Source organism: Lynx rufus, unplaced genomic scaffold, assembly GCF_022079265.1.
Source record: "Lynx rufus isolate CCGP_SWC_20201006 ecotype Redwood Valley unplaced genomic scaffold, mLynRuf1.p SCAF_5, whole genome shotgun sequence".
In the NCBI taxonomy this organism is placed as follows: Eukaryota; Metazoa; Chordata; class Mammalia; order Carnivora; family Felidae; genus Lynx; species Lynx rufus.
In genome coordinates, this window is record NW_025814867.1 from 6,731,537 (window position 1) to 6,875,715 (window position 144,179).

Consider the following 144,179-nt stretch of genomic DNA (forward strand, 5'->3'; position numbering starts at 1 on the left):
GTTCATCTGTTTTGTCTCTGAAAGTCCTCATATGAGTGAAGTCATGATTTTTGTCTTTCTCTGACTGACTAATTTCACTTAGCATAATACCCTCCAGTTCCATCCACGTAGTTGCAAATGGCAAGATTTCATTCTTTCTGACTGCCGAGTAATACTCCATTGTATATATATACCACATTTCCTTTATCCATTCATCCATCAATGGACATTGGGGCTCTTTCCATACTTTGGCTATTGTTGGTAGTGCTGCTATAAACATGGGGGTGCATGTGTCCCTTCAAAACAGCACACCTAGATCCTGTGGATAAATACCTAGTAGTGCAATTGCTGGGTCGCAGGGTAGTTCTATTTTTAGTTTTTTTGTGGAACTTCCATACTGTTTTCCAGAGCGGCTGCACCAGCTTGCATTCCCAGCATGCGATACTTTTGATAGCATTTTATCCACAGTGGAATTTCTTTCAAAATTGGAGTCAGTGTTCTTGAACCTTACTGCTGCTTTGTCAACTAAGTTAATGTAATATTCTAAATCCTTTGCTGTCATTTCAACAATCTTCACAGCATCTTCACCAGGAGTAGATTCCATCTCAAGAAACCACTTTCGTTGCTCATCCATAACAAGCAACTCTTCACTCATTCAAGTTGTACCATGAAGTTGCAGCAATTTCGCTGTCTTCAGGCTCAACTTCTAATTCTAGTTCTCTTGCTATGTCCACCACATCTGCTGGTACATCTTCCTCAAAGTCAATCATGAGGGTTGGAATCAACTTCTTCCAGGAATCAACATTCCTGTTAATGTTGATGTTTTGACCTCCTCTCATGAATCACAAATGTTCTTAATGACATCTAGAGTGGTAAATCCTTTCCAGAAGGTTTTAAATTTACTTTGCCCAGATCCATCATAGGAATCACTGTCTATGGCAGCTATATAGCCTTACAAAATGTATTTCTTTTTTTCTTTTGATTTTTTTTAACGTTTATTTATTTTTGAGACAGAGAGAGACAGACCATGAATGGGGGAGGGTCAGAGAGAGGGAGACACAGAATCTGAAACAGGCTCCAGGCTCTGGGCTGTCAGCACAGAGCCCGACGCGGGGCTCGAACTCATGGACCGCGAGATCATGACCTGATCCGAAGTCGGCCGCTTAACCGACTGAGCCACCCAGGCGCCCCCCTTTTTTTCTTTTTTAAGTGAGTGGGGGGAGGCGTTGAGGGAGGGGGACAGAGGATCTGAAACAGTCTCTGTGCTGACAGCAGCAAACCCGATGTGGGGCTTGAACTCGTGAACCGTGAGATCATGACCTGAGCTGAAGTCGGACGCTCAACCAGTCGAGCCACCCAGGCGCACTGAAATATATTTCTTAAATAATAAGGCTTGAAAGATGAAATCACTCTTTGGCCCATGGGCTGAAGAATGGATATTGTGTTAGCAGGCATGAAGACAACATTAATCTCCTTGTACATGTCCATCAGAGCTCTTCGGTGATTAGGTGCATTGTCACTGGAGCAGTAATATTTTGAAAGGGATCTTTTTTTCTTGGCAGTATGTCTCAACAGTGGGCTTCAGATATTCAGTAAACCGTGTTGTAAGTACCTGTGCTGTCACCCAAGCTTCCCATTCCATTTACAGAGCACAGGCAGAGTAGATCGAGCATCATTCTTAAGGGCCCTAGCATTTTTGGATGGTAAATAAGCATTAGTTTCAACTTTATATCACCAGCTGCATTCGCCTCTAATAAGAGTCACTCTGTCCTTTGAAGCCAGGCACTGACTTCTCTTCTCTTGCCATGAAAGTACTAAAAGGCCTCTTCTTCCGGGAGAAGGCTGTTTTGCCTGCATTGAAAATCTGTTATTTAGTGTAGCCACCTTCATTAAGTATCTCAGCCCGATCTTCTGTATTCCTTGTTGCGGCTTCACTTTGTACTTTGATGTTATGCAGGTAGCTTCAGTCCTTAAACCTCATGAACCAACCCTTGCTGGCTTCAGACTTTCTTTCTGCGACTTCCTCACCTCTCTCAGCCTTCCTAGAATTGAAGAGAGTTAGGACCTTGCTCTGGATGAGGCTTTGGCCGGAGGGAATGTTGTGGCTGCTTTGATATTTTGTCCAGACCACTAAAACTTTCTCCATATCAGCAACAAAGCTATTTTGCTCTCTTATCATTCCTGTGCTCACCAAAATAGCATTTTTAATTTCCTTCAAGAATTTTTCCTTTAAGAATTTTTCCTTTGCGGTCACAACTTGGCTAACTATTCGGTGCAAGAGGCCTAGCTTTTAGCCCATCTGGACTTTCAGCATGCCTTCCTCACTAAGCTTAATCATGCTTTTGAATTAAGGTGAGAGACGTGTGACTCCTCCTTTCACGTGGACAACTCAGAAGCCACTGAAGTGTTATTAATTGGCTTCATTTCAATATTGCTGTGTCTCAGGGAGAGGGAGAGAGATGAGGGAGTAGCCAGTTGGTGTGGTCAGAAAACACACATTTATCAAGTTTGCTGTCTTATATGGGCACAGTTTGTGGCACCCCAAAACAATTACAATAGTAGCATTGATGATCACTGATCACAGATCACCATAACACACGTGATAACAATGCTGTTGGCAAAATGGCACCAATAGATTTGCTTGATGCAGGATTGCCACAGATCTTCAATTTGCAAAAAACAGTATTTGTGCAGGGCCATAAAGTAATACACAATAAAACAAGGTATGTCTGTATTGAACTCCTACTCCTTCTTTTATAACTCAGCTCAGATAATCCAAGTCCAAGATAGAAACACCACGATTCAGAGCAGCAGATAGTAATTACTTCTGTGAAGAGGGAGGAGAATCTAAGCTAAGTCATTAATTTTTTTTAAATTATGAGATATAACATACACACAGAAAAGAACATTAGATACATATGTTTATCTTAACACTTAGTTATAAGGGCGACACTCAAAAGACAGCCACCTAGGCGATGAATTAGAACATTGCCAAAGACCCAGTTGCAAATGCTTGTACCTGTCTCCTAGAGTATGTGTGCATAGATTTCTCTAGGTTTCAGACTTTAGGGTGGAAAACCCGAGTCATAGGTATATCTTCAACTCTTCTGACAAAGTTAAACTTTTTCAGAATGGCTGTGTCAATTTACTTACTTTCTAGAGACGCAGTTCTTATTTCTTGACATCTTTGCCAACACTTGATATTTGTTAGACTCTAAAAGCTTGGCAGGTCTGATAAATGGTATTTTGCTATGGTTTTAATTTGCATTTCCCTGATTACTAATTAGGTTGTGCACCTTAATGTTTCTCAGTTATTCAGATTTCTTTTTTCATGAAGTACCTTTTTAAGTCTCTTGCCAGTTTTCTATGGTTGTTGTCTATTTTGTATTGATTTTTAGAAATTAATGAAAGCCTCCTCTGAATATTAGATTTTTATTGGATCTAAGTGTTTTAAATATTTTTTCCACTCTATAATTTGCTTTTTTGCTCTTTTTAAAAAAGTTTTTTATTTATTTAAGTAATCTCTACACCCAATGTGGGGCTTGAACTCTTGACCCTAAGATTAAGAGCTGCATGCTCTTCCCACTAAGCCAGTCAGGTGCCCCAGCCTTCTCACTTTGTTAATATCTATTGACCTGATGTCCAAAATTTTAATGTAGTCAAACATATCAGTCTTTTCTTTATTCCATGGTCATGTAGATATTTTCATTATCTTCTAAAAGTTTTATAGATTTGCCTTTCACATTTGGGTATACCTGGAATTGATTTTTAAATACAGTCTTAGGGGCACCTGAGTGGCTCAGTCAGTTGAATGTCTGACTTTGGTTCAGGTCATGATCTTGCTGTTTGTGAGTTCAAGCCCCCTTCGGGCTTTGTGCTTACAGCTCAGAGCCTGGAGCCTGCTTTGGATTCTGTGTCTCCCTCTTTCTGCTCCTCCCTAGCTTGCACTCTGTCTCTCTCTCTCAAAAATAAATAAAAAAAAAAAACATTAAAAAAAATACAGTATTAGGTTGGGGTCCAATTTTGTTTCATGTCTCATGAAAATACAATTGTCCTAATGCCATTTGTAGGAAGGTCATCTTTTTCTCACTGCTATGTTATGCCGTCTTTGTCATATATTAAATATCCACATATGCTTTGGTCTGTTTCCTTTTGTTTTTGATTCTCAGCTAAATCAAAGTGTGGTCAGAAAACACATTATATACTTCTAGTGTCTTGAAAACTTTCAAAATATTATTCTATGTGTAGTTATTTTTTTAATTTTTAAAAAAATGTTTATTTTTGAGGGAGAGAGATACAGAGCGTGAGTGGGGGGGAGGCAGAGAGAGAGAGAGACAGACAGACAGACAGACAGAATCCAAAGCAGGCTCCAGGCTCTGAGCTGTCAGCACAGAGCCTTACGCGGGGCTCTAACTCATGAACTGCGAGATCATGACCTGAGCTGAAGTCGGGTGCTTAACTGACTGAGCCACCCAGGCACCCCTATGTCTAGTTATAATGACTATTTCTGTAAATGTTCCCTAAATACTTGGAAAAAACCATGAACTTTGCAGCTACTTGATTAATAGTTCCGTGGTATATCTTTTCCCTCTTTTTATTTTTATCTTTTTGATAACCTTAGGCTTTAGTTTTGTCTTTCTATAAACATTGTTTATTGGCATTTAAAAATTCTGTGTTACAATCTTTGCTGATTTTTTGGAGCACATAGTCCATTTACATTTAATACAACTGTTGATATATTTGTTTTCAAATATACTACATTACTCTGTCTTTTCTACTTGTTCCTCTTGTTCTATGTTTCTCTTATATCTTCCTCCCTATCTTACTTTTTTGATTGTCTAATTATTTATTAGCTTATATCCCCCATCCTCTTTTGGAATATACTTTGTTTCTATTCTGCTAGCAGCAATCCTAGTAATTAATTCATGAATTCTTAACTTAGCAAAGTTTAATAATAATACAAACTTTTACTAGCCTGTCACTGTTGGAAATCTTGGGATTGCTTTATTTTTTATTTTTTATTTTTTATTAAACCTCAGCCTGTGTTCAGCTCCAGGCTGAGGATGTGTCTTACTAATTTTACATCCCCAGTGCTTGGGAAAGTGACTTCACCTTTGTCTTAAGGCAAACGCTCTAGCATACCAAGGCTCTGCTTACATCTTCTCATCTGTGTTGGCTGGATGTTCTTGAATGTTCTTGGCCACGTATGTCTCTGTGTTACACAGTTTAATGGATTAAAAAGTCAAGGTAGTGTTTATAGTAGAGGCATATTTTAAGGTTTCAGATATTTATACAGTCAACACTGCTGTTCTGTTTCTTGTTTCCCTTCAGCTCTGATTTTCCATCTGCCCTGGACCTCTAAGATTCGCTTAACCTTGTAATTGGACCACCGGCTGAACTTTCAAGTAGATCTAGTGAAATTTTCAAGGACTAAGCTTGTGGGTTCTTTTTTAAAGAGAATTTAGAGTCTTTATTTATTTAAAGCCATAGATTCAGTTTAGCTTTAATCTAAACAGAAAGTGAAAGATATTTTACAAGTGGAAGAGACAGCAAGAAATAAAGCAACAGCTAATATGTCAAAGCTGGAACAAGAACAGAGGTCAAGGTGTCTGGCTATTAGCAAAAAGGCCCAAATTTTTGTTCCTCTGGAGAGTCAGCATATCAAGTTCAGAAGTTAGGCAAAAGGATTTCCAAAAGGATCCCTATATACATCAGGAGATGTGGGTTGAGAAGCCATAGAGGTTTGCGATGAACTGAATCTTTAGAGAAAGGGTTCTCAAATGCATTGTCAGCAGATTTGGTAACTGGCAGGGAATCCTGCCTGGGAACTGGCTTTGGTGGTTCATTGGTCTTTTTCAACAGTTGATTAGCATCAAAGTCATCATGGTCTGCATTCTCCTGAGGAATGCCAACTTTGCTCTTAAAATAACTGGAGAAGGCACTTGAAGTCCCAGAGGAAGTCTGCTCTCCCTTCCTTGCAGGCATAGCAGGTGGCTGCCGAAGTTGAAAGTCCTTAAACATTTCTTTCACTTCTTTGACTTCTTTATCCCCAAGTGGGTCCAAGGCAGTGAAGGCATCACTGGAGGTGTCCTTTGGAGGGCCTGTTCTGGGAGGTGGTTGAGGAGGAGTGACCAGGAGAGAGGAGACCATAGGAGGGGACTGGGCAGACATAGTAGAAGTTGGAAAAATATTGCTCTGGAAAGGGTTCCCCAAAGGGCTTATTGATGACCAAGTATTGGGTGCCACAGAGGCTGATGGGCCCCAAACAACAGGGCCTGGAGGGGGAGTTAAAGCTGCAAAGATGAAGGCTACTTCCAACTTGGAACAGCTGGGCTTTTGGTAAAAACAACTGGCTGACTGAATCCTGAAGGCTGACCACTCATCGTGGCTCCCGGTACCACTGACACGGACTGATTGAAGACTAAAGATGTTGGATTCCATGGTCCTGCCTGGGGCGGGGGGGGGGGGGGCGGTGCTAACTGGTATACCACCTAAACCCGCAAGGGGTCCCACTGGGGTAGAAGCATTTGTTTTAAAGAGATCCAGAGGGTTGGTCTGTAGGGTTGCAGATTGTCCTGTAGGTGATGTCTGGCTGGGAAGTTCTGAGATGGGAGGGGTAAAGATGTCTGATGCAAGCAAGTCTTTTGCTGGAGACTTAGCAGTCCTTCTGCCTCGTCCTGGTTTGGTACTTTGTGGAAGTGGGATAATGGCTATAGGGTCATGTGGTGAGGACTGGACAGAGCTTTCCAAGTCCTGCTTTACGCCATTCGGTATGGACAGTCCTTTGGGAGGGCTTCCCACAAAAGGGTTCGGGGAGGATTTGACATGGAAGCCGTTCTGTTCTCTTTCAGATACCCCATTTTGAGTTCTCACTGCTGGCTGTGTTTGTGTACTTGAAAAGGGCCACGGGCCTGCCTGAGCTTCCTGTTTGCCAGTCAGGTTAGAGATTTGGTCAAACTGCTGACCAAAGTAGTTAACATCCCCATTCAGGGGCCTGTTACTCAGTGGAGTAGACAAACTACTCAAATTCTCTTTCTTCTGATCCGAAGATTTGAGAGAATCGAACGAAGAGGGTGTCGATTGGTCTGGCTGTGCAAAAGGATTGTCACGGAAAGGATCAGGATTCGGGGTGGGAAAGAAGTTGAGATTGGCAGAAAAGGCATTTTCAGGCAAGAAAGCTGCCTGAGGCTTTGGTCGAGGAAGAGAGCAGGAGGTAATGCCATTTGTTAAGAATGGATTTTCTCTTAAAGAATTCTGCTTGGTGTCGATTTCAGAGTTTAGATCCACTAACAGGATATCTTTGTTTTCTGCTGGACTATTTAGGTCAGGAGGTGTAGACATGTCCCCAAACAAATCCATCTGGTCAACACCCAATTTTAGTTTGTTAGCTTGGTCATCAAGGGTCAGTAGGGTCTCACTCCTGTTCTCTAGTGCCTTGTTGGCTTCTTCCATCTTTTTCTTTTCTTCTTCCTTTTTCTTTACATTGTAGATAACTTGAAAGAGGTCTTTAAGATCAACAACTAATGGCTCAGCCTGTTGTCCTGTTTTTATGACAAAAAAACTGATGCTGGCCTTCTCCTCCACACACATAACCAAACGCCTGGTTGTCTGTCACATCACGGGCAACAAAAGAAATTTTATTTACTGGGTGTTCATGCTCTATTACCCCAGTTGTCCTCATCAATTATTTTTATCCCAGAAAGGGAAATGTTGACCCAGATCCTTTGTTTGTGTTGTCCTTGAGACCAACCAGCTGCCGCCATTCCCTTTAGTTTCATCATAGAATCTTGGCTCATTTTATCCCCTCTTGCACTGGGCACATCATCAGTGCCAATCAGCTTGGCCTTGTATTTTACACCATCACCTTTGAATCTGGCCAAAGGATGCTCATCTGTCTTTTCAGAGCCTTTTTTTTCCTTCTTCGATGGTGCTTTTGGTGCAGCCTGTTGGTCAGGCTGACCATTAGTTGTGCTCGTTTCTACTTCGTTAGACATGGCAAGAAGGCAGACAGCCACCTCCAGCACCAGCAGACGCTTAGTGACACCAGGCAATCCCCGAAGTCTCAGATGAACATAACCTGCTACAGATACCTATCTGTCCCTGAAGACAGTAGGTAAGACCTCTTCCTGAAGCCTCCCCACGTCCCCTCCAGTTTAGCTTAAAATAATCTGGGTAAAAGAGTTCGTTGGCCATCTTTGGAGCCTAATATTGTACTTTTCTGCAAGGTATTATTTCTTTCTCCCAAGGTCTAAAGAGCAAACCCCTCATTGCAGGCTTTCCGAATGTCCAGTCTACCATTTGACAAGCAGTAGATGGAAGAAGTCTTGCTTCTAGACTCAGGTCCCCGGCCAGCTAGCGCCTCCGCGAAGCGAGCATGACTCCCGGGTGCCGAGCCTCCAGGCTGCCACAGAGCTGACATGGTGGGCCGTGCTTAAATAGCCGCCGGCCCGGGAACCTGGGGAGCCGTGCGGCCACTCCTGGTGAGATATGGTTCTAATCAGTAAGCTTGTGTTTTTAGTGAATAGATTTCTGAAAACTCTGTGCAATGCAAGCTGTGTATATTGAATTACTTTTCCAGTGGTTCCCATAAAAATTTGGGAAATGCATCTGTATAGAAAAAAGGTGGGGTGTGTTAGTTTGCTAGGGCTGCTGTAACAAAGTACCACAAACTAGGTGGCTTAAAATAACAGGCACGTATTCTCTCCCAGTTCTGGAGGCCAGAATATTGACGGGTCTATGCTGTCTCTAGAAGGTTCTAGAGAAGAATCCTTCTTTGTCCTTTCCTAGTTTTTGGTGGTTTCCAGCAATACTTGGCATTCCTTGGCTTGCAGCCACATCACTCTAATTTCTGCCTCTGTCTTCACAAAGCTTCTGTGTGTGTGTGTGTGTGTGTTTTCACATGGCATTCTCCTCTCTGTGTGTCTATGTTCAAATTTCCCTCACATTTTAGAGATATTCAAAACGGGATTAGGGCCCACTTAAATCCACTATTATTGCATCTACAAAGACTCTATTTCCAAATAAGGTCACATTTGCAGGTACCATGGCTTAGAACTTCAACATATCTTTTTCAGGGGTAGGGGGGGAACAACTCAAGTCACAACCTGGGGCAAAAAATGGATCAGGAATATCTTTGAGAATAATATCATCTACTTAATAAAACTAGTCTGATGATTGGGTACATTTCGTTCTTCCACATAACATATAAAAACAAGCCATTCCCCAAGTTCTCTGTCCATCCAGCTGTCTTAGATGGCATTTAATTAAATTCATGGGATTTAGATGTTGAAGAAGTGGCACCATCAACATCTGTGCTCCCTGGTTCAGAGAAACCAGGGAGGAAGGGCCATTTTGTTGAACTCATCCTTAAGATACAAATCACGCATCCAGAGAACATCTGATTTGTCCTGGGATAGCCCATGCCCTCAGTTATTCCATCATCACCATATTAACCTCCATCTGTGGGTGCTGACAAACCCCCAACAAGCATCTTGAAAGCCACTTTGGCCTCTGATGGGCCAACAGTGACAGAGAAAGGAGATCAAGGTTTCAGAAAATCTGTATCCATGAGGCATGTATGGCGGACTAGTCTCTAGGCTTTGTAATTGTATAAATGGGAAGTCTTAAGACGTGATTAAATATATATATCAGCAAATTTACCTGTTCCTTGTTATTGTGGCAGGAAATGTCCCAAGGGCTAATAGAAGATCATGGCTGTCATTAAGATCCTTTATACCCTATGTTGTCACATGAACTCTTTGCTCTCCTTCATCTTAAGACCCGCCACATTCTTTGGGCTGAATATTATCTTCTGACAACCCTTTCTTCACTCACTGCTTAAGTCCAATGAATTGTTTGGGGCTTAGTTCCCATTATCGCTTGTATTTAGAGCATGCCTGTCATAGAATAGTTACTTAATCACATTTGTAGGATGAATTTAAGAAAATATTGACCATACCTTTTATCTCTCAGTTCATCTTTTTCAAAATGTCCCTTTTCTTTTGATTATACTAATAATGGAAACTTGGCCCAAGGGAAATGTGAAAACTTTCCTTCTTAAGGTCTGCTTATGAGATGTGAAACTGGTTCTGGAATGTATCCAAAAGCTGCCTCTTTAGCCACACAGCAGGAAAGTCTGACCATTGGCAGCTTCAGGAGAGAGTGTTTTCCTCATCTAAATTGGAACAGAGCGCGACTGAGTTCTATAACAGGAAATGCAAGGGCTATAGAGAGTGTCCATTTTGTCTCCTGCCTCCCACCAATATTACAAGAGGGGAAACTGAGGTTCAGAGGGGAAAGAGTGTGGTGCAGGTGGCATGGCAGTTGGTGGAGTACTTAGGATTAGAACAAACTTTCAGGACAGTGCTACTTCCTGCCCCATCCAGACTCAAGCTCAAACTGCAAAATAATATCAGGAAACCTGAAAGTGAAGAGGTGATTTATGACAAATGTCAGTATCATACAATTTTTTAAAATGATGCTTTAAGATATAACATTGGCCTTGATATACCTTTAAAAATATTAATTTTAATGGATATCTCAAAGGCCTTTCGTGACATAGATCACAGATGTTACCCTGGGCAGGAACAATTGTCTGGCAACTCTCAACATGCAGTCATGCAGAATCCTAAATCAGATTGCCAATCCCTATGTGGTGTTTCACAGAGGACTACCTTGGACCTTCAGCAACATCCTTGCCATAGATCTTTGGAAGTTCTGGTCCTGAGCAGTTTGTCACAGTAGATGTAAGCTCTGGACACAATGAAAATAAGAGGACCAGGGACATTTTCTGGAAAGTAAGAGAATACATCATCTGACACTGAAATTCAAAAGGGTAGTCACAGTGGAGATGCTCTAGGCTTCTGACTCCTGTGGGCATATGAAGGCTTCTGCAAAGGTGGGCGCCAATTGCGTTCTCTTCCCGGTTCTGACACTGACCGGTGGCATGCATTGATGAGGGGGTAGCTGGGTGCCACCTGTAGTGGGAAAGAGTTATCACAGAGCAGAAGGTCACATCAGAACTGGTTATGTCCATGCTAGAGTGTCCTCTCTAGGGCCCAGGTGCAGTTGCTTTCTTACTGGTAGCTTCATCTTCATTCTGCATTGAGCTGGATGTGCTCATGTTGACTTGATCACTAAGGCCTCTAGTGACACTGTCATAGGATGGTGGGAAAGATACAGCAGACACACTTTCCGATTTGTCTGGGAGGGCACAGTTTTCATTTGCCATGAATCCAACAAAGGCTTCATCTGGGGGTGACACAGCCTCCTCCTCAGCCCTGGGCACACCTGGAGGGCTGGAGATTGTCTTGGAGCGGTGCAGCACATAGCTCCGATAGGCCTTTTGAATGACAGTAGCCGAAATGTCTTCTTGCTTCCACCGGAGGGTGGTTGCTATTGGTTCATAAGATGCTTTTGAAACATTAGTTGCCATAAACTTCTCTTCAATGTTTGCCTTCAGAGAATCCAACTCCCCAGATTCTCCCAGAACATTCTTAGTGAAGGCAAAAAGAATGTCCAAACAGTGGATCTTATCTCCAGGGACCAAGGGCAGGTCCATCTGGATTAATATATTCTGATTGGGTTTTGGGATTCGCAGGGGGCCAGAGAGGGTGTCTGCAAAGTCCGAGAGGGCAGAAAAGGTAATAAACTGAGTGGCTTCCGGGTCAAACTTCTCCCAGGTCTCATAAAACATGTCAAAGTCATCCTCACTCAGAGGTTCACTGCTCTCCTGTGTGGCCACATTGAAGTTCTCCAGAATCACTGCGATGTACATGTTGACCACAATGAGGAAGGAGATGATGATGTAGGTGGTGAAGAAGAGGATGCCCACGGCCGGGCTCCCACAGTTCCCCCGGGAGCCGTTGCTGTTGGGCAGATTGGGGTCGCAGTAGGGGGGCCCTGTGTTGAGGATGGGGCTGAGGAGGCCGTCCCAGCCGGCCGACGTGGTGATCTGGAAGAGGCACAGCATGCTGTTGGCGAAGGTCTGGAAGTTGAACATGTCGTCGATGCCGGCCTCCCACCTTACATGGGGGAAGCTGGCCATGCCGAAGATGGAGTAGATGAACATGACGAGGAAGAGCAGCAGCCCTATGTTGAAGAGGGCGGGCAGGGACATCATGAGGGCAAAGAGCAGCGTGCGGATCCCCTTGGCCGCTCGGATCAGCCTGAGGATGCGGCCGATTCGGGCCAGGCGGATGACTCGGAATAGCGTTGGGGAGAAGTAATTTTCGAGTGATGTCAGAATCGCAGAAAACACCAGGCCTTTAGAAGAGAGGAAAATGATCTAATTAGTACTTACAAGCATGAGCCTTGACAAAGCTGGCCGCAGTCACACTCTCCCGTCTCTGCTCTGTATGGACCTCCATGTGAGGATCTGTAATCAAGTACTCTGGGCCCTCTGAGCATTGCATGGTGATTGGCATAATGTAGGGGCTCCGTACATGCTCACTGCATAAATCCTTTGTCTCTGAAGTAAGTCCCATCCTTCCCACCATGTTCTTATCTTTCTTTCCTTCCATCTGGAATGTCTTCCTCTTAGTCAACCTCCATGGTCAAAGCCCTACCTTCTGAAGCCTAGCTGGAAGTGATGGCACCATATTCCACATACACACAGTCCTTGTCCATTTCTGTCTATGACACAGGTCCTACTCTTCCTTGAGAATTCAGCCTTGGGACATGCCTTTTCCTCCACCCTTGTCCTGTGCTCTGTGAAGGTCAGGGTCCCTCGTGATTCATTTCCCCATCTCCTACTGGGAAGATTGACTTAGTTCCTGGCACATGGTCCTGTGGATAATTGTACAGAGCCTGGTGTTAATTACAAGGGGGGCCTGAGGAGTCGGGCAACTTGCTGACAGCTAAAGCAGAATGGCTTTGAATGGCCAGCTGTCTACATAATGGCTTGTATTTGTTTCTTTCATTTCCAGCTGTGTTTGAACTCTATGTTAGGGCCTGCAGATAGGCTTGTTTAGGGTCAGTTACAGCCCTCCCACCCCCAACTACAAACAAAGTTGGAAAGATGAAGAATGTATATGTCTCCCTATATGATATCTAATTTGAAGATTTGTGGGACACAGGGCCCACCAAAGATTAGGCGAGGCCTTTAGGTCAGACAGGGTTCGAAACCTCTTAGGACAAATGGTGAGGAGTGTGGTGGCCAGCTCTCTCTCTCTTTGCCAGGGTTCCCTTGACCTTCGTCTCCTACTTACCTTTTTTCATATGAATATGGGTGGTCACAGTATTGTGTTGGAAGGAGGAAGGAAATGGGAAGAGATTCAAGAAGCAATTATAATATTATATTATAAAATCTTTATGAAAGCCCCTCTCTTAAAGTCAATTTAACTGGGATATTTTTCTACAGTGTGGGGTACATTATGTTTCTATATAATCTACTAAGATTCTGCCAGCCAACCAGTTTACATGTACTTCAAGGGATAATGAGTCTTCATACTTGTAGCAATTAGGTACTCAATACATGTCTTGCTGGTGGGAAGGAAGAAAGGGAGAGAGGGAGGGCAGGGGGGTGAAGAGGTGGGTTCTTTCACTAGTTTTCTAGCTGCCTCTATGACTTATTTCTAACCAGTGGATGGTGTTGCTGTGTGGGTCATAGGAACTAGCAGTTAAGGTGTCCCCATCATAGATTGGAGTACTTTGAGTATATTTATTTCTATAGAATTGATATGGGAACCCACATAAGCAAGCTCTTTTCTCTATTATAAAATCAAAATGGCCTTTAAAATCTCTCACTTTGGGAAAGCAAACAAACAAAACAAACCTCCCACAAAAACCACCAGCAGCAGGAAAACAAAGCAAAACACAAAAATAAATGTAAACTCACCAACAAATAAACACAACCCAAGGCTGTGTTTCAGCACCTGGGTGGGGAGATTGATTAAATGCTGCCAGGTTGTATTTAGATGCTGTTAGCTTTTGATGGTAAATCAACGGAAAATGAAATCCACAGCTATGCCCTGACATGAAAAGTAAGCAAGTTATGATATAACAGGTCAGGATATATTTATAATGCAAAGTAAAGCTGGCGCGTGGGATTTGGCCTTTGTAGAGCCAAACTTTGCCTAAACCACAAGCAGGCCAGGAACACTCTCTCGGTTATTGTTGGAAAGCAGCTAGTTCATTAGAAGAACATTAGCCTGGTCTGGGACGCTTGGGTGGCTCAGTCGGTTAAGTGACTGACTTCGACTCAGGTCATGATCTCGTGGTTCGTAGGTTCCTTTGGCTCTGTGCTGACAGCTCAGAGCCTGGATCCTGCTTCAGATTCTGTGTCTCCTTCTCTCTCTGCCCCTCCCCCACTTGTGCTCTGTCTCTCAAAAATAAATAAACATTAAAAAAAAAAAAAGAAGAAGAAGAACATTAGCCTGGACTAAATTCAGCTCTGCCCTTTACAAACTGTGTGACCTTGTATCACTTTCTTAATCTGTGAGGCTCAATTTTAAATTCCAAGATGAGGATAAGAACACTCCAGAGAGCTATTGTGAAGATCCAAGGAATGCATCCCAGTCCTCAGATGTCAGCAAGTACCCAGCTATGGTGGCTCCATTCCCCACTTTAGCTTCTGACTTTATTAATTTTCTCTGAACACTCATTGGTCCCCCAAAACTGGGCCTATCATTCAACACCCACACTAGGCCCTAAGAGCATTGACCTCTTGGCATTGATCCTTTGATTTTTCTATCACTCACATTCCCTAAGTGGACAGTTTTATAGAGATTTAATTCTAGATCCTTGACTTAAGAATCTCCTTTGTACAGGCAGTTTCTACACTATACAGTAGCACTGAATAAATGTTTCCTGATTTTTAAATTATTAGGGTTGGACAATCATTGTTTAAAATTTTTTTTTTTTTACATTTATTTATTTTTGAGAGACAGAGAGAGACAGAGCACAAGTCGGGGAAGGGCCAAGAGAGAGGGAGACACAGAATCTGAAGCAGGCTCCAGGCTCTGAGCCATCAGCACAGAGCCCAGTGCGGGGCTTGAACTCATGAACTGTGAGATCATGACCTGAGCCAAAGTCAGACGCTCAACCGACTGAGCCACCAGACGTCCCTGGACAATCACTGTTTTATAAGAAATTTCATTTTGAAATAAAGCTCTCATATAACTTAAAAAAAAAATCTCCTTTGAACACTCTTAGTATTTCCCACTCTTCTGGCAACCACCTCCTTTTCCAGAAAGTATTTTATGACTCACCTCACATCACACCACCCATTCTTCACTTTGAAGGCCATCAAGATAAGGGAAACTCCATCATCTTATTTTCTCTGGAGGAGTGAGTATCCCTAACAGCCCCCAAAGCTCAGCCAATGGGCTATGCACACAGTAGGTGCCTAAAAACCCTTCATGACTGCATGGAGAAGGCCGATGGAAACTCTCCATTTCACAGAGAGGCCCAGAGGCATTTTAAACCTGCTGCTCTTGGAAAGCAGCAAATACTGGGCTCCTCTAATACGTAATAGGTATTGGACAAATGTGTTGGTTGCCCTCTTGGTTTTGAAAACAACAACCCAAACAACCCCAAGCAGAGGCTGGGCTTCCCCGCCAGCTGTGAGCCCACTTACTCCCAATGGAGAGGACCACGACAATGAAGTCAAACACATTCCAGCCGTTGGTGAAGTAGTAATGCCGTAAGGCGAACACCTTCATGACACACTCTCCCGTGAAGACAGCCACAAAGAACTGGTTGACTTTGTTGAGGATTTTTGTCTTTTCTTCACTCTGGTCATCAGTCTCCACCATCATGGTGATCATATTGAGGCAGATGAGGACCATGATGATGATGTCAAAAGCTTGTCTGGTCACAACGTCAAAGACAAAGCCCTGGTACTTGTTCTGAGAAAACAAGAGATGGTATATCAGGGCCTTACTGGCCAACATACACAACGCATCTAGAGAGGCTGTGCTCTCCACAGATGGCTTTCTAAAGCCTGTCTCTCTTGTCTTGCTCACACTCCACATCCAGAGAGAAGCCAAGTCCTGTCCTTACTCCTTCCAAAATCTTATCCTTAGTTGACTCTACCTCAATGCCTCGATTCAAGTCCTTGTTATCTTTCTCACCCCTTTGAAGTCATCAGGCACTTTGTCCTTGCTGGTGCTCCATTTGCAAAGTCTTTCCCATCCCTTCTCTTGGCTGTCTAAATCCAAATAGTCTGGAGTGATCCATTTTTCTTAAGCCCCACTTCCTCCAGGGAGATCTCCCTAATCACATCATACCACATTGCTCAGTTCCTCTTTCCTCCCGCAGCCTTTGTAGTCAGTCTTGAGTTCTATCATTTCATGTGTGCTTCTCTTCTCTGCTAGATAGTGAACTCTTTGAGGAAGGGGCCATGTCTCATTTAACATTGTGTTCCCATAGTGCCTGCATAGCATGAGTTCAAGAACTGCAAACTCAGAGCCCCTAGGTGGCACAATCAATCGAGCGTCCAACTCTTGATTTCAGCTCAGGTCATGATCTCAGGGCTTGTGGGGTCAAGCACTACATTGGGTTCCACACTATTAGTGCAGAGCTTGCTTGGGATTCTCTCTCCCTCCCTCTCTCTCTGCCCCTCCCTTGCTCATGTGGCACTCTCTCTCTTGCTCTCTCTCACAAAAACAAACAAACAAAGAACTGCAAACTCAGTGGCTGCTATTCTCCCCCACCCCAGGTACCCCAGGTCAAAGGGACAGGCTTGGGGTCCTTCTCTTTTCCCATTGTATCTTCCGGAACTTTGCTCCTCCTGCAGCTTGCAAAACCCTTCCTCCTCTGAAGCTTGTGTCATTTATGTAGCCCACCTTTACCTCTTCTTCACTGCTGACACTTGCCAACCTCCTGGTCCTTTTGGCTTCATTACTGAGGAGTGAGGCTTTTGGCCAGATATGGCCTCTCTTGGCTGCTACCTCTTGGTTCCTTAGCTAAATCTCTAACAACCCAGCTGTTCCTAGCTTAAAGAAAAATCTTCCTGAACCTTACAACCTACCACCCTCCTCCTCCCCTCCACTCTTACAGTAAATTCTTAAAGGCATGTTGTGCAATCACTGTTTCCCACTCACTCCAACATAGCTTTTGTCCCTATCCCGCCACTGAGATGGTTCTCATTCAGATCACCGATGACCTCCATAATGTAAGTCCATGGACACCTGTTCAGCATTGCTTGCCACACATGCCACGTTGAAACTATCCTTTCTTGGTTTCCATCATGCCTTACTTTCCTGGTTCTTTTCTTGCCTTTCTGGCTTCTCTGTTTTGAGTCTTCTTTATGCAACCCATAGATGTTAGAGCACCTCAAGGCTCAGTCTAGGCAGGACTCTTCACCCTATTCTTTCTCTCTTAGCAATCTCTCCAGCCTGTGAATTAGTAAGTACCTGACATGAAATAGATCCTCAATAAATAGATGAATGAATGGATGACAGAACGGACAGCTCTGAATTACCCATACCTCAAATAAAATTAGAAGGCCAATCTATTGTGTATAATAGGCACTTACTGAATGTGTACTATGTTTGGGGCTCTGCATGAGTGGAGGCAGAGAGGACCCTGTCATGAGTCTCACCAGGGGGCTCACAGAAGCTGCAAAGCAGACAGAGAGGAGAAGGGCTGTGACAGAGGCTGGATCTTGTTTTCTGCTTCCTGGTGGGGAGGGGTTGCTACTCTGTGGGGTTGGAGTAAAGGATCAGACCCAAATGGGCCTGGATCTTGGCATAACTGCTGGTCCGTGTCTCTTCTGGAGTGGGAGGGGGATTGCAGAGCCACGAATAACTTCCATTTCATCACTGAAAATGGCAAGAAAAATAAAGGCTTAATTATGACCACACAACTTGTAATTGAACAGAGCAGGTGACAGCATTACTGAGATGTGGGCATTGAGTTTGCCCCAGATATTTGTATGTTGGAGAATGGAGTGGCTTGCTGCTCTTGGCTTAGCCTGTGGGCAGCGATCACTTCTCTGCAACCCTCAGTGCTCTCAGAGATGATGAAGTGGGTGACTGATGATGTGATATTCTAGAGCCTATTATTTTCCCATAAAGGGGAGTATGTGAAACCTGCTTTTAGTAATTTCTATAGCAGGGGATGTTACAGAATGAGATTTCCCAGTCTTGTGGAAGTCTTAGTCTTTGCTATGGATGAAGCATAAAATTTAGAACTTGAGCTTTGCCAGTAGTGTGGAGGTGTGTGTGTGTGTGTGTGTGTGTGTGTGTGCGCGCACGCGCACACGCACACACGCGTGCATGTCCCAGGTTGACCCTGCTGTGAAATGGCACCCATGCACCTATGGGGCAGAACTACTGTGTCAATGCTCAGCTTTTATCTGACCAGTCAACATATTGGGACTACTAAGGGAAGAAGGTGAGCATTCCAGTGCTAATAATCTAGTGAAAAGAGAGCTGGATCTGGGAAGGTGAGTCTTAGGTGGGAGTGGGAATTTCTCTTTTGGCTTGGGTCTGGCCTTTGAGGAGGGTAAATGATCAGGCTTGTCCCACTGGGTGGTGAATACCAAGATGTTGCCTGCCATATGGATGCCAGCCAGGAGAGAGGGCAGGGGAAGGCTTTGGGCCCTGGAGAGCAGCCATATGCAGTTGTTGCTTGGGCCCCTGCTCTGCTAGTTTCCCCTTTGGGACCTCTAAGACTTCAAAGTCTTAATTAAATGTTCGGGTCTTGCCTCAGCTATGATAAGGGGAACAAAGGGAAAATTATGTTGGCTGTGTTTGGAACAGAGTATTAAGGAGAGAGCCATGTTCTTCCACTAAAGCTAGGACAGTGTTGATAGTTAATTAGTAATACACCCCCTTCCCATCCAAAGGGATGATGAATCTCAGGAATACAGCTGGGCTGTGATGTCTCACTTTCCTTATCCATGTGAGGGCTTCCCTGAGTGCCAACCTTGGAGGGTCTTGGTTATGGCTTAAGCGGGAGAAATGATGATTTCATTGTAAGTCTTCCTGCCCAACCATTGTCTTCCACTCTTAATGTAGTGCCTGGAATTTCAACATTAGGTTCCTCCTTTTGTATTAAGATAGTGTCCTCTCCAGGGCCCTTTTCTGAAATTCAGTTAATCCTATCTCAGGGAAATTGTCCTCCTTGACAGGAGGAAGGTATGGTGGCCTGTGGGGTTGGTTGATAAAAGGGGAGAAGCTGAGATGCTATGGAGAGATTGAGCAGTGTATAGGGCAAGGTACCAACATGATTCGCCAAGGGATGTCCCTAGCACAGATTCCTTAGCGTCTAGTTCAATTGTGGACTCAGCATTGGTCTAGCCACCAGTGATGGCCAGCAGGGACTCAGCTGCTTTATTATCTGTAAGTCTCAGGATCCTTCTCCCCTGACTTGATGCTGATTGGCTGGGCTCAGTCATTTACCTACATCTTTTAATTCTGAGCCCCTTCCTGCCCATTAACCTGGCCGACAGAGGGATACTCCCTGAGCCTTAAGGACTTTTCCTTAGGTTCATTCCACTCCAGTTATCTTGATCCTTATGGGGATTTGGAAGGAAATCTCTGCCTCTACAGAGGTCTGAACATCCTATCACCCCTCATTGTAACACTTCTTTTTATTTTTTATTTTATTTGAGAGAGAGCATGAGTGGGGGAGAGGGGCAGGAGAGAGAGAGAATCTCAAGCAGGCTCTATGCTCAGTGTCGAGCCTGACATGGGGCTCAATTCCACAACCCTGGGATCATGACCTGAGCCAAAATCAAAAGTCAGATGTTCAACCAACTCAGCCACCCAGACACCCCCATTATAACACTTGTTATTAGAATTGAGCCTAGTGATACATTTGTGACCACTGTTTCCAAGTAAAATACATCCAAAAACCATAGCATTTTTTTCCTCCTGTAAATGTTTTCAAGGCTGTGTGCTCATGAAGTTTTTAGTCACTTATGCAAACCCCATGCCTTGATTTAGAAATCCTAATGCCATGGCCAACAGAATGTATGTCTCTCTAATTCTAGGGAAAGGTCCACTCCTTTGTTGCAGGTTCTTAGGTTTTGCCCTGGTGGGGGGAAAGGCTAATGGCATTGTGCCCTATGCAGCACCTGTAGTTTTCTTCACAAATACCACATCTTAACCACAGAAAGGTTATGTAAAGGAACAAGATGCCAATTCCATTCACTGGAGTGGATGGCTTAGAAATTCTTGGAAGAAGTTCAGTTGTACATTTCCAGCATAGCAATACTCCCACTCCCAAACCTGTTCATCCACTCTCAACAGAGGCCAACTAGAGGTTTGACATTTTCCATCTTCTGGTGGAGGACTGAGAAGAACTTAGGTGATAACACGTATGGTTTGGGTGTTGCATTTAATGGAGAAATAAAACAGCATGTCTCTTAGGGTCTTTGTGAATAAAGAATAAAAGTGGAGTATGGCTCTAAGTTTTGGTTAGTCTAAACACAACTTTTTATTCCTATTGTGCCACTTGACCATGACCATCACTGGGGCCAGGATCCCAGGGGGCTGGGTTTCGGCCATTTCCTCTCTGTCTACTATAGGGATGGGGTGGAATGTAGGGTGAGGCTGGAGATTTATGTATGGAGGCTAGATCATGATGCACAGCCACACAAACCCTTCATCTCAGGGCTCTAACCACCTCTACTATCGTTTAGCCTAACCTGTTCTCAATCTTGTGATTGAACCCTAAACTGGTTGAGGAACTCAGTACTTCCTTAAACAGGTCAATTTGGAGTAACTGTAGGAGATATATTCACTCCAGAATACCACAGTTGCTTCTTTCAGTCTTCTCATTCCTTGGGTCTTGGAACTCTCGTTACCTTATCCCCAAACACAACCCAGATTTACTGCTTCACAGAGAGCACTGGTCAACCCCTACGCAGCACAGGCACAGGCACAGGTACAGGCACAGGCTGTCACCTGGATTTCCAGACATACTCTTCTGGATGGAAGCTCTGGGGCTTACCAGGGGCCGAGGGATGGGCTTCTGGGGCTTCTTGGAGCCCAGCTTCTTCATGGCATTATAGTACTTCTTTTGCTCCTCTGTCATGAAGATGTCCTGGCCCCCTAAGTATGAGAGGGGATAGCACACATCACTATTATTAAAGCAATGGAAATTTCCAGGGATACCAAAATCAGAGCAGGCTGGAGAAGAAGTACATCTCCTCCTACTCCCTTCTCTGTAGAAAGACAAGTCAAGGCCAGAGTCAAGCAGCGTCCTGTCTGGGTGCCACAAACAGTGACAGAGTGGATAGGACTGAGCCCCAGCTCTGACTCCCTGTCTGGGACTCTGGAACAAAGCCTGTTTCTCTTCTTCAAGAACCCAGAGGTGTTGCCTCAACAGAGTAGGGGGCATTTGAGAGTAGAACCCCAGGAGAAGGTAAATATCATTTTAAATCTGAGCCTTAAATCTAGCCTGCTCATTACAGTCAAATCCACTAGGCTTCTAGAATCACAGTTCCTGCCAGGGGCAAGAGCTTCCTTCAGAGCCTTCTGGAACAAAGACCCTGAGACCCAGCCGCTTAACCCCTTTCTGAAGAGGAGCTGAGGACTATTACTGACTTATCCAAGAATTCCTTGGAGAATTCTTGATTGGTTCTCTTAAAGCCCTGCCATGTGTGTTGCCCTCTGCAGTTACAGTTAAATTCCACCGTTGGAAATGCCTTCCTCCCTTAGTTTTGGGTTTTCTTTAAGGACCCTCTAGACCTCCTTCATTCAACCCCTCACCTTTCACTTTCCTGACATAATTTGAAATCTTCCCATCTCAATAGCATGTTCGTGTAAATTAGTCACTGCAAATGTGGGGATGCGGGCTGAGATCTGTGGAGATCTATGGGATTTCAGAAAATTTGTGGGCACAGAGGGCTTCTGGGGAGAAACATCTTGGTGGGGCTGGAGGCAGGGGCAGGAGGTTGGGAGCACTTGGTGGGGACACACTGAAAATTTGGAGCAAGGAGTCAGCAAACACAGTTTCTCCCCCAATTTGATCACTGACTTTTCTCATTCTATCACCTAACATGGCCAGCTCCCTGTCAAGGCCTCAGTTTCCTCATCTGTAAAATGAGAGAAGGGATTGCTTGAATGGTCTCAAAACCCTCTAGGGTGCTGATGACACTGGTCAGCCTTCACAGCTACCTTGCTGAGCCCCTCTGGGACAGAGAAGGGCCCCACTTCTTATCCCCAGAACTCTGGTTGAGGATTTGCTGCAGGTGGGATGCCTGCACCATTAGATATTTATTCTAAATTACAATAATAATACAGTAGCTCAGCCCTAAACTAGGTGCTTCTTGTATAGAGTTTTATTTACCTCTTACCAGAATCCTTGTGTAGGTAATATTAACTCCATTGAATGGATGAAGAACCTGAGGCTCAGAGAAGTGTTTAATATTGCCAGGGTCAGCCATATAGTGATAGTTGAGCAGGGAATGCAAGCCTAGGTTTGTGTCATGTCACAACCAATTTTGGGCTCTCAATGCTGTGCTATGTGATTTATCCATGTCACCCTTTTTTTCTCTGGATCTTGGCTTACATAAGTCTAAAGTTCTGCTCTATCCACCTCAAAGGAATGGAGGGGATTAAATGAAAGGATTAATGGAGGGTAACAAGAAAGCATTTTATACCTTTAATGCCCTCATATTGTAATGGAAACATGAAAGGTTATCTGGGATTGGATTCCTATTCATCAGAGTCAGCATCCATGGAGGTGAGGGTCTTCCTACCCTTCCCAAGGAGGTTGGGATTCTGCCAACATTGGAGCTCTGGCCCTTCCTGAGGCCTCCTAGATTCAGTGCTCTGGGGGGTCATAGCCCCAGACAGAGGCAGCAAGTGCTGGGGCCATTTCTTTCCCTGTTGATATTTCCCAAGGGTCACCGGGGACATATCCAATGCACCTGGTTTTAGCTGGGAAGACCTTGGCATTCTGGGAGAGAGGGCGGGGACTCCGGCAGGAACAGGGTGGTTGCTGACACAAAGAAATGTAACTCTTCTAGCAGCAGCCCCAGGACATCAGCAGGGGTGAGGGCTGTGCTCAGGGTGCAAAGGTGGGAGTTGGTATTAAAGGTCAAAATTGGGCTCCCGGTCAGGCATGAGGGCTGCGAGTAGTGTTGATTTTGGTCATGAGGCCAGGGGACAAGGAGTGGAAGATTCACCACCACTGCAAAAACACCTGAGCCCCACTTATCTTTTTTTTCTGTTGATTGAAGTTGTCAATTATGACCCCAACGAAGAGATTGAGTGTGAAGAAGCCACCGAAAATGATGAAGATGACGAAGTACAAGTACATGTACACATTGTCCTCCCACTTGGGCTGCAAGTTCACCTGTGAACAGACAAAGTGAGGCATGGAGAGCAAGTGGGTGTATGTTTGTGCTCATCCCTGAGACAAGGACACAGATGTGGGTGGTTTATTTGGGAAGTGATCCCAGGAAGCAGGAATGAGGGAGGGGGAGGTTAAGCAGGAGAAAAGTTGATGAAGGGGGTGTTGTTAAGCAGGCCAGCACTGGGGGACAACAGGCACTTTATCCTGTTGGGGTTCTCCAATAAACTGTGTGGAACACACCTCAGAATTGTACCTCTAAGACACACTTCTCTACAGACTCCCAAAACTTATCTGTGAGGCAGCCTCTTTGGACATTCAAACCCCGCCCTTGGGGGAGGGGTTGCCGAGCGAGCCGTAAGGCACTGAAGAAAGTCAAGTCTCAGATGAGAATCAGAAATGTAGCACGTTGGTGGACCCAAGAGGCAGGCTGAGGGGATCTGGGGCAGGGCATCGGCACTGTCTGCCACAGCAGCAAAGGGTCTTGCCCCAGCAGCACCCATCTCCTCCACCTGGCTGATGTGACAGTACCCTTGTCCTAGCCACCACGCTGTTCCTGCCTCTGCCCAAGAGTGCCCTCGTACACAGTTCTGGAGTGGTTATCTGATACTTTCCTCAATGGTGAGCAGAAAAGCTTCGAAAGCCTGGGTAGTGTGCCTGGTAGGGGAACAGGTGCGGTTGGCTTAAACACTCAGTAGAGGGCCAGCTGGACACTGCTCCAGGGAGGGACAGGGCCAGGCTGTTGGGGGACTGCCTCTTCTGGTACCAAGGCCACCCTCAGTCCATTTCAAATAGACTGATGTGAGTGGGATGCACGGAGGGGCAGGCAGTCGTCATAGCAGGCTGAGACTCACATCTCGGGAATCAACAGCTGCATACATGATGTCCATCCAGCCTTTAAAGGTTGCCTGGAAACAAGGAGCAGAGGCCACTCAGTGTCTGCCTATCGTCTACACTGAACTCTGTTTGATTCACTTATTTGTCTGTTTTTCTCATAAAGCATGGGACCCCTGGAACCAATCCTCCATGTGTGCCAGGGCTAAGCACAGTGCCTGGCACACCACAGCTACCCAGGGATTATTTGTTGAACAAATGCATGAACAAATAGTGGGATGCATGAAGGTGTGGGTAACTGCGTGACAAACATATAAGCAATTGCATCAACCCCTGACTGAATGGAGGACTGAGTGAACAAGATGTAGGCAAGGTATGAATGCATGAGTGAACGGAAGTATAAATGTGTTTGCCTGTCATCACCACCAGCACTTTCTATCCTTACAATAGACCGGAATATTACCATCTAGGAGAGGATATGCAGAAGACTGAACAGGGGGCTGTATCATGTCTATTTTGTGTAAGTAGTGAATTCTAAGTCATCACCTGATACAATCCCACTGAAGGTTCATCCCTCCATTCTATTCTACCATCCCACACTTGTCTAATTGCACCACTGTGCACCACTGTGACATTGAATCAATTGGTGAGGCTCTTTGGCCTCATGGTAGTCCATAGGAATGGGGAGTGACTTCAGCTCACACTGAGTGCTACCCCTTGCAAAGTCTCTACATAGCATTTTGTGGAAGACCCCAGACCTTCCACATTATCAAGCAGCCAAAGGAAGAAACATGGTTGATCTCAGGACTCACCACCTGCAGAAGGGCGAGGTAACCCATTGCAACATTATCGAAGTTGACCTTCATGTTGACCCAGAAGAAGCTGCCAGTGTGGTTCTGATCTTTACAGTCAGACATGTTATTCACGATAGATAAAGGCACAAGAGAAAGGTTTTCATTGGTTTTGTTGACGCACCGCCCAAACTTCCCCGCAAAGAAGTTCACGCCCATGATGCTGAAGATGAGCCAGAAGATGAGGCAGACGAGGAGGACGTTCATGATGGAGGGGATGGCGCCCACCAGGGCATCGACCACCACCTGGGGGGAAATGTAAAAGGATATGGAACCCTTCTTGCTGGATCCTACTTCTGTCTACACTCACTCAGCCTGCTTCAAGACCAGTGGCTTTTGGGAGCAGAAAGAGAAGTGGGTTAATTAGGGCAATAATTCAGACTCAGAAGACTGAGAGACTCTTGGTAGCTGAAGATGGCCTTAGATCTTCTCCCTAAACTTCATTCCAAGCAGGTTTTAGGATCCTTCTCCAGGACTGAGAAGGCGGGTGAACTTACAAGTACACGCATGTTCATATAAGGGTGTGAGTGTGTGTGTTGTACTTACACATACAGACTTCTAGGACCTTGCTTTATTCTTAAATGCTATTTTAAAGGAGCTTTAACAAATACAGTTTAAGGTGTGCTTCGGTCAAGAATCACTGAAAACCATATTCACGAGCTTGCTTATTTGTAAAGCAGCAACCTAGAGGTAACATAAACTTCAGGGACACCTGGGTGGCTCAGTCGGTAAAGCGTCCGACTTCAGTTCAGGCCATGATCTCCTGGTTCATGGGTTTGAACCCCACGTCGGGCTCTGTGCTGTCAGCTCAGAGCTTGGAGCCTTCTTTGGATTCTGTGTCTCCCTCTCTCTCTGCCCCTCCCCCACTCGTGCTCGCTCTCTCAAAAATACATAAACATAAAATAGAATAAAATAAAACAAAATAAATTTCAAGCTATTTCAATCATAAGCTAGTGTTTGTGAAGGTACAAATGAATTTTTAAAGTCTACTTTTTTTTTTTTTTACAGAAGATTCCATGCTAAAATATGTAGAAGAAATGATTTTAAAAAATAAAGTCTACTTTTGTTTTTGAGGACAGAATGTCTTCTTTGAGTCAGTGTTGGAAGAAAGCAAAACCTCACTTTCAGTACCTGGAGCCTTTTGTAATTATGAGGAAGAGGAGGAGGACAAATAAAGGTCCCTTGTACCCCCCCCCCGTAATTCAAGGGTCTGGCTTATGAGTATTCCATTGTGAGGAAGACAGGGCACGGTGGAGGTGACAGCAATGGTGAAGAAAGGAATGGATGAAAGGGAAGAATCCATAGGACCCCATGGCTGCACTGGGTGGGACAGGATGCTTTCTGGCGGGTGGTGGCCATGGTGCTGAACTGATGGTGCCACCACATTTAAATGGAGTGTCAGAGGGAAGGCTCATTTGCCTTGGAAAGATGAAGAGTTTGGAGTGTTCCAAAATTTTGGCAATAAGGACAAGAGGCAGGATGGAGAGATGGAGGCAAACGATGTTGAGGCAGGATCACTTCACTAAGAGCAGGAAGGGGTGAGTCTGAGTGCTGCTCGATATGATATTTGAGGTGGGAAGGAAAGAGAGCTCACAAAGGGATGTGAAGGAGAACCAGAGCATTAGGACATGGCAGTGCCACCAAAGTCCTGGCAGGAGGTGAGAACCCAGAGTCCACCTGTGGGGGTGGGCCCAGAGTTGGGTCAGGGGCATGGAGGGCATGGTGGGGACAAGGGGGTACTAAACGCTGCAGACCAGAGCACTTTGGAGGTAGATCTTACCCGCATGCCTTCAAATCGAGACAGAGCCCGCAGGGGCCGCAGGGCACGGAGGGTTCGAAGGGCTTTGATGGATGCCACATCAGAATACTGCAGGATCTTCGCTATAAGACTTGTCAGGGAGATCTGAGTGCAGGCAGAGAGCAAAAGTATTACTCTAGGTTCCAGAAGGTCCTGGTAAAAGGAGACAGGAAATCCCTGTCTCTGTCCAAGTCATCATCCTGACTTCCATCTTAATCCGAACTCCAGTGAAAGGTCTAGAGAGAATTCAATCTCTTCCCCTTTATTAAAGATTTCATTCATCACTTCTCTGAACCTCTGAGAAAGAAAAACAGTCTTGCACACCACGACCCTATGGTGTGTAGGTGGTCAAGCTCCCTGTATATTACCTTCCCTTTCCCTTGAGGCACCAGCCAGGCTCCAATAACCTTGAAACTCAACTTTCAGAGACTTGGAGAGATGATATCTCTTCATGGGGGCTAGGCTGAAAGTCTGTTTTGAAGAACACAAAGTGAGCCCCGGCTGTATTTTCTCAGAAAAGTAGAGTGGAAAGAGTCCTGGTCTGGGTGGGGTCTAATTCCCTCTCATCCCCTGATTCTTTTTGTGGCCTTGGGTCAGTGCCTTGCCAGTCCAGGTCATACCTTCACCCTGTGTAAAATTAGAGTCCGAGTAAGAGTGTGGCATGGTCCATGAAATCCAGGTTTGACAGAGGGCTGAGATATAATGACTGGGTTGTGACTCCCTATTGCTCTGCCAGCTTTTCACTTTTTTTAAGTGTTGACCAAGGGCTACAAAGGACACAAATTGATGTGGACAAGTGGTCACACCTTGTAGAAACTTTGAAGGTGCCAGGGTGGTACCACATGCATAGGCTTGAGCTTGCCAGAGACTGTGACCCAATCTTGGAAGACCCCAACTGCACTATGACTGGTGGGCTGAATTCAGGCTTGGCTTATCCTGGAAGCTAGGTGGGGATGTACACCAGACCTTCAGAAAGGAAGGGGTTTACATATGAATTACATAGAGCCTCAAGCAATGTCTGTTCTCTAAATAAGTAGCTTATTCCACCAGCACAGAAAGCTGGAATGGAAAGAACCCCCTTTCTTCTTCCATGCAAGGCTCCAAACACCAGCAGGTGGCACCCAGCTGTCTGGCTGACAAAGGGTAGGGAGTTTCATGCTGGGCCCTATTCAGTTTTTTTTCTCAGCCCCTGGGAGGGCTGCCTCACGTGCAAAATCTATAGTTGGAGCAATCAAGATCTGGGGTCACTCCATCCAAGCCCACCACCACTCCCACTGCTCAGGCCACTAGCCTCCCAACTGGTCTCTAGGATTGTGTCCATTCCATCCATTCTCCACTGCAAATTTTATTATAATCATGTGTGTCTCTTACTCCCAACATTTACTGGTACTTTATCACCCTCGGGTTAGGTTCCAGACTCCATAGCTGCAGACTCCTTTTTCAGTCATGTTTCACCTATATATTCTACCCAAATAAGATTGTTCCTTAAATGTGCCTCTGTCTGTGCCTTTGCTCAGTCACCCTTTAATTAAGATTGCACCCCCCGGTCCTCTTTGCACCTCAATGCTCCTGTTCATTTTAAGCCCTACATCTAATGTCACTTCCTACATGAAGCCTTCCCAACTACCCCACCCCCACAGGCTCATGTCTCTCTGTCCCAAAGACACTAATTATTTCCAGCAGTGCTCACCTCCTCACCTCTCCCCCCCTGCCCCATAATAGGTTTATTTCTCTCTGTGTGTCTTATCTGCTGGAAGATTATAGCCTAAACTCCTGGAGATAGGGAGTTCTTATTTCTTGGCCTCTGTCTCTCCCAGAGCACTTCATAAGACAATACTATATTCAGTAGTCATAAATAAACATTTGATAAATTGAAGAAAAGATAGAAACATGTTGGGATGGATGAGAGGAAGGAGAGAAAGAAGGAAGACGGATGGAAGATGGAAGGATGTTTGGATATGACGAATGAATTAAAGGATCGAAGATGGGGGGCGCCTGGGTGGCTCAGTTGGTTAAGCGTCCGACTTCAGCTCAGGTCATGATCTCACAGTCCGTGAGTTAGAGCCCCGCATCGGGCTCTGTGCTGACAGCTCAGAGCCTGGAGCCTGCTTTGGATTCTGTGTCTCCCTCTCTGACCCTCCCCCATTCATGCTCTGTCTTTTTCTGTCTCAAAAATAAATAAACATTAAAAAAAATTTTTAAAAAAAGGATCAAAGATGGATAGAATAGATAGTTGAAGGGAAGGATGGAAGAAAGAAGAAAGGATAAAATATGGAAGTATAGAATAGTGGGTAGATGAGATAGATGAAAGGGAGAAGAATGGATGGCTAGGTAAATTGATGGATGAATGGGAAGAGAGAGTTGGATAGAATAAATCAACGAAAGATTGGAGAATGGCTAGATGGTTGAACAGTCAGATAGAAAAGTGAATCAAAAGTAGAAAGATAGAAGGATTAAGGGCCAGTTGATAGATGAAAGAAAGGTTAGGATGAATGCATGGGCAGAAGAGAAGAAAGAAAGAAGTAATGAGAATAGATGGAAAGAGGGAGAGGACTGACAGAGAAGATACATGGAAGAAATAAAGGTGAATGGGTGTTTGGAAGAATGGAAAAAGGAAGAGCAAATGGCTGGATAGAGGGAAGGAGGGATGTATGGAAGGAAGGATGGATGGTCATTAGGAGGAATTAGGAAGAGGATGGATGGAATGAGTGGGTGACCACTGAAGGTGGTGGGGGCTTAAACTAGTGTAGGTCAGAGCAACTGTGCCCCTAACAGAGGTGGGAAGCCAGAAGAAAACACTTTTCCTTCACTTATGAATAATAATTTTATATGCACAAAGCTATCACCCATGACTCGGATTTCAGCTAATCCCTGCAGTGCTGTGTCTTGCTGCTTCCAGTACACTGGTATCAGGAAAAGATGAGAATTGAGTGCACAGACCTGCTGTGGGGGACCTGCCAGCACAGGAGGCTGGACAGAATGTTCTGTACTGGACCCCATCCAGCTTCAGGAGGCAAGCACCAAATACAGACACAGTTCCTGACACCTCTGATGTGCAGCCCTTGGTGCTGGTGGCTGCTGGAGTGTGGGAGGCAGAGACATACACAGCACGTGCCTCCCCCCACCTGCGGGGACCCGTAGCTGTGCTGCAGTGAGCAGGCAACTCAGGCAGCCATCCTGCAAAGCCGAGAGGGCGAGGGCCTGGACAGAGATAGAGGACGGTGGTGGTTAGGATGAGGGACAGACCACTCCTGGCTCTTGGGGGCTAAGAAGGCTCTTAGGGGATTTCACTGAAGACGGTCTCTTCACAGCTGTGAGGAGACATAAGTCTATCAGATGGGAGGCACTTGGTAACCCCTCTGATGCAGGGGTTGGTGGCCAAAGGTTAGTATGAATCTGAACACATGAGCTTCCTGCTCAGAGCCTCTCCAAAGGGACCCTTTGTCTCTTTTAGCGCCAATGGGGAGAAGCCGGTGGGGCAAGCACGGTGATTCTCAGTCTGGCTGCGCACACATTGGACACGTCCAGGAGCTTTGATAAGACACCGATGCCTGGACTCCACCCAGGACCAGAGAGATCGGAATCTCTGGGAGTAGTGGCATTTGTTCATTGTATTTTTAAGAGTTCTCGGGGCACCTGGGTGGCGCAGTCGGTTAAGCGTCCGACTTCAGCCAGGTCACGATCTCGCGGTCCGTGAGTTCGAGCCCCGCGTCGGGCTCTGGGCTGACCACTCAGAGCCTGGAGCCCGTTTCCGATTCTGTGTCTCCCTCTCTCTCTGCCCCTCCCCCGTTCATGCTCTGTCTCTCTCTGTCCCAAAAATAAATAAACGTTGAAAAAAAAATTAAAAAAAAAAAATTAAAAAAAAGAGTTCCCCAGGTGATTCCAAAGTATAGCCAGGGCTGAGAACCACTGAGTCAGCAGGTGGGAAGATTCCCTGTGCTGTGCAGTCCTCGGCTCCCCTAGGTCCAAAAGCCCTGTCAAGGGATGCAAGGGCATAAGACCCTTGAGAGCCACATGTGTCCTCTTGCTTTAGACATAGAAGACAGAGGGCAGCAAGTGGTCTTTCTGGATGGAGACCTAGGAACTGACGACTCACCTGAGCACCACCACTGTGCCAGAATCATCTACTGCCTGATCTAACCATTCACCGGTGTGCAGGGTTATTCTCAGATGCCTTGCTAAGTGCTCGAGACTTTTCTTTGGAGTGGCCCGTGAAGCGAGGCCTCAAGCTTTCTTCGCGTTAGCTGCAACCATCCGTCGTCACAAGTCGGGGCCCCAGTCCCCACATGTGCCAATGAGCCACTCACGTTCACAATGAGGAAGTCCAGCCAGCACCAGGCGTTGGTGAAGTACTTCTTGAAGCCGTAGGCCACCCACTTGAGCAGCATTTCGAACACAAAGATAAATGTGAACACCCTGTCAGTATATTCCAGCAAGGCCTTCACCGTGGGCTTCTGGTCAAGGTAATAGTCTTCAAAGGCCTGGAAGGAAGAATGAAAGGGGGCAGAACGGCAGGCTTCCTGGACCCATGGCGCTGGAGCCCACTGACAGCGAAGGACCCAGCCAGCCCTGCCCTCAGCCCCTAGGAGGGCTTTGGGAACCGGCTTGCCCATGTCGTTTTGTTTTCTCTGTTTGGCGTGGGTGCGGGGGGTTTGGTGCCATAGGGGAGGAGGCGCTGTGACAGATAAACCAGGACCCCCTAGAACCGACGGGGCACGCAGCCTGGCTTAGTCTTTGCAGGGATGCTGAGAGCAAAGGAGAAAGGAAACCTTCTCAAATTGGGGCTTGGAAGTGAACCAAAGGGAACCTAACAGCGACTCGGTTTAAAAATAAAAGCATCAAAGGATGTTCACAGGCAGTTCACAAAAATGAAAGTAAGAATCGCCGATGAACCTCTGAAAAAGAATGTTCTATCCCACTGGTAATTAAGGATTTTCAAAGGAAGAGACGTCGTTTTTCTCTTATCAGACTGGTGAAGATAAAAAAAGGACCAGGGTGAGGCCAGTGTTGCCGTGGCTGTGGGGAAGTGGCTCCTCTCATACCTGCCTGGGGGCTGAAATCTGGTTCAGCCTTTTGGGAGGCCGATTTGGCGAAGGGAATCAAAGAGACCCAGCAATGCTGCCTTCAAGAATTTAGCCGAAGAACACTAGACGTTATTGGTCCAAGGGGCCAGTGCGCCCGTCCCCCAGCTGCTGTGAGGTCGGCTACTAACGGCTGGTGGATGCCCCCTTTCCTGAGGACCTCCTTGGGCTGAGGGGAACTGCCTGCACCTGCAGAAATGCCTGGGATGTCTGCAGACAGCCGCAGCCAGTGACTGTCCCCTTTGCCTCAAGGTGGGACAGCTCCGTGACACCCTTAATGCCTCGTCGCTCCCGTGGGATCAGACAGAGGCTGGACCTCATGGGAGCCTTGCAGCTCCTCTCCCCGTCCTGCCTCCCTCATGGGCTCCATCCTGGAGTGTGCCCTCCACAAACTGCTTGTACAAGAAGCCCTGCTTCTGGTTCTGCTTCTAACCGGACCTAAGACAGGAAAGAAGCCAGTGTCTTCAAAGGAGTCTACATAGACTAGTCAATGCTTATTAGAAGTAAACCCAGGGATTATTTAAATAAACGGTGGCACCGTCCGTAATGGAATGCACTGTAGCCACTAAATCAGATAGTAGGAGTATATTTACTGTGAGAATTTACTGAGAAATTACAGAATGCATAAATGTGGTTTCAGTTTTGTAATATTTATGTATTATATGCATAAGAAAGATGGGAAGGAAGTATACCAAAATGTTTTCAAAGTGAGATTCTCTTTGAGTGATAGGAAAATGGGTGATATTTTTTCTTTACATTTTGCCATAATTTCCAAGTTTTTTTTTTTTTGCACTTTACTTTGTCAGATGAAAACTTGTGTTATTTTTTTTTTTTTAAGTACTCAAAGTAAAAGCATAAGGAAGACTAAATTTGGTGCCAGCCTGTTCAGTCCGTTGGGGGAAGGAGATGGGGAGGTGAGGGCCCAGCAGCTGGTGCAGGATCCGCGCTCCCTGCTGGGAGAGAGGGGAGCAGCTGGGGTGAGTGGAGGAGAACAGAAAGAAGGGAAGGAGCAGAGGAGCGTGGAGAAGAGAAATGAGGAGAGAAGGCCCATGGGGAAAGACAGGAGCCAATGAGGTAATAAGGAAAGTACCTTGTCAACAGCAAATGTGACCGTTGTCCTCTTCAGGGAGGACAGGAAAGAGGGAAGCGTAGGGGAAATCACTGCTCAGCCCCCTCTGGCCCTGCAACGTGGCCTGTGCACCAATGCTCTGCAGAGCCGGCGACAGCAGTGGACCCTCACCACCAGTGGCACCTTCCGATGCTGCCACACCCTCCCCCGCGGCGGCAGAGCAGTCCCGTTCTGGGGGACTGGTGCCATTGCCTGCCTAGTCACCTGTCTTCTAGTCATCGTGTCTTCTCACCTGCCTTTGCTCCCCCCCCAAGGCTGAGGACACACACTCAGCGGTTTTGGCACCCTTCCCGGGAAATCTGGCATTTAAGTAGGTGCCCAGATATCCAGTAGATTCTTTTTAGGGAGTAAATGACACACAAAGGGCAAAACAAGTGAAAACGCTTGGAGCCGTGAGTCAAGAGAGAGGGGCTCTCGTCCTACCATTAACTAATTAGCTGGGCCCCTTTGTGTCTTTGGGCTGTGACTTCCTCATCCATAAGGTGCAGACGCCTGGGGACGATGAGTCCCTTCCTGTGTCTACATCTACGTTGGTCCATCAGGAATATTAGCTGAGGTTGTGCAGGGAGCGTGAGACCAAGGCACTGTCAGAAGCATCCTTCCTCGTCCTACAAAGCTGGGCTTTCAGCAAGGGGCTTCAGAGGCCTAACTCAAAATCCCTGACTTAGGAATTCCTCAGAATCTCTGTGCCTGTCAGGCCTTGTTATTCAAAGTGCAGTGTGCAGCATCAGCATCTCCTGGAACTTGCTGGAAATGCAAATTCTCAGGCCTCACCCCAGCTCCGATTCGGAATCCGCCTTCAGACCAGCTCCCCAGGCAATTACATCTTGACAAGGGCCGATGTGATCATTTGCTGTGAGCTTTGAACAGGTAATAGTATTTGCAAGGGGCTTCAACTTGCAAGATGAAGAAGGATGGCCGTCTTGGTCCCGGGCCTTCAGAGAAGGCCAGTGTTTGGGAGGCTCGGGGGATAGAAAGCCAGGGGCTTGGGGGTCCAATGAGGGCAAAGGTAGGTTTTGCTACTGACAAGCGGGGTGACCTGGGACAAGTGCCTCAAGCCCTTTGAGCGTCAGTTGCCCCGTGTGTAAAGTGGGACGCATGCCCTTGCTGCTTGAAATACCAGCCGCCGGGTTCAGCAGGCCGTGACGTGGGCACCTCGAGTACCCGCCCCGCCCTGTTGCTAGAGGAGCCGCATGCTGGGCTGCAGCTCTCCCGCCAGCCAAGCTTGGGGGCTTCCAGGCTCACTACTGCGGCTCCAGGACCTTGGGATCGTGGGAGATGCCATCTGGAGGGCTCGGGGGCAGGGACCCTGCCTCCCCTTACCAGAGACCCGCTGCTGAGCAGGATCATGAAGATGATGAAGCTCTCGAACCAGCTGTGCTCCACGATGCGATAGCAGGCCTTGCGCACCTGCCAGCCCACGGCCCATGGAAACTTGCTGGCGTCCACTTTGCAGCAGGGACAGTGGCGAATGCAGCCTGTGGGGAGAGGTGACTGATGACAAATGGTGTCCACCTGGGGCGGGAGGAGCATTTTCGCTCTAGCCCCGCTGAGACACCGCTCTGCAGGGGAACCCGTCTGCCCCCCCTTAGGAAGGAATTCTTCCCTGGAATAAGAGAGATGCGGCGGCCCTCTTGGGCGGCTTCCCGATCCTGCCCTTTGGGGGTTCTTCCCCGCCATTGGCCTCACCCACTCTCAATCCCTCCCCAACTGTTGTCCTTCTTGGAGAGGATACTGGTGACCCCTGTCCTACACCCACCCACTTCTGGAAGGCTGATGAGCCACGGGGCCCGGGCCTGGTGCTGAGGGGCTGTGCCCTGAGCCTGTGCTCACCCGAGGGGCAGCGAGGGGCCAGCACATGGGCCCGGGTCCAGTCCAGCCCAGCGTCGTGTGGAACTGGAAACTCAACCAAGTGTTGTCGTTTCTGAATTTACAGAGTTTTTATTATTTTTTTTTTTTTCAACGTTTATTTATTTTTGGGACAGAGAGAGACAGAGCATGAACGGGGGAGGGGCAGAGAGAGAGGGAGACACAGAATCGGAAACAGGCTCCAGGCTCTGAGCCATCAGCCCAGAGCCCGACGCGGGGCTCGAACTCACGGACCGCAAGATCGTGACCTGGCTGAAGTCGGACGCTTAACCGACTGCGCCACCCAGGCGCCCCAGAGTTTTTATTATTGAAGCCACAATTACTCTCACAGTATGAACTATGCATATATGTTCACTTACTGCACGTGTATCTATCGAGAATACAGTGTGGCCTTCCCTGTTCTCAACACTGAGGGAAAAGGAGAGTAAGATGCATTTTCTGCCTTCCAGACAAGACGGGGCGTGTTCAGGGTGCTACAGCTGTAGACATTTTTTCTCCTTTTAAGAGTCACACTAAAGGTAGAGGGACACAGATGTGGCATGGCCCTTCTCTGGGTCGTTTATGTCCCCAGACAAGAGTGTTTGCCTTTTTCCCTTTCCACCTCGAGAGCACTGGTTTATAACTCGGTGAGGTGTTTCAAAGGTGAGGAGGAAGGCCTGGCGTCAGTGGCCATATCTGACGTGGCACCGCTGGGCTGCTGTGAGCTGTGGCGTTCGTGTCTGGCGCTGGCCCCTCAAACTTGGGGATGAGGCAGCGAGGGGTCCTGTCTGTCTGTCTCCTGCGGACCCCGGGCCGGGGCGTTGGGCGCGCAGGTGCCCGGATGAGAGTGTGCTGCACTGGATTCTGGCCCGAGTTAATGGCCACGCGAGGAAGCGGGCAGCGGCCACTTTACCTTCCGCGAAGCAGTCATCCGGCTCTTCGAGGTCATCCGCCAGCTCGGGGATCTTCTTCAGGATCTCCTCCGGATCCAGGCAGTCCACTGTGCTGCCCTCTGAGGAGCTCGTGTCGTCCACCCCCTGCAGGGCAGAAGCCTGGGGGCAGTGAACTCCGCTCTCTGAGGGGCCCGGTGAGTCTGCACATGGTCGTTGCAGGTCTGCCCGGCCAGGGGCTCCCAGATGCAGGGAGCGCCCCTCAGGGCTGGAGCCACCACAGCGGCCCTTGTGTGTTTGGTGCCTTGCCAGCTGAGGCCCAGAACAGGGGCGCTGTCTGTGGAGCCCCAGAGGTCAGCTCTGTGAGGCTTTAAACCTCCAGGCCGCTGATGGAGTGCTGGCGAGGGCCCGAGACGTGGTGATTACACCCATACAGACTCTCGGCATTCACTGGGCTTGAATATTTAATCACGGAGCGATCCTGCAGGGGCCCTGCTGCCCTCCCGGCAGCTCCAGCCTTATAATGTCTCCAGATGAATTCAATTAGGAGTGGAAGCTGCTCTCATATTAGTAAACCCGATAGCTTGGCTAATGGACCCAAATGGTGGGGCGGGTCCCCATCTGTCACCGTCAGGCCCTTCTCTGCCTGGCCAGGGTCATGGACCAAAAAACCAAAACCAAAACCAAAACTAATACCCAGCAGCTGTGTAGTGAAAACACTGGGTAGAGAAAACTAGCCAGGGGGATTCTTAGAATGCTCTGGAGGAAACAGGATGTCCACGCCTGGAAGGCAGCAGCCCTCACCCAGCAAGGAACCAAGTGGCTTATGTTCACCCAGGACCCCCCAACCCCATCTCAGCCCACCCTCTTAGCTTTCCCTGCTGTGGTCAGCCTTGCCCAGGGGCACACAGCCAGTGGCTTGACATTCCTCAAGCTGAAGGGCTTGGCAACTTTGGGCACGAACGATGCCTTCCTTATCTTTGCCCAGCCCGGTGCCTGTCATGACCTCAGCTCTCAGTGGCTGGATGTCAAGTTAAATTCCTAAATTCAACGCAGCAGTATTAAAGATGCTAAATCTTTCTAGATACCTCTTCCCTGTAGCTTGATTCCGTCAAAGATCTGTGATGAAACCAGCAAGTTTCTTTTTGCCTCTTATAATACATTCCTAAACCCCACTTTTGCTTCCTGCTCAGTCTACGTAAGGCTGTCAGTACCCTACTCATACAGACAGCCTCTCCAGAGCACCAGAATTGTTTTTGGCTGGAAAACATGATGTGGACAAAAGAAAGTGGGGGTGGGGGGAGTCACAGGGAAGACTTCCTCACCCACAAGCAACTCTGACTTTCTGTTTGCTGGCTCAGAAAGGCACTTTCTCTGTGTCTTGTCTTTTGTTCCCTTTTTTCGTGGCTGTCATTTTCTGGGCACTTATTCCATTTCAGGCAGGAGCTAGACACTTGACAAGCAGCATCTCATTTAAGCTTCAGACGAATCCTAGCGGGTAGGCATTATGATTCAGTTTCATAGATGAAGACGAGGAGACTCAGGGAAGTTGGGGATCTGGTCCTTGTCACGCACCCTCCCCCCCCCTCAACTTGTGGAACCTCACTCTGAAAATAGTGCTGACCAGCCCGGAGGCTAGGACAAACCATAACAATTCTCAGGATGAGACGTGAGCTTCCGTGGTTGAGTGCAGTCTGGAACACCACCTCCCCCGCCGCCCCATCCCCTATCATCCCGCCGGTCGGTGTCTGGCAGGCTGTCCAGCGTCTCCCGGAAGCTCACATACCTACCTCTGCGGGGCCCCGGGCGGCAGACTCATCTTTCCACTTCTCACCCAGGTGTGGAGCCAGGTCCTCAGAGGACATTCCAGAGCCTGGGCTCCTGGGTGCCATGTGGTCCTCATATCTCCCAACTTGCTGTGGCTGCTCCTGCTGGCGAGAGACAGCCCCATCTGGGTACCTGTACCCGCCCTCAGCTGAACACTTGTCACCTTGAAGAGCTCTTGGGCCTCGTAGCCTGCCAGCGCTAAGGACCTGCTATGCACAACATGCATACATGCATACACACTTGCGTGAAGCGGGTGTGGAGTCTCTATCTCCAGATCTGTTTAGCTCTTGGCTCCATTACCTACAAGCTATGTGACCTTAGGCGAGTAAATTTAACCTGTCTAATCTTCATTTTTCCCACCTGCAAAACTGAGAAGGCAAGATCGACTTTATTCCGTGATCCTGATGACTAAATACGCGAATGCTTGTAAAACACTTTGCATGAAGTGCTTGGCTCGATAGATGTTAGCCATAACCATTCTTGCTGGTCCAGAGGTCAGAGTGGTAGTGAACGTGGCCATCTGAAGTCTCCCAAGGACCCAAAGTAACTGAAAATGCCTCTGAGTGGAGACAACCGTCAGAGATCATGGCCTTTATTCTGGGGATGGTGACACCCTGCCCTCGGCTGTCACCCACACAAAGGCATGTAAAATATGGCAGCTGATAATAGCAGCTGCTGGAACACAAGAGAAGTGACAGCTGCAGGGGAAGAAGGCAATGGAAGAGCTATGGACTCAAAGCACAGCTGTCTGAGGCCACTCAGTGGCCTGGCCGGCAGCCCTGCATGTCCCCAGGCCCCATATGGATCCCTGGCTTCCCACATTGTCAGAAGCGCATGCCCTGACTCACTAAGAGGCTAACAGAGTTGATATGTCAGCTAAAGGTAGTAGGGAATTGCGCAAAGTATTTAAAAATACATATATTGCCAAAAGGCTTAAATGTGCTTTAAATTCTTTGGTGCCAAAAGGAACAAGTGTCATTTCCCCGTGACATCTTTTGTTGGGAAAAGCTGGATACGTGAGTCACACAATGATCCTTAGGCTTCTACCGAAGATCAGAGGAGTATTGCTCTTGGACGACATCTGTTCTTAGAGGAGTCTCATTAGTGCCTTAGGCACAGAGCCTGGGTTGGGCAAAGCGAATGGGGCAATCGTGTGAAAGACAATCCCAAGCACCACGAAGTGGCCTGGGACTAAAGTGCTGCCCGATGCTTGCCTGGGGAACTCCGATCCTTTTTTCCCGGCCCTGCTCAAATACCACCTTCCCCAGAAAGGTTGGCATGGCTTTTGCTTCCTGACGTCAAGTGCTTCTATGCTTGGCTTGCCCGGCGCTTATCAAGGCTGTGCCATTCGTGATGTTGGAAACCCTCCATATTATAATTTCCCTCCTGCCCCTGTCCCTCCATCCCTGAGGCCCCTCTTTACTTCCTGTGGCTTTCCTATGGGAGAACTCTCACCTGCTCTTGAGGGGTCACTTCCTGCTGGGAGCCCTGAGCACCATCCACCTCACCATCCTCTTCACCATCCTCCTCACCATCTTCCTCCAAGTCATCAAGGTCAGATTCACCCTCAGCAATGGGCACAGAGACCCATATGCTGGGATTGGTGATGAAGTCGCTGTGGTTGACCCTGGGGCCTCGGGGCTCTGGGAGCCCTTCGGGGCTCCCCGTGGCTACATCGGGAGCAATGTGGTTCTCAGCTTTGGCACTAGACAGTGGGAGTTTCACCGCCAGCTGGGGCTCTGCCTTGGGCCAGGGTAGCAGGCGGGGCCTGCTGAAGAAGCTGCAGAGGGCTTTCCGGGTACGATGGCCAAATGCCTGGATCCGTGCCAGGGCCATCTGCAGGTTGTTCACTTCCCCGTCTTCATCTGGAGCTGTGAGGTTGTCAGCACTGAAGGAGTTCAGCAGCAGGGCAATGAACAGATTGAGCACCTGGAGGGAAGGAGTGGAAGCAGAGATGGTCCAACCAAAGAACTGAGCACCTACATGGCCCACCAGCTCGGCAGCCGGACGGCAGGATGGCCACAACTGGGCCTCTCCCTACCTCATGCTTCCCCTCTTAGGGGAATGGACATTTTGAGAGCCACCAATGGGAGCCTTTGGGGTGTCCCAAGTGACTTGCCTCATGTGGACAAGGCTTAGAAGCACATTCTCCACCACAGAGGAGGATCACCCCTACTGACCCAAGGGACATTCAGGGACAACGGAGAGGAGCATGTACGGGTCTGCCCTGGGACCGCTGGGTTTTGCGATCCTCACTCGGGGATCCTGGGTCATCTCCTCACTGCTTCCAACTTCATGTTCTTCACCTGCAAGTGTGAGTGTAAGCAGGGAGTGGATGTGAAGAGGAAATGATCTGAGGGCTGTAAAAGTGCTCAGGGAGGCAAACTTCCTGCCTGAAGGTTAGGGGCCCCTGTGGCTCTGCAGGGATGGTGAGCTCAGCCTGGAAGAAAGGATCTTCAGCCAGCCTCCAACTTGGGAATGGAGGGGAAAGATATCTCTGCCTCCACAACCCGAGTGGGAAAGACTTTGAAGAGCCTGGATTTGTTGTTCTGTCTCTCTTGGTTTGGCTTTCTTGTGTCTGTAAAACTCTTACGGGAAAAGCATCCAAATTGGTTGACTTCCAGGCCTGTAAGAAAGGCTTCTGGGAGTCCACATGCTCCCCTACAGCCAGCACACTGGGCAGCAAGAGTGCCCAGGACCACAGTGGGTGGGGGAAGGCTGGGAGCGAGGAGCCAGGCTGGGACAGAGAAGGGGTGCTGGGGCCAATTGTCAGGAAAGCCGCCAGGGGGGCTCCCCCAAATGTGGGAGTGGATTTTGTTATTGACACTGTGGCATTGGATGTTGTCCAGGACCCAGCTTCTCTCTTTCATCTTGCCTCACCACGCCGGCCCCCCTGCTCCTAGCTGGGACCTGTGTAGCTTAGAGAAATCAGTCAGCTCTTCCTCCCTTGGAGAAAATTATCTTCTGAGACACCCTAGAGTGGAGAAGGAAATTTTTCTTCAATAACTAACAGCTAACATTTGCTGAGTTCCTGTTGTGGCCCAGACACTGCACTAGGCAATTTTCATATGTCATCTCCTGTAATTTAATTCCCCTGGTAAGCCTATGAGTAAGCACTATTTTCTTGATTTTAAGGAAATTGAAGCTTGAGGAGACTGTCTCAAGCTTGTGCTGGGTCGTCCAGCCTTACTAGTGGTGGAGCTGGGGAGTTCTAAACAGGTTCTTCCATCCCTATCCTATGTGCTCACTCAAACAAGTCAGGCAGCCGGCCAAGGGACAGTTCTGAAAACGTGCCCCACGTGACTTTGCAAAGTTTGAAGGCTTTACGGTCAGGGAGGTGTGATGGCGGAATAAAACGTGCCATGTCAAAGCTTTTTAGGATAACCCGGAAGTCTCCTCCATCGCCCCTGAAACAGCGCCCCCAGAGGGGCTCAGCACTCACCACCAGGTTCCCGAGCACCATCACTGTTAAGAAAAGGATGAGGCATATGGATTTCTGGCCAACTTCCATGCAGGCCCACATATTCTCAATCCACTCTCCACACAGGATCCGGAAGACGATGAGGAAGGAGTGGAAGAAGTCGTGCATGTGCCAGCGTGGCCATTCTTCGTTGGGTGCAGAGATATTGTGCCGGTTGTCACGGTAGTTATCCCCGAGGAGCTGCTTGCCAACCAGAGCGAAGACAAAGACAATGATGGCCAAGATGATGGTGAGGTTCCCCAGCGCCCCCACTGAATTCCCAATGATCTTGATGAGCGTGTTTAAGGTTGGCCAGGACTTGGCAAGCTTGAAGACCCGCAGCTGCAGAGAGACAGAGACTGTGTCGGGTCCGGGCTGCTGTTCTCATCACCTGTCATCTCAAGTCTTGATATGGGAAAACCATAAGGCAGCTTATTTCATTGATATGGGATGTTTCCAGGATGCTGCTTTTAGAGACTTTTCTTTCTGTCATCACTCAAAAATATGAATACCCTTCTACGATCTTTATATATATAGTCAACATGCTTCAGCCAAGTTTTATACTTGGGGTGGTGGTCTTGCCATACATACTCTATTCTGTAGCCATGGGCTTCCTGGATGTTGGCCTATTTTTGGGGGGTGCGGTGGGGTATGATGGAGCTCACAAATAAGTGAGGATGGCCCACTTTTGACCTGAAGAAATGTTAGCCTTTCGCAGGTAGGTCAGGACCCACTGCATCCGAGAGGTATTGGTGAACTGTATCTTAGGTCCTTTCTCATCTTGGGGCCATGGACAACTGGCCACAGACAGTTGCCCCCACTAGTCTGCAACTCAAATATATGATTTCACAGACCCAGCATTCGTATGTTTATTTAGTTGACCAACCAAACCTCTCAGGTCATTGAATGCCAGCCACACATGTGCATGGCACTGTGTGAACCTCTGGGTGTATGGACAGAGATATGTGGGCTCCTTCCCTCATGAAACTAATGGCTTAGTTACAAAGACTAAGCAAAGATGCAAAAAGCCTTCATTGTAAGCCCGAACATGCTAAGTCCTAGAAGAGAGCATTAACACTATGCATAAAGATATCTAAACATTTAGGGGCACCTGGGTGGCTTAGTCAGTTTAGTGTTGGACTTCAGCTCAGGTCATGATCTCATGATCTCATGATCTCATGGTTTGTGAATTTGAGCCCTGCATTGGGCTCTCTGCTGTCAGTGTGGACCCTGCTTCAGATCCTTGGTTCCTTTCTTTCTCTGCTCCTCCCCTGTTCTCTCTCTCAAAAATAAATAAACATTAAAAAAAAGATGTCTAAACATTTAAAAAATACATTTGTGTGGTTCTCTAATCATGTTGGAAAGAAATATCTGGGTTTAGCTGTCATGGGTATTTACGAAGCATCTATTACCAGCCTGGCTCTGACTTAGGGGTTAAAATGCAATGCTGAACAGAACAGTGCAATAATTTTATCAGCCACACAGCAGTAAGCCCCAAGGAAGGTTTAATCTTATACAGGAAGTTCCATACCCACTTCCCTAAGTGATGAGGGGCAGGGGGTGGGGGGGTGTTGTGATGGCCTATGTTCACCTTAGGCCTAACCTGGTAGTTATTCTCCTCATACTGGAAGCAGAGCTTAAAACACCAGTTCTGTTGACTAAACATAGAGGCAGGAAGTAAGTGCAAATAAACACTGAGCATTGGAAACTAGATGGAGCCCTTTTGCAGAGGGTATTGGGAGAACGCCAAGTTTCCCTGGCAACACGATTGCTACAGGTTTCCACTCTCACAGTAAACTCTGGATAAGTGTAAAGGATAAGGCAAAGACTGCAGTGGGGCCCTAACACCACTCACCATACCACAGAGCCTTATGGGGCACGAATGGGGACAGCGAGGGACATATGGGTGTGCTCACTGGCACATAAGCAAAAGGACCAGGTGTTGACTCTTGCATTAATTGAATCTGACTAAGCTTCCACTGGTTCGTTAGTTAGTTGGCGTGGGGGTGGAGAGTTTAGAAATTAATATTAGAGTCCAGTTATGTAGCAGTTTTTGTCCACCATTAAGCTTATATTAAACTGTAAGCAAATTGTGTGTAATTGTCATTACAGGGCACAAATCGAGTGGTCCTCTATGAATTCTTTCGTAGTCTTTATAGAGGGCAAGAAAACAAGATATTTTTACTTGCTCTTCCAGAGATATCGGCTTGGGGGCCCCTAGCGTTAGCTATCAGTCAAAACACATTTACAGAGTGCCTGCTGTAGAGCCCCAGGAAGTGTTGGCTGGCTCTTGCTGGTTCCCAGAGCAAGTGGTCCAGGAGAGCAGCCCAACTTGCATCCATGATTCCCGTGACCCTCACCTCCACCCCCATGCAGTTGCTTTCTGCACACTTTGGCCAGATTAGCAATATATCAAAAATAATTTCTTTATAATACCACATAATATTTATAAACTGTTTCTTTGAAGTGCTGCTAAATATTACTTCACATTTAATTAGCCATTTCTCTAGTTAATCTCATAATTAATATAAAAACTTCTAATTGGAGGGAAAAACTGGAAGGAAACAAACCAAGTTGGTAACATGGGCATATTTGTATGGAAATATATCCCAGTATTTTGAATCTTAGGGTTAAACTTGTCTATATATTTCCAACTTACTTTAATGAGGATGCTTTACTTGTAGAACAGAATGAAAAGTAAGTCTAAAGGAAAGTCTGTCTTCTACAAGGGAGGTTAACCCCTGGTGATGAAATAGGCCTTGTGGCAAATATCGGCAGACAGGGTAATATGGTAGACTCTACTGGGTCCCCCTTGGGTTCACCCTTCCATTAAAAAGTTACTAAAAATGCTGGATAATAAAATCTAAGGTGCACTGATGATCTATCAATAAAGTAAGTAGGTCCTTTAGCCAAAAACTAAATAAATATGGGAATTCAGATATATAAGCAGATTGTTGAAGCTAGCTTTTCCACCGAAGACCTTTGCAAAACTGAAAGAATCTGGCATAGATTTTAATGGTCTCATGAGGTATGGAGAGCAGGAAACGTATCTCAGGGCCGTCTAAGGTAGAAGATCTAAGAGGAATCTCTCCCCCTTTTAAGACTAGATCCTAAAGAGCCATAACTTTCACGTAAGGACAAACCAGAAATAAATGCAGGAAAATGCCATGAAAATTAAATGTCTGGTGTCAGATACCAGGCAGAGGAGGGGAAACTGATGCTGAGAATTTGGACCCCCGAAGTGGGGCTCACACAGAATTTTAGCTAGAATTCACACTACTTAGTTATTTCCAGCTGAGAATTTAATTTAGAGCAGTCCTACAAAGTGTCTTACAGAAATAAATGCAAGTACTCTTTGAAGAAACCAGCCTGCATCCCAGGTCTTAAAGCACCCCATCAAAAGTGTCTAAGAGTTGCAGTAAAACAAATACCTAAATAATGAGGCGTCATGAATAAATGAGATTTGGGATGTGCATGTGGAAACTGTCATTCAATTTCTTTCTGGCTAAAATTATTAGTCAGAGATGATAGTATAATTGGTTATAATATGCTTAAAGAAATAAAACACAAACTGGAAGATATGTGCAGAGAACAAGAAACTATAAATAATAATAAGTTTTGAAAAATAACTAAGTGGAACTTCTAGAAATGAAGAATATAACACAACCTTAAAAAACTGTATGGACGAGTTTCACATCAGATGTGATCTAGTTAGGAAAGAACTAATGTATCACACCTATATTCAGAAGGGAGCCCAGAAAGACATAGATGGAAAATACCAAAGAGGTGTAAGAACACTGAGAATAGAGTGGGAGAGTTTAATATACATCTAGTCAAAGTCCAAGAGAAGAAAAAGAATGGAGTGAAGGCTAGACTTGCCCATATAATGTCTTTGAACTTTGCAAAACTGAAGAAAAGCACAAATCTATAGATTCAAGAAGTCAAAGAATCCTAAGCATTATAAATGAAAAGATAAACCCATACCTAGACATCCTAATGAGATTACAGAACAGCAAAGACAAAGAGAAGGTTTTAAAAGCATCCAGACAGAAGGGAACAACAGTTAAATTGAAAGCTGATTGCTCATCAGCAACCATAGAGGCCAGAACACTGTGGAATAACATCTTCAATGAAGTGGAAGTAGCCATCAACTAGAACTTTACATCCATTAGAAATTTTTCCTAAAGATAAGGACAAACTGATTGGTAGGTTTCAGATAAACAAAATTGAGAGGTTCTAAAAAATCTGCTTCAGGCAGAAGGAAAGTGATCCCAGAAGGAAAGTATTATTTGCACGAATGTAAAAAGAGCCAGCATGAGTGTGAATCTGGATATGGCAATAATGTCTCACAGGGCATGGCAGAGACTGGCTGTATGGTCACACTTCGCTTCTGCTCATCTCAGACACAAAGGGGGACTGTTTCCCAGTTTTACTTGCAAATAGTTGAGGTCATGATTGGATTCTGGCTGAGGCAATGCAGATGGAGACAGAAGTAGTATACATGACTTTCAGGCATACCAGAAAACACTATGCACTTTTGCATCCCCTCTCATGGCCACCGTAGAGGCCACCTGTCGAAGATGGTGACGTCACACCATCCTGGATCCCCGAGTCACTCCTTGGAGCAGCCACTCCAGGAGAGCTTCTCAACTAGCACTAAATATGTTGTGAAACAGAAACCTCTATTATGTTAACTCACAGATGTAGAGATTGTCACCATAACTAGTTGAACGTATCTTTTAGAAATATTTTTTTAAATGTGTATTTATTTTTTGAGAGAAAGAAAGAGTGCAGGTGGGGAAGGGGCAGAGATGGAAGGAGACACAGAATCTGAAGCAGGCTGCCGGCTTTGAGCTGTCAGCACACATCCCAATGCGGGGCCCAAACTCACGAACCGAACCGCGAGATCATGACTTGAGCCAAAGTCGGACACTTAACCGACCGAGCCACCCGGGTGCCCCCTCGTTGTACTTACCTTAAGCAATGTAGAAATTGGTACATTGAAAAGAACTGTTGCCATTTCAAGACATCAAATGTGTGGCACTAGCTTAGTGGTCTTGTCACGGACAAAAAGGAAACTGGAGGCTTAGAAAGCACTGATCCATGTTGCAATGGCAGAACTGTTGCCTGCAATAATTCTGGGGCAGGTCATGAGCCTCAGGGACCAGTAGCCCCAAGGGAAGGTTTTATAAAACAGAGCCTTAGTCTTGTGGGTCAGTTGCAATTGGTTACATTTGTCAAGAGGTTACAAGAAAGGGATGAACTTGGAGAATATTGGCTGATTAATAAGAAATAAATGGAAATAGAATCCAGATGTTTAGAGCCTGGAAAGTTTAGGAAAGTATACTGCTTTAGATCCCAATCAGTTAAGCAATAGGATCAAGCCTTTAAGTATTGAGGACCAACTAAATTTTTCAATGAAATAAAGCAAATCTTAGCAAAGATTATATTGATGTTGTAGCCACCATTTGAGAGCCACAAGCTGAGACATGGGGATGAGAAAGCAAAAACATAAAGGGCAATCGCGAACTTTGTCAAAGACAGCACTGTGGGAGTGCAGGCCACAGAGAGATCTGAAGCCATCTTGAAGGATTTGCGTTGCAAAAGAAACCATGAGCCCCGACTGAAAAAGCCCTTGACTATGTAAACCTGAAAACAAGGCCATCTTTCTACAAGCAGGAGGCAAGCTTTGAAGATTGTAGGACTTTCCTCGAATGTGGCAACATCACTTCTTAAATTTTTTATTTTAGTTTACTTATTTTTTGAGAGAGAGAGAGAGACCATGCAAGTGAGCAGGGGAGGGTGAGAGAGAGAGGGAGACAGAGAATCCCAAGCAGGTTCTGCGCTGTCAGAGCTTGAACTTGAATTCAGGAACTTGAACTCAGGAACCATGAGATCATGACCTGAACCAAAAGCAAGAGTCAGATGCTTAATGGACTGAGGCACCCAGGAGCTCCAGGAACATCATTTCTTAAAGGAGTTCTACTTAGAGCCGACTGGCTTGCATCACATGATGATGTGAGTGAGGAATAAACCTTTACTGGGCTAAGCTATAGAGTTTTGGGGATTGTTTGCACAGTCATTGGTTTTTATCGTTGATTACATCACATAGCTTGTTTTAAACAAGGTAAAAATAAAATACTTAGCACAATAGTAAGTTGGGAATTCCTTATTACTAATTAAGTCATATGGCTTTTTAAACACAAGATGAAATGAAAATGCTTAATATTAACACAGTGGTAAGTTGGGAAGGGGTAACTGGAGTGAAAAGTGGTCTTGGAAAGTAAAGGTTTCAGCTCACTTTTGACTTTAATTAATTGCTAAGGTAACCACTCAAAGAATAAAAACAGAGTAGTTTTCAAGCCAATAAAGGAAGAAAATGGAACAGGAAAAAAAAACAGTTCAAAATAAATCAAGAATTGAGAGAGAGAGAGAGAGAGAGAGAGAACAAAAATACTAGGACAGATGAAGCAAGTAGAAAACCCAAAATATAAAGATAGACACAAATCCAAACATATCAGTATTCACAATAAAGTAAGTGGGCTAAATGTTTTGGTTAAAAGATAAAGATTGGATTGTCAGAACTAAATAAGAATCCAAAATCTGACTGTATGCTATTTATAAGACACATATAAAAACCCTGAAGATATACAAAAGTTGTAAGTAGAGGGTGGGTATAGATACATCTCTCAAATTCTAAACCAAAAGAAAACAGGGTTATTTAATTAACATGAGTCAGAAGGGACTTTTAAGGCAAAAAGCATTTTGAGGGAGAAAGAAGGTCAATTCTTACTGATAAAAGTTTCACTTTACAGGGAAAATATAACAACTTAAAATATGTATGCATTTAATAACACAGCCTCAAGATAGTACCATAAGGAGAAACAGACCATGCCATAATCATAGTGGGAGATATTTTTACACACTACCATCTCAGTAATTGCTAGAACAGGCAGATAAAAATACGCAGGGATTTAGAATATTTGGACCACACAATGAACTTTCTCTACCCCATGGACATACGTAGAGTATTGTACCCTGTAACTGCAGAAGACACCTTTTCAGGTGAATAAGGAACATTTTCAACACGCTGGGCCAAAAGAAAATTACAATAAATTTCAAAGCATTAAACATGCAGTGTATGTTCTCTGACTATAATAAAATGAAGCTAGAACTCGGTGGCATAGAGATAACCAGAAATTAAGAACTGAGCTTCTAATTAACCTTTGAGTCAAAGAATAAGTCAGATTTGAAATTAGAAAATATTTAGAACCAAACAATAAGGAAAGTTCTACATATGAAGGCAGTTCTTAGAAGGAAGTCAAGTCTTCAATGAATATATTGGAAAGGAAAATAGGTTGGAAATTCCATCTTAAGAAGTTAGAAAAGCATAAAATATGTAGGACAGAGGATGCAATTAAGATAAGAAGCAGGATTACTTAAAATAGAAAACATCAATGAAGGAGAGGAGATCAACAAACTAAAAGTTGGTTCTTTGAAAAGACTGAATTGATGACCTTTGGCAAGGCTAATAAAGATGAGAGAAAGCACACTTGGTGGTATTTTACTATTTTTAAAGAAAGAAAAAGGTAACATAAGTACAGGTGATATAGATCCTTAAAATATAATGGCATAGCATTCATGACTTTATGCCAAAAAACCTTGAAAATTTAGATAAGGGAAATTTTTAGAAAAATATAACTTACCAAAACCAATTTGAGAAACAGAAAACCTGACTAGTCCCACAGCCAATAAGAAAATTAAGTCAGTAATGAAAAACCTTGACCTCAGATGGCCTCATTGGTGCATCCTACCAACCCTAGAAGGGACAAATCACTCCAATCTCACCCAAAGATTGGGTGTGGAGGAAGAGGACCATTTTTCACCTCTTTTTATGGGAATTCGCCCAGCCTTGATACCTAGATGCTAAAACCCGGCAAGGGAGTGTAGGAAAGAAAATTAGAGACCAAATACTACTCATCAATACAGATGCAGGCATTTTAAGCAAATTATTAGCAAACTGAATCTTCCAATGTATATATATTAAAAAAATGTATCACAATCAAATCGGGTTTATCCCAGGAAGACAAAGTTGATTTAACAGTAGAAAATCAATTAATATAATTCACCACCTTAACACGTTAAAGGACAAAAATCATTTGATTATCTTAATACATGCAGAACAATTGTCTGATAAAATTAAACATCCCTTCATGATGGGTATTCTTGACAAAGGAAACTTCGTAAACTGATAAAGTTTTCTTCTTATCTCTCGAAAAACAAATATTAGACTTGGGGAAATATTGAAAGCACTCTCTTTGAAATCAAGAAACCAGCCAGGATGTCTGTTATTAATACTTCCTTCCAACAGCTTACTGGATGTCCTGATCAGCACAATAGTGTGGTAAAAAGAATCAAATGGTGTAATGATTACAAAAAAAAAAAAAAAAAGAAACAAAACTCCTTATTTGCATATGACATGATTGTGTTAAAAAATTTAAGGGGTTATATAGATAAATCAGAATTAATAAGAATCGTCTGGATGTAAAAATGCTAAATAGGAAAAAAAACCCCACAACAACAACTCTAGAAAAGGACATTTAAAAAGAGATTTAATTTAGAATAGCATAATGAACTAGGGTATATCAGGAATAAATCTAACAAAAGATGGGGAAAATTCCTTATGGAAAAAATTATAAAACTTTATGGAGAAATTATACAACTATTGAAAGCTTAAAAAAATGGAGAGTGTGTTGTTTTCATAGGTCAGAAGACTTCATAAGGTAAAGGTTGCATTCCTTCCCAAATTGATATATAAATTCTTACAGTCCCAGTAGGAAAGAACAACAGTTTTGTGTGCACGTGGGGATGTAACTTGGCAGATTGATTCTAAAATGAATATGGAGGTACAGGGACCTAGATATTCTTAAAGAAATGAAACAAGGTGGGCGACTTGTCTAAAAGACACAGACACGATCAAGGCAATTGCAGTAATTAGGACATGCGGTTTTGCTACAAAGATGGACCAGTGGATTAACGGAGCAAGAATTTAAATGATGGGAAGGGAGGCAATGCTACTTTGAGAGGGAGCAAAAAGCAAGAAAGAAGACACACGGCATTTTCATTTCTTCCTTCTTTCCTTTTTTTCCCCTCCTTTCTTTCCTTCCTTCCTTCAATCAACAAGTGTTTACTGAGTCCCTACTATGTGCTGGGCCTTGGGATAGAATGGTGGACGAGGAAACCCTGGGTGTTGTCTCATGGGATATCAGGATGATGGTAAACTGGGTACAACAGGTTCATCTGATGGCAGAATCCAACTTTAGATAATGTGGCCGGGGAGGGCCTCTCTGAGGAGGTGACGTGTGGGTTGAGCCAGAAAAAACGAGAATGAATGATCTAGGTAAAGACTGGGGAAAGGCATTCCGGGTCCGGGGAATGGATGAGTAAAGGTCCGGAAGCAGGAATAGCTCTGTCACATGTGGTGAAGGAAGAGGTCTCTGTGGCTGGAGCAAAGGCGAGACTGTTTGCAGAGGTAGGCAAGGCCCCGATTATGCCAAACTTTGGAGATCATCACAAGGACTCTGGGTTTTATTCTCAGAGCAATGGGAGACCACTGAGGAGTTACTTGTAAGCAATGTGCTTCGCTAACGTGAGACGATAATGCTAGGGGAAACTGTGTGCATGTGTGTGTGTGGCTGGCCGGGGCTGGGGGTGGGGGGGCAGTATATGGCAACTGTGTGTTCTGTCCGCTCAATGTTTCTGAAAAAATCGACAACTGTTCTAAGAAACAAAGCCTGTATAAAAGCTACGAAACTGGTGATCTGGGCTGTGTGAGTTTCTTGTGGTAATGTCTCTAGATCAGGTGCAGGCACGGCAGAGGGAGTATTTGGCTTTAACTTCAATATTTGGTAGGATTTTGCCAAAAACAAAAATGTGAAGGGCCAGAGGCAAAAGGTGGTTGAGTTTGTTTCCAAGGTGTGTTAATACTAAAGGACCACGGTATCTAAGCCGGGTAATGAGGAATAGGGAGATGGCGGAGGAGGAACCCCCAGAAAGGGATGGGGGTGGTGGCCGTGGTTAGGGAATGGTGGGTTGAACAGCATGTCAGGGGCAGGAAGGTGGGGGCAGGGGGGCAGGTGCCTGGCGAATTCTGTAGGCCGCAGCTGAGAGTAAACCTGCCTATTTGTAGTTGTCTGAGAATACAGGCTTCGTGGAACCAGAGCAAAAGAAGCATGTAGACGTTAAAGCACCAAGCTTGTGTTTCCCCAAGGCTATCAAAAATGTCCATATTCTATTAGGAAACTAACTTCAGGCCCTCTCAGGGCATAGGGAGTATGGAATCTTGCTCCCTCAATGTTTGTACACGGGTGTCCCACATTGGCCATTAACTTAGGTGCCTGACCCTTGATATCATTTTCTAGATACGTAGAGAAATCTGTCCTTCTAAAAACGTGTTTTAATTCCTACCTTCTCAAGTTTTCAGGTTATGGGTAAAGGGCCCATAGGCCCACTGTGCCCTTCTCTCCTTTAGTACAGCAAGAGACATCACGTCAAGCAGATGTCCCAAACTGGTGGGACACAACACAAGCTTGTGTTTCCCAGGACATGCTTCCTTTGGCCTTTAGATTGCTTTTTTAAAAATCAGATGAGTAGTCAGTATTAAAATCTGGATTTCTGGTTTCTCGTGAAAAATCGCAAACTGACAATAATGGATAGGGCCGCCTCCTTGGCTTACATCATTCTGAGTCTCATCTAAATGCCCCTCCCTGGAGTCGTGCTCTGGTGCAGGGTCTGCCTACCTGTTTACTTGAGACAGACGTCCAGTGCCAGGATCTTTTCCTTGACTGGCTTTCTGTTGTCGCCTGCTTGGTTCCTGCAGGCCTTTGGGTTTGCCACCCCACTAAGTCTGGGAGCTCCATGCTGGTGTGCTGGCTCCCACACTGGGGCCCCAAGCAGACTTTCTGGCCTAGAAGTGAGATTGCTAGGCCCTGTCTCCTTCGCTCTGTCCTCTCTCTCCAGACCTGGACACTGGGCCCCCGGAGGCACTGAGACAATGCTGAGGACAGTAGTGAGCCCATGCTAACGAGCCATGCCATGCTATGTCAAGGGGTTAGCACTGTGCCTGACACATTGTCCATGCTCAAGAAAGAGTAGCTGCTACGATTACCATTGCGACCGCTATTTGATAAGAGAACAGGAGGGCACAGGTGAGGGAGCCCAGGCCTGGAGAGGAGAAGGCACACCCCCACTTTGAATAAGTAGGAAGGACCAAGTCTTCAGCCCCTTGGAGCCGTGTCCTGCCTCCCCTACCCAGGCACAGAAACGGAAAAGTTTTCTGGCTGGTGGGGTCCCCAGAGGACAGGGTCTGTTCCCAGGGGTGTGGCTCCCTCAGTGTGGGGGGAGTCTCCCCAAGGCGCTAAGAGAGAACATTACCAAGCGGAAGGTCCGCAGCACTGACAGGCTTCCCTTCTTGGCCGCACTCAGCTCTATCAGGCTCACGGTGACGATGATGCAGTCAAAGATGTTCCATCTCTTCTGGAAGTAATAGTAGGGGTCGAAGGCAATGATTTTGAAGACCATTTCAGCAGTAAAAAACACAGTAAAGACCTGTGGTTGGAAACAAGGATCCATCTTACCAGGGTCTGTGGGGTCAGGGGGTAAGGACAAATAGGGCAACAGGGAAATGTCTAGTTTAAAAATAAAATAGCAAATCCTTTTACTTTGTTTTTATTCAGTTTCTCTGTAGTCTGCGGGTTCTTGAAGGACTGGGGATGGGAATACTCAGTGTGGTAGCACAGAGTAACATCTGGACCAGTGCTCAGGATATGCATTAGAACCCAAGCTTCAGTATTTCCACATGTATGGTCGTAGGGGTGGATAATTGTTGGGATAATAATTATTATATGATTATCTAAATGAGAAGTCAATCTGGTTCAGTTGTTTAAAAGCTTGGATTGTGGGCCAACATAGACCTGGATAAAAGTTCAACTCAAAGATGCCTGGGTGGCTCAGTCGGTTAAGCATCCAACTTCAGCTCAGGTCATGATCTCACGGTTCATGGGTTCGAGCCCCGCTTTAGGCTCTGGGCTGACAGCTCAGAGCCTGGAGCCTGCTTCAGATTTTGTGTCTCCCTCTCTCTCTGCCCCTCCCTGGCTCGTACTCTGTCTCTCTCTCTCTCTCTCTCTCTCAAAAGTAAATAAACATTAAAAAAAAAAAGTTCAATTCGGCCATGTCCTAGTTTATAAAAGCTTGCACAAGTAATGCGTCCTCTCTCTACCTCAATTTACTCATCTGTATAATCGGCATAAAATGAGATAATGCATACACAGTTCTTAGCAAAGGTCCTGGCCAATATAGCTCATTAATAAATAATAGCTATTAAACTAGAAGAAGAAGAAGAAGAAGAAGAAGAAGAAGAAGAAGAAGAAGAAATTATCTCTAATTTCAGCTCTGAGTGTCTTTAGTTGTCGTAAACAGGAGAGAATTCTGACATTGAAAGAGGTCAGGCCCAGGCTCAGATCACAGGACAAGCAACAGGGAAGGGAGAAAAGTAAGGTAGATGGGTCAGGTGCGGTTCTCTCATTCGCTCTCAGCAAAGCCTTTCACCAGCCTGGGAAACAGGTGCTGTCATCCCCTCTACATACGAGGAAAGGCTGGGAGTTTAAGTGACCTGCCTAATGCCACAGATTGCAACTGTACAAATTCAAAGAGCATGCACTGAGTGCCCTTTGTAGGCAAGTGAGGCGCGGTAGGGGTGAGGCTGAGGTCCTGTGTCCTACAGAGACCTCGGTCCTGGGTTAATTGGCCCCACTGTTACTGCCTGTGCCATATGGGGCAGGACACTTAACCTCTCTTAGTCTCAGTGCCCTCTCTGGGGCTGTGAGGGTGGGGAGAGCCTCACAGCATTGTTGTGTCTTAGAGATAACTCTTACAAGGTACCGAACTCTGCCTGCCTGTCTTGCTTTCTCTTTAAAACATGGCACTCTGCTCTGGCCCAGCAGTAAAGGCCTTTTTTCTTTCTTGTCTCAACTTCTCTAGCTATAAAATGAGGGTGGGGGCTCAGAGGTCTCTTCTGTAAGACCCTCTGTGGTCTGTGCTGACTTCTTGGAAATACGGCCTTCCTTCTCTTTCCATTTCCCCTCTTCATATCAACTTGGAATAGAATGTGGGCTCTCAGCCCAAGTGCTGCCAAAACGTAAGGCATGCTGGGGCCACAGTGTCCCAGAACCTGCTGGAGTCCTTATCGCTTCCCCGGATTCGGGGGAAGGGCGGGTTTCTAGGGAAGAGTAGTCCCATTGCCCCCGAGACCCCTCCTTCCACTTGTCTGCAGCCTCCAAGGAGTCAGAAGAGCTGGACGGTCCTGGTAGACCCAGAAGGCCATCTCTAGTGGGGTAGACACTGCAGTGGACTTGGAGGCAGGACCCTGACCTTCCCAGCTTCTGCTTATCATGTAACAAAGTCTAGCACGGATTTTATCTTAGCAAGTAATACTAAAAAAAAAATAGAGGACAATTTAAAGTAGTGTCCTGTCTAAACCAGATACAAAAGAAAAGTTCTGACTCCCTGGTGCTTTTGTTACAACAGCAACCACATTTCCAGGTTCCCGCCCTTTCACTGCCTTCCCGACTCCTCTCCGACTGTCTGCCCTTAAATGACATCACTGAAAAACTACCTCCACTGTGATTTACAGTCATAAAAGCAATAAAACTAGGAGGAAACCTTGCAAGTCCATAGACTGTCTTAAGATGGGCAAGTGACGTTTATCCTAGTTTCAAGGTAGAGGCAGCTGAGATCCAGAGAATTCAAGAGCCTGACCTAAGATCTGAAAAGAGGGAGCCAGCTGCCCCTTGGGCAGGACTCTCTAGGTCCATTTCCCTGTGCTGGTTTGTCCCAGGACAATTCCCACCAGCTCAGCTTGGCCCTCCAGGCTTGATTTCCTGCCCTCAGTGTGCGCACATCTCCAGCACTGCCCCTCTGTTAGCTGGATCAACACTCCAATGAATGAGGGTATGCGGCCACCCCACCCAGAGTCCCCTGCCATGACAGCTGGGCGAAGGCTGCCAGTTACTCACAATGTTGCCTATCTGGAGCATGGCTTCGAAGGTGGGGCTCATGCGGTGATGCTCCATGGCCATGAAGACTGTGTTCACCACGATGCACAAGGTGATGGTGAGCTCCGCAAAGGGGTCTGTCACTATCCCAAAGAGAAGTGTCTTGAGCTTCACCCATGTGGGGCAGCATTCCCAGATCAGATACTTCTTAGCCAAGCTGGTCAAGCAGGGTGGGCACCTCCGTTCAGACTCCTCGAATTCTGTATCACAGGAGTGGTCAATGACAGTTGTCAGCCATGTGTCTCCTCAGACTCCCATCCCCTGGCCATCCCCTAGATTTAGTCATTACCAATAACTGCCACTTGCAATCTCCAACCCAGCACCTTGCGCAGATGACCATTTCCTACTTTCTGAGCTCCTTCAGTCCAGCAAGTGCAGTCTAATATCTGTCCCCATTCAGTGTCCCAAAGCATGGACTTTTTAACTGCCCATCACCTATGTCATGCTCTTAGTTCTTAATTCACCTGGCTTAGATTTCATGTCCACTCCTCTATATACTCCTTTGCAGACACCCTCAGTTCCTTTGCCCTTCTCCCCTCCTCGCTTCCCCTCAACAGGCAGACTTCTCTCCACCTGCACCCAACCAGGTGAACCTGGTTAGAAAAACTACACAGCCGTGCTGACTGGTCCCACTGTCAGAAATTCTGCCATGTTTCTCATTTCAGTCCACTCCTTCAGTCTTCCAGACCAGCATTTCTCACTTTCCCCTCACTCCTCCAACCGCCCCCACATCTAGTCCTCACTTTCTGCTGACCAGCTCCCTTTGACTTACCTCAGAATAAAGAATCACTCACAAAAGAACTTCCTCTTCTTCCTCCAAAGAATCTATAAGTCCCCCCGCCCTTGCCATGTTCTGCACCCTGTCCCGCCCCCAGCACATGAGCTCACTCTACTCCTACCTGCGCACCTGATCAAGGCTTGTGTCATCCCCCCTCTCCCCTCTCTGGACTGTTCCCATCAGCACGTGAGCATGCTTTAAGTGTAGGTCCACTTTTCAAAAGATCTCCCTGGACCACATGTTATCCTTCATTTACTGTCCCCTCAACAGCAAAATTCCTTGTAAGAGTTTTCTACACTTAATTTTCTCTGTTTTCCCACTTCCTGTTCCCTCCTTGACCCCTGGAATCAGGCTTCTACCCCTTCCCCATTTAAATGATCATTTCCCAATTATCCCCTTCCTCTGCCTCTCATAGCATCTGACAGAAGTTATAACACGGTCCTTGAAATCCCTTGTCTAGCTTCCAGGACATCATTATCTCTTGGTTTTTCTCCCATATCAGTGACTGCTTCTTCTCAATTTCAGGTGCTCTCTTTCCTCTTCTTCCCTCTGAATGTTGGAGATCTCAAGCATTCTCTCCTTGATGTTTCTTTTTTTCCCTCTCTAGGTAATCTCATTGAGCCCCATGGCCCTAAAAAACCATCATCATGCTATCTCCCCCCAGATTATATGTTGAGTTACTGATTTTTTTTCCCCTAAGCACCAGGCTCGTCTCTAGCTGCTTCCATTAAATCTCCATGTAGATGTGCAACTGGGGCCACCTCTACAGAAGGCAACTGCATAGCTTTAGATCTATCTATAAATGTACCTGTAAGTTATGCACTCTACAGATACACCAGCCCACATGGCAAGGAAAGATGATGTCCATTATTTATAATAGTAATAACGATAATAATAATAGTAATAGTAATAACAGAAACAATTGATCAAGTCCATTATGAAAAATGAGGAGGCAGATTTATTTATGATGATGTAAAAAAACCCTTACATATATGTGACGTGTGCATGAGTATAAATGCATAGAATATGGTGTGAAGGATATAAGAGAAACGGGGAGTACACTGAAATACTGGAATACTGGGGAGCAGGAAGGATCTTTAGTGGGAAAGAAGTTTTCATTGTATATATATTTGGAGTACTTGAATTTTTTTGCTATATACATTTTTTCAAAAGAAATGAATTCATAGAAATAAATGTATTCTCCCAAATTTTGCTGTTTTATTTTCACATAGGTGGATAAGAAATTTATATGTAGTCACATTTATCCACGTTGTTCTTTATGTTTCCTTGCTCTCGTGCCTTGCACATAAGCCATTCTCATCGCAAGATGTGAAAAATGTCTATTCACATTTCTTTCTGGTTCTTTTGTAGTTTCACCTCTCCCTTAAAATTTTGGTGCATTTGGAGTTTATTTTGAATAAGGAGTAAGATATTGAGCCAGTTTATTTTTCCCAACCTCTTGTTATTTATATCAACACTGTTTATTGCAAAATATCTCATTTTCCAAAGGATTTGAAATTTCATTTTGATAAGTTATTTCCACATATCCATATATTTTCATATGCACATGTCCATTTCTCTTCCATAGATCAGACTATTTATTTTCAATATCACACTGTTGTAGTGACTTATAATCTTGTAAGCCTTTAAAATCTTCAAAACATTTTGTCAAATAAAGTAAAAAAAATAACTGAGAAAAATAATTGTGGCTCATGTCGCAGACAAAATGCTCATTTCATTAATATGTAAGAACTCTTAAAAATCAATGAGGAAAAGATCAACCTAGCAGAAAAATGATTAGGCAGTTTCTAAAGAGAAAATTCAAATGGTTTATAAATATTCAAAAAGATGTCCAGTAATACTCAAAATGAGAGAAATGCAAGACGAAGCTATACTAAGACATTATTTCATGGATCAGATTTGCAAAGATAAAGACAGTTTGATAATTGCGTTTGGGAGGATGTGGGTTGAAAGGCAGTTATCATCCATTGCTTGGGTGGGTGAGGGTTGATACATTTATGCAGAGTATCCATTGTCCGTCAAAACTGACAATGCCTATCCCCTGTGACAAAGCGATTTCACTTCAAGGCATTTAACCTATATAGTACGTGTAGAAAGTGATGTAGTGACTGCAGAATTTACTTTCATCAAGAAGGGAATGATTAACCAAATTACGGTACCATCTATGCAATGTAATACTAACAGTTACCGGAAAGTGTAAGGGTACTATGTAGGATGATTTTCAAAATATATTCACTGAAAAAATTATGGCACAGAATAGCATATGTGATATGCTACCATTTGCAAGGGAGAAAAAAAAGACTATATATTTTTGATTGAACATACTAAATTATTTTGGGGAGGAAACACAAAACAATTGGTTTGGACATTGTTTCTGGAGAAGAGAGTTGGGTGGACAGAAGAATATTCCCCTTTTTTTAATGTGCCCTTTAGTATCTTTTAAATCCTATATAACATATTGCTTATTCAAACAAAAGCATTCTAAATAAAAATTTGATAAAGAGATTTTATTTAGAGCAACGGAGTAAGGAATATGCTCCCCTTCTACTTCCAGAAATCAACAAAAGCATCAAGGAGACTGAGAAATAGAAATGCAAATTCTTAGCAATGATTTTTTGGATTTGATACCAAAAGCAAAGTCAACAAAAGCAAAAATAAACACATGGAATACATCAACCTAAAAAGCTTCTGCACAGCAAAGGAAACCACCAACAAAAGGAAAGGGCAACTTATTGAATGAGAGAATATTTGCAAATCACATATCTGATAAGGAGTTAATATCCAAAATGTGTAAATAACGCCTACAAATTGGTAGCAAAAAACCAAATAACCTGATTTTAAAATGGGCAGAGGAACAGAGGAGACATTTTTCTAAAGAAGATGTGGAAATGGCTTACAGGTACATGAAAAGATGCTCACATCACGAATCATCAGGGAAATGCAATTAAAAATACAGTGACATATTCTCACACCTGTTAGAATGGCTATCATCAAAGACAGGAGGTAATATGTGCTGGCAAGGATATGGAGAAAAGGGAATCCTGTGCACTGCTGGTGGGGATGTAAATTGGTGCAGGCACTCTGGGAAACAGAATGGAGATTCCTCAAAACATTTAAAATAGAACTACCATGTGACCCAGCAATTCCGCATCTGGGTATATATCCAAAGGAAATAAAATTACTATCTCAAAGAGACATCTGCACCCTGATGTTTATTGCTGCACTATTCACAATAGCCAAGATACAGAAACAATCTAAGTGTCCGTCAGTAGATGAATGGATAAAGATGTGAAACACCCCCACACCCCCACACCCCTATCCATGCATTAAAATATTATTCAGTCATGAGAAAGAAGGAAATCTTGGTGTCTGCCCTCAATCTTGAGGGCATTATGCCAAGTGAAATTAAGTCAGACAGAGAAAGATAAATACTGATACTATATAGTATCATGTACCTATGTGGAATCTTCCAAAAAAAGATGAATGTGTGAGTTGTGAGGGGTGTGGTCATTAACTAGTTAGCGAAATCCTTTCACAATGTATACATGTATCAAATCTTCACAATGTGCACTTTAAATATCTTACAATTTTGTCAATTCTATCTAAAAAACTGAAAAACATCTTCACAGATTAAAAAAAAAAAAAGAATGTGCCGTCCTTCGACTTCCAGAAACCACTAAAGGCATCAAGGAAACTCAGAAATAGACATGCAAACTCTATTTTTGATGAAAGTCAAAAACATCTGTAAACTCAAATCATAAGTTATGTGCAAAGGCTTTCAAATACTGCACAGGTCAGTCAGGGTACAGGAGAGTGCTCCGAAAGGGCACTTTAAATGACAGATACGTAAACTGGCACAGCATGGTTTTCTAACGCAGTTGGCGTACCCTGGGCGGTGGGTGGGGGGGGGGGCGCAAAATCAATCATTTCTAGTTGAAACAAAAGCAGGCGCTTCCCCGGACCTATTTTGGCACTAAAAAGCACGGGAAGCAGTGTTGCAGGAGGAATCCTGAGGATGCGCCATTATGGCAGGAAGCCCCTGTCTGTGAGGTGGCACAGGAAAACCCTCAGCCTTGTAAATAGCCTGAACATTGCTGACCTTGATTATCTAGGGGGATACACAGTCTCAGAGAATCATGCACTTGCAGGCTTGGGACATGATCACAGACAACTCTTTGCCCTAAAATAACCTCCTGCAGAAACCTAATCCAGAAAGAACCTCTTCCTTTCCTTCTGTTACAGTTAAAGGGATGTCCCTCCTCCCATTAACAGTCTCCACTTGTGCATCCTCTCCTGCCATGTCAGGAATTGATGGAATGTTCTCTTTCCTTTATCTTCATTCTTTCCCATTCTTATGGATCCTCCCCATTAGCATGTAAATATGCTTACTTGCATTTATTTATTTATTTATTTATTTATTTATTTATTTATTCATTCATTCATCCATCCATCCATCCATTCATTCATTTATTCATTCAGGTCAAGATGAACTTTATTATTATTATTATTTTGTCTTTTTAAGTATAACGTATTGCCAAATTGGCTTACATACAACAGCCAGCACTCATCCCAACAAGTGCCCATCACCCACTCTCCCCCCTCTCCCACCCCCCAGCCACCCTCAGTTTGTTCTCTGTATTTAAGAGTCTCTTATGGTTTGCCTCCCTCCCTCTCTGTTTGTAACTATTTTTCCCCTTCCCTTACTGCCCCCCCCCCCCGCCCCATGGTCTTCTGTTAAGTTCCTCAAGATCCACTTATGAGTGAAAACATGTGATATCTGTCCTTCTCTGACTTATTTCACTCAGCACAGTACCTTCCAGTTCCGTCCACGTTGCTGCAAATATGCTTTTTAAAAACTCCACACAAGAAGCAAAAAAAAAAATCTTCCTTCAAAGCTACCTACACGCTGGTGTCATTTTCTATCTCTTCCCCTTCACAGGCAAACTTTTGAAAAATGTGTCTGTATACAATATGTCCTTCTCCACCACGGCACCCCCGTTCTTCAGCCTCCTCCCCTACCCTGCCAATCCTCTTTTGCTCAGATCACCAAAGATACCCATGTGACTAAAGCCCTGGAGTCTTTCTGGGCTTGATCTTACTTGATCTTTCTGTAGCATTGTCCCTTTTGACCTTTGTATTCTTCCTGAAGGAATTCAGACCCTTGGGTCTGTGTTGCGTGCTTCTGGGTCTTTTCCTACTTCTGGGCATTCCTTCTCAGCCTCCTCTGCTGGCTCTGTCTCTTCTGCTCAATGACCAAACATTACAGGGTCTTTAGAGCTCTGCCCCAGACCTTCTCCTCTTACTCAATTCCCTGTGTCATCTAATCCATTCGCACCATTCCAAAATTACTATCTACATTCAAACAGCTTTAAAATCTGTATCTCTAGGCCACCCTCATCTTCTAAGTTCTAGACCCATTTATTGTAATTCTGACTTCCTACTGGACATTCCCACCTGCATATCCCAAGGGCATCTGAAACCCACTATATCCCAGACTCAACCGATGATCTTTCCTCTCATCTTTCCCCAGTGAACCCCTCTAACACGTTCCTTTGTGAGTATCCCTTCAGTCGCTTGTGCCAGAACCGTGCAAACCACCAAGTCCTGGATCCTACAGCTCTTAGCTCTTAAATCCTCCCTTTTCCTATCACCCCCACTGCCACCACCCAGAGTCCAGGCCCTGCCATCTCTCAGCTGGTTTCCTCCCCACTGGTTTCCTTGCCAACACTCTTCCCCTCTTAATTCCATTCTCTACACGTATTCAGAGTAACCTTTATAAAATGCAAATGTAGCTCCCTTGCCTCCAATCCTTTAATGGCACCTCACTGCTTTTAGGATGAAGTCCAAAATCCTTAATTTGGTGTAGGAAATTCTGCGGGTCTGGCCCCAGTCCATCTCGCTAGCCTTATTTTGAGCCCCTCTCTTCCTCGCTCTCTGTGTTCCTGCCACATCAGGCCTTTTCATTTCTTCAGATATTATGCTGTCTTCTGCTTCGGAGATTTTGCTGTCCTTTCTGCTTGGAATACTCCCCTAACCCCAGGCTAAACTTACCGTATTTCCTTTAGCATCCTACACTTCCCCTTCAAGACACTCAGCAGCCTGGTAAGAATTTGTTCCACGTCCCTCTCTCCCACTCAGCACGAGGGCAGAGGCTGTGTTGTGCTCACACTGTGCTCCTGCTTCTGGTCTTCTGGTCTGGACAACTGTCAAGTGCTTGCTGGTGTGTCAAACAAAGATGGTTCACGTGCCCTGAGCTCAGGGAACTGCCAAGTTCTTATTGGCTTGGGCCAAACTTCCCCGGGCACGATCATTCCCAAAGAGGTGGCTTCTGTGTACCTCGTCACAACCCTTGACAGCCCCATGCATCCCTCCTGTATTCCGTGAGTGCAGTGGTTATAATGTCAGACCAGAGACGATCACAGGTCATCTGCCCTATGCTCAAGCAACCTTGACCTCTTTGCCCTAATCTAAGGTTGTCTGTACCCAGATTCTCTTAAAGATGTCCGTGTGTCTCCTGCTTTTCCTAGTCTATTCTCATAGCACCTTTCTTGAGGGGAAGTGCGTCCTACCTCAGGATATCTGACCATTCCTTATCCTCTTCCTGTTTATCAGTTCAGGTCATTGCAATGAGCACCACCCCCAAACGTCACTCTCATCCACCAACAACTGTTTGTTGAATGCCTACTATATGCCACGCACTGTCCTTTCAGGTACTGGAAATCCAGCTGTGAGCAAAACAGACACATCTCTGCCCTTATTTACAACCGAGCAAATAAGAATGGCCAACGTCTGGGGCACCTGGGTGGCTGAGTCAGTTAAGCGTCTGACCCTTGATTTCAGCTCAGGTCATGATCTTATGATTTGTGAGACTGAGCTGAAAGTGTGGAGCCTGCTTGGGATTCTTTCTCTTCCTCTCTCTCTCTGCCACCACCACCCCCCCCCCCCCCGCCCAATAAATAAATAAATATTAGAAAAGAAAAAGAATAGCCAACATCTGCTGAATATTTACCAAGTGCCAGTCATGGATCTAAGCACTTTACTTATGCTAACCCACTTAATCCTCACAAAACCCTAGAAGATAAACACATATTCACTCTTTTACAGGTTAGGCACTGGAAGCACAGAGAAGTTAACGGAGCTCCAAAGTTGCACAGCTTACCCAACGTGGCAGAGCCAAGATGCAAACCCAGGCAGTCAGGCTCCAGGGTCTGTGTTCTTAACTATTATACTCTGTTGCTTCTCATTGATTCAGAGATCTCTTTTGTTCTTACCTGAATCGGGTTGTGTTTAGAACATTCATTTTGTTCGTTCCTGTCTCATTCCCGCCAACTACACTGCATTTGCCCTTCACCTGTCATGGAACTCTGTCCTGTAGGTTCTCATAAGACCGCTTCTCTTACTTCATTGAGATTTCTGGTCTCCCTAGAGAGAACGGCCTTCGACATCCCCCTTATCTGAAGCAGCCCCTCTGCAGTCCCTTATTCTCCATCTCCTACCTTACTTTCTTTTTCCTCCTACTATTATCCCCACCTGAATCTCTGTTTGGGTTTATCTGTATACCCCGCCCCCCAGAATGTAGATTCCATGTGTGCAGGCTTCTATCTTGTTCACCACTGAATTCCCAGCACCGGAGTAATGCCAGACACATAGCAGGTGTTTGTCAAATGCTTGTTGAAGAGTAAACAAATGAAAGAAAAAAAAAAAAGAGGAGGAGGAAGCTTGATAATTCTGGGGAATAAATGAAAAAGCAAGCTGTTTGTTTTTAACATTAACTGTCTGATGGCTAAGAGCAAAAAGGAAAAAGAATCCAAGCAACCCACCTGGCCAACAAAAAGTCATGGGCATAGCATGGTTAGATTTTATGCAGCCATAAAAAATGTTAGGCATACAGACATTATTACAATGGCAAATGATTTTTGATAAATAATATGAGAAAAATGTACACACTGTTGTTACTGAAATATGTATACATTTCACAAAGCACAAATTCATGCATGCAAGAAAAGTAACTTGAATTCATAATTGAATTCAATATATACCACAAGTCCTCAACCTGGGGATCTTGTTTTGGTTAATTCAGTGTCTGCTATTACATCACTATCTGAGGTTGCATCTGAGTTCTGGAGAGCTCAGGGTCGGAAGAGTGTTGGGCTGGTCCTTGGTCATTGCCAAGTATATTTTACTGGAGTCATTGTAGTTCCCATGTGGTCTCTGGTGGGAGAGCCACAGAGATGGCTGTTCTCTCTTTGCCTCTCACTCACCTTCCCTAACCCTCAAGTGGGGCAAGGTCATCACCTAGCTACTTTCCTGCTCTGCAGGCCATGGGGCACTCTCAGAGGCTGCCTCAGGCCTTCTCTACCCAGGTAGGTCACCTGCTTCTCTACTGTATAGTTTCTGTACCATGCTGGGCATGTGAGTCTTTCTCTAAGACTTGCCACCTCTCACTTCCCCTAGAAAGTAAGGCATAGATTGGCTCTGTTTTCAAATCCCTCAAACATCTTTTTTTGTTTGTTTGTTTCGCCATGCCCTCCCCCACAGTTAGGATTCAGTCCAGGGCTGGGAGGGGAGCACACAGAGCCCTTTCTCAGGAACACACCAGCATCTAAGTTCCCCCTCCCTCCTTCAGCCCAGTACACGTTAAATTTGTCTAGGGGAGACACATGGCTGGACAAGACAAAGGCCATATTTTCCATGCCCTGAGGCAAAATAAAGGCCGGATAAGAAGACAGGCCTTAATACAGGATACAATCATGCTCTTTGGGAACTTGTGTGTCAGGTGACCATGACCCAGTGCTGTTGCCTTCTTCCAGCCCCTGGCTTGGTAGAAGCAACTGGAACTTAGACACATCCCTGAGGAGGCTGAATGGGCTCCCATTTGATTGATAGAGCCCTAAATTAGCAAGAATTTAGTTAAATTGACTGATTAATTTACTTAAATTATCTTCCAATGCTCAGCATAATGTGGGCTTGAGACAAAAATTAAGTTATAACCATACGAGTTACAACCATGAAAAATGACAGGATAATTTCACCGTATTTGAAAATTAAGGACAGTAAAATTTCTTGCATACCTGAGGTAGCTTGAAATTCTCTGGTTTCTGCCAGATCACTTTCTAAAATTTAGTTTTATGAATACATATGAGGCTGATGTTAATTTAAACAAGAGATGAATAGGGTGTTTCAAACTCATTGGATTCTATTGTTTTTGAAAAATTATCCACATTTAAAAAAACACATTGATAAAGGGTGATGGGACCAAGGGCATAAGAAAGAGGAGTATTTAGGATCCCAGGACACAGATGGGTGATATATTTGACACAGATTTGGGGCATCCCCTCTGCTGCTCAAATGCAGACTCATCACAGCACAGTTGATGGAAATTCCAATGAGCAGTACTTACCCTCAAGGACAGAGGTCATGATGCTGACAACACTCATTGCCCTTTGGGCTCGGAAAGGTTCATTCAGGTATTCTGCCGATAAGAAAGCCTTCTTCTGTCCTGCATCAAATGCCTGCTGGGACACAATCAGGATATTCCCCCAACCTGAAGTCATCAGTGGCAAAAATGGGTCACTCAGCCCCTTATTGGCCCGTCTCATGTGGTTGTGAGTTGCCTGGTGAAGCTTTGTTCCTCTGTAGCTGTGCTTTCCCATTTGGGAAATGGGGCTGCTTCTTGAACTTGGGTTAAGAGCTTAGGCATGAGGACCAGGACATAGAGTTGGGGGTGCAAGCAGAGTCTAGCTTTGTAGCTGATATTATAACCTGGGCTCACCTGAGGGTCTGCTAATTCCTGCCTGAGGACAGAGTCCTTGGGCAGCAGCGTGGGGATGGGGCTGCCTCAAGGGTCTCTGAGGTTTCTACTAAAGGGAAGTGACAGCTGCAGGAGCGGTGGGCCAGGAAGTCATTCCAAGACTTCGTCTGCGCTGGGCATATGGTGTTCAGACAGAATTCCTCTTCCAGGACAGGTTTTTTTTTGACCTCCCTTCTGATAGGCCTCTTTCTCTCCCCAGCATATAACTCAGTTCCAGCTCCACACGGTCCTTTTGTTTCTGAGGGAATATTTGTGTGTCTTGATTCTCCAGTGATAGTTGTTTGACACAGCCCTTTTGAACCTTCCCTCTTTGGGCCTTCCCGGGGAAGTTCCATCTGGGTTCTGTGCTCTAACTCTAGTCCTACACTACCCCAGATGTGGGGAGTCTGGGGCCCATAGAAGCTGATTCTGGCACTGCACTGCACATTCAGAATCCAAATTCAGCAGGCATGAGCACATGCCATAGGTGAAGTTCATAGGTAGATAGTAAGTATTTTAATACATATAAAGAATGTTCAGAAAGTTTTCAACCATGAGGACTCAACAAGAGATGCTAGCATAGCTATTGTTATTTTCAGGCAAATGTGTATCAGTGCAGGCACTTTATGATTCCATTTAACCCTTCAGCTATTTAGAAACCTTTTTAATGGGGGACTTGGAGGCCTGAAGAATTTAAGGGGCTTGTTACAGGTGACTCAGTTGGTAAATGGCAAACCTGTGATTGAAACCCACGTCCACGTGACACAGAGGGCTTAAAGAGTTAATCTTACACTAGCTGAATAACTTAACTAAAATGAATCAAAGTCAGAATATCTAGGGAGGTGATAATCTAGGGAGAAATTCCTGAATGAGGTGTTTTCTGGAGTGTTAAAGCAACTCCAAGAGAGGTCTGCAGGTTGGCTTTGACTTTTGGACTCTGTTGATGACTCTTTGTTGGCTCTTGGAGACCCACTCTCCACCTTCTCTACCCCGCCCTGTGCCTGGGGAAGGTGGTCTGTACTCTCTCGTTCTGGTCAGGCTTGGCCAATGGGAGGCACAGACAGAAGATCAGAGTCTGGAAGGAGAGGGACTATCGCCTGGCTTCTTCCCTGCAGCGCTGTGACTGACCTCCCCCCTGGATCACAAGTTCTGTGGGACCACCCAGTTCTCTCTGGGTTCTGGTTCGGGTCCTTCCCCTCACCACTTCAGCCTAAGCATATAACAGCTTCCCACCATTGCTCATCTCTAAGTGCCTCACTGTCCCTTCTTAGTTCAAAGCCCAGTGCATACCTCTCCCCCAATTGCCCACTGGAGTGGTATCTGTTTCTTGCTGGGATCACATGGCATCCAATCAGAGATGGAGCTAAGGTAACCCTGTAGGACTTATCCAAGTCAGGAGAGCCATATCCTGGTTAGTCTACAAGTCTGTTTGAGAACTGCTCTGGGTCCCTGGCTAGCCAGAGAGGGCAAATGAAAAACACTGGAAGCATCATTACTGAAACTAAAGGGAGAGCTCAAATTAAATCACAGCTCTCAATCCAATGAGGAGTCCCTGGTTTTCCATTGCACTCTGTGATTATTCTATGAAGAGTGCACACCAGTTAGTCACTGTTGCCTAATTTGTACATTTTGGCAAGTTATTGCTTCTCTGAGTAAAGCAAGGGATACTTTGCTTCTGCTAATATCTATCCAGGGCACCTCCCAGGATTTCTCTGGGTCCCATGGGCCAAACCCAGCATAGTTTGCACAGAGCTACAAGCAGAAAGACAAGAACCTTCCCTTTTTCTCATACTCATCCAGGAACCAGGCAGGCCTGTCTCTAAAGCAGTAATAGTGAGTGGAGACAGAGGAACACAGAAAAAAAATAAAAGGATCAGCTGGAAAATAATTTGTATTATTGTACTGCAGAGGAAACCAGAAAACCAGTTTGACCTCAGGTAAATCCAGTATCTCTGACTCTCACCTGCCCTGTCTGTAAAATGGGGATAGAGGGGAAATGTTGGACACAATGTTGTCTAAAGGAGCCTTCCATGGGTGGCACTCAGTGTTTGTTGGCCCTCACCTGGAGGGCAGCTCAAGAGATCTGGAGCATTGACGAACTTACCGAGACTTCGATGCCTCCAGGAGCAAGCTCACCAGTGGGCAATGTGGAGTGTCCGTCTTCTCCAAGTCCTGAGCCAGGGTTGGAGGGCTGAGGCAGCGGACTCCTAGGGAGGGGGCCTTGCTGGCCGGCACCCCCACCCAGCAGCAGGGAGCCCCGACGGCTGTCACGGTCTCCAGGAAAGACTCCATCATCTGTGGCCCCATCAGGGAATGAGGCGTCCAGGCAAGGGGCCCGGAAATGGAACACACTGCCGTGGCTAGCCCGGCGCCTCCCAGAGGTGAGACCTAGGAAAGACTGGGCATTGCCCCAAAGGACCAGGAGAAAAGGCAGACTGGAAGCTCATCCTGCAGGCATATCTGGGGCTCAACACTTCCTCCACCCATTCCTATTTCCCTGCCCTTATTCTCATGAACTTCCAGAAAAAAATTTAAGACATAGATTCAAGGGGTATTCTAGGTAAACATGGGAAGAGAACAGGAGAAAAGAATATTTTTGACATGGCCTGGGAAAAGGCCAAGAGTGATTACAGAGTGCTTAAGATCAGCAAGTAGGTCACGATGGCCAAGGATGTCAGAAGACAATCTTGTCACCCAGACGAGTCAGCTATTTACAGCCTTAGCCCATAGGACTGGACAAAACTGTCTTAAATTCCCTGCTCCACAAGTAAAGCTGTGACCTAAGGAGACTATTATGCACACCAGTATTGGAACAAGCTCGGTAAACGGTTTGTTGAATGAACAAGTGCACTTTATTGTCTGAAAATTAGGTTCTGCAATTCATTAGATCCAGCCTATACAAATGTGAGAGTTTGTGTGGTGCAGGAGGAGACAAGAGCTTTGTAATGTAATGAGCTTCCAAGATCCCTTGAGGCAAACTTTGAATAGTCAACAATGGGGAGATTGAAGGGAGAGTTGCAGCCTAATTTCCTGGAAGAATAATGCCATGCCTCCAGATCAATAAACATTTCCCATCAAAATCTTCCACTGAGGGAATGGCGAGGCTTACAGTTGCCAGAGAAAAGGAGCTAATTCACAGGCCTAGAGCCCCTGGAGGGTGAGTATGCTGGGTTGGCCAGTGCCCATGACCACTGTGGGAGCCTGACCATAACAAGTTATCAGTTCTATTCTAAGCCATATGATCTATTTCTAGACATCTACATGCTGAGCTGCTACCAAACTTTGTCATACTGCTGAATGTTCCCCCTTCCTTAATTCCTCTTATTTACTAAACTACTAAAGTTGGGACATTTTGTCAATTAGAGTCCTCCTTACTTATCCCCCTATCCCACAGAACTGAAGTTTCCTTTTTGGATTATTTGGAGCCCGACACTGTTCAGCAACTATCATTGCAATCCTGGTATCATAAACAGAGCATTCTTTGCCTAGAATATATGTCCAAGGATTATGAAACTCATAAAACCCCACGAATCCTTCCCACTTTTGAAGTAAAGGAGTAGAATTGGCAAATTCTTATTAAAAATGGGATGGCTGAGTTATTTGCAAGTGGGCAGTAAGCAAACAAATGAAACAAACTAAGAAGAAAATTTTGGTTCCATGTTTGACAGGTGGTGCTTCCCTGGCCACCAATTAATATTTCAGAATTAACCTGTTTGACCAATGGTGGCCAATGACTTCTGAATCTAAGTGCTAGACTTGTCTTAAAATGCATCATCCAAGCAGGCCAACTTGTGTCTTGGGGGTTCCCTGAAACCTCTGCTGTGTCTCTTGTTGTTTGCTACCCCTAACCTCTCACCCATTGCTGCTGTTTGGAAAATGACTTTATATAAACACTGCTGATGGTCTGTTTACCACAGGAACGCACCTGGGAAAAGAGGAAGGGTATGCCCTCTTGAATGAATTTCAATCCTTTAGTTAGCATTAAAGAGGTACCCAAAGGGTGCTTCCCTGCTTTGGCACATATACGTTCTATTTGAGGCCTGGAAAATACTCCTCCCCACCCTCCCCTGCAGTCCTCAGTTATTAGAGGAACCCCTACTCACTATTTACTATTCATCTCAATGAACTCCTCCTCCGTGAAGTCTTTCTTGATACACCTCCACTCCCATAAGCGTGGATGCTTCCTCTTCTATTCCCAAAACACCATGTATGTTTCCCTAATATAGTATATAGCACACAGTTGTTTACATCGCTGCCTCCTCCACCAAATGGAAGTCCTTGGGAAATGGACCATCAGTCATCTCTAGGTGCACATCATGCACCTAGTGTTGTTGAATTAACAAGACACAGTTCCTCTTTTGCCCATTTGAAGGTAAACCTAGCTGGAGAGATGAGCACACATGTCCATCTGGTGTGTTTGTGTCCAATTATTGGACAGCCAGGTGCTAATTTATGTGAGGCTGACTGTATGAGGGGAGTTAAAGCCCGATTCGCGGTATCATCGACATTTCCATGGAGGCTATGATTCAGTCTGTCCTGTGATTGTCAGAGCCCTAGTGAAATCCCCTTTGAAATGACTTCTGAATTGTACCCCGTGCATGCCAGGTGCTGCTCAAAACAGGCAGAACAAGGAAGGGAAGGGCACAGAATCTGATCAATGAGGAAGTGTGGATATCACTGAGGCCAGTGTGCATGTGAGTATATCTGTGTACATATATGCACACATAAGTCTGGGGATTATAGAGACAGTATTATAAAAAGTAGAATGTCCTTCAGATGAGCATATGAAAAGAGACTGAGAGGGAACTGAGGGACAGGAGGCCTGACAAATAGCCAGTTGATCCCCTCTTCCATACTATTAGTGTGGGAACTGCTCTTTCACAAAGGGATTATGATCTCTTAGGCCTCTGGAAAGGACGTGTTTGCCATACACAGGACTTCCAAGAGAGAGAGAGGTGATGGGAGGAAACTTGGTGAGGCTAGGGAATCTTGGAGTGGGATGCAGAAGATTTGGGTGGTGGACAGAATTGTTACAGGGTCTAGTGAGGTTCTGAAGTTATTCCGAGGCTGGACTGTATCTCAGAGATGGGGGCTGTACTCTTCTTTGCCAGCAACAGGTGAGAGTCTGGGTTGTGGGGGCTGAGGCAAAAAGTCAGAAAGAAGCTTGTAAATGATTTCAGCACCACAAACAGAATTGCAGATCAGAGTGTTAGAAGGAAGCTAACGCTTGCTGTCCACAGGTCCATGGACACCTCAAGGTCAGCATGTCCAATATGGGCTCACCACTTTCCCTACAAACCTGGTTTCTTCCTCCGGTGCTTCTCCCTTAGAATCATACCCATCTGATTGCCCAATTCTGAAAACTGGGAGTCATTTTGGACTCCTCTCTCCTTTTTCCACATTCCACAGTCCCAGTCTCATTGTCCCCTACCCCCAGTAAAAGTCAGAATCCACCCCTTTTCCGTATCCACGATGCCCCTCTCTTAGTTTAGGCCACCGTGTGGTGGGGGGGGGGGGTCGATGTGCTGTCTGGATTACTAAAACATCCTCCCCATCTTGAGCCTCCTGCTGTCTGCCTGCTACAAACCTCTTCCCAATCCAACCTATTGTCCGTGGCGGCTGCAAAGGCGGGTAATCTTTTTTTTTTTTTTTTTTTTTTTTTTAAATTTTTTTTTTTTTTTTAACGTTTATTTATTTTTGGGACAGAGAGAGACAGAGCATGAACGGGGGAGGGGCAGAGAGAGAAGGAGACACAGAATCGGAAACAGGCTCCAGGCTCTGAGCCATCAGCCCAGAGCCTGACGCGGGGCTCGAACTCACAGACCGCGAGATCGTGACCTGGCTGAAGTCGGACGCTTAACCGACTGCGCCACCCAGGAAAGGCGGGTAATCTTTAGAACACGAACTTGAGCTCCTTACCATCCTGCGTTGGTTGTAAGGATCAGATTGGGGTGATTTGCTGTCATCTGTGGAGCCCTCTGACACCCTCGGCTTCATCCTGGGCATTCTCTCACTGGCAGTTTTGGAGGCTAAAGGTGACCCATTGTGGGAATGGAGAGAAGCTGTGTCAATCCCCAGTGCTGCCAGCACCTGAAGAGAGAGAACAGCAGCTGCAGCCAACAATATGTGCTTGAGCTTTGCGTAAATGTGCCCCTCAGTCGTGGGATGTCACGGAGGTGAGGGCATCTAGGACAGAGAGGGTCAGGATTAGGACCTGGGTGGTGGTGGGATTGAGGCATGGCAGGAAGGGCCACCTCTGGGTCATCTCTTTCGTTTACACCGTGTAATGTGTCCTGCTGATTCCCTGCCCAAATCCCTTTTACCAGGTCAGTACACTCATCTTCAGCAGCTTGAGTGTTAGCTGTTAATGGATCACAGCTACAGCACCCTGCAGAATATTTCCTTTCATCGTACATTTGGCTGGGGGCGGGCATAGGGGTGTAAAATGCCAGCCCCCTTGTCTGAAGAGAGGCTAACGTTGTGGTACTAGTCATGCCCCAGAACTCTGCATGGGATCAGGCTGAAGGTGGTCTCTACCTGAGGCCACTTTCTAGTTTAATTCATCTCCTGTCCTGCTTCCTTCTTTCTCCTTTTCCTGAGGGCACCCCTCAATAAATCACTTGCACAAGATCTTGATTCAAGTTCCCTTTTTGAGAAAACCTGACCTAAGATGGTGCTTGAGGTACAATAAATCGTTCTTACAGTTCTTACAGCCTTAATGTAAGTGGCTTCTCCAGACCTCTCCCCAAGAACGTTCAGCCTGCAGCAGATTTCACAAAGCGTCCACCCCTCACAGACCTCCTGCTCCTTCCGGAGCATCTCGAGGGCCTCCTGGAACTTTTTCTCCTTGGCTTCAATTTCATCAATGGTGGCCTGGTTCTGCTCCTCATATGCCATGGTGACCACAGCCAAGATCAAGTTGACCAGGTAGAAAGACCCCAGAAAGATGACCAGCACGAAAAAGACCATATACATTTTCCCAGAAGCCCTCAGCGTCTGCAGATTCAAGAGAAAGAAGAGAGATCTGTATCCAGAGTACATGGGCCCCCGACATTGTCAGACTCTTCTAAGAAAAATGTAGGCATGCATCTGACTCCCCGGCCTCCAACCAAGTCCGTAGGGGGGCGTGCAGCTCAATACCTGCTGGTAGAGGCGTTCCCAGGAATCCTGTGTCATGAGGCGGAACAGTGACAGGAAAGCCCAAGCAAAGGAGTCGAAGCTGGTGTAGTTAAAATCTGGGTTGTCAGATGTTTTAAGACAGAAATAACCTTCAGGGCAATGGCTGCAGCAAGAATAGAGAAGGTCATCAATTGCACAGCCCCTCTGTTTACTGGGGGCAAGGCAGCCTGGGCTGTAGGAAGACCATAGGCGTTGAAGTCAAAGATTGGAACTCAAGACCTGGCCTCCCTCTGATCAGTTGGATGACCTTGATCTCCTTAAGGCTCAGTTTCTCTTGCACATTTAAATGGGGATGGTAATACTTTCACTTCAGAGTTTCATGCAGAGGGGTACGGCCGGGGAAGGCCAGCTGACTGCCTCGACATGATCCCATAAGGTGGCTAACTCCCTGCAAGTTCATACCAGGGGAGGGAGAGTCAGTACAATAATGCAGACTTAAGACCTGAGCCGTCTGGCATCACCTGCCAACCTGTCCGTCAAAGGACTCACACTGGGGAGTCAAGCTCACTCCCCAATTATACGTAATAATGAAAACGATACTTTCCACTTACTGAGCACTTACTATGTGCCCCTCTCTCTCCTAAGTGCATTACAAATGCTATAATTTAATTACCTTAACAATCCTTTCTTACAGATGTGGAAGCTGAGGTTCAGAAAAAGGAAGTCAGCTGCCTGAAACCATATAGATGCCAGTGTATTTATTTAAAAGGAGGAGTATATCTGTCAAGTAGCCTATGAAGACTGACTGATGAAGGAAGGCCAAATTGAAGATAACCACGTGAGTACTGAGGGGGGCAGTGATGGACTACCTCTTTACTCTCTCACGATAAGGGAGTAAGTTGATGTAAAGAAGTCTGTCTAAGCTCAAGGCATGTGAGGTGCTCTCACCCACCCCAGTGGGATGACTCTGCTGAGAAAACAGTAATTCCTTGTTTGGAGTTTGGGATTCTATTGCTCCAGCATGCCTCCACCAACACCAGTCTCAGGGGCTGTCCTTATCCCAGACATCCATGCAAACACATAATCCTGGGACCCATACAGTTGATTAGGGTCCCAGCAACTTGACTATGATTAATCCCAACTCTATCTTCAATCTCGGTTGGAGATTTGCGAGTTCCTGGACTCTATAGGCCCACATTTAAAGACAGACAGTCTTTTGTTTTGCCCTCTGAGGAGCTAATCAACCTGTTATCTGTAGGTCTGCTTGTTAACTCCAAGGGTAGCCGTATGTCTATGTCTTCCATTAAACCCCACTACAGCTGTTACACATCAACAACGAATTGCTCTGAGAATTAAGTGAGCCCACAGTACAAAGGTTCTTGCATGGTGCCTTCAGCATCGTAAATATTGTATATAAAATGAAGATGAAAATTCCTGTTATTTTTAACCTGCACTGACCAGAAGAATGGACTAGAAGAACATATGTGAAAGAATCCTGGAAATCATGAAGTGTTTCCTAGTACTTGGTCTCCACTTTGAGAACAGTGCCACTGGTCAATGCGGGCCTTTGCTCGGGGCTCTGGCTTCTCTGTGACCCAGCACAGGACATAGGTTCTGTCATCACAGGATGCTGTTCAAGTCTCACTCCACCCATCATCCTGAATGGGCCTCTCTTGCCTTCCCAGCCCTATCCACCCCTTTATCTCCTGGCCAGGACCTGCCCAGCAGGACATCTGGCCTTTTTTGGAGCTGGGTTGGGGGGCTATGGATGAACCCCATAACTTTACCACAGTAGCTTGGGCTACTCTGGAGCCATCGCCATGAGAAATGCCATTATCCAGACAAGAAAAGGAATTGAGGGGGCCTTCAGTTTAGATTTAAGCCAAAGGCAAATGATATCAGAACAACCCCATCCCTGAGCCAAAGAACCAAATGCCAAGTGCATTTGTGAAGAAAGAGGCCAAGGAGCTGATGTTGGTCAAATTCTCCACCTCCATCCTTCAGCTCTATCTGAGATTGTTTTTCTAGTGAGCAGATCAAGGCAAAGCTCTATATAGGTCTCCCTCAGCTCCACATGGGCAATATGGAGTTGTTAGCCCTTCAGGGAGTGAGGTCATTTGGGCTCAGGGCTTCGGATCCCCAGCTGTGGAGATGGGAAAGATGAGCCTTGCTGATCTGTGGCCTGAACACTTTCTGCTCATGCCCGCTCCAGTGGTCAAAGCATCAGGCAAGCTTGAAGGGACCCCGTGCCCCTTGCTTTGTCTCACATTCTGTTCTGCCACCTGGAATGGCCTCCATCCAAACCATCTCTTGTTCAACCAAACTGGAGACACCCTGCCTGCCCTTCAATGCTCCCCTCGACCACCACCTCTAGGAAATCTTCCCTGGCCTCCTGCCCTGCCTCCCACCATCACCTCACTGTGTTTCCCCGGCCCATGGAGTCTCAAGCACAGTACTGCTTCTTCACAGGGTAGCATCCTTATGTATATGCATCAGAGCTCACAAACTGGCAGCTTGCAGGCTGAATTTGGCTTGCAGAAATATTTTGTTTGGCCCACAATATGTAGACATTTTTTGGAATTGGTAGCCAATGTTTGTAGTTGGGAGATTTCACATAAAAATCTAAATTCCTTATCTCTCTTTTAAAAGTTAGAAGAGCTGGAAGCAATGGACCAACATTTCCACATGGCAACCCAAAGCCGGACTGGGTGGTGGCTGGCCCTTTTGGATGGGGCACAAACTGTCATCGCTCGGTTCCTACCCAGCCTAATCCTCTCATTTGTTGTCATGTATCTGGCCTCTGTAAGAATTTGAAATGGCTAAGTGTCATACACAGGTTTCTTCCTCTGTCATGTGTGGATAATGAAACCCATGTGATGGAGTTGTGATGATTAAATGTAAAACATTTGACACAAAACATATTTAATGAGTATTAGTTTCTTCCTGGGGTAGATTACCAAAATGGCCACGCCGATTTCCCTGCCCGTATCTGTATCTCTTTGCAATAGGATGCTGCATCTCCTCTGATCAAGAGGTACAGTTTATCTCCCCAGCGCTTGGATTTGCACGGGGCAGTGACTTGCTTTGGCCAACAGAATGCAGTAGAAGTGACACTGTGCCTCTTCTAAACCTAGGTTCCAAGAAACCTTGCATACTTCCCCTCTTTCTCTTGGCACTCTGCCTCTGCCATGAGAATAAGACCATGCTGGGGTATAAGACCACATGGAACAGAGAAGCCACCCCAGCTGAGACCAGCTAGATTTGCTGGCCCCCTGCTAATCTGTCCATTATTTGCAGATGTATGATTAAACTCAGTCAATGCCAAAACACCAGGCTGATCTCAGCTCAACATGCTGATGTGCAGAATCCTGAGCTGGTGTTTTAAGCCACAGAAATCTTGGGGCTATTTGTTACATGGCAAAAGCTAACTCATACACTCCCTCCCCCTGAGCCTGGGATGACAAAAGCCATGACTTATTCATTTCTACACCTTCCTTGGGATCTGAAGACCAGTCCCTGTCTAGAAAATGATGATGACAAGGAGGAAGGACTTCTGGGCATTGGTGCTTTGTCATGGGTTGGGCACTCACCCTGCATCAGATCCATTGCCACACAGTAAGGGATCTGAAGTGCCTGGCTTATTGTAGTAGAAATCTGCAGAAGAAAGGAAGAAATGAAAGCCTTGCATATGCTTCTGAACCCTCTAGCTCAAGCCTTGTGTGGTAAAGGCAACACTTCTCAAATCTTCTGCCTGAGCAAGATGCATTCCCTTGGCTATGTGCTTTCAGTGGGCACACTGGGACATTCGGAAGGAGAAAAGTCCCATCTTGGAAGAGAAAAGCGGAGCAGTGACTTCAGTCTGAGCCTCCCCCAGCAGAATGACTTGTGCCCAGGTTCATAGCTCATTTCCTTGTAAATAGGGCATGGGCAACAGAAAATGGGGACCCCAAAGTAAAATATAGCTCAAGAGAACCATTTAAGCAGGAAAGAGGAGTCAAAAATATATTTCTATGTAGGTATGCAGGGGCTTCACCCTCCTTGCCAACCAGACCTTCATCCTCTTGGCAGAAGTTCCACTCATGTTTTCCATAAGAGGAATAATTGCCTGTCTCATTGAGAGCGGTACAATTCTTGACACATTTGTTCTTGAGGTTGCCCTTGAAGAGCTGCAGGCCCACCAAGGCAAAGACACTCAAGCAGAAGACGGTGAGGATGGTCACATCCGCCAGTTTCTTCACCGAGTGGATCAGGGCTCCCACAATGACCTTCAGCCCTGTGGGAAGATGATAGCAACACTTGCACGTGGATGACGTACCACACACACAGAACACTGGCATGTCTGCATCTTAACCATCCTGTCCTTCCACCATGTATAAGTGTGAGGTACTTTACAAACCCTGGGGCAGTTCCAAGCCCGGCTCCTCATCTAAGCCTCGCAATAGCCCTGAGACAGAGGCAGAGATTATTGTCCCATTGTAAAGATGAGACAACTGAGACCCAAGTGATATATTTCTTATCATCATAAGACTAATATAATACACTTCTGACAGTAGAAATTCAATTTTAAAAATAATTGTTGAATACCTGCTATGTTTCAGGCACTAGACTAGACATGAGGCTTCTAATTTGACTCTAATAATTTGACATCTGTTTTTCTATACTCACTTCATTTCTGGGAGGCAGCTTGAGGCTGGGGGCACACGGACCTTTGTGTGTGTGTTGAGAGAGAGATGGCGGAGACAGAGAGAGAAAGGGAAAACCTAATCAGAAGGAGCTGCCTCAGGGACAAGCACAGCTGGCAGTAAAGGTTCAGGAGGGAGGATTTGTGGCCATGGCAAATGAAATCAGCTTCTTTGAGAGAGTAGCTTCACAGGTAGCAGAAAGAACTCTGAGGAGGGGCGAAGTCTGGGACTGATGCTTGTCTTGTCATTTTGGTTAACAAATAACCCATTGAGCGCTACCTGTGTTGGCCCCTGGGGTAGGAGCTGAAGAGGGGCTAAGGCACTGGCATGTGGTGGGGTTGTCTGACAACTGAGGGGAAGTGCCATAGCATTATCGAGCAGGTGGGCACACACAGAGGCAACCCCTACCTGAAGCCTGGGGTGGGGATGGGTTGGGATGATATGGAGTGTGGGGAAGTTGAGGGAGACTAGAGAGTTTCCTTGAGAAAGTCAAATCTTGGCAGAGCCCCGAGGAAGGAATATTAGTTGAGTGAAGAGGGGAAGGGCTCTCTTGGTAGAGGAGCAGCATGGCCAAGAGCTGGGAGATGAGCAAAGGCAGGGAGCATTTATGGAACCACAGGTGGATTCTAGAACATGATGCAAGGTGGATATAGGAGAGAGGTGAGACAGGAGGTGGAGTGTGGACAGGACAGGTCTTGTAAACAACACTCAGGGTTTTCCTGGCTAAGACTAGGTGAGAGAGACACTAAGTGGCAGCACTAAGTGAGGAAGTTTATCCAGCAGAAGTTGGCAAAGACTTTCCGATCCTTCCCTGCAGAGCCGGACAGAGAATGGTAGAAAGGACTTCACCCATAGTTTGAGCGTTTCTGTTTTCCAGATAAGAGCATGGATTCTCAGGGGTGAGGGAAGGGAGATAATCCAACAGGCCACAAGGTGGAAGCTGTCTTAAGCTTTGCCTGGTTTCTGGACTCACTATCCTTTCCACCAACTCAGCGGACGATGAGGCACATCCCTGAGATACTGGTGACAACAGAGGTTTGAAGGCCAAAGGAGACAAGCGTTGTGAACTACTTTTGTTTCTGAATTCTCTGTGATCAAGAATTGCCCAATCCTTTTCTCTCTGTGGGCCCCAAGACAGGCCTGTCGCTCAAGCTTTCAGGTATACGGAAATGGCAAACACACCCACTAGAGCCTAGGACTGCCTGCTCCCTTCCTCCCTATTTCCAAGTTTACACCTTTGGTTTAGGATGTAAATGAGGACCTCCAACTGGACGCTTGTCTGAAGCCCACAACAGGAACACAAAATGACGACATGACCTTGTCATTTGTCGATGGTGAGTCCGTCAGGTACTGTGCACAGAGCATTGGCCTAGGAATTGGGACATCAGGTCTCCAGGTCACATTTTGCCTCTTAATAGTGATGAGGACTTCGGATTGTGTTTTCTACTCTCTGGGCCTCAGTTCCTTTGTCTTTTACAGGGGGACAACAGTTCATGCCCCGGCACTTTATAGGGCTCTTACAAAAATCAAAGACGGACGTCAGGCTGTGGAAACCAGCATATGCTCTATGAATACATGTGGTGGTCAAAGCTGCTCACCCGGGATCACAGAAACTGTCTTTAAGGCTCTAAGAACTCTGAATGTCCGCAGGCCTGATATCCCTCGGAGATCTATCGCTTCGCCAATGTATCTGTGGGACCAGAAGTCAGTCAGTACCTTCAAGGACAGGGTCCTGGGAATGCATGCAGCATAAATAAGGACAATTTGGGGTAACGAGAGCCTCAGTGGGACCCAGAATAGACACAAAATCTAATGGCACGTCCACCTATAGACTGAGACACAGATTTAATTATTGCAATATCATTTAGAATGGCCCCTGTGAGAAGATGCATTATGATCTAGAGCATTCTGGGTACTACATGCATGGATGAATAGTCAAGCATGTGGGCTTGGCCAGCCGGTCTCCTCAGACACGCATCTTCTCCACCCACTCAGGCAAACATCTTCAGGTCAGGTAGGTGCAAGGCTGAACCGTGTCTACTCACTTTGATAGGCCATTTATCAGCTCAGAGTTGAGGTCTCTGACTTCTCCCCGAAGGTATGGGACTAACCCTGGAAAGTGACTCCCAAAGCAACATTTAGTGGCAAGGAAACCCCAGGCTGTGAAGTTCCAAATGACGAAGCTGGACAGAGGTGAAGAAACATCCCCAGAGTGCAAGCCACCCAGAAGCCCCATGCAAACATAAACATCAGCACGGAGAAATACTCACGCCAGGGTAATGACGCTAAAATCCAACCAGTTCCAAGGATCTCGCAGGTAAGCAAACTCATTTAGACAAAATCCTCTTGCCAGAATCTTTATCAAGGCTTCAAAGGTATAAATGACAGTGAAGACATACCTGGGAGGGGAGGTGGAAAGGAGTGTTAGCCATGCCATGGAGAGAGCTCAAAGGGGAGCTCCTGGAATGGCTCCAAAGGAAAACACGCAAAGATCATCAGCGAGGCTGGGAAAGGGAAGTAGATAAGGTAAGGAGGGGAGACACAGACTGGGGAACTCAGAGCAGTCACACAGATGGGTGGGGTGGGGACAGATTGAGGTGGCTGAGATGGTTGGCAGCATCTTCAGCTCGGAAGGTGGGCAGAGGGCAACGGCAGGTGCAGAACCACCAGAAGGTCTAAAACAAGGATGCTCCTTTTCGCTGAGATGCCCAGAGGGAACCTGGAGGCCCCTTTCCCAACCTGCTGTTGACTGACATGTGGAACAGGGATAAGGTCCTGCTACATCCCTCCTCTCCAAACTTCTCTGCTTCCAGCTGTGTTTTCTTCTCCCACCGCATTTGGCCTGCAAATGTTTCGGGACTCAGGAATCCCAGTCCAAGAGCCACAAGAGGCAGGAAACAGCTGGGTGTCATGGAAGAGAAAAGCATCTAAATCCATGAAAATTTTCTCTGGAGGACGGGTCTTGCCAGAGGAAGTCATATCCAACAGTCCTTTTAGTCTGCTGGGCACTTTGTGGGTTTGGAGGTGAAGACAGATCTGGAGCTGAGGTTGAGAGTAAGGTAGTGTTTCTCAAATGTTTAGAATATCTCAATTAACCTGTGACAGTAATTTTCAATCTCTAGCAAGTATCTGAACCACCTGGAAGGCTTGTTCAAACAGAATTCTGGGGTCCGCCCTCAGAATATTCTAAATATAAGAATATTTAGTCAGTCAAGAGTAGGGCCTAAGAATGTGCATTTCTAACACATCCCCAGCTGATGTTAGTGCTGCTAGACCAAGAAAATTACCCCTCTAGGACCAAAGGGATTCAGATGCACACGTAATTTTGGGTACAGTAAGTTTTTTAAATTATAAAATCATTAACACAAACACCAGCGTTAAAAATGGAAAGACTTGATTAAATATGACAGATCGAACATATGTATTTACCTCTATCCTTTTTGAAACCCTTCTTAAATGTTGGTGGAAGGATTTTTTTTTAAAGCATAAATCCACGAGGACAAAGATAATGGAGAACACAACAACAGCATTTTGGAAACTAGGGAGCATGTGGATGGGTAGTCATTGACAAAGCAGACCCAAGAAAGCTGAAACCTGAGCCGGGAAGTGGGGAGTTCCCAGAAGCAAGCCAGCCCACACTGCAGGACTGCTCAGGACTTAGAGATACTAAATATCTCTGAAAGTGGGATTTGGGGAAAGTGTGTCAGGTAGAGCTGGATACTGTTTGAAAGGCTTTACAAGAAGCAGCCATTCAGCGAGGAACTTCCTCTCCTGCTGTGGAAATAGACTGGATGTTCATTCTTTCAAGAGTTGGACGAGAGAGACAGAGAGAGAGAGAGATTGCATGCTGAAACAGGAGTATAAAGGAAACTTTATATACTGAAAGGCACTCAGCCTGCCCATCCACCCACTCACTTCTGCTTTTAGTTAGTTTCTAGAAGCCTGTAGTCAGGTTAATAGCCCAAGAAGATGCTGTACTTTTTTTTTTTTTAATGTTTATTTATTTTTGAGACAGAGAGAGACAGAGCATGAACAGGGGAGGGGCAGAGAGAGAGGGAGACACAGAATCTGAAACAGGCTCCAGGCTCTGAGCTGTCAGCACAGAGCCTGATGCGGGGCTCGAACTCACGGACCGTGAGATCATGACCTGAGCCGAAGTCGGACGCTTAACCGACCGAGCCACCCAGGCGCCCCAAGATGCTGTACTTTTAATGTGAACCGCTAGCCAATGAGCATCAGGAATTGGAAGGATGCTTCTAACACCACAGACTAAAGCAACCAAACAGGAAAGAAAGGAAAGCTAAAAAGACAACGCAGGGAGCAGAAGAAAAGTTGGGAAATATTCTTATTAATATTTTTTAGAGAGTTAAGAAGATCCAGGATATGCAGAATAAGAACAGAAGGCTATAAAGACTATTCAAAGAACAAAACAGAACTTTTGGAAATAAAAATATGACAGTGAAAGTAAAACATTAATAGGAGAGCTGGAAATAAAGGTGAAAGAGATCTCATAGGAAGTGGGATAAAAAGAAATGATGAGAGGTGGTTAAAAAGCATGAAAATTAGAGATGATCAGACCAGTAGGTACAATGTCTGACTAATAGATCTAGAATGAAATAGACCAAGAAAGAGACAAGAGAAAATGATCAAAGTAATAATTCAAGAAAATCTCTGCAAACTTCAGGATCTAAGTATTCAGTTAAAAACACCCACAAATGTCAAGAAAATGAATGAATGTCAACAAATTTCAGAACATTGTGCACAGACAGAAGACCCCTACTGCTTTTGAGGGAGTGAAAAATCGCAGGTCCATATCCAAAGGATTAAGAATCAAAATATCATCAGATTTCTCAATGGCAACCTTAGAGGGTACAAGACAATGGAACAAGTGCCTTCAAAATTTTGAGGAGAATAATTTCTCATATAGAATTTCTTCCCGGGGCGCCTGGGTGGCGCAGTCGGTTAAGCGTCCGACTTCAGCCAGGTCACGATCTCGCGGTCCGGGAGTTCGAGCCCCGCGTCGGGCTCTGGGCTGATGGCTCAGAGCCTGGAGCCTGTTTCCGATTCTGTGTCTCCCTCTCTCTCTGCCCCTCCCCCGTTCATGCTCTGTCTCTCTCTGTCCCAAAAATAAATAAACGTTGAAAAAAAAATTAAAAAAAAAAAAGAATTTCTTCCCAAGCTCAACTGTTAGGATGAGGGTAAAATAAAGACAATTATGGATATGCAAAGTCTCCAAAAATGTGCTTTCCATCTAAGAAAGTTACCACAGGATGCTCCATCCAAACAAGAAAGCAACCAATAAAGAGGAAGATCTGGGGACGCAAGGGAGAGACAAACGGAATCCAAAAGAAAATGGGGAAGGAAAAATCTCCAGACAAGAGCTGCACATCATGTTCGAGAACACCTAGGCCAGACTGAGGTGGAAGCTAGAGGGCTCCAGGAGTGACTTCCCCAAGAAAAATGGGAACTGATGGGTAACCTGACATGATCCAATAAATTGAGGCAAGGATTAAACCCCCGGAGAAGAGCTTGGGAGCAAAGTAGTGATAAATACATAGAACATGAAGCAATGAAATCCTTATTGACTCCGGAGAGAGCAAAAATGTTGTGCTAAAGGAAAATGTCATCAAAGGACACTGCATGATACAGCTGTCATGTCATTTGCTCAGCAATTCTGTTACATAACCGTGTCTGTAGTCGGTCGATGTACATCTTGTCTGATTACCTAACCCAAAATGATAATATAACTGAAGCAGGGAGACAAGTGTGAGAGGAAAGGAGTGTGGGTACATGGACCTAATTCTTTTTTTTTCCATAACAGAAAGCCAACAGATAACATCTAAAATGGAAGAATAAAAAATACAGTATGAGTATATGACTAGAGATAGGGAAGTATCAGAATAAAGAGGTAAAACATCTGAGAGGACTCGCCTCTGGAAATACGGGATTAGGGGCAAAGAGAAGAGCATGAAATTGTACTTTTTGTTAGAATCTTTATAGAACTCTGTGACCTTTTAAATCATGAGCCTGTGTATCTTATATAAAAGTAACAATCACATTAAAAAGAGAATAGCGGTAATGCCTGTTCATATCTGCGAGAGAGAAAGAGTGTTTGAAATTATTCACGAAGAAATCTATATCTGGCTGGCTGGCTGCTTGAGCTGTCGGGTTCCCCCCCCCCCCGACTCTTTATGTTTTCTAAATTGGAAAATCTTAACTCAGAATTATAGGTTGTTGGGAAGCTTTGACGGATATTTCTGGCTTTTCAGATCAAATGCAGATCCAGAAATTATGGAGAGCATTCTGAAGACTATTTTCAGTGCTTCACCAGAGAACGCCAGCCTAGGCTGAACACCACCCAGCGCTGGAGGGTTAAAGGTCGCAACCCGGGGGACAGGAGCTGATGCAGTCACGTCCTCTTTCTGGCGGCACTTGGCTCCGAAGGTATTTCTTCGTGTTCTGTTGCGGCATGTTGATGTGATTTTTTAAAATGCAAAAGATATTCCTGATGAAGGAAGAAAATCACTGGGTATTGAGAAAAAGTCAAGCTCTAAGCCCTGGAGCTGTTTGCCCCACTTGCTCAGTTTTAAGATATCCTGATGCCTACTCGTTAAAAAATCTCCAGGTTAGGTCCTAAAGGCAAAGATCCTTACTATTCAAAATCCTGAATGTATTACCAAGACACATCGCGTGTATTTGGAGAAATGGTCATTTAAAAAGGTTTTATCCCTTATTTTATTTTTTTATGAATATAATTTACTGTCAGATTGGCTCCCGTACAACACCCAGTGCTCATGCCGACAGTGCCCTCCTCAATGCCCATCACCCATATTCCCTTCTCCCCGCCCCCCATCCACCCTCGGTTTGTTCTCTGTGATTGAGTCTCTTGTGGTTTGCCTCCCTCCCTCTCTGTTGGTAACTATTTTTTTTTCCCCCTTCCCTTCCCCCATGGTCTGAAAACACTATATAAGCCTTTTTGGTTTGCCAGCCAGAGCAATTCAGTGTGGGAAAACAGAACCTCACTTTGATTTCAGCCCTGGAGGCTGAGGAAACTCACACTGTGAGGCCACAGTTTGTATTCACAATTTCCGCTGTGTTGCTCAAAGGCAGTTCAGGGTCTGAAGGCATGCTTGTGGACCCCCACTGTTTTCCACCAGTGAAGGGTGTACTGCATTTGGAAGGAACATCTTTCATTTGTACAGTGATGCCTTTCCTTGCTGACCGCGTGGCTGGAGCTTCTTCGGTACCAATTCACTGTATCTATTTTTTTTTTCCAATGGTGGTGAAATTACATAAAATAAAATTTACTGCCATCACCATCTTAAGTATGCAATTCAGCAACATTAAGTACATTCACAACATTGCAAAATCACTACCACTCTCGTCTCCAGAACTTATTATCCCAAACAGAAGCTCTGTACTCCAACCACTCCCCATTCCTCCCTCCCCTGCTCCCTGGCAACCTCAATTCTACTTTCTGTCTCCATAAATTTGCCTACTCTAGGTACCTCATCTAAGAGGAATTATACAAATCATACAATTCGTCCTTTTGTGTCTGGCTAATTTTACTCAGCGTGATGTTTTAAGGTTCATCCATGTTGTAGCATGTGAATGCTACATGAATGAATATCATTCATTTTTAATGCTGAATAATATTCCATTGTCCATACAATGCATATATCACATTTTGTTTATGCATTCATCCATCGATGGACATTTGGGCGGTTTCCTACCTTTTGGCTTTCGTGAATAATGCCGCTATGAACATTGGTGTAGAAGCTAACATACCTTTCTAAAGTTTCCAAGCTGATCTTTAATTAATTAAGCCAGAAGTCTCTTCTTTTATTTTTATTTTTTTTTAATTTTTTTTAATGTTTATTTATTTTTGAGACAGAGAGAGACAGAGCATGAATGGGGGAGGGGCAGAGAGAGAGGGAGACACAGAATCGGAAGCAGGCTCCAGGCTCTGAGCCATCAGCCCAGAGCCTGACGCGGGGCTCGAACTCACGAACCGTGAGATCGTGACCTGAGCTGAAGTCGGACGCTCAACCGACTGAGCCACCCAGGCGCCTCAGAAGTCTCTTCTTTTAAAATTAGCTTCATATGATGAATAAGACAAAAAGTCATTGAGCACTTCTCTCTCACATATATGGTGCATGTCTACAGAAAACTGATATGCCCATAGTGTTATTAAACTGTAAAGTAAAATGTCTGCTTAGTTATATGTACATAACAGTCATTGATTTTTTTTTAATTTCTTAAAAAATTTTTTTTAAATGTTTATTTATTTTTAAGGGGGGGCAGTATGAGCAGGGGAGGGGCAGAGAGAGAGGGAGACACAGAATCTGAAGCAGGCTCCAGGCTCTGAGCTGTCAGCACAGAGCCCGACGCGGGGCTTGAACCCACAAACTGCGAGATCATGACCCCAGCCGAAGTCGGACGCTCAACTGACTGAGCCACCCAGGCGCCCCTATAACAGTCATTGAGTTTAAATGGCAGTCACATTATAAGAAATCCAGTGGTTCTGTTAAAGGAATTCTACCAATTTCTTCCTGCTTTCTTTCCAACTACAATATTTGTCATTGATTTGGAAGCGGGTTTCATGTCTTACCAGCAAGGGTATAGGAGGAATGGGCACACTATAGTTTTTGATTCTTTTCAACCTTTAACATCAAATTTGGCAATTTGTACTGGAAAGCCTGATTTCGTTTTTGTACTAAAAATAGTCAACTGGTTTAAAAGTGAGGTCAATAAGCTTTGTTGGAAAATACTGTGGTAGTTTGGGTAGCTGATTATTATTATTTGATGAAAATGTTATTAGCAGATAATAAACTGGGAACTAGGACAACAGGTTCACTGACCCAATAACATTCAATGATTATCTTTCATTGTCATGCTATTTTCTCATTTATTTTTTATCTGCTTTTGTGAGATTATCCACATCCATCGTCCACTTGTCTCATGACCTGCAGCTTCCAGCTTTGTATTTATGACAGAGTCCATTCATTATTTACATTTGTGACCTTATTTCATATTGTGAGGTTTACTTTTTCTATTTTCATCACTATTGTTGTATTTCTGCAAGCCACTTTTGAAATGATTCCATTTTTTGAACTGTGATATCAGGCAATGCAAGTCTAACAAATGTAAACAGTAACTGTCAGATGACAATCAAACACATTAGGTAGAATAAGCTACCCATGATCAAGTCCATGTTAACCAGTAGGAACTCTCAGTCCTTGAAACACACACACTGTTTTTAAGAACGTGAAAAAGACAGAAATTCTATGAAAATTATGGTCAGTCTTACATTTCAGACTTTTAAATTATCTGTGCTTTTCCTTCTCAATCTGTCAAATGGTTTAGAGGCTAATGATTTAGAGACTTGTGGCCAACAGAGGTCCCTGGATAACTTACTGAGAGACATTGTAGGGGAGGGAGAGACCTGAATTACTGTGCAAAACAGAGTGAGAGGAATCTGGAGTTCCAGGGAACAATACCGAAGGAAGACAGTGAGGCAGAGACATGGGAAAGCAACCCAAAGGGATAATTAATGAGAGAATATTATAAAGCAGCCTCATTTACCAAGATAGATCAAATGAAATACTGGCAAGTTGAATCCAGCAATGATCAAGCTGGAGCCATTAAAAGCAGATTGGCAAATTTATTAATGTAACCTTCTATATTAACAGATGAAAGAGCTAATGATAATCTTAATAAAATAGAAATATTGATAAAAACCAACACCCACTCATAATGAAACTTTTTTTTTACATCCTTCACACACTTTCATTTTTTTGAAATTTAAATCAAAGTTAGTTAACATATAGTATAATAATAATTTCAGGAATAAAATTTAGTGATTCACCTCTTACAAATAACACCCAGTGCTCATCCCAACAACTGCCCTCCTTAATGCCCTCACCCCTTTAGCCCATCCCCCCACCCCAAACCCCTCTAGCAACCCTCAGTTTGTTCTCTGTATTTAAGAGACTCTTATGGTTTGTCTCCCTCTCTGTTTTTATACTAGTTTTGCTTCCCTTCCCCTATGTTCATCTGTTTTGTTTCTTAAATTTCACAAATGAGTGAAATCATATGATACTGTCTTTCCCTGACTGATTTATCTTGCTTAGCATAATACACTCTAGTTCCATCCACGTTGTTGCAAATGGCAAGATTTCATTCTTTTTTTTGATCGCTGAGTAATATTCCATTGTGTATGTATATACCACATCTTCTTTATCTGTTCATCAGTCAAAGGACATTTGAGGCCTTTCCATACATTGGCTATTGTCGATAGTGCTGCTATAAACATTGGGGTGCATGTGTCCCTTTGAATCAGCACTCTTGTACCCTTTGGATAAATACCTAGTGCAATTCCTGGGTGGTAGGGTAGTTCTATTTTTAATTTTTTGAGGAACCTCCATACTGTGAAACTCTTTTTTAAAAAATATATTTATTTATTTTGAGAGAGAGAGAGCAAGAGCAAAAGAGGGACAGAGAGAGGGGGAGAGAGAGAATCCCAAGCAGACTCTGTTCTCACACCACAATCCCACATGGGGCTCAATCCCAAGAACCATGAGATCATGACCCGAGCTGAAACCAAGAGTTGGACGCTTAACTGACTGAGCCACCCAGGTGCCCCATAGTGAAACTCTTAACAAACCAGAAGTGGAACGAAATTTCCATAACTTGATAAAGGCTAATGATAAAAATCCCATAATCATCATGATAATAGTGAAAATTAGAAGCATACTTTTAAAAATCAAGAGCAAAGGAAATAACACTCATTACTGTAGATTCAATTCAGCATTGTGCTGAAGGTCTGGTCAGTTCAGTAAGACAGGAAAAGCAAACAAATGGTATAAGACTCACAAAGAAAGAAACAAGTTCATCATTATTTGCAGACGATATAATTGTTTAAATAGAAAACCCAAGAGAATCTACAGGAAAATGTTGAACTTGTTCAGGAGCTCAGCAAGGCTGTTGGGTGCAAAACCAATATGTAGACATTAATAACATTGACATATTTTAGCAATAAAAATAAACACTCAAAAGGACAACCACAATGATAATGTACCTAAGGATAAGAAATGTCAGTACTTTACATAAGACATAATGTTATAGAAGAATATAAAAGAAGGCCTGTGTAAATTGGGAGATATGCCGTGCTGATGTGAGGAAAGGCTTGACATCATAAATGTGGCATTCTCCCAATGGTAATAAATAAATTCAGTGGATCTGCACTTGAAGTTTCAACAGATTGGTAAGAAAAAAGCTTGAAAACATGACCCTTCAATTGATATAGAAAAGTAAAGAGAAGGAAGAACTGATTTTCTTTTTTTTTAAGTTTATTTATTTATTTATTTATTTATTTATTTATTTTCAGGGAGGGAGGGACAGACAGAGGGAGAGAGAGAATCCCAAGCAGGCTCTGCTGTGTCAGTGCCAAACCTGACACAGGGCTCGAACTCATGAACTGTGAGGTCATGACCTGAGCTGAAAGCAAGAGTTAGACACTTAACTGACTGAGCCACCCAGGCGCCCCAAGAACTAATGATTTTCAAGAAGGTAAATAAGGATGGGTGTTTTGGTCAACCAGATCAAACCAGATCAACCAGATTATCAAGCATTCAGATCAGTGTGGTGTTGACTGACGGAGTAACAAATAAATAATCGGGAGAAACAGACCTGAGTATGCATGAGAATCTGGTGCAAGATGGAGGTAGTGGAAGGAATCACTTTGAAACAACGATCCATTAAAAATGGTGTTGGGATAATCCACACAGAAAAATATTAGAAGCTTATCTCAAGCCATGTGTGTGTGCATTCAAGTCTAGGGGGTGGTGTGAAATATCTAAATGTAGAAAGAAATATTATGATGCTTAGCAGAAAATACAGAATACCTTTATGGAATACTATATAGCAGTAAAAAAAATAAATGAAATAAGTCTACACGTATCCACTTAGACCAGTCTCAAAATCACAGTATTGATTTTTAAAAAGCATCAGCTAAACACTGTTATTCAACATGGCATTGGAAGTTCTAGCCTCAACAATCAGACAACACCAAGGAATAAAAGGCATCCAAACTGGCAAGGAGGAAGGCAAACTTTCACTCTTCACAGATGACATGATACTCCAAATGGAAAACCCAAAAGATTCTACCAAAAAACTGCTAGAACTGATCCATGAGTTCAGCAAAGTTGCAGGATATAAAATCAACACTCAGAAATCAGTTGCATTCCTATACACCAATAATGAAGCAACAGAAAGAGAAATTAAGGAATTGATCTCACTTACAACTACACCAAAAGCCATAAAACACCTAGGAATAAACCTAACCAAAAAGGTGAAAAATCTATACATTGAAAACTATAGAAAGCTTATGAAAGAAATTGAAGAAGACAAAAAAATGGAAAAATATTCCATGCTCCTGGACTGGAAGAACAAGTACTGTTAAGATGTCAATACCACCCCCAAAAATCTATATATTCATGGCAATCCCTATCAAAATGACACCAGCATTCTTCACAGAGCTAGGACAAACAATCCTAAAATTTGTATGGAACCAAATAGCCAAAGCAATCTGGAAAAAGAAAACCAAAGTTGGAGGCATCACAATCCCAGACTTCAAAATGTATTACAAAGCTGTAATCATCAAGACAGTATGGTACTGGCAGAAAAACAGATGCTCAGATCAATGGAACAGAATAGAGAACCCAGAAATGGATCCACAAATGTATGGCCAACTAATCTTTGACAAAGCGGGAAAGAATATCCAATGGAAGAAAGACAGTCTCTTCAGCAAATTGTGCTGGGAAAACTGGACAGCGATATACAGAAGAATAATCCTGGACTGTTTTCTTACACCATACATAAAAATAAACTCAACATGGATGAAAGACCTAAACGTAAGACAGGAAGTCATCAAAATCCCCAAGGAGAAAGCAGGAGAAAACCTCTTTGTCCTTGGCCACAGCAACTTCTTACTCAACACATCTCCAGAGGCAAGGGAAACAAAAGCAAAAATGAACTACTGGGACCTCATCAAAATAAAAAGCTTCTGCACAGCAAAGGAAACAATCAGCAAAACTAAAAGGCAACTGACGGAATGGGAGAAGATATTTGCAAATGACATATTCTATAAAGGGTTGGTATCCAAAATCTATAAAGAACTTATCAAGCTCAACATTCAAAAAACAAATAATCCAGTGAAGAAATGGGCAAAAGACATGAATGGACACTTCTCCAAAGAAGACATTCAGATGGCCAACTGACACATGAAAAAATGCTCAACATCACTCATCATCAGGGAAATACAAATCAGAACCACAATGATACCACCTCACACCAGTCAGAATGGCTAAAATAAACAACTTAGGTAACAACAGATGTTGGCGAGGATGCGGAGAAGGAAGATATTTTTTGCACTGCTGGTGGGAATGCATACTGGTGTGGCCACTCTGGAAAACATGAAGGTTCCTCAAAAAATTAAAAATAGAACTACCCTATGACCCAGCAATTGCACTACTATGTATTTGTCCAAGGGATACAGGTATGCTGTTCCGAAGGGACACATGCACCCCAACGTTTATAGCAGCATTACTGACAATAGCCAAAGTATGTAAAGAGCCCAAATGTCGATTGATAGATGAATGGATAAAGAAGATGTGGTATATATATATACAATGGAGTATTACTCGGCCGTCGGAAAGAATGAAATCTTGCCATTTGCAACTACGTGGATGGAACTAGAGGGTATTATGCTAAGTGAAATTAGCCAATTAGAGAAAGACAAATATCATGACTTTACTCATGTGAGGAATTTACGACACAAACAGATGAACATAGGGGAAGGGAAGCAAAACTAATCTAAAAACAAGGAGGGGGACAAAACATAAGAGACTCAAATACAGAGAACAAACTGAGAGTTGCTGGAGGGGTTTGGGGTGGGGAGATGGGCTAAATGGGCCAGGGGCATTAGGGAGGACACTTGTTGGGATGAGCACTGGGTGTTATACATAGGGATGAATCACTGGAATCTGCTCCTGAAATCATTACAGCACTATATTCTAACTAACTTGGATGTAAATTAGAAAAATAAAAAATAAAAAATTAAAAAAAATTAAAAACAGCATCAGCTAAAGTGCACACAACATGGCATCATTCATATTCATTTGGAAAGACATGAAACAGTACTTTATGTGTGCGGTGCCAGGGAAACATTCCCCTGTTTGCCATGGGTTTAGTTTCATTTCATGTGTTCCTTTCTAGGTAAGAAAATATTTATCTTTCCACTGTGCTTTTCCCTGCAACCAAATTGCTGTATTTTGTCAAACGTTTCCCCAGGTTCTCAGTATGGTTAGTGACGGGCATCCTAGGGCCATCAAAGGGCCTTTTGAGTGACTCTTTATGAGCTTAGGAGGTAGGGATGATAGAATATCCCCCTGCATTTTTCATCTCCAACTGGGCTCCAATCTGATATATCCTTCCCCTCTGACTGCAGTGAATCTCCAGTTTCTTTCTTTTTTTTTCTTTTTACTTTTTTAAATGTTTATTTATTTGAGAGAGAGAGAGAGAGAGAGAGAGAGTGTGTGTGTGTGTGTGTGTGTGTGTGTGTGTGTGTGTGAGTGGGGGAGGGGCAGAGAGAGAGGGAGACACAGACTAGAAAGCAGGGTCCAGGCTCTGAGCTGTCAGCATAGAGCCTGACATGGGGCTTGAACTCACGAACTGCGAGATCATGACCTGAGCTGAAGTCAGATGCTTAACCAACGGAGCCACCCGGGCGTCCCTCCAGTTTATTTCTGAGCGTGCACACACACACACACACACACACACACACACACGCATATATGAAACAAGCAGATAGATAGGCAGGCAGGCAGTCTTTACCAGCAGGCAGCAGTATAAAGCTAATGTTTCAGGGATGTATAATGTCTGGGGAGGGAGATAAGAGATGGGAAACGCTTGTGTCCAAAACATTGTATCAAGAACAGGGTGGTAGGAACCAGCTTCTGATTCCTCACTGGCTATGATCTCCTCAAGAATACACAGCATGATCTTTGTAGCCCCAGTCTATCCCAGGGACATTTATCCTTTTCCTTTGGGCTCCCAGCAACCAATGGCTGTTATCAGTTTGCATTTCAAAAATAAAATCTGGAATCTGATAATTTTCATGAGGCCAGGATGCTGAACATCCTCCAATACCTGCCACATAAGTTTCTAGAAATAAAACCAGAGAGGTAGATTTTTATCTCTTATGTATATATTTTTTCAACGCGTGTTTATAAAAGAAGCTTTGTCAACAATTCAGTTCATGCAAAATCTGATAAAGAATGAACTTAATAATAGTGGGCATGGAAATTGGTACAACCTTGGAAAACAGTTTGGTGATATCTCAAAAATTAAAACCGCATGTCCCTTTGACCCAGTCATTCCACTTCTGAGAATTCGTCCCTCACATGTACCCATGTTACTGTGCAAAGATATGAGCAAGGAAGGATACTCACTGAAGAATCGTGATGGCAAAATATGAGGATTATCTTGATTAGGGCCAACATAAATGCCTATTAATAGGATAATAGTTAAATAAACTTGGCCTTATCCATGTAAGTGAAATCTATTCAATTTCTATGGAACGTAGGCTGCTAGGATTTTTGCTGGGATTTCATTGACTCTGTAGATTAATTTGGGTAGCACTGGCATTTTAACAGCTGGTGAGTCTTCTAATCCCTTCCTTAACATGAGATATTGTTAATTTTTTAAATATTCATTTATTTATTTTGAGAGAGAGAGAGCGTGTACGTGTGTGAGCAGGGAAGGGGCAGAGAGAGAATACTAAGAAGGCTCTGTGCTGTCAGTGCAGAGCATGATGTGGGGCTTAGTCCCGGTGACCATGAGATCATGACCTGAGGCGAAATCAAGAGTTGGATGCTTACCGGACTGAGCCACCCAGGAGCCCTGAGATATTGTTAAAGTTATTTGATGCTTCTAAAATTTCTCTCAGTAGTGTGTTGTCATCTTTCAGTATAAATGTCTTACACATATATTTTACGACAGCTTTTGGATTTATTATTTCTACTGTTTTTCTGTTTCTTGCTCTTTTTTCTTTTAAATTATTCATTCGTTTTCCTTTCATTTATTTTATTTTTCTTTTTTTAGCTTTATATCAGGTGCTTAAATAATTCTCTTCATTTTATACTGATATAAATATTCTCTGCTTCAATACTATGGATTAACCCCTAAATACATCTTTAACCTTATAGGTGCTGGGTATAGTTTTTAAATTTTTTCTTCCCTAGAAATTCTATAATTTGAGTTTGTAGTATTTTTTAATCTAAGAGTTTAAAGGTTTTCAACATTACCAAATGGAAAGGCCTTTCTTTTTTTTTTTCTTCTAATTTTATTATTACTTTATCACAGTGTGATGGGAGAATGTTGCCTGTATTATTGTTGAAGTTTTGTTGTGATTTAACATTTGGTCAATATGTACGGCAGTATATTCTCCATTTTTCCGGGAAAATGGAGTTTGATATATATTAATCAGATGTGTTTATGAATTACGTATTCAGGTCATCCATATCTTTACATACTTTTTAAACACTTGGTCTGTCATAGGCAGAAATTAATTATACTCTCTGGTCCTTGTAATGTTTTTGTCTATTTACCTTTATACTGTTATGATTTTTGATTTATGAACACCGGCGCCACATTATGTGTTGCAAAGACACACATTACTCTTTTGGATTATTTCGCATTACAAAGTGTCATTTTCATCTTGTTTAATGAGTTTTGGCTCAAATTTCACCTTCTTTGATAGTCACACCTCATGTCCCTCCCTTCCTGTATGCCTTTGCTTATATCTTTGTCCATCTTTTTTTTTTATTCATTTATTTTGAGAGAGAGAGAGAGAGAGAGAAAGAGAATGTGGGGGAGGGGCATAGAGAGAGGGAGAGAGAGGACCCCAAGCTGACAGAGCAGAGCCCCACGCGGGACTCAATCTCGTGAACCATGATCAAGAGTTGGACACTTAACCGACTGAGCCACCCAGGTGCCCCTGCCCATTCTTGAATTTTGACTTCTCCATATGACCTGGAGCGGTATACTGTTTATTCAACATACTGGATATTGCTTTGTTATGTCACATATTTGTGAATATGTGTGATTTGTTTTTGGAACAGAGGAGTCAAATCCATTTATATGTATTGACATGACAGATTTGCTTGATCTTTGTTTATATAACTTCAAGTTATATATTTAATAGTTTTTTAAAAATATGGTCTTGTGTGACATGTTTGATTTGCTTCTTGTGCACAGACGATTCTAAATTTAGAACAGTGTTTATTTGAGTTGTATTGGTTGCCTTTATAAGTACAAATTCATAATTATAACTAAAACCATGTAGTGCATTTTCCTTAGTACACTATCTATATCTCTTCTTTCCATTTGTTAACTCTCTTTCTTTTCCCACCCACCTTATGCATCACCTGATTGTGTTTAATCGTACGCTTTTGGTCCTTACCTTTCTACTGTTAGATAGAATCATTTTCCCTTCCTTGATTTGTCTACATTAAAGAATACTCTTCCACTTCTTGCTATTACAGAAGCAGCAGCAAGTGAGCGTACCCCGCTCCCACGTTCTTTCCTCTTTCCACTCCCAGTTATTGTTACTTGTATCATGTCCACATTTTCAGGGCCTCTGTGGTTTTAGGGGGTAAAATGCCTCCATCGTCATGTTTATCCCTCTCTGCGGGCATCTCCTTTAACAAGTCCTGACGAGCTGAGTCATTTTGCCAGGCCTCCGCCCACTTTTGGCCTTCCGAGATTGTTTTGACATCTTTGTCCTCTGTGCTTTTCTTTCTCCTTCTCTTTGTTCTTGTATATTTATACCATTCTTATTCCCATGCTGTCATTTTATTGGCGTTCTGAGAGGGTTGGGGTAAAACATATGCATGCTATCTTCCATATTTAACCAGAATCCCCAAATAACTCTTACTTTTGAAAGAAAATGCTTTGCCTTAAAAGTTCAAAATAAGGATAGAGATTTTTACATGCTATATGATCTCAGCCTATATATAGTTAAGAAAACTGCAGGCCCCAAATGGTGCCACTTAGAGTTCCCAAACCAGGGCTTAAAACCCAATTTTTACGGAGTTTCCATCTCCCCAGAAATGTGGCCTTGACTGGTCAGTCAGGAAATTGTTCTCTCTATCAGCACCAAAGAGTCTGTCACTGGGGTCCTCTCCATCCCCAAAAGAAAGGCGAGGTGATCTACATGAGAAGACACCTGCTTTTTCCCCTAGCAAGCTGCCTCCTCTGGACGAGTCCTTTTCCTTTGGTAATAACTTTCTTACCCTCATTCTCCTACCTATAAAAACCTTCTACTTTGTACAACTCCTCTCTACTTGCTAGATAGGCTGCTGCCTGGTTCGCCAATCATTTGATAAAGCCAATTAGATCTCCAACATTATATATATGGAGAGAGAGAGAGAAAGGGAGAGAGAGAGAGGGAGAGACAGAGAAAGAGAGAGGAGAGAGAGAGAGAAGGAGAGAGAGAATAAGCTAAAATACCAACAGTGATTTCTCGACCTAATTACTCTCTTCTGATTTATATTTTTCAGTAGTCTGTATTTTATGCAATGGCCATTTTTAAAAAATCATTTTTTTAAGCTTTTTAGTATGATATGTAATGTGCATGATAAAAATGCACATGGACCATAAATTAACTGTAAAATGAAAGCTTGCACATTAGCTTGGGCTACCATAAAAACACACCATAAACTGAGTGGTCAAAGCACAGAAGTTGCCTTCTCACAGTTCCAGAGGCTGGAAATTGGAGATGAGGGTATCTCCTGGCCAGGCTCTGGTGAGAACCCTCTTCTTGGTTTGCTAAGGACTGATTTCTTGCTATGTCCTCACATGACAGAGAGAGAGTCCTGGAATCCATTCCTCTTCTTACAAGGACACTGGTTCTATTGGATCACGGCTCTGCCCTTCTGACCTAATTTAACCTTGTCACCTCCTTAAAGGTCCCTTCTCCAATACAGTTACTTGGGTTAGGGCTTCAACATATGGGTTGGGGGCAGGGTAGCATAATCCAGTCCCTAGTGGCTGTGTGACAACTACTCATGTCACTAAATGGAACATTATGAGCACCCCATAAGCCCCTTCCCAACTATGTCCTCCCTCCTCTGCCCCAGAGATTTTATTTATATTTTTACCTCCAAGTAAGTACCTCTAAACAAAATAGTTAAGTTCTGCTAGTTTTTAAATTTTGTATAAACGGAATCATACTTATGTAACCTTTTGTGTCTGGCTTTTTGCATCCTTGTTTTGTGGAACAGTAATTTACTCATTTTTATTGCTATACATTATCCCATTTTAAGAATATAAGAGGGATATTTAATGCACCAAAAATTTTTGGACATTTGGGTTGTTTCCAGTTTGGGGCTTTTATGGACAGTGTTCATAAACTTTCTCGTAGCTATATCCTGGTGCCCATACATATTTCTGTTGAGTTTATGTACCTAAGAGTATAATTAAGAATCACAGTATATGTGTGTCTTCACCTTTATTTGAGGATATCCACTGATTTCCAAAGATGTACAAATTTACATTTCCACCAGCGGTATATGAGTTTCTGTTGCTCCATACCCTTAATACTTGGTATTGTCACAATTTAAAATTTTCCTCATCTGATGAGTAGATAATAATCTCTCAGTGCAATTTTTAAGTGTTTTTTTTTAAAGTTTATTTATTTATTTTGAGAGACAGAGAATGTGGGAGGGCAGAGAGAGAGGGAGAAAGAGAAAATCTCATGCGGGGCTCAAACCCACGAACCATGAGATCATGACCTGAGCTGAAATCAAGAGTCAGGTACTTAACTGACTGAACCACCCAGGTGTCCCAATCTCTCTCCGTGTAATTTTAATTCACATTTCCTTGGTTAAGAAAAAGGTTAAGGATATTTTCATATGTGTATTGACCATTTGGGTTTCTGCTTTTGTGAAATATCTATACAGATATTCTGCTCACTTCAAAATTGGTTGCTCTGATGTATTTCTAATTGACTTGCAGGATCAGTCTTCTGGATATAAACACTTTTTAGGTATATGTGTTGCAAATATCTCTTACTCAGTAGGCTTGCTTTTTCACTCTTACAAAGTTGCCTTCTCATGAACAGAAATTCTTAATTTTAGTAAGCTACAATGTATCAGTTTTCCCCTCTGTGGTTAGTGCTTCTTGTGCAAATGTAATAAATCTTTCCCTAACCTGAGGTCATGAAGAAATTCTCCTTTTGTTTTTGCCTAAAAGCCTTCTGTTTTTGTCTTTGACAAAAAAACTTTATTCACCCACCTAGAGTTGATTCTTGTATGTGGCATAAGGTTGGATGTTCAAAGTAATTTTTCTATCGAGATACTGAATTCTCCAGCATCTCATATTGAGGACTGCCCTGTCCCCACTGCTCCGCAGTGCTGCCTTTAACGCAAATTCGATGCCTGTATGCGAGCCAACTATTCCGTCCCACTAGTCTGACTAATCTTACCCTCCACTGCACCTGGTTTCAATTATTGGAGCTTTAGGGTACATTCGTACACCCAGTAGGGCCAGTTTTCTTCTCCCACCTTGATTTTCTTCCTCAAAAGCGTCTTGGCTATCATTTGCTCTTTACATTTTTATATAAATCTTAAGGTTAATTCATTGAGTAATAAAAAAAAAAACTTGTTGGGATTTTGATTGGGCTCGCATTAAATTCATTAGTCATTTTGAGGAGTCTTACAACATTGTGCCTTTGAATCCGGGAATATAATACATCTCTCCATGTATTGGGTTTTCTGTCATATCACTCAGTATTTTTCATAATTTTCTTTGCAGAGATCTTACTCATACTTTGATAATCTTGTTTCTAGATACTTTTATTGTAAAATGCCACTGTAAATGGTATTTTTTAAATTTATTTTTTATTTATTTTTGTAAATGGTATTTTAAAAAACCATTGTTTCTTGCTAGATATAGATATGCAATTCATTTATGTATATTAATTTGTACCCAGCTACCTTGCTATGCTGCCTTGTTAACTTTAATAGTTTATCTCTAGATTATGTTGGTTGTTTTATGCACACAATTGTATTATCTGTAAATCATGGCATCTTTGCTACTTCTTTTCTTATTCTTTCTTTTCCTTGCCTTCCTATGCTGGCTAGGCTCTCCTTTACAAAGTTAAATAGAACTGATGAAACAGACATCTTTCTTTTTTTTCTTTTTGTTTCTGATCTCAAATGGAAAGCTGGCCATGTTTCACAATTAAGTATGATATTTTCTACCTCCTTCAGTGTCATTACCCTTCACCAGAGCACAGCCATTCCCTATATTCCTTCCTTTCTAGATATTTCTAATCACAAGCAGATATCAAACTTTATCAAATGATTTTTCAGCATCAATTAAGATGACTACATGATTATTCTCTCTAATCTATTCATAAAATAAAACACAGGGGCACCTGGGTGGCTCAGTCGGTTGAGCGTCTGACTTCGGCTCAGGTCATGATCTCACGGTTGACGAGTTCGAGCTCCACATCAGGTTCCGTGCTGACAGTTCAGAGCCTGAAGCCTGCTTAGGATTCTGTGTCTCCCTTTCTCTCTGTTCCTCCCCCACTCCCACTCTCTCTCTCGAAAATGAAGATTTTTTAAAAATTAAAAGAAAGAAATAAAGCATATATTGGACCCTTGAACAACACAGGAGTTAAAGGCAGTGACCCCCTGCACAGTAAAAATCTACATATAAGTTTTGACTCCCAGAAACTTAACTACTAATAGCCTACTGTTGACAGAAAGCCTTACCGATAACATCAATAGTCAATTAGCACATATTTTGCATGTGATATGTATTAGAGACCATCCTCTTACAGTAAAGTAAGCTAGCAAAAAGAAAATGTTATTAAGAAAAGGAAGAGAAAATACATTTACAGTACTATACTATATTTATTGAAAAAATCCATGTAAAAAGTGAACACGCACCAAACCTATATTGTTTAAGGGTTAACTGTATTTTCTATTGTAGCATGCATTAATGTTATAATCAGAAAAAATAATTTTTTTAAATTTAAAAGGTGGAAAAAGGCAAAGCTCTACAGAGTTCCTATTATTATACCAAAGGTACGTCAGTCTTGCACTGAGCTAGGGGCACCTCTCTCAGATTTGTTGGTGCAGGATGTTTCTGGAAAGGCCCCACTATGTTCTGAAACTACAGAGGTTCCATCTGCTAACCCAGGGAAATAGAATATTCTCAGGAATATTAAGGGCACTTTGAAGTGTATGAGCCATGATAACATAAATAGCTTCATTCACGGGTAATTTTCTGAATATGTTCCAGAACCATTTGTTCTTCATTCCATCTCAATTTTGCTCCTGCCTCTCAGAGTAAGCCTTCCCTAAACTTGGTTGATGTGTGTACCTAGCAGGTGAATGTGGGGAGTGGGTGGTGGCAAGGCTTATCTGCCCAGGCCACCCCAGACTAATGAAATCAGACCCTCTGGGACTGAGACCCAGGCATTAATATTTTAAAAATCTCCCCCAGGGGATTCCAAGGTTGAGAACCACTAGTCCGCAGTTCTTCAAAGCTGAAAATCACATGTGTGTTTATGAACCAAAGTCCACAGAAGAAGGAAGTATCTAACCATCATAAAGTCTGCAATACTCAAACGAGACCAGCAGGAAAAAGACAAGAAGAAAAGCCACCAAGTGAAGGAAGAGACGAAGAGGACAGAAAGAGGAGGCACAGGAAGGACAGTGACAGCAAATCTACTTACTCAATTCTCTCTGGAAGCTCGGTTTGGGTCATGCCCACACAATTGACCAAAATAGTGACCGTAATAAATAAACTGAACCACCTGAGAGGGCTGCGTTAAGGAAAAGCTGAGAGTCGCCATGTTTCTCTGACATCATCCATGATCACCTTGACACTGAACTACTAAATTCATAGCTTTTAGCTAGGATCAGCTTTATGGTCTTGTCACATAGCAAGTGCTGGCATTTACTGAGTGCCTATCCTGGGCTGGCTACTTCATTCACATTATTTCTAATACAATTGGACCTATAGGGAGCTATTCTATCTACACGTTGGAACTAAGAAAATGGGCTGAAAAGGCTTAAATAACTTTTCCTAGGTCATACAGCCAGTCAACCATGGTCCTGAGATGTGACCTCAGACTGTTTGATAACAGAACCCTGAGCAAGAAGGAAGGAAACAAGAATCCTTTCTCCAAAATGGCCTGCTGCCCAGACACCTTCATTTCACTATACAATATATTCTGGAATTACATCCAGCCAATGCCTCTTTTTTTCCCAAAAGATAAAGAAAATACTCCTAAGAAGTTAGAGGTAAAGGGAAGGTTACCAGCTTTCATGGGAATTAATTCAGTCAGGTTGTTTTCCTGACTTAGCTGAGATCAGTCACACTGAGGAAACAGACCTCTGGCTAGGAATGGTGGGGGCAGGCACAGGAAGGAAAATGCTGGATCCAGGAGAAAATTCCAGAGAGGAAATTTCCAGGAGAAAATTCCAGATGGAATCAAGCTGTGGTAGACAACTCTGTACAAACAGAGAGAAGCATTTTCGAGGTTGCACCAAGGGACTACCACAAAGGGAAGGAGGAGATAGTGAGGAAGGCGAGTGGAAAGGGGTAAATAGATGGAAAGAAAGGTTGGTAGAGAAAACCCAGAGATAAATTTCTCCCATTGGACATTTTTCTCAGGACTAGCGTGGGTTCCTAACAATTACTTCCTAAAGAAAAACAAAGCCCAAAGATAAGCTTGACCTACAGAGAGAGTGAACGACTCATCTTTCATCATTTCAGTTTGAGCAGAAGTATTTAAAGCTATTTTAGTTTTCTGTAAATGTCTTTAATGTGCCCTGTTTTACAGTTACTTAGGAACACATCTATTCTGAAAAGGGAAATTCTGCTAATTAAACCATATTTTCCTGTTGACTTGCAATTAAATTAAGAAATGTGTTCACATGGGGGGAAAATGTTAACTCAAGGATTAAATTAAAATTGTATCTCCAACTCCACAAACCTTTAAAAGTAATGTATTAGGTATAATGTTACTTGTGGAAACATGCATAGAAAATTTGATTAGAATTACAGTTTTGGTGAGATATTAATAATAAGACACGGAGAATTCCATAGCTTGAAGAATATCTTTTGGGAGTGGAGCTACCAAGTTCATAAGATTTAAATATATAAATGCAGGCTTTTGTGAGAAGGAGACTCTCAACGGCTTTTCTGTCCAGCTATGACTCCATCCAGCAATTATGATTCATCAAATCTCAAGATGAAAAGAATATTCACTGGTCACTTGGCTCTTTAAAGGGATTTTATTTCTAATTAGCTGTTTCTTACACCTAATTAAGATGTAACTCAACCAGGATGCGTGGAGAGGAGTTTGTATATTTGACGTTTTTCTTTATTTGTAGTTTTTATGTAATTGGATATGTATTTAAAAAAAAAACACCCAAGTAGAGATGACATACTGAGCGAATAAATTACCTCAGTTCATTTCCATTAACTGCCTACGTACTTATCGCTGATACTGTTCTAGGCAGGATGCAGGCTGGACCTCTTAACTGGCTGTGTGACCTTGGACAATTTATTTAATGCCTTTGAATAATAGTTTCATCATCTGTAAAATGGGGATGCTAGTCCCTTCTTCAAAGATTTCTGTACCTGTGACCGTGATGATGCTTAGGAGGTATTTAGCAAATGGTAGCCTACTGTTACCATTACGTATCCTTATATAGGATCAGAAAATCCAAGACTGAATTAAGAAAATATAACTCCCACCGCGTGGCCACGAAGGCAAAGAAAATACAATGCAAGTACACGGAGCAGCAAAGTTTCACACTGAGAGGAGTCCTTGCCAGTTACCCGCTCGCTGAGCGCTGTCCAGCAATCCAGCAAGCTGCCCCAGAATGGCAGGGAGAGAGCTCCTTTTACTGGAGTCTCCCAAGAAGAGGCTGGCTACCATCTGTCAGGCAGCTGAGGCAAGGCTGTTCTTGCAAATCAACCTCCTGGAAGCCAGGGCTGAATTTGTCATTAGGAACTTCCAATTTGGACAGTCACCAGGGAAGATCCTTGGAAACCGAGCCAAAGTGTCTTTTTTGACCTAGTTTGGCTTGCCTTGAAAAACAAAACAAAATAAACCAAAAACTGAAGGCAGATTCTGGAGCTACCTAAAAGCAGTTAATAAAACACAGACATTTGACTGATTTGTCTCTAACCATTACCATATTCCCCAGTGACATGAACGTTGGACTATTGACATTTTTTTGGTCTACTGACCTTTTTAACCTGCTTGCAGTTTGGGGGTAGCTTGGGATGTTGGCCGTGCCCCATGACCAATGTGGTCCCCCTGAGACAATCTATGCTCCACCCACTGTGGTCTGTCCTCTTTGTCCTCTGGCATGTCTTGTTTTTTTGCCCAATAAACAGCTACTTCCCAGCACGGCTAAGGCACAGAGTAACAACCCATGCTTATCTCATCTGCCCAAAGAACCCTCAGGGCCTTCTGACTGGTTATTATGTCGTGAGACGAGCAGGCCTCATATGGCAAAAATGTGCCTGGCTTTGCATCAGCAAAGCTCCTTCATAAGGAGGACATTTTTGGGGTCGTGCGTGCATAGGTGTGTCCCAACTAGTTTAGGTGAACCCAAACCCACCTGTGGCTTGCGTGAGCACCTCCTCTGTCTTGGGACTGCTATTGAACACGTTAAAGCCACAAACACTTTTTCCTTCCAATTTAATGATTTCATTGTTTCAGGATTCCATTAGAGAAAACCTCTATTGCTAACCTCTGAAGAAGGTACTGGACACGGGGCGAAGCCTGATTCTAAAAGGAATCACGTGGAAGAAGCAACAGTGCAAAGGATATGAGTGGACAGACACTTTGATGGCTGTTCTTCTGATCAGGTTGAAAGGACTGAATAACCACAGGGCCCGAGTTGCACTAAACCGAGAAATGGTCCTCCCTTTGTTCAGCACCATAAACGTCTACAACAAAACAAAGCAGAAGGACCTACAGTGAGAAGCATGGTCTTCACACAACCAGGTTTTTAAGCATGCATGTTGTCATCTCGGGCTTGTGAGCAAGAAGGGTTCTGGGAACCATGCATCCATCAGTGGAGAGCCAAGTGGAAGGGTAGAGTTGGAAGGGATCAGGGATAAAGAGCCATATCCTCACCTTCCTAGCAAGACCCCAGTCCCCATGGGTGACTGTGCATCAGGATGAGCCCATTAATAGTGCCCAATGGGCAGGCAGCTGACCTGGGGCTGGTAGGATGCATCAGGCCCATAGCCAGGATTCTGGCAGCAGGAAGGTGGGTCTGGCTGCATTACATTCCTCTTCTGATCAGTGGATCATCCCTGGTGCTGGGGTACTCCCTCTACTCTCCATTTTCTAGGTCTCGCTTTTGAAACCCTCCACTGGTTCCCTGTGAGCATCTGGGAAGGTAAGGGCTCTTGGCCCATGAGAGGAGGGAGAAAGACATTCCAGTGCCTTTTCATTTTCTCTGTAGACCATATTTGAGATGGCTAATTCGTGTCCCTCAACTCCCAAACATGCACACATTTTTTTTTTTTTGGCTGTGTGGAACATCTAAGACACAATACAAAGAGGGAAATTGTCATGAAGCAGCTCTTACTTAAACTAGTGGTTCTCAAATGTTTTGATTTCAGGACCCTTTAACACTCTCAAAAATTATTGAGGGCCCCAAGGAGTTTTTGTTACTGTTTATACCCTTTTGCTTATACTGCGTGTGTGAGTGTGTGTGTGTGTGTGTGTGTGTGTGTGTGTGTTACCCCCAAACCCACTGAAACGGTTTGGGGAACCCTAGGCGTTCTGAGATAATACTTTGAGGACCACTGGTTTAAACCATCCTAATTTCTGTTCCCCTTCCATACTCTACCCCCACCTGCAACCTCAGGATCTCTGCTCCCCACTTGCAAAGAGACCCAACAGGAGATCCTAGGCCAGTGGTCATCCAAGAGAATAGCCAGCTTCCTCTGAAAAATTTACAGCAATTGTTGCTTTTGAGGATTTGAGTTTAATTAGCCTCTCCCATAAATATTATAAAAATGCAAAGAGTGTCAAAGAGATGAGTTGGATATATTTGTCATTAACTGAGTCTAGCTGATAGCCACATCATCCAGGTGCAGGAGAACTCCCTAGGCTGAGTGGGGCAGAGGCTTCCTCTCCCAGAACTGAGAACAGCCTTTCAAGCCAGTCACCCTTACCCGGTGTGTGCTGTAGAAGGGGTCCAGATCCTCCAGGGGCTCCCCAACCAGCTCTGCAGGGAGATCACCATAGAACTTGGGCAGCTGGTTGCAAGCTTTCAAGTCTAGCTGGGGCCGAGGCTTCTCTTCTTGGTCCTTCTGCTCTCTGTGCTTATCTTTGGCTTTCTTTGCTGCCTGCTTGGCAGTAATTCGCTTTTCAATCTCCACCAGGGACTCTGGAGTGAATCGACGGAAGTTGGTAGTTTCCAGGGACCCAAAGGGGAATGCCATCTTCTCATTCTTTTTCAGGAAGAATTTATACTCTTATGAGAGTGGATATCACCACAGAGAGGTAACAGCCTGCCCACTGGCCCTCTCCCTCCAGTTCTTTCCTAACTGACACGTTGTTGCTAGAACAGCCTCCTGACCCAGTTCCTTCCTCAGTAACTCACACTGAGCTCTCCCCAGAGCCTTACTGCCCTGTGGAACTCTTGGGAGACTGTTTATTCCATCCTCCTCCAGGCATCTCAGGATCAAGCTATGCCCTCCATGAGCTTATAAAGCATTACTCCTTCGTCTTTTGTAACACCACCACCACTGCCACCATCACCACTGCATGATTTAGCCATACTGCCCTCTCTTCTTGTTTCTATCACCACTGAGCAGTAGGCACTCTCCTGCATTCATTAAAGACTGGCTCATGTGATCTGTGGCAAAAACAATGCTGGTAAAAATTTCCCCCTTTGAAAAGCATTTGTTAAAAAGTATGGAAGACATTAGCATGTTTTATTGTCCTTTTGTTATGCACTGGGTGCTTTTAAGAAGGGACAACCATTCCTAGATGTGACAGCAAGGGAGAGGAGAAAGCCCAGCTCCTTGGCACATGGCTGCATTTGCCAGCTGAGAGTGTGCTGTCAGCTGAATGCTCTAAGCTTGGCAGCATATTTGTATTTTTTTCTGTTCTTAATAAATCACAAGATTTAATTTTCCTAAACAGTTTTTTCTTCTTTGAAAAAAATCATATGAATAAGAGTTTGCTTATTTCTTCAAATGATTGATTCATGGGCCCATTTTTTGCCGTTTGTTTTCATCTAAGTGCACCCACATCTCCTAATAGCCTATCGATGACTTAATAGGTCATGATGATTTTAAAACTGTCCTATGGTCCCATAAGTTGGTAAAATCCTGATCTAATACATGATTTCTAATGCTGCCAGACAGGATCTTTGGGACTCTGGTCCACCACGGTCCATACAAAGCCTGAAAGGTACTCCAATGACTAGGTTTTCTATGGGCTGCGATGTTCTCAGGAAGCTTGCCACCACTAGCACTAGTCTGGAAGCAAACAGAATGTTTGCCATCACAGATGGGCAGAGCAGTATATGTGGCATTCTTTCTACTTACTCTAGGGAAGTTAGATCTGAAAGTCCTGCAAGATTCATCCATCCTCTTAGTTCTCTGCAGTCACCATTGGCCCTGTGGATAATCTCGCTTTGCCACCTGCTCTAGTGCAGTGATCTTCAAAGGCCAGTGCACAGTATGGTGCTGCACCAGCTGTGTCATTGTCACAGGGGACATGAGTTAAGATACAGATTGTTGGACCCTACATGCAAAGATTCTCATTCAATAGGTCTAAGGTGAGATCTAGGAGCTGCATTTTATAAGCTCATAGCTGAAGCTGTTGAAGGTGTTCTATCTTTGAGAGGCAATGGAAGCCAGTGCAACTGTGGACATGAGATGGAGCGAAGGTCAGGGTTACAAGATCAGGGTAGGATTTGATGACCTGCTCCGACAGCTCTACAGTCTAGAGGAAAGTCTTCCTGGATTCTGGAGGCAAGTCAGAAGCCAGTGTTGAGTGTATTAGGCAAGAAGTGACCTGGCATCAAGTGGCTGGGTGTTATTGTTGAGTGACCATCCTAAGAAACTGACTCCTCACAGGTTTTGTTGAGTCCTTGGGACCTCCACCCTTCTGTTATCAGAATTAGGGCAACCACTGGCCAGAAATTTCAGGGAGCTCATACTCAAGGGACAGGAACACGAGTGGAATTTGGTTGTTTCCGAGGGTTAAGCTTCTGTAGGTACTTGCCTTGTATCTGGGATTCCTAGGCTACAAAAGGACCCACCGGATCTCTTCTGGATGGGCCATAAAGGCATCTTAACTCAGATTTCTGAGCTGTGGTGAGTAAGCAGTTTCTAAGAAGAAACAAAGTCAACCAAAGGTGATTGAATAGACGATGGGTGTTTCACATTTGTCATTTCACTGGTGATCGAAATAACTGGATGGTCTTTAGCCAAGACCTATGGTCTAGGCGGGCCAGCAGACTCAGGGCTGCTAAATGGAGGTGGATATAAATAAGGGTACAAATGAGGGTCTCCTTGAGATGATAGTGGATAGGGCAGGTGTGATGTGGTTTATAATAAGAAATATGTATTTTGGTCGTTGTCCCATTTCTGGCACAGAGCTCTTAAAACCTTTAGAATTTCCTAATTGATGTCTTGTGTATGTTAATGAGGTGCTTTTGAAACTCACCTAAGGATGGGGGCTGATTGCCAGTGGGACCAACCATTAAAGGATTGAAGCTTTCAGCTTCCCACCTCACCCTCTGACTCCCAGGGAGGTTGAGTTCAATAACCAATGGCCAATGGTTTAATCAATCATGCCTATATAATAAAGCCTTTATAAGAACATGAAAGAACAGAATTTGGAGAGCTTCTGGGTTTGTGAACACATGGAGATCTGGGGAGAGAGATGACCTCAGAGAGGCCATGAAAACTCTGCATTATTTTCCTATATGCTGCCCTATGCATCTCCTCCGTCTGGCTGTCCCTGAGTTTTATATATAAATATAAATATAAATATAAATATAAATATTATATAAAATGATATAAAATTAATATATAATATATTAATATATAAAATTATATAAAAATATAATTATAAAAATATAAACAAATATTTATTTATTTATATTTATATATTTATATTTATAATAAACCTGTAATCTGTAAGTAAAATGTTTCTCTGAGTTCTGTGAGATGTTCTAGCAAATTAACCAAATTCAAGGAGGAGGTCATGGAAACCTCTGATTTATAGCCAGTTGTTCAGAAGCATAGGAAACAACCTGGGCTTGCAATTGGCATCTAAAGTTTTGTGTATGTGAGCAAGGGGCAGTCTTATAAAACTGAGCTCTTAACCTGTGAGATCTGGTGTTATCTTCAGGTAGATAGTGTCAGAATTGAGTTGAACTATAGAACACACATCTGGTGTCTGGAGAATTGCACCTTGGTGGAGTGGGGGACATCCTAACACACACACACACACACACACACACACACACACACACATTGGGATTGGGTATTAGAACATCTTAACAGGACAGAGTGTTCTTTCTTCCAGTTTCTGTTGTTATTAGAACAGATGTTTCTATAGTCATGTAGCAAGTCTGAGTTGCCCACAAAGATAGCTGAACCTCATGAGAAGAACTACTTGAATTATCAGCCTACAGCAACACCAAAAGTGGGCACAATTATCTCTTTTAATCCCCACAGAAGTCCTAAAGAGTAAGTAGAAAGCATTTTCTTACATACAAGACAATTAATAACCAGTGAATACTATAGGTTATAAAGATATTATTGGACTAAACAAGCTTGTCTCTGAGTCTTTTGACTCCATACCCAGTGCTCTTCTGTTTCTGGGATGGGTCCCACTGGCTGGAGCAGTTCTGGAATCCTACTGATTGGGGAATCATTGGAGGGCTCTGGACTTAATAGAGGTATAGGTTGATCTGAATGCATTCAGATTTGATGAAGTTTTCAAGGGGTCTTAGAGCAGCCCCTTTGTGTTATATAGTTCACTGATGCTCTTAAAATACAATGGAGGATTTTCCCCACTAATGTAGCTTTTGCTTCTGTATGGCAGATATGATGTATAGCAAACAGATAATTATACTTTTTCCAGGTGAAAGTATCAATGTAGGATTGCATCTTCTGATTGCATCTCACACTGCTTATGGTTCCTCTCATTTATTTATACACAACCAAAATTATCATTTTCATGTATGTGAGTCCTAAATCTGGACCTTCTGAACTCTGGACCTACTAATTCAATGCCTTTGACATATCCCTTTGAATGCTCCAGAGACACCTCAAAGTCATTTTCCCCCATGATCTCTCAATCTTCTCTCCACCCCCACTTTTCCTCTTCCTGTGTGCCCTATCTCAATAAATTGTGTAACCATTTTTCCAAAATGGAAGCTTAGGGGTTCTTCTTTACATGTTTTTCTCCTGCAAGTCTTCCTCCCTTATGCCAGACATTGTTTTCAACTCCAGGGATACAGCAATGGAAAAACTATAGACCTTTGGGGGCTTAAATATAGCTCTGGGTCTCAGCCAACTTAGGCCAGCTTCCTAGAGAGAGACTTTATGGAAAAGACTGAAGTTACAATGACATCATGGGAAGTCTGGAGTCACATTTGAAATATAAACCTAAATTTATATCTCCAGCTTTTCACCTACATTCTAAATTGTTATATTTAGTTATCCACTCATAGCCCCTCACAAGGATTTTTGATAGATGTATAAAGCCTAACTATTGATAACCTTACTCCAAATGTGCTCTTCTCTTTGTCAAGTTTATTTCAATAAATTGAAACTTCATCCTACCAGTGGCACAAACCCCAAGTCTTGATACTTTGGAATTATGTATCACTTCACTTCCTCTCTCTCAAATCTCACATTTGGATGATCAGAAAACCAATGACCTTACATGTGAAGTACAGCTGTCTATTTCTCATCACAGCCACTGCTACCTCCATAGTCCAAACCACTATCATTCATCTCCATGACTACTGCAATGGTCCAAGCACTATCACTCACCACCACTGCTATCTCCATAGTTCAAACACTATTACCCACTTCCACTGCTACCTCCATAGCCCAAACCATTGTCATGTCTTTCTTGGGCCGCTATTATATTTTCTCAACATGTCTCACTGCTAGGATCCTCTCAAATCTTTGTGGTCTACACTTTTGGAAACAATATGAGTGATCCTTTGAAGTGTGTTTCCATAAACTTCATCTCTGAGCTCGCCTCATATCATTATCTCCCTTGCTCACTGAAACCCAGGCCCATAGACCACCTAGCTGCTTATTGGACACACCAAGCATGCTCTTGTCTCAAGGTGTTTGGACTTGCTATTCTTTCTGCCTGGCATTTTCTTCCCATTTGTAAACACGTGGATCCTTCATATATCACCTGTTGGGGAAGCCTCCCCTGACTCTTCTTTCCCAAACAACCACCTTTGGCCACTTTCCATCCCTTTACCTCCCTTCACTTCTCCTCATAGTACTTATAACTAATATTAACATTTTGATATATTTACTATCTCCTTAAACTAGAATTTTTCCTTCCTGAAAATATGGATTCTGTATGTTTGGTTAACGAACGCTTAACACTGAGAACAGTGCGCATACTAGATGATCAACAAACATTTGTGGAATACATGAGTGAATGAACTCAAAGGATCCTGAATGGGTATCAGATATTTACAGAACATTGCTAGAGATTTTCATCTGCAGCAGAACTGAGTTTTGGGAAAACAAGCACCAGTACTTAAACTATGAGACCAAAGTGGGTAGAAACTAACCATTTCCCATGTTGCTGGGGGGAAAATAGGTTGTCTTCTCAGTAACAACTGAAGGCTTTCCTAAAATCCACTCTTATTTGGATAAAATTTGTTATCCAAGGTGAGAGGAGAAAAATTAAGGCTGGAACCTGGAAGACTATGGGGGCAGAGAAGCACTGAACATTATAGAGATGCTCCAGCCAAAAAGGAAGAAGAACAAGAAAATACTGGTGTCGTAGAAATAACACGAAGAAAAGTTCTAGGAACTGTTGAGTTTTGTTCTAGTAATGGGAATGGTTTTAGTCAGAGAAAGTACATAAGCATCATGAAGTGCAGAGGATATGACTAGATTGTTTGTGTTGTTGAAAGAGAGTAGTTGTGATATGGGTGTAACTGAAACTTGGATAAACTATTATTACATGAGGTACCCAAAGAGCAGGGCCATGGTAATGAACTTATCCAGGTTCTGTTGCCCTCACTTGCCTGCCTGATGGAATAGAAAGCATGTTGTCAGGATGTCACTAAGACTGAGAATGTAGTTGGACCTTTCATGGCACTGGATTGAGAATATGATGAGCTGGTGGTGAGAAATAGTAGCCAAGATATTGAAACATCTGTGTGAAACTGTGTTGTTGCACATGGTGCTGAGAGTGTGGTCAGGCTCTCTAATTCATGGAATGAGAAACCAAGCTAGCTTTGGCGCTGGGATGATTTCTGGACTCTCTATGACAATGGGAGCATGGAATTCAATCTCTGTTTAGGTGGATGTGGCCACCTAACCATTCAAGTCTTAGAAAAGTCCCTGAGATTTCAGCATTTTAGATCAGCAGTGATACTGGCATGTGCCTATCTGAGCAATCCATTGCCCTGAAATGTTTGATCATTAGGCACCTGATTGGAGAAACAGGGCACTGGACACGTGAGCAAGTTGTCCAGGGAAAAGATAGAATTTGAAGTACTTATGCCACTGCCCAGTAGTCAAAGATTGAGCGTCAGGTATCCGTGGCACCAGGAAAATGTCACTAAACCATCTTTGAAACTGAATAGTCCTGAGTTGCCCCTGGTGCTAATGGACTGGAGTTATGGAAACCCTTGCTGAACATAATTTACTTCCAAATAATTCAGAGATAATAGCTGGTTAATCTACTGTCCAGGGATGGAGTACAACAAATGTATTCACAGAAGAGGGGAAAGTACGTGTACTGTCCGTGGTTCTGAAAGAGCAAGGCTGTGTCTAGTACGGTCTTGAGCTGTCTGTGGTGCTAAACCAGACCGGTGGGGATGGGTGAAAGCTGAGTGGGAATGATTTTCTGTGAAGCTTGGTGAATAACTGATATGTTTGTAATGCTGAATGAGTGTGCCAGGCTGAAGTGCTGAGAGTAAACGAGTTTCTGTGGGAGCTAAAATGGAAGAAAGGAATAATTAAAGGAAGAAAGAAATCTAGGAGTTTGGGGAAGAAAGTGTCCAAAAGACATTTAATCAAAACATCTCTGCTCACCAGAATGAATATCCAAATGAAGTTAAAGAGGAGGAAAATATTCCTTTATAAAGGATCCTTACCTCCCTACCATCTCCTCCAACCCATTGAAAATGGGATTAGAAAGAGGAAAAAGATTTTCATCACTAAGGAAGAAAACAAGTTCCTCATCACATAGTCTGGGAGTGTTGTGGACTTAGAAACTCAGGATGGTGGATTGAGTCAGCTTTAGAGACTTCAAGTTATAATTATTCAAGAGACCCAGGGAGGTAGTGTGGTTTTGTCAAAATAGCACTAGGCTTGGAGACAGAAAGCTTTAGTTCTGACACTAACTAAGTCTTTTGATTGTCTGACTCTCATTTCTATGATTTGAAAGCTGGTGATGATAACATCTGCCCTGCTAATCTGACACTGTTGTCGGGAGAATCAAATGTATGTGAAAGCATTTTGTAAGCTAAGTGCTGTACAAATGCACAATATAGACTTTAATATTTCCCATTACACATGCTATTCAATAACCAATAGCCACTTAGCTTATTTCAATTCCACACCACTAGCTCTCAGCATATAAATGAAATAAGCATGGGAGATCATTTACAATTAAGCAGTATAAGGAACTCATAATGTTGTTACTTTATTTCTCTATTTCCAGCCTTTAATGTGTGAATACTTTTGAATATGGTTCTGCTGCCCCAAATAAAAGTGTTTATTTAATGAAGTAATACAAATTACAATAGACTCAATAATTTGAAGGGGGTTTATGCTGCAGATAAAAATTTTTACTTAAAACATGTAAAATCTACTTCCTTTTCCCTATTCTTATTCTCTCCCCCAACAGAATTCCTGTCCTATTTAACAGGATCCTATCAGAATATGTCACTAACAGACCTTCAGAATTCATGTCCACCTTCAGGGACGTGGTCTGGCCAGGTAGTTCTTATGATTTTTAAAACTGTGGCTTGGGGCGCCTGGGTGGCGCAGTCGGTTAAGCGTCCGACTTCAGCCAGGTCACGATCTCGCGGTCTGTGAGTTCGAGCCCCGCGTCAGGCTCTGGGCTGATGGCTCAGAGCCTGGAGCCTGTTTCCGATTCTGTGTCTCCCTCTCTCTCTGCCCCTCCCCTGTTCATGCTCTGTCTCTCTCTGTCCCAAAAATAAATAAACGTTGAAAAAAAAATTAAAAAAAAAAACTGTGGCTTAATTTTGCCCAAGTGTATTTAAGTAAGCTAAAGATTTTTTAAGGATAAGGTGTAAGCTTGATTCAACCAGAATATTGAAATCATCATATAGATAATTCTTTGCCATTTGTAAAGTCCTGATGGACAGTAGAATTTGGACAGTCAATTAATATTTTTAGGGAGGCTGGAAATCAGCATCAGATTTAACTAGATGACATGATATCGCAAAGGGCGTACATGACAGATGCACCCTTTCATACATGTCATTACTCCTCAATACGCTCTAATACGTCTCTCCCAGCCCCTTTCATCAAAGCTCTTACTAAGTTGTAAATCACCTCGGGGATGATTTACCTCGGGGATGCCAAATTTACCTCGGGGATGCCAAACCCAAACTTCTGCATCTCTACTTACTTCACTTCTCAGTGAGATTTGACACAGTTGGCCATTCCATTTTTCTTGAAATCTTCTCTCTCTGTCCCATCTGAGACATCATGGAAGGCTTCTTTTCTATCTGGCTACTAAATACTGAGCTTCTCTGGGGTCTGTCCTACACTCCACCTACACTCCCTCTCGTGGGAATCTTCTCTCCATGCTTTTAACTTCCACTCAGACATCTCTTCTGTCCCAGACCTGACTATCTGCCTGTTTTTGCTTTTGTGTTTCTAGTTCCTTCATCTAAATTGGCTGCTTCCCTGTTCCATGTTTTATTAAGTAAGTACCTTTATGGTTGCTTACCTCATAAACTCATAAACTCTCCCTCCCCCTCACTGTCCATATAGGCCTCAATCACCAAGCCTCAGTCATCTCTTATCTGGCTTCTATGCTTGCTTATTAATGGGTCTCTCCACATATTCTGTTTTACCTATATGTGTACCAACAAACATAATACTTTTAATATGTAAATCTGATCATATCATCCCTCTGATTATACCTTTCAAAGGCTTCCCAAGCTCTTCAGACAATGCCTAAATTCATTCACATGACACATAAGTCTTGGCAAGATCTGGTCCCTGCCCATCTCTTCATATATATCACTTCTTTCCTTGCTTTTCCCTCATAGTCACCTTGGTTTTCTTTCACTTACTCAAATTCATTGAGTTCCTTTTTGCTTTGGTAGCTTCAAACACATTTTTTTTTCTCTCAATAATGCTTTTTCTATCTCTTTCCCCTGACTGGCTTCTATTTTTCCTTCAGTTTAGTTTAAGTATGACTCCCTCATAGCATTCTTTCCTTGCCCTCCAGACTAGACTAGTTTGCTTTGTCATTCATTTGTACGGAAGCCTGTACTTTCATTTATTTCAGTAATGACCTGCTCAGTGTCTGCTCCTATGGTAGAAAGTAAGCTCCCTGATGCCAAGGACCATGTCTATTTCCCCCTGCTGTATCCCTGGCACTTAGGTTAATATGACACATTTAAGCGTTTGGTAAATATTTGTTGAGTAGAGGAATACACGAGTGAGGGTGGCTCTCAGAGACAAACTATTTTAGAGGAGCATGATGAATATGACCTATGATTGTTCAGTCAAGAGTTTCTGTTGTCAGTGTACCTGATTTGATCTTAGTGTAAAAAAGATTGTTCCCACCGTCCAATGACTGAGCTTCTTTGGTATAGAAAAAGAATCCTGGAGCTGTACATGGATGCAAGAAAACTGAAATGGGGGGAAAGATGACTGGAGGAGAATTCAAGGACATTCACTAAGAGAAAGTCCTTGTGATGCAATGGAAACAACTATGACTGGGGCATGAGGAGACCTGAGTTTGCCCTTGGCCCTTCTGCTGACTTGCTTTCTCATGTTGAGTATGTTTTGTTTGTTTGTTTGATCTCTGAGAAGCAATCGCCATAGCGAAAGATGAGGAAGTGCTCTCAGGTGTCCTTTGTGAGCTCTGTTGCCTCAGGAATCTGGAAGTAATGCTACGGCTGTGACTTGTTCTGATTCTGATTTTGTGAGGAAACTGAGATTCTGTTTAATGAAAGACTAGGTAGGTTCCACGAAGATGGATTGGCTTTGCAGCAACAGCACTGGGTTTGATCATGACCTGGCACCAGCATTTCTCCCTCCCTGTTCAATTGCCTTCTGGTTGCAACTCCTGGAGGGTTAAGACAATTACCCTTCATATTTGTTCTGATTCTTGCCTCCCGAGGGAAGGAGAAGCAACAGAACTGTGTTCTCTTGGCTACATTCAAATATGAACAGGACCTTGTGCCTGTAAGTTTCAGAGGCTTCTCCCTTCAAACTGCCACAGCCTGGAAGTGCCCAGCTGAGCCTGCCGGAGGTTGCAGGGTGAGTCAGGAGCACTGAGCTCTTCCTCATTCTGTCAAATATTCAGAAATTCTTTCACTCTCAGTAATTGCTAAGGGCTTACTGTGCATTTAGCACTATCGAGTGTCATGGAAGATGGTGTGGTGTAGAGGGAAGAGCAGTGGGCAGAAGTCAGAAGACTGGAGTCCCAGCCACAGGTCTGTAATGAACCATGTTCAGCCTTTGGGTATCTTCTCTCTCTGCATTTCATACTGTTCATCTGTACAATGAGGGGACTGGTCTGGGGTTATACTGAAGCCATGTTTCCTGTTTTGGAGGCCTTTGAGTCTTCTCGGGGAGAAAAGAAACCTTCCTGACTAGGAAATAATTAGAAAAATAAATAAGGGCTACATTATGTGGTTCTGACCATAGAGTTTTAAGCAATAAAGACAAGTGACTCAAAGTGAAGAAGGGAGGGGCCGAAACAGTAAGAGAAGCTCGGTGAAGCCTTCCTGGAGGAAGTTGTTTGTACAGTGTCTTTATGACTGTATATTTTGCCATATGAATCCACACGTTCTAGCTTGAGAGGCATAAGTACCCTCTGGGTCTGGAACCCTGAAGAATATGCAAATGTACGCCCACTGGGTATGCTGAATGCTCCCTTGGGGGCACTTTCTGGCCTTGATTGAACACCTGCTAAAGGCAGAGGCACCTATATGAGGCCTTTTTCATGAAACAATTCTATGCTGTTAATCTTCTTAAACATTAATTATTTTAGAGCCAAATATGTTTCTCATGAACAATAATTCCGCTTTTTCTTTGCTAAGTTTCTAAAGAAAAACCGTGCCAATTCTGACAGGTAGAAATGGGTTTTGGACAAGGTCTAAGGCAAGAGCACTGTGAATATTATATAAATGCCAACCAACATAATGCAGCCCATCGGTTTATTCCAGGAAAGCAAAGTGTACTCAGAAACTCCAGCGCGGCTGCCCAGCTCCCAACATTGAAGGAATCGTCTTTTGTCTACAAATCACATTGTGACGTGGTCCCGAAACTCTGCTTCCAAAAGGCAAATTATGACAAAAACAACGCATCTCCTTTTAGGCCACCACTTAAATGTCACTTCCTCGGAGATGCCTCCCCCGATCTTGCCTTTCTAAATTAGGAGGCTGAAGGATGATCCCCCAGAGAATCCTGTTCTTTCCTGACGCTGTCACAGTTTATAATTATATTTATTTGTGTGTTTATTCAATATCTGTCTGCCCCACTAGATTGTCAGTCCTGTGAGGGCAGAAGCAAAATTTCTTCCGTCCACAGCTCTGTGTCCCTAGTGTCTGGCACCATGTACAGCATGAAATGTCATCATTAAGGAAAAGTAGGGACTCAGTGAAATAGTCACATTTTTCAGATCATGGAGCATATGCTTATGTTTCAGAGTTTTCAAAATGCATTGTGTGATTGCATCTAATACCTGGTCCTCTGCCTTTTTTTTTTTTTTTTTTTACACATCTGTACACGTTTTTGCACTTATCACATGTCTCCCCCAACACAACAAAATATTTTCCACTGGTCAAGAAATCGAGGTAAAGTGTGGCAACAGAGTGTAACGGTTACACTCTTGGATTCTGGAACCAGACTATCTGGGTTTAAGTCGCCACTGTGCAAATTGCTAGACGGCTATCTCCAAACAGATGAAGAATCTACAGTCCCGGTGGACAATGGGTATCGTTCAAGGACTTCAGTCAGAAAAAGGCAGGGCTGGGACACTAACCCAGATTTTCCAGTGTTTTCCACGTTCCAGCATCAATGCTGTCAGTCGTCTCAGGATTCCCTTTCTCCTGCCCTCATCCTGATTTCCCACAAAGCTGGGATTGGAATCACTTGGAGCAGGAGACATAGAGCCGTGTTGGATGAGCACTGAACCACGGGCAGGACATGCTGAGCCCTCTCTGCTCACTCTGCTCTCTGCTCTCCTCTCTGGGCACCAAGCCAAGAATAAGCTAATATTTTCTGAGCACCCGGATCCGTGCCTGCCTGCTGACAAGCTCTGAGGCACTCTGAATGCAGTCTCTGAATGACGCTGACCCACGCTTGACCTATGGTCACCCACTGAGCCAGCCAGCACTTAAAAAAAAAAAGTAGTCACAACTTCACCTGTTTAAAAATTGAACCAGGGGCGCCTGGGTGGCGCAGTCGGTTAAGCGTCCGACTTCAGCCAGGTCACGATCTCGCGGTCCGTGAGTTCGAGCCCCGCGTCAGGCTCTGGGCTGATGGCTCAGAGCCTGGAGCCTGTTTCCGATTCTGTGTCTCCCTCTCTCTCTGCCCCTCCCCCGTTCATGCTCTGTCTCTCTCTGTCCCAAAAGTAAATTAAAAAAAAAAAAAAAGTAAAAATTGAACCAAAAAAGGTGACTGTCCTATTAATAAATACATTTTCTTGTTTGCTGTTATATGTGGGGCTGCATATATACAGTCTATAGAGGACGCTGGGTATTTTACATACGTTGTATCACTTAATCTTCACAGCATCATAGGAAATCTATCCTATTATTAACCCCTTTCCACAGGTAAGGCACTAAAGCCCTGAAACTAGCTTAGCCAAGGTCATAGCCTATTGGATATCTAAGTTGTTACTCTTATGTCTTCTATCCCAGAAGGTAAAAAATAAAAATATGAACCCTGATTATTCTTGGGGATTGATACTACTGGTGATTTTTTAAATAGAAGGAGAATATACATATACAAAATAAGTGAATTCCACTGACCTTAAATTTAGAGTTTGATGCCTTCCCAGTGGCTATCCAGGTCCCACCTGGAGATGACCACTATTGTGACTTCTGTCATCCACATCAGCACTTTCTAGGTGTCTCTGAGCCTTTGCCCATGTCACCACACCCAGGGCACAGCAACCTCCCCCCTCTTCTCCATTTCTCTAAAACCCAGCCGCTATTCAAGCCCTCCCTGAAGGATCCTCTGATTTGTCCTGCTGGTTGGCTTTGAAAACACCTCAAAATAATAATAACAACAACTAATAAAAAACAATAAGATCACAACTCGCTCCACCTCCTTTCCCCTATGACTGTCCCCTATGAACTTAACCTAATGCAAGGTTAAGTTCACGGAATTCATGTTGGGTGCCTTGGCCCCTTCCTACACAATGTGAACAAGGCCTCTCCCACATGGCCTTCCTCTTTCACCCAGGAGTCAGTTAGTGCCATATGGTGTGCAGGGTGGGCCTAGGGGGTGGGGGAGGGAACACCTCTCACCCTGGGCAGGGGACCAGGGTTCTTGCTTCTTGTCCCCGTAACCAGCTATGTGACCTTGATCAACTCACTGAAACTGAAACTCTAGGACTCCAAGTTTCTTTATCTATAAAATGAGGGCATCAGACTAAATAATAATGGGAATAGTAGCTAACCGGCTGGGCTGAACCCTTCACACATCCCCTGGTTTAAACCTCACAATTGTCTTGTGAAATCGGTATTAGTATGGCCATTTTGCAGTTGAGGAAACAAAAGGATTGGGGGAGAGTGGTCCAACATGTTAATAAATAGAAAAGCTGGAATGTTGACTAAGGCCCGGTCCAGCCCCCAGGCCTGCGCTCTTCGTCCCTTTACGCCTGGTAGCGGCCGCTGTCACCTCTTCCTATTCTTGTGAACCAGCTCATAAAACATGGCTCTAGTTGTCTTCGGAGAGCCAGGGAAAAGCACAGTAGCAAGTGGCAAGCCAAGGAGAGTGACCATGGGCTCTCACGAGCATGATGGACCAGAGTGACATCCTTCCTCAGGACAGAGTTCTGCGCCTCTCAGAATCGATGCCAGTGGGGAAGGAAGGGACCACATTTGTTTGAAAGGGGAGGTGAGACAGGGTGCTGTCTGTCATATTTGAATCTCCTTCCCACATGATCCAGGACGCCAAGCCATGATTTTTATTCAGGAAGCACTTACTGAACTGCTATCATGTACAAAGTTTTGATGGAGGTATAAGAATCAAGTAGGCCGAACTTCTGCCACTCATAAGTTCACAGTCTGGGAGGGGGCAGGCACCAACAGAAACACTACTGTAATGGTGACAGGCTCATACACACTAACATAAATAAAGAGATGATGCCGGGGCAGAGAAGAGAGAGAGGGCACAGGGTCTTGTGGGAGAATGGAGGCTCTCCAGACTTTGAAGGACGGGAAGGTCTGGGCAGGGAGTGACTATGCAGAAAGGGTGAAGAATGTATGAGAAAGGACACAGCAGCCCCAAAGGGGGAAGGGAAACTGCATCTTCCATGGGCTCAGGAAGCATGAACTCCAAGCTCATGGTATTGGTTTGTATGTGGAACCCTAGGACCAGTCTGCTCTGAGGGAAGGAGAATGAATGGCAAGCATGGGGCTACAGCTCTTAATGGAGCCGGGGTCTCAGGAATCTTCTTGGCCTGGTAGGCTTCTGATACAAGGGAATGCATGACCATGCACCTGCCCAGAGTCGGTGATCACTATTTTTTTCTCCCCCTAGAATAGCATTTCCTCGGCAATATTTATTTGTGAAAGACCTTTATCCACCATTTACCATTACAGAACACCCTCAGCGTCCTTTTCCATTTCCTTCTGATGATGATTTTCTCCAAACCAGCTTTTTGCATATATGTTCCAGTGTTCATCTTCAATGCCTGTTCATTATTATTATTGTTGTTGTTGTAATCAACATTAGTTGACTGCTAAGTGAGTGGACAGGGAAGTAGGAAATTGCTTTTTAAGACCACTCTAAAATCTTCCTAACATTTCAAACCAACTTTATGCCATTTCAAAACAAATTTTTCCATCAGACTAAAAGCAATTCATTTCTCTGCGTCATTCTGCCTTCTTCCCACACCATGTGGCTAGAAAGCCCAACCTTTTGGCTTCTGCTACTCAAAATACTTATGTGCCGTTTACTCTACCTGCTTCACTTTGCACGGCCAGTAAAGGTGACTCAAGCTACATTTAAAAAATCATAGCCGACTTTTCTTTTTCTGGCATTGAGCCTATCAGGTAAACTCAAAGAGCGAAATCATGATCAGGAGTCAATTTACACTAAGTGCACTTGAGCTATGGGGGGAAAGGGCCAAGCAAAGCCAGAACCACAGAAATATTTCAATGAATCATTCCTCTGGATTTCAAAGTTGGGCTAAAAACAAAGAAAGATGACTTAGGCCCAACCTGTTGCCACCTTTCTGTTCATGTATAAATGCTCCCTGCAGGTTAGAAAATACTCTCGGTCCCCTGGGTCTGTCTTTTTTCATCAAAATATCTCAAAACAGGTGCCCCTCAACCTTGTTGTCCACTGGAATTTTCTGGAAAGCATTGAAAAAAAAAACATAGATTCCTGGCTGTCACCCCTGGACATTCATATTCAACATGCCTAGAGTGGGGTCCGGGAGTCTGTCCCTAAAACATTCTCCAATATTCTGATATTGGACCCAGAGTGGAAACCACTGCATTCAACTTTATCCACTTTTCTAATGAGAGTACTTTTGCCTCATGTTTGAGGCAAAACTCATCTCTGAAGGAGTGTATCATCTCCTATCTGAGGACTATGGGTTCTCTGCTTTCTATGCCCATTTTTATTTAGCTGTAACATTGTCATCAATACTTGTAGGATATATGGCCTCTGTTACCACAGCTTTGGTAAAATTTCTGAAATCACACCTGCTGATAAAACATCTCTTTATGTGAATGTGACTCTTTGAAGAACATAAACTTGACACTGATCTGTCATGTAGAGATTGCTAGCTTTTGGGTCTGGCTATAATTTTTTTCCCTTATCCTTCAGAGGAAGGGAAACATGGAAGTCTTCTATAGCAACAGAATAATAACACTAGTTTTCTAAGAACTGCGGGTGCTTGGGGAAGGTCGTATATTCAAACAGCCCACAAACATGCTTCAATCTTGGCTCATGGATAAAACCTATCATTCTTCCCACACGACCCCGCGCATGTATCTTTACACCATTAGCCATAGACTGGCCCCCGAGTCCCACAGCCAAACCTTTGCTGGCTCAATCTCGCTTGTCTTCTGGGTAAGAGATGCTCTCCTCTAGCCCAGCTCGCCTCCCCTGGAATCCATGAGCTCCTGGAACACAAGTTCAGCTCAACATTCGGGCAGAGCGAGAAGAAGAGACTCCGTCTTGTGTCTGTTCTGCAGAGAGGCTAGTGAGCGGCTCTGGTAGGGGAAGCGAGTCGGAGACCCCCCTGGTCTGCAAAGACTTAGACTTGTTTGTGCCTTCAGTTAAGGTGCTCCGGCCTGTCTGCTAGGAACCTCCCTGATGTTCAGGGAACTGCGAGGAGTCATGCTTCCCTGGGTGCCATTCCCATTTCCCGTCAGGAGTCCCACCCTGGCTGCCGGTGCCCCAGAAAGTGCACTCCTCCGACGGAAGCAGGGCGGGGGCGGGGGCGTGGGGAGAAGCTTATGTGTGATTAGATGGTAAAGTAACAAATGTGATTTTAAATGGTCTCATGGGAAACGCTGAAACCCGAGGAAGCGAAGAGGCTGCACTTAGATAACGAAGCCTCCAGCATGCACACCAGACTACCAGCCCAGAACGAGGCTGCCCGGGAGAGCCCGACCCACTGGTTACTGACCCCAGAGAGCAGAGCTGCACCCATTCGTATGGTGCCTTCCTCGTCTCTAGGTCCTTGTTCCAGAACAAACGTTCACGTTTATCAAAATGTTGTTTCCCCTTCCCCGACTGAAATCTAAAAGAAAAAAAAACAATTTTTTTTTTTTTTTTTTGCATTTTGGAGACATTTAATTGAAAAAAGCGTTTGAGTAATTTTCATATTCTTCATGCATCCTCAGTAATAGACCAGGTCGTGTGAAACAAGAGTTTGAAATGAAATGATAGAAAAGGTCTCAAACCTCAGGTTTGGTTAAAGAAAAGAGCCGGAGAAAATAACCCGGGCTCGTGGCGATGGGGCCGAGAGGGAGGGGGAGGTGATACAGAAGGTAGCAGCCCATGGTGACCCCACTGTGGCACCTGGCTCACTGTGGGCCGGCATGGGGATTGTCCCTCAATGCCCAGTTTGTACTGCAGAAAACTAACCGGCTGGATGCTTTATCGTATTACAACTCCATTTACTCAAAATCTCCCAAATCAAACAAAAAGCAGCTTCTTCAAGTCAGGATTCATATCTTACGAAATGTTGACCTCTCTTTCAAAGGGTCAGGCAGAGGAGGCGGAACCCCCCTGCTCTAAGGCAGAGCTCAGTAGAAAGGGTGGAGGTGTAGGGTCTGGACAACTCCATGGGAGGGTGGGGAGGGAGGACAGAGCTTCCTTGCCCCCTGCCCGCTGCAGTCTCCTCAAGTCGCTTCTTCTGGGGGTGGCTGGGGGGCTCAGTCCGTCCAGCTTCTGATTCTTGATTTGGGCTCCTGATCGCATGGTTCGTGTGATTGAGCCCTGCATCGGGCTCTGCGCTGACAGTGAGGAGCCTGCTTGGGATTCTCTCTCTCTCCCTCTCTCTCTGCCCCTCCCCTGCTCCCTCTCATGCTCTCTCTCTGTCTCTGTCAAATAAATAAACTTAAAAAAAAAAAAAGATGCCTCTCCTTGTGGTCCATCCAAGCAATGGCATCTGAAGTGCCTCCAAAGGCAATGCTTCTGAAATACGGTTGATCCTTGAACCATTGGGGGGTTGGGGGTACTTGACACCCCTCCTGAAGGTGAAGAGCTACATAAAATTTTTCAGTCCCCCCAAATTTAACTGCTAATAGCCTACTGTTGGCCTGAAGCCTTCTCGATAACATAAATAGGCCTGCACATGCATTTTGTATGTTATATATGTTATATACTCTATTCTTAAAATAAAGGAAGCTAGAGAAAAGAAAATGTTATTAAGAAAATCATAAGGGAGAGAAAAATACATTTACAGTACTGTACTGTATTTATAAAAAAAAAAATCTGTGTATAAGTGGACCCACGAAGTTCAAACCTGTGTTGATCAAGCGTCAACTGTATTTATAGGTAGAATGACATGTTATCTGGGATTTGCTAAATAATAATCTAAGGCGGTGGGGGGAAGAGGGGGGTGAAAATGAAACAAGATTGGCCATGAGTAGATAATTGTGGAATTGGAGTAGGCAAGGATTTACCACACTATTCTCTCCAGTCTGGACTATGCTTGAATTTCTCTAACAAAAGGTTTTTAAAATGTGGTGCTCATGCAAAGGCTGTTACATGAAAAGTGGATTATGACACTATCATGATCCTAGCTTTGTGAACAAATATTGTAGCTATCTGTAGAAAATATTGTCTGGGAGGCAAGACACCAAAAGTTTATTTGTTTGTATATGTATAGTGGAATTAGGAGTGATTTACTTTGTATTAGTAACTTTTTGTTATTTTTTTCCACAATAAGCATGGGAACTTAAAACACTATTATTTATTTATTTGTTTGTTTATTTATTTATTTATTCATTCATTCATTTTAAATGTTTATTTCTCTAAAAAAATTTTTTAAACGTTTTTATTCATTTTTGAGAGACAGAGAGAGACGGAGTGTAAGCGGGGGAGGGGCAGAGACAGAAGGAGACACAGAATCCGAAGCAGGTTCCAGGCTCTGAGCTGTCAGCACAGAGGCCAACATGGGGCTCGAACTCATGAACCGTGAGATCATGACCTGAGCCAAAGTCATGGCTCAACCATGGCTCAACCGACTGAGCCACCCAGTCTCCCCTAAATGTTTATTCATTTATTTATTTTGAGAGAGAGTTGGAGAGGGGCAGAGAGAAAGGGAGACAGAGGATCCAAAGCCTGCTCTATGCTGACAGCTGAGAGCCCCAGTGCGGGACTCAAACTCACAAACTGCAAGATCATGACCTGAGCTGAAGGTGGATGCTCAACCGACTAAGCCACCCAGGTGTCCCTAAGACAATTTTAAAGAGCATGTTTAGAGCTCCAGCTCCCAGGATCTCTGCTCCACAAGTCCTGGTCTGGTGGGTGGGAAAAAGGGGCTTCTGGGAATGCTGGCCTGAGAGAAGGGGATCCTTGCAGTCAAGGGATGCTCCCTGAGCTCCCGGGGCTGTGTGTTAGACCCTGTCATCACCATGGGAGATCATCTTCGGTGTTCTCAGAGTGGCACCCTTGAGGGAAGCAGCCCTGGGGTTGATGCCAGAGAAATGTTGTGTCTTTGGACAAGTCGCCTGATTTCTCTGGGCCTCAGTTTTCCCATTGCCACTTCCCACTCTCCAATACACTCTCCACACAGCAGCTAGAATATTCTGTGCCACAGACACTTGATCAGAAATCACCTCTGCAGAAAACCCATGAACGCAGGCCATTATTGTTACAATGAAGTCCCAGATCCCAGACATAGCTTGTGAGCTCCCTGCGATGTTAGTGGTGACAATGGCCCACCCACCCCATCCCTGTGCCCCAGGGATACTGGGCTGCTTTCGGATGCTTGAATACACCACGCTACCTTCCAACTCAGAGTCCTTGAAGATGATGTTCACTCTTGTTTCCTTGCATTTAATTTCCTCCCTTCTCCTTTCGTTACTAATATTTGGTTATCCTTCACTCCTCAACGTAAACATCGCTCCCTTGAGAATACATTCCCTGACTCTCCAAACCAGGGTGGACGCTCATGTTATGCCCTCACATGAATTCATTCTTTCATTCATTCAACACATTTTTATTGAGAGCTGTCTATGTGCCAAGAACCCACAGTTTAGCGTGGGACAGAGATCCTGAACAAATAGTTCTGCTAATGACCATGACAATGTGTCTTGTGATGACATAGCCATAATAATGCAAATTCAGGCGGCAACGGGTGATCAGTTCTCGTTCTTAGCAGCTGGCTCACCCCCATCACTTCATGAGCCTCATGATAATGCATCACACATCCTACACGAATGGACTTTTTGGGCCTCGCTTAAGGCATTATGGCAGGATTGTACTGTGCAACCAGTTACAACAGGAACAAGTAAAGGGAATGAACTGTTTATATGACTGAACATGTAAAGCACTTCTTCAAGATATTTGTGTAATGTCTACCTTCCCTACTTACTTAACTAGTGCTTACGAAGAACCTATGCCATGTCTAAGCCAAGTGCTGAGGACACAAAAATGGAAAGGTGGAGTTCCTCTCTCATGGAGCTTACATTCTAGAAGGGGAAGTAGAAAATAAACGATTAAAAAAATTAACGAACAGGAAGTTGGAATACTATGGTGTTTGTGCCAGAGAACTACCACTGGGCCAGTAATTTCAATCATTAAACCTCATGTAAAAAGTTATCTTCGCGGAAGTAGGCTCGAGTTTCTCATGAAAACAAAAACAAAAATTGTATGCAGAAAAAAAATGAACAAACACGTATGTGATGCTGTCTTTTATAAGAAATACATACATGGTCTTCACCTCTGGGTCTGGCACAGAGCTCCTGAAACGCTTGGAGTTTCCTGTGATGAGAGTCTCTCACGATGTTAATGAGGTACCTTTTGGAACCCCACAAGGGTGGGAACTGGCTGCCAAGAGGACCCATCAGTGAGTGGAGGGTGGGAATCTCTGTCCCACCCCCCGACCTCCAGGGAAGGGAGGGCTACTAGAAGTTGAACCAGTCACCAGTGATTTAATGGCCAGTGATCTAATCAAGTGTGCCTATGTAATGAAGTCTCCATAAAACCCAAAAGGACGAGGTTGGGGGGCTTTGGGGTTGGTGAACACGTAGAGATTGGGGGAGAGCGGCATGCTAGGGAGCCCCATGCTTTTTGCTGCCTCCACGTACCCTGCCCTATGCCCCTCTTCCATCTGGCTCTTCCTGAGTTATAGCCTTTTATAATAAGCCGGTAATCTAGTGAGTGAACTGTTTTCCTGAATTCTGTGAGCCGCTCTAGCAAGCAGGGGCTCGTGGGCACCTCCGCGTTGTAGCTGGTCCGTCAGAAGCACAGGCGACGACCTGGGTTCGCAATTGGCATCTGAAGCAGAGGACAGTGTTAAAAAGGAGACAGCAGGCCCACAAGGGAGTCATTTTTGCTAATCCCATATCAGCAGGCAGGGATTTAACACTTAACCTCAGTGTAGCCTCCATCCCCCGGGACTGTAAACTTTAGCCCGTCAACACGAATTACCTGGTGAGCACTAGGGCGATAATCCGAGGCACCTGCTCCCCTTAGGAAGGCGGCCTTGCCTGAAACAATGCATTCTTTGCTAATATCTTCCATTTTCTGCCCCCCTTGTTGCCTTTAAAAACCTTTCCTTCTCTACAGCTCAGTGGAGATCCTTTCTGTTTGTGAGACGGGATGCTGCCCTACTCATGAATTGTGGGAATAAAGCCAATTAGATCTCGTAATTTATCTGTTGAATTTTTGTTATTTAACATCAGTTTTGAGGGTCTAACCCCTGAGCTGTGGAATCTTCTGCCAACCCCAGTTACTGTCAGAACTGAGCTGCCCTGTAGGACACACAGCTAGAATTGGAGGCTTGCTCGTCGGTTGTGAGGGAGCCGCCCCAACACACACACACACACACACACACACACACACACACACACAGAGCTGTTGGAAGGAGGGGTTCAGGACACTCTTAGCATATTAAAGGAAAAGAATAATTTTCCAGGAAGCAATACACTTTGCAAAGATTTCTTCTTCTCCAAACAGCTGAAGAATTCTTTGGTGATGCAGACCCATCTCACTTCATTTTACCCAACCTTCTCTTCCGTACTTTATCCTAGGGACCTTCTTAGGATAGTCCCTGGGCTGAAGGTTCCTAGTGAAGACATCCCTGAAAGTCTTCTTCCCCAATAAGTTACAACCTCCCTCCATGTCTTGTAGGTGTATGTCTTGTGTTCATCTCCCTTAGAAGTTCTCTCTGTGTGTGTCCGTGCATATTCCAGCATGCCTCACGCTAGGTGTGCAGTGAGCCAACGTGGAGCCCTTCTGTGATGCTGGGAGTCCCTCCAATCTCCAGCCGCTGGCACCATGCCTGCCTAGAGAGGCACCAAGCTAAGACTTAAAAGGAATTGTTCCTTTTAATCCATCATCTATTTGCCACGCATGCATTTATCTAATTCTTTGGAATACAGATTATGGTCTTAGCCTGCTGTAGTAACCATCTCTTATCCACAAAAGGCCTTAATAGCTTATACCTTACTTTTGAATCATGGTACCTGATGGATGTCTGGTGGATCAAATTTTCTTTATTTTATATGTGGGAAAACTGGGCTGAGAGAGGTTGAGAGGCTTCACCAGTGACCCCCAGCCACGCAAAGCATGAAGACAAGGAGGAGGGCTCAAGGTCTCCTACTCCCAGGCTCTTGCCAGCACAGATTTCCCAGATGTGACTCTCGCCTTCTTTGATTATGGCTCCTTGGGCAAGCCACCTGTTTTCAGGCAGTAACCGTCCCCTGGAATCATGGCAGTGGTCAGATGAGTGGAAGGGAGAGAATCATTGCCAGTGTCTCGATCCCTCTGCTTGCCCTGCTCCTCTGAGCTCCTGCCATCCATCTCTGTGCCTGCGATGTGCCCTGAACACAGACTGCGTGGGCGAGGGGGAGCCCGGGGCGAGGGTGCTCTGTGGAGTCCAGCCTCCTTGTCAGAACTCCAAGCGCCAGGAAAGGCGAACAGCTTGGTTTCCATGGCAACCTGCCCACCCGGTCCCTGCAGCTGCAGCCCCTCTTGGGCCCTTGAGGCGGGGGCTGCGGGTGGCCCGATGGAGCCCTGTGCCCACGTCGGCCCCCACCGGGTTCAGGCCCGAGGCAGGCTGTTCATTCTGAGCTGGAGCTTTGCCTGACATGGTTCCCATGGGGACGGATGTGGGCACACGCTGCCTGTGGTCAGATCCCCAGATCAAAACTGCCCTGCAGTTCAAGCAGCTCCTCTCCTGCTCAGAGCTCTTGGAAGAAAGATGGAGTGTCAGGTGCCCTTGTCCCTCAACCCATCCTCCAACCAAAGATAGCTTTAAGAGCTTGGCACGGTGGGGCTTTCTGTGTCATGCATGGGGCATTCCCTGCCACCCCCCCCCCCACACACACACCTCACTTCCATGCCTGGGAACACCAAGATGGCAGACACACAGTCCCCACCCTTAAGGAGGGGCAAGGACAATGGCCCATGGGCTGGTAATTACAAGGTAGCATGGTCTGGCCACAGTGGAACTAGGAACGAGAAACAGGAGGGACTGACCGACTCTGGGGAAGTTTCAGAAGGGGAAGCAGGAGGCACGGAAAGAATATGCTCTGTGAGATAACAAGGTCTGGGTGCTGGAGAGAGAGGGAAAGGAGGATGTGCGTCCAGGGGAAGGTGCAAGCCTCCCCCCGTGGAAGGCTGCAGAGCTCGGGCTCTGTCCTGCGGGGGAAAGAGGACTCGTTTCACAAGGAAAGAAGGGCGGCTCGAGTAGCGATCTAGAAAGGTCACCGTGGATGCTGGGGAGCAATGAAAGGCAGGTTGAAGGAGGGGATGGAAGGTGGGGAGGACAGTGACGTGGCCGCAGAAATCCTGGCGAGGACCCAAGGTTGGTGACTAATCTCTCTCAGAGTCGGGGATCTCCTTCTGTGTGAGGTGTGGCCAAGGGCATTGGCCCGGTGCCCTCATGTGGGAATGGCAGAAACCAGGAGCCAGATCTGGCTGTTAACTGACAATGCCCCGCCCCGCTGCTGTCACGGGTCAGATTCTCAGGAAGACGCAGAGAGGGAGGTCAACTTGCAGAGGTTTATTAAGGGGAGCCCTGGGGCCAACACCTGTAAAAGGAGGGGGCAGCGGCAGGACAGGGCAGGGGAGAAGTCAACCGTGATGCAGGTTTTATGGAGCCTTGGCCGATCCCACGGGCAGTTCTGGTGCTGAGGTGACTGCGAGAGCTGTCCTGCACGGGGCGGGATGGCCAGGGCCTCATGTCCCCTCCTCAGTTGGTCACTGGATGTGGGCCATCCCCAGAAGGGCATCACCTTGGGGAGGCAGCCACCAGCAGCCGAGGCATCCCTAAAAGGCTGGCCGGTGAAGTCTGCCCCGAGCGCTCCCAGAGCTGGGCAGTGAGCCCTCGCTGAAGGGAAGGTGGCATGGTTCCCACCACATCCACCATATCTACGACTTTGCCCTGCTTGCGTGGGGTCCTGGGCAGCTCTCCCCGCTGGAAACTTGTTGGGTCTGGATCCGTTAGTCTAGAAAGTCCTCCCAGGCTTAATTCTAATCTTGCGTGCCTCTAATGTCAGGGACGTAGTAATAATGGCAAAAATAGCTACCACGGACTCTGGCCCTTCACCCTTTGTTTCTATCATCTTGTGCCCTCCTGGGAGAGAGGTACATGTGTTATCCCATTTTACAGAGGAGGGTGCAGTGGTCATTTGGGGGAAGTAAGTGCCCGGGGCCCACAGCACCCAGGTGGCAGAGCCTGGCCCCAACAGCAAGTGTGTCAGCCCAGGTGGGATGGCCTCTCTCCTCATTGCCACGGTCACTGTGCCGGAAGCTGCCGCAGACGGGGCTCCACGGTTGCGGGAAGCTGTGCGGGGGTGAACACGTGACTTTCACGCAAGCGTGGGTCAGTCAACAAGGTATCCCCACCTGCCAGGATCCCCATGCACTGAGGATGAGGCCGGCAGCGTCCCCTTCCTCCGCTCACCCACTGCCTACTGAAGCATCTGTGTCGAGAGACCTGGACTGTCCTCGGGGCCTCAGTGGGGGGAGAAGTGACACAAGAAACAAAGACACTGCCCTCGGTCTTGAGAAATGTATGCGTCTTGTTACGAAGCAGAAATCTGTTCAGCAAAAGTGGGGGAGACGGGGAGCTGAGCCCTGAGGACTCACGTGGCTAGTCCTCCTCCCGGGTCTGCACCCCTCCTCCTCCCTCCTAAGTACGGCTCGTGAGGTGGGCCGTGTTTCTCCCTCCCCACCTCCTGATGGCATAAGACGGTCACTCTCGTTCCGTGAGCAGCCGACCTGCCAGGAGTGTGCCAGAACCTCCTCCTACCCTCACGACAGCCCCGGCGGGTGAGCGTTGTCCTCCCCACTTTGCAGAGGAGGAAATGGAGGCCCAGGTGGGTTAGGTCGCTCTGTCTGGATCACACAGCCATTGTGGGGCGGGCCTGGACTCGGGACTAGTCTGTTTGCACAACCACGGTGCAGGGGATCGAGAGGGTCTGGACGAAGGGCCCAGCGCCGTGGAGGACAGAACAGCATGGTCTGTGGGCTGCAGCAGGAAGGGGGAAGTCACGCAGAGCCGGAGGGAGGGGAGAGCCTGTTGTTCCTGGAGCCGTGACAAGGGGGGGCTCCTGAAGCGGCACCCAAGGAGGGGATTCGGAGCCACGGGAAAAGGCAATGTAGCTGGGCTGGCTTGGTGAGTGTGGTGGGGAGCCTTGGAGGCCTTTAAAAGGCAGTGCTGAGTGACAGTCGACTAGGGATGCAGGGGACCTGGCCTCTTGTGTCTGGGTCTCGGGGCTCCTTGGTGCAAAATGCCCAGAGGTGGCATGGGGACGGTGGGGAAAGATAAGAGAAATGGTCTTCAGGTTTCAGTGTGCCTTGGCGTCACCCGGAGAGCTTGTTAGAACAGATTCCTGGGTCCACCCGGGGATCCTGTCTCCAGACGCTGGGGAGACAGGGTCAGCAGTGGGTGCTGATGTTTCAGACCCCGACTCCACCGTGGGCATCGCAGGTGTGATGGCCTCTGCGGGTTCCTGCTACTCCTGGCATCCCAGCTCCCTGGGACTCTGCAGTGGGATTCCCTGTTGCTCCAGGAGCCACGACTGAGAGTGGCCGTTGGGTGTATGCTTTTTGATCCCAACTTTACAGATAATAAGCCTGGAGCTCAGGGAGGCGATCCCAGAGCTTGCACAGCCAACAAGTGCCAGAGCCAAGATTAAATCCTGGAGCTTAGCTGAAACCGGAGGGCACCACGAGGACTCATCCAACACCTGCCAGGACTTGGAATGCCCTTTGCTCTGAGGGTAGGTATAAAAGGACATTTGTCTGAGAGGCCCGGGGCTCTGTAGGCATGGGATTCATCGAAGCACATCCCACCCCAGACTCCCAAGCCAGGAAGGTCACTGGAATGAAACAGGGGCACTGTGCACAGTGGTCAAGGAGTTATCTGGAAGGAAATGGTATGATACCATGACTATTCCCCTCGTGGCTCCAACTTACCAGGATACGACGGACCAAGTGTGGTGAACCTCCTTCGAATTCTGGAACTGTGCGCGAGCAGGCAGCACTAAAGAAGAAAGACACTCTCACAGGGAACAGAATGGGGCTTGGAGTTATATGAATTTGAATACCAAAAGAGATGCGATTTCATTTTCCGCCTCAAGCTCCTTGTTACAATAGGATTGGATGGGGGTGGTGCAGGAGAGTTGCACTATTACTCACATTATCTTTGAAATAGAGTCACGCTCGTTTAAATGACAATTGTTTTAGAGTCATAATTGATACCTGTTTTCATAACTTCAAAGTGAAAGGAGAAAATAGATGGAAGAAAAAAATGCCTAAATCAAAGGAAAATGCATCGCCTGCTGTGGGTTCAGTAGAAGTTGGCCAAAGAGAGTTTTAGGAGAAGAGAAAACATTTGGGATCTCAAATCCCTTAGCCTTTGACTTCAGGAAAAATTCAGAGATGGGCTGGAAGGAGCGGGGCTCACTCTAAGAGCTATGCCGTGCCCAGGAGAATCGGGAGCTCGGAATACAACTTAATCCAAATGGACAAAGGAAGTATAGAATGGCTGTTAATGGATATCTCAATCCCAGATGAAATATGAATCCAAGGAGCATTTCAATATAATATATATTTAATTGAAAGGAACCACATATCTTAAATCAAAATGATGTCAGCAATTCCAGGCCGGGTAGGAATTGTTCTGTGACCTTTATTTTCTCCCTCTCTGATGCTTATTTTTGGAGAGAACTGTTAGCTCAAGAATTTGCTGAATGACCAATTGATTAAGTGAATGAAAGAAGTTGAAGTTGTCAGAGGAGGTCTGTGAAAATGGACTTTAATGAGACAGCTGATTTCCTGTGCTTTCCAAGTTTTCTACGGTGGAAAGATATTACTTTGATAATTGGAATAAGATTAAAACTGGGTGGGGGGCTGGTTAGGAGTCTATTTTCTTGGGGGAGAGTTTCCTCAGGGGGTGGCTAAGATGCCCACTCCCCTGGGCCCTCCCAGGGAGTTGGCCCTCCCCTGGCCCATGAACCAACCACCGAGTGAAAGACGGCGGTAGATGCTGATAGCAGGTTAGGGTGGGAAACACCTGGGCCGAGTCTCTCTGTCGGGAGTTGTGCACAGAGTTGGCATCGCAGGGGGAGACACCCAGATGGTCTCTCCCTCAGTAAGCCCACAGTATGGGCTGTGAAGGTTCATGCACTGGGCACACGATATTCTAGAACAATCTGGGCCTGGAGTCGATAAAGACGGCAGGACCGTCTGAAGCTGAAGAAGGACGGCTAGCAGGTGGGTGGAGACTGGGTGTCCTGAAAAGCTGCTATTAATGCAGAGGAGAAGTATGCATCCTGGCCCACGATTTCTTCCTCTAGTCAGAAACTATAACATGGCAAACGGTCTCAGATCTCTGAAGGGTACGATTCCTGGCACTCAGAGCAGAAAATTCATCTGAGGATTTCACTGGAGGTGGGTCAGGGTGGACTGGAGACTTCCTGGAAGGGGCATCTGAGTGGAGAGGTGGGATGGGGGGAGGGGGACACCCAGCAACGGACGAGCAGAGGGTGGCCAAATGTCTCTGTCAGGAGTATGCTGTCCAGAAGCACCTCCAACCTTAGGAATTACCTTGGGTGGTCCTAAATGCATAGCCTAGAGTTCCAATCCCTAGAGATTTTTTCTTTTTCCTTCCCTTCCCTTCCCTTCTCTACCCTTCCCTTCCCTTCCCTTTCCTCCCCTCCCCTCCCCTCTCCCTTCCTCTTTTCCTCTCCTCTTCCCTTATTTTCTCTTCCTCCCTCCCCCCTCTTCCTTCCTTCCTTCCTCCTTCCATGTGTTTGGAGTAGGTTCCAAGAATCTTCATTGTTTCACAAGTACTCAGATGATTCTGGTGCAGGACATCAAGCCCTGTATTTCAGGTAGTGTATTAGTGTGGGCTGTCATAAAATACCACAGGCTGGGGGGCTTAAACAACAGAAATTTATTTTCTTGTAGTTCTGGAGGTTGGAAAGTCCCAGATTAAGTCTGGCAGGGTTGGGCTACTGGCGAGAGCTCTCTTCCTGGATTGTCGACATCCACCTTCTCACAGGGTCCTCAAACAGCCTTTCTGCTCCGCGTACAATCTCTGGCATCCCTTGTTCTTCTTTTTTTTCTATTTTAAGCTTATTTACTTATTTGGAAAGAGAGACAGTGCAAGTGGAAGGGGGCAGGGGAGAGAGAGAGTGAGAGCGAGAGCGAGAGCGAGAGCGAGAGAGAGAGAGAATCCCAAGCAGACTCTGCGCTACCCAGTGAGATCATGAGATCATGACCTGAGCTGAAATCAAGAGCTGGATGTTTAACCGACTGAGCCACCCAGGTGCCCCTTCCTTGCTCTTCTTATAAGGACACAGTCCTATGAGGACTGTGACGCCCTACGAGGACCCCATCCTTGTGACCTCATTTGACTTTAATTATCTTCTTAATCACCTTCTATCTCTAACCGCAGTCACATGGGGAGTCAGGATTTGAGGCTATGAATCAGGGGTGGGGGTGGGGCACAGTTCAGCCCGTAGCAGGTACATTCCACAGGCCCACTCGGGGCCTGACTGCCTGGAGGAGGATGGGGAGGACACTCAGTGACGGGGCCAACACCCCAGCAAAGGATCTTGTGCAAGAGGATGGGCTGACGTCAAGGCTGTTAGATGTTCCGACCACGGGAGGGTCTGTGTGTAGCGAGCAGGGGTTTTCCTGCACTACGATGCTCGGGGACACGTAATGCTACATTCCTTTAGTTTTCTAAGGTTCCATGATGTGTGTCTGTGGGCCCCCGTCCATCCGGGAAATGAGAACCTCATCTCAGTCATCCCCGGGCTCTTCCTCTCTCTATGCCCTCCCGGGGGTGAGGGAAGCCCTCCAGGCCTCCTTACAAGGTCCGGAACACTCATCCCATCCTACTCATCCCATCCTGACTCTTCCAAATATAGCAAATATACATACAATAAAGATTTAATATGTACAATAATAACATGCATTGAGCCCTATCTCATCTAAGGATCACAATTACCTCATGAGGTAGGTATGGACGTGAGGCCCAAACAGCCTCCATTGCCTGCCATGTTTGGGGCCCAGAGAGAATAACAGAGTCCTTGCAGTGAGGATGGTGGGGGGCTGGGGGCAGACTGCTCTCCCACACCCTCTCTAGCTCAGTCCACCCAGATGTATCTGTTTCTGGTTATTTTATTTTATTTAATTATTCTTTCAGTTTTTATGTAAATTCCAGTTAGTGAACATACAGTGTTCTATTAGTTTCAGTGTTCTATTAGTGTGCAATACAGTGATTCATCACTTCCATACATCACCCAGCGCTCCTCAGGACAAGTGCCCTCCTTAATCCCCATCACTTATTCTGCCCATCCCCACCCCCACCCCCCACCCCCGCTCTGGTAACCATAAGTTTGTTCTCTAGAGTTCAGAGTCTGTTTGTTGCTTTGTGTTTCTCTCTCTCTTATTTTTTTCTTTGCTTGTTTGTTTGGCTTCTTAAACTCCATATATGAGTGAAATCGTATGGTATTTGTCTTTCTCTGACTGTCTTATCTCATTTAGTATTTTCCTTTCTAGCTCCATCCATGTCATTGCAAATGGCAAGATTTCATTCTTTTTTATGGCTGAGTAATATTCCACTGTGTATGTATATACCATATCTTCTTTCTCCATTCATCAGGCCGTGGACACTTGGGCCACTTCCATATCTTGGCTATTGTAAATAATGCTGCTATAAACATAGGGATGCGTGCATCCCGTTGAATTAGTGTTCTTGTATTCTTCGGGTAGATACCCAAAGGTGCAATTGCTGGGTCATAAGAGCCCGAGTGGGGAAGGGGCAGAGAGAGGGAGACACAGAATCCCAAGCAGGCTTCAGGCTCTGAGCTGTCAGCACAGAGCCCGAGGCAGGGCTCGAACTCACAAACCAGGAAATCATGACCTGAGACGAAGTCGGACGCTGAACAGACTGAGCCACCCAGGCACCCACCTTGTGTTGTTGATGTTAGCCATTCTGACAGGTGTGAGGTGATATCTCAGTGTGGTTTTGATTTGTATTTCCCTAATAAATGACGATGAGCATCTTGTCGTGTGTCTGTTGGCCTTCTGGATGTCTTCTTTGGAGAAATGTCTGTTCAGGTCTCCGGCCCATTTTTTAATTGGATTATTTGTTTTTTGGCTATTGAGTTTTATAAGTTCTTTATATATTTTGGATGCTACTAACTCTTTATCAGATAGGTCACTTGCAAATGTCTTCTCCCATTCCTTAAGTTGCCTTTTAGTTTTCCTTCGCCATGCAGAAGCTTTTTATTTTAATGTAATCCCAACAATTTATTTTTGCTTTTGTTTCCCTTGCCTCAGGATCTGGTCATTTTAAACCCAATTTGAGTTCCATTATTTTGTTCTGGGAACGGAATACATAGGAAATGTTGTATCACCCTTCAAGGTTGATGACAGAATCATGGTATCAGTTAGACAACCTCCACAACTGTTTGAAACAGAGATTCACAAAAGAATGGCTTAAAAAATATGTGGGTCTTTTTCTCTAACCTAAGGTGATGTGCAGAAGTAGGTGGTTTTGAGCCGGTACAGCAGGTGAAGGGTCCACGGAGTCTCACAGTCTTTCCATCTTTCTGCTCCCATCCTTAGGGTGTAGCTTCCATTCTTTAGTGTGCCTTAAGGTCACGAGGTGGCTATGAGAGCCACACCATCGCATGTATATTCCAGGCAGGAAGAAGGAGGAGGTGAAAACAGATTAAAAAAAAAAAAAGCATATATGAACCCAGTTAGCCCCTCTTTATTATTTCGTTTTCTTCCAAGATTTTATTTAAATTCAAGTTGGTTAACATATAGTACAGTATGGGTTTCAGGAGGAGAATTTAATGATTCATCAGTTACATATGGCACCCAGTGCTCATCCCAACAAGTGCCCTCCTTCGTGCCCATCACCCACCCACCTTCTCTCCAACAACCCTCAGTTTGTTCTCTATTATTAAGAGTCTCTCATGGTTTGCCTCCCCCTCTGTTTTTATCTTATTTTATTTTTCCTTCCCTTCCCCTAGGTTCATCTGTTTTGTTTCTTAAAATTCCACATGTGAGTGAAATCATATGATATTTGTCTTTCTCTGACTGACTTATTTCGCTTAGCATAATACACTGTAGTTCCATCCACGTCGTTGCAAATGGCAAGATTTCATTCTTTTTGATGGAGTCAGCCCCTCTTTTAAGGAGCTTTTCTAGAAGCCTCATCCAGTAATGGTCACTCATACCTCATTGGCCAGAACTTAGTACAAGTCTTAGTGCTTAGCTTAAGGGAGGATGGGAACTATTTTTTTTTAAGGTGGCCACTTTGGTATTTCTAACAAAGTCTGATTTCTTTCACTAAGAAAAGAGGAGAGTGGCTACTGGTGAGCCCCTTCCCACCTCTGTCATAACTTTACTTTGCTTGACCTGACTCGGGTGAGTTATGATGGTCAAGGTCAGCCATGAGAAGCATTTTTATAGAGACGAAAGTGTAAGCGGCTCAACCGTAAGAAACTTTGAGGTGAGCCTGGCCAGCTCTAAACCCTTCCCAGCAGCATCCCGTCTCTGGGCTGGCCTCAGGTAGGAAAGCACCTATACATGAACTTGACTTTGTCCGGTGGCTCCTATGAGCCTCAGGGGAGCTAATGCATGTAACAGCACCTCATAAAATATGGGGTACTACCATCGTCCAGGACCGCACTACTAAATGGGGTCCAAGAACCCGGAGCATCGGCACCACCTGGGAGCTTGCCAGAAATGAACATTCTCAGCCGCCCCTCCAGCCCTACTGAGCCAGAATCTGCATTTTAACGGGGTCCCAGGTGATGCAGGAGCACATTTAGGCCTCACAAGCATTTCTGTGAAGAGTTGTGAGCTTGTCTCCCAGGGAAGGCAAGGTGACAGGAGACCGGTAAGCTCGCCCCAGACGCTTCCTCAAGCCTGATCAAGTATCTTGGGAAAATCACTCTCCCCAGCTGGGCTCTACCTTCCCACCAGTCACAACAGTGGCTCGCACCAGAGCCTCACTCCATGAACGTGGTCTTGGACCCGCTTTCAGCAGCAGAAGGGAGGGGAGCCTACCTCGCCAGTCTTCGTGCCAGTTTCGTGCTACGAAACATTTGGTTATTAACAAGAATCCTTTAAAAGACTGCTTGATGTTTGGGACTAAATAAAGCTGTGCTCCCACTCCAATTGAGCTCATAATAGAGTCTAATTTTATAAAGGAGCCGATTAATGGCCTTGTAAATATAAAAGAAAGGATCCCTGCTTCTTTCTTTCTTGACCAGAAGGCCCCCGAAGTTCGTCTTGTAAAAATGTCAAATCTCGCTTTAAAGAATGGCAGGACTTCTCCAAGGAGAATAACAGGAAGTGACTCACAGAGGGCACCCCGAGGCAGTTCCACTCGACAAAGGGGCCCCCTGCGCAGTAATGCGAGGCTGCTGGTAACTGCGGGAGGAAGGTGCCCCGCCTACCCATGGGTGTGTGTGTGTGTGTGCGTGTGTGTGCGTGCGCACACACGCACACACACACACACACACCAGCAGGCGCAGTCTTCTCTAAGCTGGGACTGTCTGTGGGGCCCGGGGGCAGCTGGCATGCTGGTCCCCAGAGACAGAGCAGCATGGGAGGCTGAGAGCCAACACAGGCAGCATTTGCCGCTTCAAGGAAACTTGCCTAGAAATAAGGCTAAATGAACCACCCCGAGCTGCCAGCCTAGAGACTCTTACCTGTACTGCACTCGCTTTGGCTCTCCCCTTGATCCCATTTGATGAGCGGGGGGAGGCGGGAAGATGCCTCTCCTGGTGTTTTGTGGACTAACTCAGACCTGAGTCTTCTATTCTGCCATCTACCCCTCCCACCTGCCCCCTTTCCATCCCATCTCCCTCTTCTTCTATTCCTTCCTCAGTCCCCAGGCTCGCGCTGTCCAAGGCCCTCACTGAGGACAGTGGTTCTTCCCCAGACTCCCCCGGTTCACACACTGTCCCACATTTCTGAAGCAGCCTCAACGCAGAACAGAATCACGCTCTTGTGCCCCATAGGGAAGGTCTCCCCTGGCTCAAAAGAGCTGCCTTTTAGGCTATGGAACGAACCTCTCGGGGCCACCGGCGTCTTATCCAGGATTTTTTATGCAGTGGGGGGCCCCCGTGGTGGGATGGGGGAGCAGACAAAGCCCACGGTTCCAGAGTCTCCACATCGTGTCTGCGCTGTTCCCTGCGTAGTGCTGGCATGTGTAGAGTTTAAGGATAGAAATCTTCCAAGGCATCTCAGAGTGCAGTGAGGCAGAGAAGGTTCCTGCGGTCGAGCCCAGAGCTGCTTTGGCAGGGAACAGGAAGGCGAGGACATTTCCAGGATTATGCAGAGACCCGCTGAGGGATGGCAGGGCCTGAATGGGAAGCAACGAATGGCTAGATCAGAGGTAAAGTGCCCATCATGGAAGACCCAGGCGCCATCGTTCTTTCTCTCCCCGGGCCTGTCTGAGCCATGTAGCCCCTGCCTGGAGCCAGCTGTGCACACGCGGGGCCGGCTGATGAAACAGCTGCAATGGCACCGGGAGCTGGATGCCACACAGGAAAGGTGGCCAGGTCACTGTAACCTGCACTGTGTTTTGCAGAACTCTCTGTGCGTTCGTTGTAAAGTAGTCACCCTCTAAGAGAACAGAAACGCATCCAGAATCTCTCCCCTTCCCCCCCCCACCCTGCACTTGTGTGTTTTGGCATTTCTGGCCCTGGCCGTCGCACCCCAGGTCTCTACCCTGGGGTGTCCTCTTGTTCTCACTCTGCTCACCCAGCGGGCGTGCGGAGCTGTGAGCATGAAAGAGCCAAGCACGCGTCTCAGAGAGGATCCCAAGCAGCCTTTCCTTTTTTTCTGCACATCAAAGTTAGGCCCACAGAGGGGATGGGACTTGCTCCAGGTCACTTAGCAAGTTGGGGGCAAAGCAGGAGGTCAGGCCCCTGCTGTGCTGTGAGGAAGGGCGGGGAGGTTTTCTCAGCATCGCGTAGAAGGATCCGGAAAGCAGCTGCAGGCCCCGGTGGCTCTGAGAAAAGGCTGCTGTGGGGCTCATCAGAGCGTTCTTAAGTGTAATTGACTTTTAGGCATTAAATTTTTACCAGAATGAGCTCACAAGGTCTGTAGGGAGAAGGAAAGTGCCTGGCATTTCCTGCCTCTTGGGGCTGTGTCTGGGGTGCAGAAAGCTCATCCTCGGGGCTGCAGTGTGGAGTCCTCTCCTGGGAGAGAGAAGAGGGGTGAGGCCCTGGGAGAGAATGCAGATCAGGATGCAGGGTTCAGTGGCCGCCTGATTCTCATTAAATCTAGGGGAAGGAGGGGGGGTGATGGGAGCCAAGAGCACCTACCCAACAGCCCTCAGGCAGTCAAGCCTGTTGGATGAGTGCCCACTGCAGGGGAGGGGAGAAGAGACATGTAACGCAGTCCCTGCTCATAGGGAGCATCCCTCCCTCCCCTGACCATGCTCACTCACCATTCCGTCCCTGAACCTGTCCCACCATCAGTCATGGACCTTGGGTTGGATCACTACCAATCTCAGGGCATCGGTTTTCTTTTCTACACACGGCAATGAGGAGTTGGTCAAGATGATGTCTTGAAGTTTTTTGAGCTTTGTCATTCCTCAATGAGGGACTTACCCCAGGTCTTATCCCAAGAGCTCCTCCCCCCCCCCCAACCCCAGGCAGGGTATCACCTTTGATGTGCAGGTGGCAAGGCTTAGCAGCCCTCCCCGGAACAGTAGCAGCCTGCCCCTGCGGACTTGAGCGCTGAAATAAAGATCCAGAGGTTTATGGAGACTTCCACTTAGATCCAAAAAACTCAAGAGCTGGCCCTTTTTTTTTTTATATATAGGCTTATTGACATATAATTGACATACCATGAACTGCACATTTTTAAAGTGTACAATTGGATAAATTTTGATTTATTATTCACTTATAAAACGATCACCAGTATCAAGATAGTCAACATATCCATCATTCCCCAAAGTTTCCTCATTCACCTTTGTCCTCCCTCTTACAAACCCTTCCTTCCCCCAGCCCCTGATCCCCGCTGATTGACTTTCTGTCACTACCGTTCAGTTTACGTTTCCCGGAGTTTTATAGAAATGGAAACATGCAGCCCGTATTCATTTGTATCCAGTTTATTTCACCTAGAATAATTATTTCGAGCATCATTCATGTTATGACTTGTACAAATAGTTTGCTCCATTGTACCAAGTAGTAAAGCATTGGATGGATATACCACAATTCATTTATCCATTCACCTGTTCATGGACATTTGACTTGTTTGCGGTTTGAAATGAAAGGGCGCTAAGCACCAACATAAAAACACATGAAAGTATAAAATTCACTGCTATAAGGAAAGGGGTGCCTGGGTGGCTCAGTTGGTTAAGCATCTGACTCGTGATCTCAGCTCAGGTCTCGATCTCAGGGTAGTGAGCGTAAGCCCCGGGTTGCATGGAGACTACTTAAAAAACAAAAACAAAACAAAACAAAAACTCACTGGTGAAGGTAAATATATAGTCAAACTCAAAATACTATAACACTATCACGGTGGTGTATAAACCACTTTTATCTCTAGTATAAAAGTTAAAAGTCAGTAGTATTAAAAATAACTGTAACTACAATACATGTTAATGGATACACAATATAAAGAGATACAAGGCGTGATGTCAATATCATTAAATGTGGCGACAGGAGAGGTAAAGGTATAGGGTTTTGTATGTGATTGAATGTAAGTTTTTATTAGTTTTAAAGAGATTGTTAGAGCCATAAGATGTTTTATGTAAGCCTCGTGGTAATAACCACACAAACGCAAAATACTGCCAAGAGATACGCAAAAGATGAAGAGAAAGGAATTAAAGCCTTTCACACCACTATGAAAAATAAATAACAAAGGAAGAAAATGACAGGAAGAAAGGAACTACAAACAGACAGAAACAATTAACAAAATGGTAATAGTAAGTCTTTACTTCTCAGTAATTACATGCACATGGATTAAATTCTCCAATCCAAAGTCCTGAGACCTGACACCATAAACTCTTGGAGGCCAACATAGGGGAAAAGCTCTTTGCCATTGGTCTTGGCGATATTTTTTGGATATGACACCAAAAGCACAGGCAACAAAGCCAAAATGAACAGGTGGGACTACATCAAACTAAAAAGCTTCCGCACAGCAAAGGAAACCATCGACAAAAGAAAAGGCAACCTATGGAATGGAAGAAAATATCTGCAAAGCATATATCAGATTAAGGATTAATATCCAAAGCATATAAAGAACTCAATAGCAAAAAACCAAATAACGCAATTTAAAAATGCACAAGGGATCTGAGTAGACACTTTTCCGAAAAAGATATAAAAAATGGCCAACAGGTACTCAATATCACTAATTATCAGGGAAATGCAAGTCAAAACTAATGACATATCACCTCACCCCTGTTAGAATGGCTATTATCAGGGGCACCTGGGGGGCTCAGCTGGTGAAGCAACCGACTTCGGCTCAGGTCATGATCTCACAGTTTGTGAGTTCGAGCCCCGCATCAGATGGCTTGAGCCCCATTCCAGGCTCTGCACTCTCACTCCCTTTGTCTCTCGCTCTCTCTCTCTGCCCCTCACTCACTCACTCTTTCTCAAAAAAAAAAAATAATAATAATAATGGCTATTATCAAAAAGATAAGATGTAACAAGTGTCGATAAAGGTGTGGAGTAAAAGGAACCCTTGTATATTGTTGGTGGGAATGTAAATTGGTACAGCTATTGTGGAAAACACTATGCAAGTTCCTCAAAAAATAAAAAATAGAACTAACCGTACAATGCAGCAGGCCCATTACTGGATATATATCTAAAGGAAATGAAATCACTTTCTCAAAGAAGTATCTGCACGCCAATTATCATTGCAGCATTATTCATAACCACCAAGATGTAAAAATGACCTAAGAGTCCATCAACAGATAAACAGATTTTAAAAATGTGAACGAAATATCATTTGGAATGGTAATGGAATATCACGTAGCCATGAAAAAAGAAGGAAATCCTGTCATTTGTGACAACATAGAAGAACCAGGAGGGCATTATGCTAACTGAAGTAAGCCAGACCCAGCAAGACAAATGCTGCATGATTTCACTTATCTGTGGAATCTAGAAAACATCAAACTCATAGAACCCGAAAGTAGAAAGGGGGTCAGCAGGAGCTGTGGGTGGGGTGAAGAAAGGGAAACATAGCCAGGTTAAAGGGTGTAAGCTTTCAGTTGCAAGATGAATTAAGTTCTGGGAATTGAACGTACAGCAAGGTGACTATAGTTAATAACACTGTGTCATACACCAGACATTTGCTAAGAAACTAAGTGAGGCGTTGGACGTGGGAATTAGCTTGATTGCGGTAATCATTTCACAGTGTATCCGTGTCTCAAACCATCATGCTGTGTACCTTAAATATACACAATTTTTATACCTCAATAAAGCTGGGAAAAAAATAGAGTGCATCAGTGTGATTTGGATCCGGAAGTGATTTTAACATTTGGATCCGGAAGTGATTTTAAAATACGAAAAGAGCTTAGAGGAGGTAAGGGCATTCGAACTTCCAACGGCTCAGCAGACATAGTGGTTTTCGGGGGACTGTGTGCTTGTCCCGGGTGGCTTGGGCCGGGGATGGAGATTACGGTGGACTAAATCAGCACCCCCACGATACCTCTTGTACCATCGCGGTCACGTTAGCACGCTTGAAGCTGACATTAATAGCCATACGTATATTGTCCAAAAGGAGATAGACTAACCAGAGTTTGTCTGGAGAAGGAGGGGGAGAGCGAGAAAAGGATGGAAACTACATCAAAATGTTAGGGAACCGAGTACATGGACAGAACTGAGGATGTGACATGTGCGGGGTGGGAGGGGGTGGGGGGGCAGCATCTGTGTCCCCCCGCTGTAGGGGATGTTTCCACAATGCAAGAACTTGGAAAACATGCGTTATCTCCAGAGGAGAAGAGGGGGGTGGCGAAAGGTCCACGGACGTAACCGGGGAGACTCTGTCCCCTCCCCCTCGACTCCAGTCACACTACCCCTTTGTGTCTGGCCAGTGGAGGGCAGCGGCTGACAGCTTGCGCTCTGTGGCCCGACTGCTTGGGTTTGAATCCTGCCAGGGCCCCACGTTGGCTAGGTGGCCTTGAACAGGCCTCTTATACCCCCTACATGCCTCAGTTTTCTCATTAGAACGGTGAGGATTAAAACCAGTCTCTAATAGAGCCGTTGTGCCGATGAAACGGGGTCGTCCCGGTAAAGTGGCACCGGGTCCAGAATAAGCGCTCAATAAATGTTAGCTCTCGTTTCCTTACCGCCTCTCTGATTACTCCTTGTGCAGCCACGGGGACAGGACTGCCCAGTGAATGACCCTGGCGCTTCTCTCTGTGTTGCCAGGCAACAAGCTCTCCGGGACCGGCGGCTCCCCCTCCTTGAGCGGGAGGAGCTCGCACAGGATTTCAACTTTCCCAAGGGCACCGAGCACGAGTGGCTGACATTCCAAGACGGCTCCCCAGAGCAGCCGGCTCCCGAGTCCGGACTGTGTATACGGCAAGGTCTCATGCTTGCTCCACAGACAGGGAGAAGAGCGGGCACTGGGGTCCTTTCCTGGAACCCAACGACCCCGCGTCCTGGTTCCTGGCTTGCTTCTTGGTGGAAGGGGTGGGAAGGTGGGACCACGTAACTCATCCCGTTGGCCGTGAATTTCTCGTGAAGCCCGCTCCACGCCCAAACGGCCTGGCATCGTGTTTCCCTTCCCCTGCCTCCCCACGCCCTTGGCCGAACTGTCTCTCCTCCTCGTCTTTA

At 45.0% G+C, this 144,179-nt stretch overlaps 1 protein-coding gene and 1 pseudogene across 3 annotated transcripts; both read right to left on the reverse strand.

Annotated features, from left to right (window-relative positions):
- Positions 1-5,653: 5,653 nt before the first annotated feature.
- Positions 5,654-7,973, reverse strand: LOC124526065 (disabled homolog 2-like; annotated as a pseudogene).
- A 3,056-nt stretch (positions 7,974-11,029) lies between these two features.
- SCN10A (sodium voltage-gated channel alpha subunit 10) lies at positions 11,030-105,012 on the reverse strand. 3 transcript variants are annotated; one of them, XM_047099426.1, is made up of 27 exons: positions 104,743-105,012; positions 103,373-103,500; positions 100,262-100,342; positions 79,722-79,850; positions 79,050-79,141; positions 76,851-77,042; positions 76,360-76,426; positions 72,791-72,932; positions 72,449-72,646; positions 71,570-71,740; positions 67,755-68,048; positions 65,261-65,372; positions 55,023-55,261; positions 52,384-52,557; positions 40,933-41,292; positions 38,946-39,419; positions 37,454-37,591; positions 35,687-35,810; positions 34,249-34,403; positions 31,023-31,196; positions 26,698-26,820; positions 24,879-25,163; positions 24,087-24,140; positions 23,098-23,235; positions 20,884-20,988; positions 15,557-15,827; positions 11,030-12,243 (listed from the first exon to the last, which is right to left on the reverse strand). In XM_047099426.1, exons 1-27 carry the CDS (start codon positions 105,010-105,012, stop codon positions 11,030-11,032), a joined length of 5,904 nt encoding a protein of 1,967 aa, XP_046955382.1. The 3 variants fall into 3 exon arrangements, with proteins under 3 accessions (XP_046955382.1, XP_046955380.1, XP_046955383.1); XM_047099424.1 differs by having other exon boundaries at positions 37,454-37,594; XM_047099427.1 differs by lacking the exon at positions 67,755-68,048 and having other exon boundaries at positions 37,454-37,594.
- Between the last annotated feature and the right edge of the window lie 39,167 nt (positions 105,013-144,179).

Coding starts and splice junctions, on each gene's coding strand:
- SCN10A (XM_047099424.1), bottom strand. CDS start 105,012: ATGGCATTCCCCTTTGGGTCCCTGGAAACTACCAACTTCCGTCGATTC. Junction 77,043..79,049: donor GACAGTTTCTGTGATCCCGG/GTGAGCAGCTTT, acceptor ATCTTCCCACAG/GGCTGAAGGTCATTGTGGGA. Junction 37,595..38,945: donor AAGTGACCCCTCAAGAGCAG/GTGAGAGTTCTC, acceptor GTCTCTCGCCAG/CAGGAGCAGCCACAGCAAGT.